Source organism: Oncorhynchus clarkii, chromosome 25 (assembly GCF_045791955.1).
Source record: "Oncorhynchus clarkii lewisi isolate Uvic-CL-2024 chromosome 25, UVic_Ocla_1.0, whole genome shotgun sequence".
Taxonomy (NCBI): domain Eukaryota; kingdom Metazoa; phylum Chordata; class Actinopteri; order Salmoniformes; family Salmonidae; genus Oncorhynchus; species Oncorhynchus clarkii.
The window spans coordinates 5488001-5611622 of NC_092171.1; the positions used below are offsets into that span (position 1 = coordinate 5488001).

At 42.5% G+C, this 123622-nt stretch overlaps 5 protein-coding genes and 1 pseudogene across 8 annotated transcripts; 4 read left to right on the forward strand and 2 right to left on the reverse strand.

The window, feature by feature from the left end:
• Window positions 1–12210: 12210 nt before the first annotated feature.
• Window positions 12211–21734, forward strand: LOC139383245 (mitochondrial basic amino acids transporter-like). 2 transcript variants are annotated; one of them, XM_071127691.1, is made up of 4 exons: window positions 12211–12716; window positions 13991–14034; window positions 18037–18120; window positions 18882–21734. In XM_071127691.1, the coding sequence occupies exons 1-4, from the start codon at window positions 12677–12679 to the stop codon at window positions 19653–19655; spliced, it is 942 nt and encodes a 313-aa protein (XP_070983792.1). In that variant the 5' UTR covers window positions 12211–12676; the 3' UTR covers window positions 19656–21734. The 2 variants fall into 2 exon arrangements, with proteins under 2 accessions (XP_070983792.1, XP_070983793.1); XM_071127692.1 differs by lacking the exons at window positions 12211–12716; window positions 13991–14034 and adding an exon at window positions 17632–17699.
• A 1876-nt stretch (window positions 21735–23610) lies between these two features.
• LOC139383244 (FA complementation group M) lies at window positions 23611–93567 on the reverse strand. 3 transcript variants are annotated; one of them, XM_071127690.1, is made up of 23 exons: window positions 92765–93567; window positions 92495–92667; window positions 91596–91673; window positions 91178–91336; window positions 67415–67546; window positions 66927–67059; window positions 66732–66821; window positions 66221–66319; window positions 65658–65836; window positions 63366–63572; window positions 61566–61791; window positions 59818–59969; window positions 59291–59449; window positions 40692–42582; window positions 40339–40427; window positions 38225–38296; window positions 37876–38001; window positions 37486–37651; window positions 37073–37179; window positions 35204–35887; window positions 34349–34715; window positions 32619–32910; window positions 23611–24287 (listed from the first exon to the last, which is right to left on the reverse strand). In XM_071127690.1, exons 1-23 carry the CDS (start codon window positions 93492–93494, stop codon window positions 24158–24160), a joined length of 6441 nt encoding a protein of 2146 aa, XP_070983791.1. In that variant the 5' UTR covers window positions 93495–93567; the 3' UTR covers window positions 23611–24157. The 3 variants fall into 3 exon arrangements, with proteins under 3 accessions (XP_070983791.1, XP_070983789.1, XP_070983790.1); XM_071127688.1 differs by having other exon boundaries at window positions 23625–24287; window positions 61536–61791; XM_071127689.1 differs by having other exon boundaries at window positions 23625–24287; window positions 66732–66848; window positions 92765–93548.
• LOC139383694 (heme-binding protein 1-like) lies at window positions 71861–84651 on the forward strand. Its single transcript, XM_071128247.1, has 5 exons — window positions 71861–72435; window positions 78914–79008; window positions 80475–80616; window positions 80727–80910; window positions 81459–84651. Exons 1-5 carry the CDS (start codon window positions 72189–72191, stop codon window positions 81628–81630), a joined length of 840 nt encoding a protein of 279 aa, XP_070984348.1. The 5' UTR covers window positions 71861–72188; the 3' UTR covers window positions 81631–84651.
• A 243-nt stretch (window positions 93568–93810) lies between the features above and the next one.
• On the forward strand, window positions 93811–98099 carry LOC139383974 (IQ motif containing C). The gene is made up of 5 exons (XM_071128601.1): window positions 93811–93878; window positions 94635–94775; window positions 96768–97089; window positions 97224–97348; window positions 97504–98099. Exons 1-5 carry the CDS (start codon window positions 93843–93845, stop codon window positions 97537–97539), a joined length of 660 nt encoding a protein of 219 aa, XP_070984702.1. The 5' UTR covers window positions 93811–93842; the 3' UTR covers window positions 97540–98099.
• Window positions 98100–98683: 584 nt separating this feature from the next.
• On the forward strand, window positions 98684–107885 carry LOC139383269 (doublecortin domain-containing protein 2-like; annotated as a pseudogene).
• Window positions 107886–112903: 5018 nt separating this feature from the next.
• On the reverse strand, window positions 112904–116078 carry LOC139384034 (transmembrane protein 234). Its single transcript, XM_071128665.1, has 5 exons — window positions 116044–116078; window positions 114776–114927; window positions 114545–114611; window positions 114256–114348; window positions 112904–114101 (listed from the first exon to the last, which is right to left on the reverse strand). Exons 1-5 carry the CDS (start codon window positions 116054–116056, stop codon window positions 113989–113991), a joined length of 438 nt encoding a protein of 145 aa, XP_070984766.1. The 5' UTR covers window positions 116057–116078; the 3' UTR covers window positions 112904–113988.
• Window positions 116079–123622: the final 7544 nt, after the last annotated feature.

A 123622-nucleotide genomic window follows, 5' to 3' on the forward strand; every position in this document is an offset into this window, starting at 1 on the left:
GGGAAAAATAAACACAAGGTGCTTTCTTTCAATCTTACTCTAAGTGACATTTTGCCTTATAACAGGTCAAATATTGATCACATGCAACTAGTCGTTCTGTGCAGAGAGCAAGCTTTTAAGCATTTTGAACAGGAATTAGTTCTTAACCCATCGCTAAGAGATCTTAAGGAGCTAGAGGATGGTGGTATTGTTTTAGCAGATGGATGCGTTTTTATGTGCCATAGCTGGACATAATCTGGAATCTCACAGTATTGGGGGCTATGCGGAAAATTTCAGCCAGAGTACATATTTTTGTCGATATTGTGACATTGACAGAGCAACATTTGAGTCGAATCCACCGTCAACTGGTTAAACAAGAACTGCCCAGTCATATAAAGAACATGTAAAGTACATAGAAGCTAATGACAAGGACAGTGCATGGGGTGTCAAATTTGATTCTCTATTTAACGAGCTTAGGTACTTCCACATTTGCCAGCCTGGACTGCCTCCTTGCCTTGGTCATGACCTCTCCGAGGGCATCGTCTCTATTGACCTTACACTGTTCATTAATCATTTGGTCAGTCAAGAGAAACATTTGACATATTTTGAATTTAACCGATGCATCAGCCAATTTAAACACCTTGGGAGTGATGGTAAGGACAAACGTCCTGAGATAAGTCCTGGCAGTGAGAAGCTAAGTGAACATTCTGTACAAAACAGGAGGTGATGCAGCACACTTCAGACAATATTGAAGACATTAGGGGATCTAATCATCTTTCTAAAATGTTGTCTGGATGTGCTCTTTTGTTTTCACAGATGTTTTGCTGGAGTCAATCCATCCACTGGCTCGAAGACCGCCACAGCAGAGGCCGTCAGCAAGAAAAGCAGAAAGGTAGTGGAGAAGAACAGAAACACAATTCATGCCCGTCTGTATATGTCAGGAAGATAATGGACTTTGTGTTTTACACCTTAAGTGTTTGAAAATGATCTAGTATGCACTGAAATTGGTACATTGTTGAGGAAGTAATGCCACTTTGGCTGTTTGGAAATGTCTGGTATTTACTCAACTTGAAAGGACTAACCTTAAAGCTTGAATGCATAATTAGACATCTGGGAATAGGAGAAAAACATCCATTGAGATCTTTTCTAACCAATAATCTCACATAATTAAAAAGTCCAATCACCCTTCCCAAAATGACATACTCTGCATTTAAACTGGGAGTGAAGGTAATGACAAACCTAAAATAAGGCCAGGCAGACATGTTGAGAGTAGGCTTTACCCATCTTAGTAGGAAACATGTTCTTTGGAGCTCAACGCGAGGCAATGCAATTTGAGAGTTACCTGTGTCTGAAAGGTTATTTTCAAAGCTAAGATACATACAGTATACCAGCTCCTTTCTTATCTGCAATGCGGTCAATTCTATGCTGGAACAGTTAAACATGCACCTTATTCAGGACGTTGATCTATTTCGATAATTGATACATTTGAAACCTTTTTGTGGAAAAAAAATGGCTTGCATCTGATTGCATGTTTGTCGTCACATACAAGCTAGAATACCATGGCAACTGCACCGCCCTCAACCGTAAGGCTCTCCGGAGGGTAGTGAGGTCTGCACAACGCATCACCGGGAGCAAACTACCTGCCCTCCAGGACACCTACACCACCCGATGTCACAGGAAGGCCATAAAGATCATCAAGGACATCAACCACCCGAGCCACTGCCTGTTCACCCCGCTATCATCCAGAAGGCGAGGTCAGTACAGGTGCATCAAAGCTGGGACCGAGAGACTGAAAAACAGCTTCTATCTCAAGGCCATCAGACTGTTAAACAGCCACCACTAACACTGAGTGGCTGCTGCCAACACACTGACACTGACTCAACTCCAGCCACTTTAATAATGGGAATTGATGGGAAATGATGTAAATATATCACTAGCCACTTTAAACAATGCTACCTTATATAATGTTACTTACCCTACATTATTCATCTCATATGCATACGTATATACTGTACTCTATATCATCGACTGTATCCTTATGTAATACATGTATCACTAGCCACTTTAAACTATGCCACTTTGTTTACATACTCATCTCATTTGTACATACTGTACTCGATACCATCTACTGTATCTTGCCTATGCTGCTCTGTACCATCACTCATTCATATATCCTTATGTACATATTCTTTATCCCCTTACACTGTGTACAAGACAGTAGTTTTGGAATTGTTAGTTAGATTACTTGTTATTACTGCATTGTCGGAACTAGAAGCACAAGCATTTCGCTACACTCGCATTAACATCTGCTAACCATGTGTATGTGACAAATAAAATTAGATTTGATTTGATTTGATTTGATTTTGATTTGACATCATTTTGCAAAATGTATTAACTTGTAAAGTTAGATGCTTGTATTTTCAGATGTACACTTTGATAGGGGAAAGGTATAACAATGTATGCCGAGAGTCAGGAAGCAAGTTCAGGGAGCGAGTGTTTTAATAAATAAAACGGGACATAATACAAAACAAGAAATACGAACAACGCACAGACAAGAAGCAATGACGCCTGGGGAAGGAACCAAAGGGAGTGACATATAAAGGGCAGGTAATCAAGGAGGTGATGGAGTCCAGGTGAGGGTCATTATGCACGTAATGCTGGTGACAGGTGTGCGCCATAACGAGCAGCCTGGTGACCTAGAGGCTGGAGAGGGAGCACATGTGACAGTACCCCCTCCTCAACCCGCAGCTCCAGCCGCAGGGCACCGACCAAGATGGCGATCCCGGTGATCAGGAGCGGACCAGGGGGAACCTGTCGATTCGGCTGAGGCGCGGGAGCATGACGACCTAGAGCGCCGGAGAGAGAGCATACGTGACAGTACCCCCTCCCCGGTACGTTCAGCTCCAGCCGCAGGACGCCAACCAAAGGGACAATCCCTGGGATCCAGACCGGACACCACCGCTGAGGCGCAGAAACCTGACGAACCGGCTGAGATGTGAGAGTATGATGAGCCGGCTGAGACCTCCCTGGTTGCCTCGGTCGAGGCATAGGAGCCTGTCGAGCCCGCTGAGGCATGGGAGCCTGTCGAGCCCGCTGAGGCATGGGAGCCTGTCGATCCTGCTGAGGTATGGAAACCCGTCGGGCCAGCTGAGGCAGACCTGACAAACTGGTTGAGGCCTCCCAGGTAGCTCCGGTTCGGACACCTGGACCCGACATCACCTCCATCAGCAAAACAAACAAAAGAACACTCCCCAATGCTTCCCTTTGTTGAGTCGTCATTCTGTAATGATGTACACTGAGAGTCAGGAAGCAAGTTCAGGGAGTGAATACATTTAATAAATAAATGAACAAACCAAGAAACACGAACAGTGCACCGACATGAAACAGATACAGGAAACAATGACGACTGGGGAAGAAACCAAAGGGAGTGACATGTATAGGGCAGGTAATCAAGTAGGTGATGGGAGTCCAGGTGAGTGTCATTATGCGTGTAATGCTGGTGACAGGTGTGCGTCAGGTGTGAGGCGTTTGTGATGCAGCCCATTTAGCTCGAGTTTATTGGCATTTCAGTTGTACGATGGGAGCTTATTGAATGTGATGGTCACTTTTTTGGTTTGTTTACATTAAACCATGCTTAAGAACCTATTATTTGTTTTGTGTTCACTTGTTCTGGTAATGCAAATGTTTACAGTACTATTGGCATGTTACTGTAAAAGCACATACAACAGATAACTGTGGTTTTACAGCAAAACTAGAATAATAAATTACAGTAATTTAATGCAATTCAAGTAAATCCTGTACATTTTGTAGATACAAGTAATTACTGTAAAATAAAAGCACAATAATATATTATAATTAGAAAGGTGTATAGGTACTGTAAAAATACAGACAATTGCTGTTATTTATAAACAATAAGTTATTGTAGTACATCTACAGCAACATGTTGTAATTCTAATTTACAGAAACTGTTTTACAGTACTTTACTGGCAACTTTTTTGCTGTTAATTTACTGTAATTTCTACAGTAAATGTTTTACAGTGCAGCCAACAAGTGCTCAGCATATGTGGGAACTCCTTCAAGACTGTTGGAAAAACATTCCAGGTGAAGCTGGTTGAGAGAATGCAAAGCGTGTGCAAAGCTGTCATCAAGGCAAAGGGTGGTGTCACGTTCGTCCTATGAATCGGACCAAGGTGCAGTGTGGTATGCGTACATTCTTCTTTATTAAAATAATGAACACTGAACAAACTAACAAAATAACAAAACGAACCGTGAAGCTAATATGAATAGCGCAGACAGGCAACTAAACATAGAACAAGATCCCACTAACACCAAAGGGAAATGGGTACCTTTATATGATACCCAATCAGAGACAACGATAAACAGCTGCCTCTGATTGGGAACCATATCAGGCCACCATAAACATACAAATCACCTAGACCTAGAAAACTCTAGACATACAAAAACCATAGACATACAAAAATCCTAGACAATACAAAAACTAGCGTACCCACCCTAGTCACACCCTGTCCTAACCAAAATATTAAGAAAACAGAGATATCTCAGGTCAGGGCGTGACAGGTGGCTACTTTGAAGAATCTAAAATATATTTAGATTTGTTTAACACTTTTTTGGTTATTACATGATTCTATATGTGGTATTTCATAGTTTTGATGTCTTCACTATTATTCTACAATGTAGAAAATAGTAAAAATAAAGAAAAACCCTTGAAAGAGTAGGTGTGTCCAAACTTTTATATATTTATAAACTGGGTGGTTCGAGCATGGTAAATCATGCCGTATACCACGGGTATGATAAAATATGTATTTTTACTGCTCTAATTACGTTGGTAACCATACAGTATGTAACTACATATAAAAGTAGGTAAAACAGTATGTAAACACATATCCTAACTAATGTCAATGCACCTTTATGACTCAAAGAGGCAACTATAAGTTTCATTTTTTAGCTCTCCTAGCTGTGCTGTTGAGGAACTAGAGCAAGCACACTTGTAGTTGTTTCATTTGGAATTACAACCCTGCATCCCTGCCATCACACAATTACTGTTGTTGTTTACGCAATACAAAAACAGCCCATTTATAAATCTCCATATATGGGTAGGAGTGTAAAGGGCTACATGAAATTATATATATTTTTATTATTATTATTATTATTGGCCCAGTGTAGTCAAAAATGTGATTTTCTTGTGTTTTATATATTTCCACACTATGAGGTTGGGATAATAATGTGAAAATGATGATAACTCCCTTTTAGGCTAAGAAGGGAGGCGAGGAGATGGGTTTTGGCAAAGTGTCGTCTACCTCTGACTACATCGAGTCGGTATCAGTCGATACTTATAAAAATGTCCATTCTTTCATGCATACCTTCTAACTATGTTTGCCCTGTGCAGTGGCGACCCGTCATTCAGGGCAGGTGGGGAAGAGCCCCACCTGTTTTGAGCCACATATTTTTTGCAAAAATATATTTTGGGGGGCTTAACTGTTTTGCATGTTATTTTGGCATTAATACATGTCACATGTCAGTTTGCAAACAAATGTAAAAAAATAATATATATAATTGAGTTAATAAAGCCACATACAAACATGACCTTTTTTTGTTTTCTTGAGTAAGGCAGCTCCAATATGCAGGTGTTTCAGCCTAGTTCAGCGCTTTCTGTGGTGGTGGGGCAAGCCAGCAGAAAATACGGAGCGTTGCGCCGTGATTGGCTCAGTGTTCTGTCACTCATGGGGACTTTACATCACTGCCAAGTATAAGAGGAGACCTTGAAAATTTTAGCCCTTCGGCTGCTGCCATAGAAGTGCCCATCCAAGAAGGCTCAAGGTCATTGGCCACAGATAAAATTACGTCAAATCACGTTATATGTACAGTAGCTTTGATTGGACTGATCATGTCGACATCATACTTTCACAATCTTAGCTAGCAGTCATCATCATGAATCAAGTCGACAATCTACTGGCATATCCTTTTAAATCCTTGTCATAATATGAAGGAACTATATCTCGGTGATATTGCTGCTGTGTACAGCCTTGACAGATCCCATGGGATGACACGGTACACTCTACGCTGATAAGCCTATCCTTTGCCATGTTATAGCCCTATTCGGACGGGTATAACTAGAGATGCTGGTTTTGTAATTATTATCCGAGCTTGTGCATTCTTCCAGAGGAGATGATGATTCACACAGGATTAGTTTTTCCAAACTTCTCCCTGTAATTCTTAATTATTTTCAAATTGCATCGACTTTTACGAAGATATTTCAAAGTTATGTCTGGACAATAATAGGCTACCCCGATAACTCGTTCTTGATTGTCAAACGTATAGTTCTCCCCATAATATTTAAAATGATGAAGTGTGATCTTAATCATTATTTTAGCACAATGTTCGGAGCAGGTGTTCGGCACATGTGCCCGCATGTTCTGGATATGGTGAACCAGTTACCAACACCTGCGCCAAACATTGTGAAACAGGTAATTCATGTTTACCTAAGTAGTTAGATGGTTTGTCATTAAATGTATCAGATAGACATGCTTCTAATAACCGTACATTATTGACCTGTGACTGACAATTTTGAAGTACATTAGCTAAAACCTTAAGCCACCTTAAGCCACTTTGCCACAACTTTGGAAGTATGCTTGGGGTCATTGTCCATTTGGAAGACACACTTCATTAAGTCAGGATTCCTATTTGACTCAGCCATGCCTCCTTGCCCATCCAACACTTCCTCATCTCCCACCCGATCTAATGAAACTATTCCCGATGCTTCTCCCTGTCATAGGCCTATTCTGCCCTGTTTATCAAAAGTGTTGGAAAAACGCATCAATAATCAACTGACTGGCTTTCTTGATGTCTATAGTATTCTCTCTGGTATGCAATCAGGTTTCCACTCAGGTTATGGATGTGTCACTGCAACCTTAAAGATCCCCAATGATGTCACCATTGCCCTTGATTCTAAGCAATGTCGTGCTGCTATTTTTAGTGACTTGGCCAAAGCTTTTGATACGGTAGACCATTCCATTCTTGTGGGAGTATTGGTGTCTTTGAGGGGGTCTTTGGCCTGGTTTGCTAACTCCCTCTCTCAAAGAATGCAGTGTATAAAGTTAGAAAATCTGCTGTCTCCGCCACTGGCTGATAGCCACTGCCAAGGGAGTACCCCAAGGCTCAATCCTAGGCCCCACGCTCTCCCCAATTTACATCAACAACATAGCTCAGGCAGTAGGAAGCACTCTCATCCATTTAAATGCAGAAGATACAGTCTTATACTTAGTTGTCCCCTCCCCGGATGTTGTGTAAAATGCTCTATAACAAAGCTTTCTTAGTGCAAAACAAGCTTGCTCTACCCTTAACCTTGTTCTGAACACCTCCAAAACAAAGGTTATGTGTTTGGTAAGAAGAATGCCCCTCTCCCCACAGGTGTGATTACTACCTCTGAGGGTTTAGAGCTTGAGGTAGTCACCTCATACAAATACTTGGGAGTATGGCTAGACGGTACACTGTCCTTCTCTCAGCACATATCAAAGCTGCAGGCTAAAGTTAAATCTAGACTTCCTCTATTGTAATCTCTCCTCTTTCACCCCAGCTGCCAAACTAATCCTAGCCAAACTAACCACCCTACCCATGCTAGATTACGGAGACATAATTTATAGATCGACAGGTAAGGGTGCTCTCGAACGGCTGGATGTTCTTTACCATTCGGCCATCAGATTCGCCACCAAAGCTCCTTATAGGACACATCACTACACTCTATACTCCTCTGTAAACTGGTAATCTCTGTATACCTGTCGCAAGACCCACTGGTTGATGCTTATTTATAAAACCATTTTAGGCCTCACTCCCCCCCTATCTGAGATATCTACTGCAGCCCTCATCCTCCACACACAACACCCGTTCTGCCAATCACAGTCTGTTAAAAGGTCCCCAAAGCACACATATCCCTTGATCGCTCGTCTTTTCAGTTCGCTGCAGCTAGCGACTGGAACGAGCTGCAACAAACACTCAAACTGGACAGTTTCATCTCAATCTCTTCATTCATAGACTCAATCATGGACACTCTTACTGACAGTTGTAGCCGCTTTGCATGATATATTGTTGTCTCTACCTTCTTGCCCTTTGTGCTGTTGTCTGTACCCAATAATGTTTGTACCATGTTTTGTGCTGCTATCATGTTGTGTTGCTACCATGTTGTTGCCATGTTGTGTTGCCATGTGTTGCTGCCTTGCTATGTTGTCGTCTTAGGTATCTATTTTATAATGTTATGTTGTCTCTCTTGTCGGGATGTGTGTTTTGTCCTATATTTACAGTGCCTTGCGAAAGTATTCGGCCCCCTTGAACTTTGCGACCTTCTGCCACATTTCAGGCTTCAAACATAAAGATATAAAACTGTATTTTTTTGTGAAGAATCAACAACAAGTGGGACACAATCATGAAGTGGAACGACATTTATTGGATATTTCAAACTTTTTTAACAAATCAAAAACTGAAAAATTGGGCGTGCAAAATTATTCAGCCCCTTTACTTTCAGTGCAGCAAACTCTCTCCAGAAGTTCAGTGAGGATCTCTGAATGATCCAATGTTGACCTAAATGACTAATGATGATACATACAATCCACCTGTGTGTAATCAAGTCTCCGTATAAATGCACCTGCACTGTGATAGTCTCAGAGGTCCGTTAAAAGCGCAGAGAGCATCATGAAGAACAAGGAACACACCAGGCAGGTCCGAGATACTGTTGTGAAGAAGTTTAAAGCCGGATTTGGATACAAAAAGATTTCCCAAGCTTTAAACATCCCAAGGAGCACTGTGCAAGCGATAATATTGAAATGGAAGGAGTATCAGACCACTGCAAATCTACCAAGACCTGGCCGTCCCTCTAAACTTTCAGCTCATACAAGGAGAAGACTGATCAGAGATGCAGCCAAGAGGCCCATGATCACTCTGGATGAACTGCAGAGATCTACAGCTGAGGTGGGAGACTCTGTCCATAGGACAACAATCAGTCGTATATTGCACAAATCTGGCCTTTATAGAAGAGTGGCAAGAAAGCCATTTCTTAAAGATATCCATAAAAAGTGTCGTTTAAAGTTTGCCACAAGCCACCTGGGAGACACACCAAACATGTGGAAGAAGGTGCTCTGGTCAGATGAAACCAAAATTGAACTTTTTGGCAACAATGCAAAACGTTATGTTTGGCGTAAAAGCAACACAGCTCATCACCCTGAACACACCATCCCCACTGTCAAACATGGTGGTGGCAGCATCATGGTTTGGGCCTGCTTTTCTTCAGCAAGGACAGGGAAGATGGTTAAAATTGATGGGAAGATGGATGGAGCCAAATACAGGACCATTCTGAAAGAAAACCTGATGGAGTCTGCAAAAGACCTGAGACTGGGACGGAGATTTGTCTTCCAACAAGACAATGATCCAAAACATAAAGCAAAATCTACAATGGAATGGTTCAAAAATAAACATATCCAGGTGTTAGAATGGCCAAGTCAAAGTCCAGACCTGAATCCAATCGAGAATCTGTGGAAAGAACTGGAAACTGCTGTCGAGCTGTTTTGCAAGGAGGAATGGGAAAAAATGTCAGTCTCTCGATGTGCAAAACTGATAGAGACATACCCCAAGCGACTTACAGCTGTAATCGCAGCAAAAGGTGGCGCTACAAAGTATTAACTTAAGGGGGCTGAATAATTTTGCACGCCCAATTTTTCAGTTTTTGATTTGTTAAAAAAGTTTGAAATATCCAATAAATGTCGTTCCACTTCATGATTGTGTCCCACTTGTTGTTGATTCTTCACAAAAAAATACAGTTTTATATCTTTATGTTTGAAGCCTGAAATGTGGCAAAAGGTCGCAAAGTTCAAGGGGGTCAAATACTTTCGCAAGGCACTGTATATTTTATTTATTTTTAATCCCAGCCTCCGTACCCGCAGGAGGCCTTTTGCCTTTTGGTAGGCCATCAGAATTTGTTCTTAACTGACTTGCCTAGTTAAATAAAAGTTAAATAAAATAAATAAAATAAAAACAAAAGGTAGTACATGCCGGCAAGCGTGTAGGCAAAATGTATTCAATAGGATTTGCATTCGTTTTCAAATATTTATTTAAATCATTTGTCATAGTTGCTCTCGCTTTAAAATTATTTGTTTACAAGTTTGGGGGTTTTGAGGTCTTATTTTTGTTTACAATTCTATACATTTTGCTTTCAATTGTTTGGTTTTTGATCACAACATGCATTATTTAACCCGTCCTCGAAAATATAATGTTTACATTCTCAACTTTATTTTTCATGTTCACGATTTATTTTATTTTGAATGTAATACCTATGGCGTGAAATTGACCCCATACCCGTAGCCTACATATTTTGATTTCCGGTGCACAGTTCTGACTGTCTGCCTGGTGGCCGACATGCCTACCTATGCCCCTCCAATCTCCTCTTTCTTTGCTGTGAAAGATGCGAGAGTTTGTGTTCTCGAAATAGACTACGGAAAATGGTTTCCTCCGTTGCAAAAATACTGAATCTTAGGAGTCGATTCATAGAGGAATTGAATCTTGACACCCACAAATGGGAGTTGACACCGGGCAAGGAGTCGAGGAATCGATTATTTTGGTGTCGGCTTCCCACCACTATTCAGAAGCGGCACTACAGTATCTCCAAAGAAGGTTTCGTGGCGGCATTTAAAAAGCCGCCACGAACATGCGGTAGCGGAGGCGCTTTCAAGGCGCCACATTCCATATGTCTGAAAGAGGTAGGCTATATGAATGGAGTAGGCTAATTGAGGATGAGCTACGACGGGACAAATCGTTCTTCTTGAACATCGTTCTTCTTGCAAAGCATGTAAACGTTTTAATCGAACTATTATATTCATCTGACAGTCCACAACAATCACATTGTTGTGTGAATGTAACCATACAGCAAACATCGTAATAGTAATAATTATATAAATAATGTTTTAATTGTGTCTGAATTAAGACTAATCAGAGATTGTTTGTGGATGACATGGAGTCACTGACCAAATTACTACAGTTTCAAAAAAGAGGGATCAAAAAGCAGGACTCATGCCAAAGATGCCATGATAATAATACAGTACAATTGTTACTCAACGGGCAAGGATATAGCGCACCAGTGTTCCCAGTACAATAAACACATAATATGATATATTATCACTTTCTAAAGTGGAGGTGAGGTATATACAATTTGAGAAATATATAAATATTAGGACGAGCAATGTCGGCATTGACTAAAAAACAGTAGAATAGAATACAGTATATACATATGAAATGAGTAAAGCAGTACAGTATGTAAACATTATCTAAGTCACTAGTGTTCCACTATTAAAGTGACCAGTGATTACATGTCTATATAGGGCAGCAGCCTCTAAGGTGCAGGGTTGAGTAACCGAGTGGTAGCCGACTAGTGATGGCTATTTAACAATCTGATGGCCTCGAGATAGAAGCTGTTTTTCAGTCTCTCGGTCCCGTCTTTGGTGGACCTGTACTGACCTCGCCTTCTGGATGGTAGCAGTGTGAACAGGCCGTGGCTCGGTTGGGCAAAGACACATTTCTTCAGCCTCCTGAGGTTGAAGAGGCACTGTTCACCACACTGTCTGTGTGGGTTGACCGTTTCAAATTGTCAGTGATGTGTTCGCAGAGGGACTTGACATGTTTCACCTTCTCCACTGCGGTCCCGTAGATGTGTATAGGGGCGTGCTCCATCTGCTGTCTCATGAAGTCCACGATTTGTTTTGTTGAGGGAGATGTTATTTTCCTGGCACCTCTCCGAAAGGGCCCTTACCTCCTCCCTGTAGGCTGCCTCGTCATTGTTGGTAATTTGCCACTTAAAATGAAATGCTTCTACACCTGCATTGCTTGCTGTTTGGGGTTTTAGGCTGGGTTTCTGTACAGCACTTTGAGATATCAGCTGATGTAAGAAGGGTTTTATGAATAAATTCGATTATACAATGTTTGGTTTGACCATACAGTGAGTGTTTTTCATTATGTCTAATATGCTATAAACGTTGCAATCTTGAATGTGTCTTGGTCAACAATGTACCATATTTGACCCTTAACCTATACTAAAGGTAAACGGTTAGTTAGACTAGATTGGGGAGAGCTGATCATAAATCAGTTGTTTGGACTCGAAAGTACTGTAATCACAGTTTTTGAACAGAACCCCATGCAAAATCACATCGAGTCACTGAGTGTGGGGGCGGTAGGGGTGTTGTCTTCGTCACAGTAATCCGATTGGGCTAAATGCTTCCTCAAAATGGGCTTTGAACTTCACACGATATACAGAAATAGAAGACACAGCCGGTGGAAGTATGCTAACTGGGGGAGCCTCAATTCAATTATTAAATTAAAGCATGCACACTAAGCTACTTATCTAGCTTATTCACGAGCTCGCTTGGGTAGCCAGTGATATCACCAACAGCACTTCGCTAACTGTTCTATATCAAGAGGAGACTAGATCGGGCTAGCAATTCAACTAGCAGATAGCTAACGTTACAGATGCAGCCATCAAACTACAGGTGGAAACTGATAGCTAGCTAAATTATTCGGCTAGCTTGAAGCATTGCAAGATTGCACCAAGCCAGACCTTTGAATTGGCTAGCCCCTTGTGCTACGAAGAAGAAATACAGGCTCACTGACCGCTAGCAATCTTTTGATTAATTCAAAGACTGAGGGAATGGACTTTACATTGGACTTTGCGGCAGGATGCATAGGAGGTAAGTTAAACTATAGCCAGCTAGCTAGCACACCCTTGGATATATTGCTTCAATGATTGCTACGTGGCAGCAGCACCGAGTCGTGGAAAGGGTTTGCCAAATGCGTCGCGTTGGAATCGTTTTGAATTTACTTAATGATTCGTGGCTAGCTATGTTAGTTTGCTAATGCAGAAATGTGCCTAGTGATGGCGCAAGTTTACCAACAAAGAATGGAAAAATACTGAGTACTGTGAGCGTCTTGTCCACTAGTCTAGCACTTTCTTGCCCCCATTGTTGTTTAACTCGCCATATTACATGTACTTAGGTGGCTAAACCTGTTGGTTTCTTAGTTATAGAATATATCTGGTTGATAACCTTTTAATTCTCTCACAACCAAACAATTAACGTTACATTCATTTCAATCCAAACTATGTGCTCATAGTTGGGAGTGGTACAATGGGCAGTCCCTCAAGCACCAACTTCACATGGTGAAAACTGGTGAATGTGAACTAACAATCTTCAGATTTTTCAGACGGGGGTACTCATTTTTTAAGAGTACCCCCCCCCCCCCCCCCAACACAAAATTAAACTAGGTGTATTTCTAGACCTTAGAGGCGTTGTGAAATAGGACCTGTCTAGCTAAATTACATTGTTAAAATTATTCTCCACGGGAAGTTATTTGCTTGACTTTCTACAAAGATGTATAATTGCCTTTAACCCTACCTCCATCTCAAATTATATGAATGTTGTTCAGTTAGCCAGACAGACAAAGTTATTGATTAATAAACTATATCGTTGAGCATTATTGTGATACTGTCTCAGCTACAGATAATGTCTTGCAAGTGAGGGTCAGACTAATGTACTCTAATCTGAAACTGCCCTAGGCAGGTTTAGTCCTGTGACACACACAGGTGGTGTCAGACAGTATTGCGTTTTCCTCTCTCTAGCAATAATGTCAAGGACAAGGGTACAGTGAACAACTGTTGATGGCAGTCCAGATAAGACTGTTTGTTCTTGTGTGTGATGCACTTGATATTCAAACATGCATCCGCCACTGCAACAATACCTCACAGTGGTTGCAACTTCAATCACAGACTGATAAGCAGTGGAATGCATCTCCATGCTCTCTACAGTAGTGTTATTCACCACTCTCTATGCTATCTTGTTTTGCAATTAAGGGTTTGTTTTTCCTATCAGTTTCACATGGCTTTAACTTAGTATAGCCTACATTACTTAGCAGAAATCAACTGCTTCCAACAAGCAAGTGCTTACTAACAGATCTTTGTCATTTTCAGGTGCTGCAGGTGTTTTGGTTGGCCATCCTTTTGATACTGTAAAGGTGGGTTTATGTTTTCTCGCTGGCAAATGCCTGGCTCGTGTTTTATTTTTCTTAGCTACCGTGGGGTTTATTAAGCCTCGTCAAAAGGGCGAGTTTGAATGACAAATGACCAACAGCGTTTTGATAGAGAATTAAATAGGCTATGCATGCTCTTTTCCAATCAAAACTTTTTAAGAACCACATTTTCTCGGCTACTGCTTACAAATAATAAACAGCTATTTTTTTCCCCAGACCACACAAACGTGGGTATTTTGGCTGTTTTCTGACCTAGTGACATCAATGGAAATACTGTTCCCACTACCCCAAAAAATCTTACGAGTCATTATTATGAGATACATTTAGGGGTCTGTATCACATGAATCCAATGTTTTTATTTTACATTTATTTAACTAGGCAAGTCGGATAAGAACAAATTCTTATTTTCAATGACAGCCTAGGAACAGTGGGTTCAGCGGCAGAACGACAGATTTGTAACTTGTCAGCTCGGGGATTTGAACTTGCAACCTTTCGGTTACTATTCCAACGCTCTAACCACTAGGCTACTTTGCATCACGCCCTCCTCAACTTTCAAGAATAACCTTATGTATATCCCATTGTCAATGACACGTGTGAGTGTGTGTGTGTGGGAGAGTTGGTGATGTTGTTCTATATTAATGGATTGGAGAGTTGTTGATGTGAGTTGGTGCCTGTTTGATATTGATTTAATTAAATGCAGTCTATTAAAAGGGTCAATCTGGGATTGGTCCATGCATTTTTGGACTTAAGTTAATATATACAGTTGAAGTCGGAAGTTGCCATACCTTCGCTAAATGCATTTAATCCTAGTAAAAATTCCCTGTCTTAGGTCAGTTATCACTACTTTATTTTAAGAATGTGAAATGTCAGAATAATAGTAGAGAGAATGAATTATTTCAGCTTTTATTTCTTTCATCACATTCCTAGAGGGTCAGAAGTTAACAACCCTTAATTAGTATTTGGTAGCATTGCCTTTAATTGTTTAACTTGGGTCAAATGTTTCAGGTAGCCTTCCACAAGCTTCCCACAATAAGTTGGGTGAATTTTGTCCCATTCCTCCTGACAGAGCTGGTGTAACTGAGTCAGGTTTACAGGCCTCCTTGCTCGCACACGCTTTTTCAGTTTTGCCCACAAATTTTCTATAGGATTGAGGTCAGGGCTTTGTGATGGCCACTCCAATACCTTGACTTTGTTGTCCTTAAGCCATTTTGCCACAACTTTGGAAGTATGCTTGGTGTCATTGTCCATTTGGAAGACCCATTTGCGATCAAACTTGAACTTCCTGACTGATGTCTTGAGATGTTGCATCAATATATCCACATAATTTCCCCCCCTCATGATGCCATCTATTATGTGAAATGCACCAGTCCCTCCTGCAGCAAAGCACCCCCACAACATGATGCTGCCACCCCGTGCTTCACGGTTGGGATGGTGTTCTTTGGCTTGCAAGTCTCTCCCTTTTTCCTCCAAACATAATGATGGCCATTATGACCAAACAGTTCTATTTTTGTGTCATCAGACCAGAGGACATTTCTCCAAAAAGTACGACCTTTCTCCCCATGTGCAGTTGCAAACCGTAGTCTGGCTTTTTTATGGTGGTTTTGGAGCAGTGGCTTCTTCCTTGCTGAGCGGCCTTTCAGGTTATGTCGATATAGGACTCGTTTTACTGTGGATATAGATTTGTACCTGTTTCCTCCAGCATCTTCACAAGGTCCTTTGCTGTTGTTCTGTGATTGATTTGCACTTTTCACACCAAAGTACGTTCATCTCTAGGAGACAGAACGCATCTCCTTCCTGAGCGGTATGACGGCTGCGTGGTCCCATGGTGTTTATACTTGCGTACTATTGTTTGTACAGATGAATGTGGTACCTTCAGGCGTTTGGAAATTGCTCCCAAGGATGAACCAGACTTGTGGAGCTCTACAATTTTTTTCTGAGGTCTTGGCTGATTTCTTTTGATTTTCCCATGATGTCAAGCAAAGACGCACGGAGTTTGAAAGTAGACCTTGAAAAACATCCATAGGTACACCTCCAATTGACTCAAATGATGTCAATTAGCCTATCAGAATCTTCTAAAGCCATGACATTTTCTGGAATTTTCCAAGCTGTTTAAAGGCACAGTCAACTTAGTGTATGTAAACTTCTGACCCACTGGAATTGTGATCCAGTGAATTATAAGTGAAATAATCTGTCTGTAAACAATTGTTGGAAAAATGACTTGTGTCATGCACAATGAAGATGTCCTAACCGACTTGCAAAAACGATAGTTTGTTAACAAGGAATTTGTGGAGTTGTTGAAAAACTAGTTTTAATGACTCCAACCTAAGTGTATGTAAACTTCCGACTTCAACTGTAGCCATTGATTCTTTAATGTAACTTAGAAATTCCTCATGAGCATTGGTCTTACCCTATCAGATCCCCAAATATAACCTTGGCTTATTATTTGTAAGCAATCACTGTATCGTTTCAAAACATGGTTAAAACTATTATCTTATCTCATTGCTGTTCAGTCTTTGCATCCATGTGTGAGATTCCCTGTGCCTATGTTTTTGTGTGGTAAAATTGTTCTCCTGCCCCATTCCTCAGTTATTTACTAAATAAAGTGGTGGGGAAAATGCTTAGTTGTTGTTTGAATCCTAGATTGTGCTTTTAAAAGGTGTTCTGCACGACTATTCAATTTTTATTTTGTTTACTTGGTCATAAAAAGCACATTCTAAACACCTTTCCCCTCCATCTCAAGATGTTAAATGAAAATTACTATAGTATGTGCCTATTATGCCAAATAAAGTAACCGGGTTGACGATTATCTTAAATCAGCCATAAATCCCCTCGGGACGGGTACCGGAAGCTTGTGTGCAACAGGGAGTGGAAATTGAATGCAAGCTTCACAAAAAAATGTGATTGCTAAAACATTTCTGTCTATGGGTAACAGGGTTAACGTTATGCGTTGACCTGCTCATTGTTCCCCCACAGAACACTAGAAAATGCCCATAAGGCATAGAACCAGCTCACCTGCTTTTACACTATGAATATACATTGATGTTCAATGTTTCTTTTGAGAAACACATTTTTAAAAAGGATTAGTTTTACCATATTAAAACGACAGTTCACATAACAGGGTTGACCTTAAAATGAGGGGCAGATGTAAATAAATTACATGAACGGAATAATCTTCAGATATACATTTGTTGAAGTAACTAGGGCTTTACAATTATGGTGAGACAGAGAATTTTTTTTGGATAAGTGGGTTGAAATCCTCCTAGACTTGACACGGGGTTGGTTGACTGAGGGACATGTCAAGACAGAGGGCAAAGTATTTTGTAAACATGGACTTTGTTCCTTAAGGTCATTTCTAGTAAAGTTATACCAGTCATAGCAATAAAGTTGTTTGTGCTCAAAATAGCCTCATGAAAATGTATATTATATAGCTGTGGAAACCTAAGAATCAGTAGGCTTAATTGTTTTATTATAAAAATGTCAGTACAAGCCTCATTGTATTTGCATACATGTAATTAGTCTAAGAGCTGTAATTTGCTGACACTGAATCTTCGAATGTGTACTACACTTTTTACTATTTGGAATAGGAAGGCGCCGAGAGAGGGACACCATGTTGATTTTATCCCTGAATGGGAAGGGCTGTCTTTAACAGCGTAAGTGTCACTGTTGTAGATGAGGGATAATCTACCTCTGCACGGATGTGTGACCTAGCTAGTAAGTACGGTCAAGGTCTTCTGTTTCTCCCCCGTGTTTTGTAAAAAATATTCTCCAGATGTACAAGCACAGAATACTTATTTGTTATATATATATATATATATATATAATTTCACCACCACCACCCAAATCCCATACCTTAGTACACTACATTTGCCAATAGTAACTTTTTCATGTATTGCACCTTTTCCTTTGTGTTTTGTATTATTAAATGTGGCAGTATTGTCTTTGTGCTTTTTTTTTTTTACAAACATTGAGGTGTCCATTTTTTTTTAGGTACGACTCCAAGTTCAGAGTGTAGACAGACCTCTGTACCGCGGCACGTATCACTGCTTCCAGTCTATCGTACGACAAGAGTCGGTGAGTATCGACCACCACCATGACCGACTCAAGTTTCTCACAGTACCAAGTCTGTAGAACTCACCTGATGTGGCCTACGGGCTGGACGTTTGAGACTGCTATAGTGGGGAAAACACTTTTTTGTGTGTGTGTGGGTAGTCACCAGTGGTGAAATCTTTTCATATTCGAATGAATCCGTTTCAAGGTGGTTGACTCTGCATTGCCATGTGCTCTGCGCAGTGCCAACTACAGTTGTACCATTGGTTAGAACAGGGCTCTACTCAAGTGTCTCTCGTTACAGTCTTGTGCGTCAGCCTAGCAGAGAGCCTATCAGCCAGTCTGGAGGGAGGAGGTTGGGAGAGATATCAGTAGCCAGGGTTAATCGGAGCGTTGTGCCTGCTGCGCGGCTAAATTAAGAGAACCGCCTTATCACTCGCGCAGGTTGGGAGTTGCGCCAGGTTTTAATGGGGTAGATTCTGCTGGGCTGCCTCAACCTGTTTTTCCTCGTGATTAGGAATTCCCCCAATGGTGGAGTACTAGTGTTAAGCTATATCATCATTAAAGGAGTAGAATATCGGCATATACAGCACATTAGCATTATACCATTGCTTTATAAAGTCTGGCCTTGAGAACAGCATTTATTGTAGTAAAAGTGTGATTTGGTTAAATAATAATAAATATGCCATGTAGCAGATACCTTTATCCAAAACTACTGTTTATCCCCAGTTATTCAGCTTCATTACCTTATTACTTCGGTCCCTCTTTCTGCTGTGTGTCCACAGATGACAGGGCTCTACAAAGGCATCGGCTCCCCCATGATGGGCCTGACCTTCATCAACGCCATCGTGTTCGGTGTCCAGGGCAACGCCATGCGCAGGCTGGGCCATGACACACCGCTCAACCAGTTCCTGGCTGGGGCATCGGCGGGGGCATTGCAGAGCATCATTTGCTGCCCTATGGAGCTGGCCAAGACACGGATGCAGCTGCAGGGCTTGGGCGAGAGGAAGTCCAAGCAGAAGTTGTACAAGAACTCACTGGACTGCTTGGTGCGCATCTACCGGAAGGAGGGCTTCTACGGAATCAACCGGGGAATGGTGACCACGCTGGTCCGTGAGACGCCAGGCTTTGGGATCTACTTCTTGACCTACGATGTCCTGACGCGCCACTTGGGCTGCGAGCCCGATGACCCCTACATGATCCTCAAGTTGCTGTTTGCCGGCGGCATGTCGGGCATCGCCTCGTGGATCTCCACCTACCCTGTGGATGTCATAAAATCCCGGCTGCAGGCGGACGGCGTGGGTGGCCACAACAAGTACAACGGCATTGCAGACTGCATGCGTCAGAGCATGAAGCGGGAGGGCTGGCGGGTGTTCACGCGTGGCCTCACCTCCACACTGCTTCGGGCATTCCCAGTCAACGCCACAACCTTTGCCACCGTGACTCTGTTCCTCATGTACATGCGGAACGACGAGGGCGGCATCACTGATTGCGAGCCCCTACCCGCCCACTCCTCACTCACTGCGAGCCCACAGCAGGCCCAGCCCTCAAGTCTGTGACCTAGGGAAAATGGTGCTTCTGCTCTGGTGACCCTGACTGGAGTGGAGGTGGTCCCACAGTGCACCAGTTAAGCTGCTGAGACCTGAGTGACTTGACCACTCGACAAAGGATATTTTTATACAATGTATTTTAAGATTGGAAAACTTCGGTTGTAAATATTTACGTGTCCCTTTTTGACCCTTGGTTTTCTACAGAGCAGCCTTTTTTTTTCTTTCTCATTGTTTTTTTTTTTTGATGAATTAATTTGTCACTGGGGGAAGAAAGCAATCCCACTGAAAAAGTACTCATTACTGAACTGGTCATCCTGGTTACAAACAAAACAGCCGTATACGTGTGTTTATGCACAGCTTAGTATATTTATATTGCAGGGTTGGAGTAACGGATTACATGTAACAAAACAAACTAATCTGTTACCAGCAAAATTATTGTAATCAGATTTGATACTTTTGAATTCAGAAAGGATGTTTAGGGCCGGGGAAATCGGACTCCTTTCCATTTTCTCCTGACATTCAAATCAGCAAGTTTAAAGGGATACTTAAAGATTTGATCTACTTCCCCAGAACTCATGGATACCATTCTTATTTCCGTGTCCAGTATGAAGGAAGTTGGGAGGTAGTTTCGCTAGCTAATGACTGGAAGTCTATGGGTATCTGCTAGCAGATGCCTATAGGCTTTGTCATTTAAAATGCAACATCCATTATGGCCAGCCCTTAACATTGATTTATCCTGCAATAGATGTCATTCAATTGGTAATATTAATTTGTCTTCTAATCATCTTTAGGGGAAAAGTAACAAAGTAAAGTTTGAGGAATCCAAAAGTTACGTGACTGATTTAGAATTTCACATGTAAACTAGTAATTAACGGATTAACCTACCCAACCCTGCTTATATGTACATATGCTGTACTGTATACACAAGTGAAGCTTTCCGATGAAAAGACTAACTCTGGAGTCCTATTTTCGAGTACATAGTTTGGGGTCCGTTCACATTGCTTGCAGGGAAAAAACTATGCCAGAAAGGAAGCCATTTCATTCGTTCTAATCAATGATTCTGCTGGCTAGGACCAATGAAATGACTTCCTTGCATAGATTTTTATGGCGAGCAGTGTGAACGGCGCCTTAGGCCCACGGGTGAAGATTATCTTGAGTAACCATTTTGGAAAGCCATTGGACATTAGAGTTGGGTGCGACGTCTGCACAAACTGGTTCCTGATTTACACAACTCTTAGTTATTTTTGATAATCCTAATTTAAACACTCAGGGGCATCAAGTCAATCATGTCCCAGACCTTGTAAAGGTGGCACCTTATTGTTTTATTTTACTGAAACACTTGGCATTAACAAAATATGCTGAAATTATTGCAGTGTTAAGTATGAAATGGCACGACCATATTCCACAGCGAAATAAGTGAATTGTTTTGATTCAGGACAAAAGTTGTTTTTTTTACAGTAGCATTATATTGTATTTGAGGCAGCACAGTCCCTAGAAAATGTAGCGAATTAAATCAACAGCCTGATTGTTACACACCAACTTAATATTGAATGATGTACATGTAGGATCATTTCTCAAATCATGACATGTATGTAAACACATATTAAGAATATTGCATCCTTTCACTGGAGAGGTTAAACTACCTACACTGGATATCAAATTGAATTGCACGTGCATGTGTTTCCCAATAACTAATGACTCGTTTAAATATGCTGGATGACACTGCTTGTACAGAGTAACGTACTGTATGATGTATTTATACTGTGAATTGGGGTCAGTGCTTACTCTCGTCTTATTTCTTTTATGGCACAATTTAAGTGTGATCGTAGACACAAGGGCAACTCAACTATATGGAATGCTGCTTCCTATGTTTTACTGTTACAGAAAACCATCAGCATTTTTGTTGTACTGTACAGGTTGGACGGCAATATGTCCAATCAGAGCCAGAGTCCAGAAGGGCTCAAGTGCTTGAAAAGGGCATGTCACTTTTCTTTTGTACGTGTAATGTTTGTTCTTTTATAGGTCTTAATGTCTTGCAACCAAAGCAATATGTGGAAAAAGAAATGGCTGAATAAAAATCTAATAGGAGTCTTCTTTTGTCATGTCTTTTCAAGACAAGAATGTAACAAAGTATGTCTGCCAAAGGTCAGGATGCAATACGATTGTGCTTTGTCGGCTATGCACCATTTCAATTTAATTTCCGACTAAGCCGCGCTGTGCAGCAACGCGTTTACATTTGCCTTTTAAAAAGGTGCATTGCCAACGGCGCCAGATCGGATTAAATCCTGGCCTAAACCTTAGCATTCACAGTATCTTTTTTAAGGGGTGGATCAGCTTACTATTGCAGAGAGATTGTTGCTTCCATCAATGTAATTGTCTGCATTTCCAATCCCCCATATTTTTGGTAAATATATATATATACATTTTTAAGAATATACTTTATTTCCCCCCGCAAACACCACCATCAATCCCCCAATTGGAGTAAACTAATAAACCTTCAGTTTATACATCTTATACATGTTTTTAGTTTTTCCTCTTTCTGATGTCCATCCAGTTTGATTTCTATTTAACTGTGCTATTTCACAAAATGTCTGAACCTATATCCATCTAGTATAGGCAACTCAAACTGAAGGGAACAGTCACTGCTCTAGAACAGGCAGACATTGCTTTTGAAGGCAACCTAGGTCAAATAATGTGTATATTTTATTCTAGGTCGAACCAGCGACCTTTTGGTTACTGACTCAACCGCTAAGCTACCTGCAGCCCTAAGAAATTGACCAAATTTTGATTTGTCACTGGCCTACACACACAATAACGTGGGGTATTTAAAAAAAAAATTAAAAAAATCTAATGAATGAAAAACAAATGTATTGAGTCAATTATTCGCAAGCCTAAATAAGTTAAGGAGTAAAAATGTGCTTAGCAAGTCACATAAATTGGATGGAATCGCTGTGTGCAATAATACATTAACAATTTATTTTTATTTTTATGACAACTGTACCTCAAGTGTACAATTATCTGTAAGGTCCCTCAGTTGAGCAGTGAATTTCAAACACAGATTCAACCAAAAAGACCAGGGATGTTTTCCAAAGCCTCAAAAAGAAGGGCACCTATTGGGAAGTTTCCTTCCTCTCCGGCAGCTGAGTTAGGAAGGGCGCCTGTATCTTTGTAGTGACTGGGTGTATTGATACACCATCCAAAGTGTAATTAATAACTTAATGTTCAAAAGGGATATTCAATGTCTGCTTTTTTTTGTTGTTGCCATCTACCAATCTGTGCCCTTCTTTGCAAACTATTGGAAAACTTCCTGGTCTTTGTGGTGGAATCTGTGCTTGAAATTCACTGCTCTACTAAGGGAACTTACAGATATTTGAACCCCCAAAGATGGGGTACTCATTTAAAAATCAAGTTAAACACTATTATTGCACACAGAGTGAGTCCATGCAACTTGTTAAGCACATTTTTAATCCTGAATTTATTGAGGCTTGCCATAGCAAAATGGTTGAATACTTATTGACAAGACATTTCAGCTTAAATGTTTTATTAATTTGTAGACATCTCAAAAAATATAATCCCTCTGACATTATGGGGTATTGTCTGTAGATCAGTGACGCATCTAAATGTAATCCATTTAAATTGCAGGCTGTAACCCCACAAAATGTGGAAAAAGTCCAGGGGTGTGAATACTTTCAGAAGGTACTGTATATGACTCCATAGTGCATGTTCGCCCCAGAGTGTCAAATGTTTTTATGTGGGAAAGACCAATGATGTGTCCTACTCTGTCGTTATGTCTTCTTTATGTAATGAAAGGGTGCAACCCTTGTGGTTCAGACAGACCAGTCTTAAGAGACTCAGCAATGCGAAGAGACTAGACAGACATTTTGTATTCTTGGGCGATAATATCTGTCAATGTGTTTTGACTGAATCAAATGACCTTAAACGAATAATAAACAAATACCTCTGATTTCATTGTGAATTTGATTTTGTTACAGAAAAATTGAGAATTTTTATTCCTGCAATCCAAACCTTATATTTGATCTCTTTACAAAATATGAACACAAAGATATTACTCCCATTATTTGAACAGAAATTGTAATAACTGAAAATATTTTTTCAACAAAACAAATGCACTTATACATTTTACATAGGAGGGAGCGAGTACTTACAACTTGCATTCATCATACCGTACATTCACCTTAGTGTCCGTTATCAAGTCAAGTCTTATTTCAAATGTGCAAGAAATACTCATTTTGTAATGGGGAACGAAGGTGAAGTCCAGGTAGACCATCCCTTATTCAGTATTCTTTATTCCATTTGGTGACTAATGAACACAATTCAAGGCCATGATGTCATTAGAGGTCCTGTTTAAGAGCAAGATTGTAAATTGTCCTTGAGGCACAGATCTAGGATCGGTATACTCTCCCAAAATCCTAACCAATAACCATTAGGAGGGAAAAGGGCCACCCTGACCTTAGATCAGTGTCAATGGAGATTTAAGCAGTGATGGCTGGCTAAAGGTTGTTCTTCCCGGGTGTGTTTGTAGTCATCAGGGTGGTGTCACAGGAGTAGCGTAGGCAGCGGTAGATCTCCTCGGCTCTGGGGCGGCTCACACACGCCCCCTTCTGTAGAGCCTCGATAGAGCTACAAGTAGAGGAGAGAGAGTGTTAATGCTACTGTAGCTAATTATTGTATTCTCTACTATATACACTACATGGCCATGAGTATGGTGGAAACCTGCTCGTTGAAAATCTCATTCCAAAATGGGCATTAATATGGAGTTGGTCAGCCCTTTGCTGCTATAACAGCCTCCACTCTCCTGGGAAGGCTTTCCACTAGATGTTTGAACATTGCTGCAGGGACCTGCTTCCATTCAGCCACAAAAGCCTTAGTAAAGTCGGGCACTGATGTTGGGTGATTTGGCCTGGCTCGCAGTTGATGTTCCAATTCATCCAAAAGACAATTGATGGGGTTAAGGTCAGACCTCAGTGCAGGCCAGTCAAGTTCTTCCACACCGATCTCAACAAACCATTTCTGTACGGCCCTCGCTTTGTGCATTTTCATGCTGAAACAGAAAAGTCCCCTCCCCAAACTGTTGCCACATGGTGGGAAGCACAGAATTGTGTAGAATGTCATTGCATGCTCTAGCACTGGAACTAAGGGGTCTAGTCCGAACCATGAAAAACAGCCTCAGACCATTATTTATCCACCAAACTTTACAATTCTCACTATGCATTCGGCAAGTAGTGTTCTCCTGGCATCCGCCAAACCCAGATTCGTCCGTCGGACGGCCAGTTAGTGAAGCGTGATGAATCACTCCAGAGAACGCGTTTCCACTTCTCCAGAGTCTATTGGCGGAGAGCTTTACACCACTTCAGCCGATGCCTGGCATTGCACATGGTGATCTTAGGCTTGTGTGCGGCAGCTCGGCCATGGAAACCCACTTCATGAAGCTCCCGACAAACAGTTCTTGTGTGGACATTGATTCCAGAGGCAGTTTAAACCATAGTGACAGACAAATTTTACGCACTACGTGCTTCAGCACTCGGTGGTCCCGTTCTGTGAGCTTGTGTGGCCTATCATTTCGCGGCTGAGTTGTTGCTGCTCTTAGATGTTTCCACTTCACAATGACAGAACTTTCAGTTGACCGGGGAATCTCTAGCAGGGCAGAAATTTGACGAACTGACTTGTTGGAAAGGGGGCATCTTATGACGGTGCTACGTTGAAAGTCACTGAGCTCTTCAGTATGGGCCATTCTACTGCCAATGTTTTTCTATTGAGATTGCTTGGCTGTGTGCTCAATTTTATACACCTGTCAGCAACAGGTGTGGCTGAAATAGCTGAATCCACTAATTTGAAGGGGTGTCCACATACTTTTGGCCATGTAGTGTATCTGATGGTATCAAATATTGCTCATATATTGTTATTAAAGATTCTGCCGCACATTAAAGAGAAATTTCACAATTGTTCAACTTCATCTCCAGCACCACCCCAACATACTGTATGTGAAAATGGCACATTTCTATGTTTTGTGGGGATAAAAACATTGAAAAAGATAATTGTTTCCCATGACATCGACCAATTAGTAGGCAATGCCCACTTACAATTGGTCAAAATCACACGATGCACACGACAAAACATAGAAACGCACCATTTTCACATAAGTTGATGTTGGGGTGGTGCTGGAGATGATGAATATGAAGTTTCCCTTTGACGTCTGAATGTTTATCATGTTGTAGGGGGTTTTCTACACCAGACTGAAGAAGACATTTCCATATCCACATATGCAACTGGGGGTATTTCTATAAATAAAAGGATTTTTATACAGTTCCACATGTGTACTTAGAGGAATATATGCAAATTGCCCATAACTACACCTATACAACATTGGCCTAGGACTATACTTCCTTTAAGTAGGTTTCATGCATACATTGACAAGTCAAATTCAAGGACTTTCAGGGACTTTTCAAGCAAATAATTGTAATTTTCAAGGACCTAAATGTTAGAAAACTATAGAACACCCCCAATGTAGAACCACCCCTCAAAAAAAAATAGAACCAAAAAAAGTTGGAAATGACCACTAATAATAATGCATTTTTTGGGGCCTTGTCAATGCATTGACATTCCAATCATTAGTACATTCTAAAATATGTGAGAATAATGAGGACTTGCCTGGATGCATGCATGGTGATTTTTCTGTAGCCTTTGTGACCAACGCAGGCACACATTATAAAGACATGAATAGTGGTAACAATCTCACCATTAGAATTTCACCATCCCAGTTTTTATAAATGAGAAAGCCCCCCAAAAACAGGTTCCTTTTGTAATGGAAGGATTTGTATGTAAAGCCAAGTTGAAGCCATCATTTGATGTTAGTGCCCGCATTAAGTGACAATGCCCGAGAAGCCGGTGTTTGGAGGATATATTGGCACCGATGTCGTTAGGCCCGAGACGAAGTCGAGGCTTCGAGGGCATTATCACTTTTAAACAATGGGTTACCAACATATTCAAACAATGATTGACATATTTTAATTAAAAACATTATTCTGATGAATTTATTCATACTATTTCATATAGTCCCGACACAAATCTAAAGTTGCAACCCAAGCCGGCTGGTCATTCATTTCAGTTCGGTTGCCAATGACGCGACCCAGTTGTTCAGTCTTTTTGTTCTGTATCTATGTTCCATTGTCATACTGACTGGCAACGTTATCCCTTGCTTGTTAGCTACTCAACTACGGCTAACTTACAACCAGAATAACAGCAAAGTAGCTGCATATGTTTAAGCTTTTTTCAAGTGACATTTATTTGGATACATCCATAACAATGAGCTAATAAGGCGCAATTTCGCCCGTCATAGAAAATGTGCTCACTCGTCAGGACACTGTCGTTCAGAGGAGCTAGCCAACAACACAGCTAACACAATCACTTCAAACCGGAGCTAGAAAGAATGCAAACTAGCTGCATTTTGTTTTGTTTGACATTTATTTGTGTATACACAGTATATCCATAAAAATGATGCCAGCTGATTCATGACTTCGACTGGCTGAGAAAATCTCCCTGCCTTTCTGACACGTTCATTATCGAATTTGAATATTGAAACTATGTTGCAAATGTCAGAGAAACAGACAGACAGCAAGGTTTATACAAATCTCAGCTTTTGAAAACTACATTTTAGTCTAAAAGAAATGTGACAGTGTCTAGATGATTTTTATACTGGAGATCAAGTTTAGAAATTGCCTGGAGTGGATTGCGCAGTCAGATGGAAGAGTAAATAGGCATTTTAATATCAGAGAATTAGCGGTGGAAACATGTGGAATAGACACCGGCTGCAATGCGGTTTTAACCAATCAGCATTCAGGATTAGACCCACTCGTTGTATAATTAAGCAATAACGCTTGGCATATATGGCAAATATACAGTGCATTCCCCTTTTCCACATTTTGTTACATTACAGCCTTATTCTTAAATTGATTAAATTAAGTATTTTCCTCATCAATCTACACACAATACCCCATAATGACAAAGTGAAAAATGTTTTTAAAATAAAAACGTATTTACATAAGTATTCAGCCCCTTTGCTAGGAGACTAGAAATTGAGCTCAGGTGCATCCTGTTTCCATTGTCATCCTTGAGATGTTTCTACAATTTGATTGGAGTCCACCTGTGGTATATTGAATTGATTGGACATGATTTGGAAAGGTGCACACCTGCCTATATAAAAGGTCCAACAGTTGACAATGCATGTCAGAGCAAAAACCAAGCCATGAGGTCGAAGGAATTGTCCGTAGACCAAAAAAATGTATGCAGCATTGAAGGTCTCCAAGAACACAATGGCCTCCATAATTCTTAAATGGAAGAAGTTAGGAAGCACCAAGACTCTTCCTAGAGCTGGCCGCCCAGCCAAACTGAGCAATAGGGGGAGAAGGGCCTTGGTCAGGTAGGTGACCTAGAACCCAATGGTCACTGACAGAGCTCTAGAGTTCCTCTGTGGAGATGAGAGAACCTTCCAGAAGGACAACCATCTCTGCAGCACTCCACTAATCAGGCCTTTATGGTAGAGTGGCCAGACGGAAGCCACTCCTCAGTAAAAGGCACATGACAGCCCGCTTGGAGTTTGCCAAAAGGCAACTTTTATTTTATAATTTTTAAAAATATATATATATTTATTTCACCTTCACTTAACCAGATAGGCAAGTTAAGAACAAGTTTTCATTTACAACTGCGACCTGGCCAAGATAAAGCAAAGCAGTGCGACAAAAACAACCGAGTTACACACGGAATAAACAAACGTACAGTCAATAACACAATAGAAAAATCTATGTACAGTGTGTTCAAATGTATAAGAGCAGCGAGGTAGGCAATAAATAGGCCATAGAGGCGAAATAATTACAATTTAGCATTAACACTGGAGTGATAGATGTGCAGATGATGATGTGCAAGTAGAGATCCTGGGGTGCAAAAGAGCAAGAGGGTAAGTAATAATATGGGGATGAGGTAGTTGGGTGTGCTATTTACAGATTGGCTGTGTACAGGTACAGCAATCGGTAAGCTGCTCTGACAACTGATGCTTAAAGTTAGAGAGGGAGATAAAAGACTCCTGCTTCAGTGATTTTTGTAATTTGTTCCAGTCATTGGCAGCAGAGAACTGGAAGGAAAGGCGGCCAAAGGGAGTGTTGGCTTTGGGGATGACCAATGAAATATACCTCTACTTTGTGCATGACAAGTAATTTTTCCAACAACTGTTTAGAGGCATATTATTTCACTTAATCTCAATTCCAGTCAGTCAGAAGTTTACATACACTAAATTGACTGTGCCTTTAAACAGATTGGAAAATTCCCGAAAATGATGTCACGGCTTTAGAAGCTGCTGATAGGCTAATTAACATAATTTGAGTCAATTGGAGGTGTGGGTGTATTTCAAGGCCTACCTTCAAACTCAGTGCCGCTTGCTGGACATCATGGGAAAATCAAAAGAAATCAGACAAAACCTCAGACAAAAAAATTGTAGACCTCCACAAGTCTGGTTCATCCTTGGGAGCAATTTCCAAACGCCTGAAGGTACCAAGTTCAGCTGTACAAACAATAGTACGCAAGTATAAACACCATGGGACCACGCAGCCGTCATACCGCTCAGGAAGGAGACGCGGTCTGTCTCCTAGAGATGAACGTACTTTGGTGCGAAAAGTGCAAATCAATCAGACAGCAAAGGACCTTGTGAAGATGCTGGAGGAAACAGGTACAAAAGTATCTATATCCACAGTAAAACGAGTCCGATATCGACACAACTTGAAAGGCTTCTCAGTAAGGAAGAAGCCACTGCTCCAAAATCCCCATAAAAAAGAGAGACTATGGTTTGCAACTGCACATGGGGACAAAGATCATGCTTTTTTGGAGAAATGTCCTTTGGTCTGATGAAACACAAATAGAGCTGTTTGGCCATAATTACCATCGTTATGTTGGAGGAAAAAGGGGGAGGCTTGCAAGCCGAAGAACACCATCCCAACCGTGAAGCACGGGGGTGGCAGCATCATGTTGTGGGGGTGCTTTGCTGCACTTCACAAAATAGATTGCCTCATGAGGAAGGAAATATATGAGGATATATTGAAGCAATCTCAAGACATCAGTCAGGAAGTTAAAGCTTGTTCACAAATGGGTCTGCCAAATGGACAATGACACCAAGAAAACTTCCAAAGTTATGGCAAAATGGCCAAAGGACAACAACGTCAAGATATTGGAGGGGCCATCACAAAGCCCTGTCCTCAATCCTCAGACCTCAATCCTATAGAAAATTTGTGGGCAGAACTGAAAAAGCGTGTGCGAGCAAGGAGGCCTACAAACCTGACTCAGTTACACAAGCTCTGTCAGGAGGAATGGGACCATATTCACCCAACTTATTGTGGGAAGCTTGTGGAAGGCTACCCGAAACTATGACCTAAGTTAAACAATTTAAAGGCAATGCTACCAAATACTAATTGAGTGTATGTAAACTTCTGACCCACAGAAATAAATCACTCTACTATTATTCTGACATTTCACATTCTTAAAATAAAGTGGTGATCCTAACTGACCTAAGAAAGATAATTTTTACTAGGATTAAATGTCAGGAATTGTGCAAATCTGGAGTTTAAATGTATTTGGCTAAGGTGTATGTAAACTTCCGACTTCAACTGTATTTTCCAGCACTTGCGCTGTTGTTGCATCGCATGTGCTATCACAACAGCTGTTCCTCACTTGACTGTCATTCAGAAAATTCCTTCATGGATCAGATGATGTGTAATAATATCACAACATAATTAAACAGCTCCACGCCAAATGCGCATCCAACGAGTATTATGCATAATTATTCATTAGTCACGTTATTGACAGTATCAATTTAGGTTTTAAGTATCACAGTAAGGTGACTCTTTCGGTTAGAAGCATTCGATTTTGCAATGGCATGCATTTATGTGCCCATAAAAACTGTTTTCATCCCGTAACATAAGGAGACACAAAATGTTACGTAGTTACACTGCATTTCCGAGATCTCTTTACAAAAAGCTGTCTGACAGCTAGAGCCAGGATTCAAGTTTTATTTAACTAGGCAAGTCAGTTAAGAACAAATTATTATTTACAATGACTGCCTACCCCTACCCCAAACTGCCTCTGGAAGCAATGTCAGCACAAAAACTGTTTGTCGGGAGCTTCATGAAATGGTTTTCTAAGATCACCATGAGCAATTTCAAACGTTGGCTAGAGTGGTTTAAAGCCCGCCGGCATTGGACTCTGGAGCAGTGGAAACGTGTTCTCTGGAGTGATGACTCACGCTTCACTATCTGACAGACTGACGGACGAATCTGGGTTTGGCAGATGCCAGGAGAACGCTACCAGCCCGAATGCATAGTGCCCACTGTAAAGTTTGGTGGAGGAGGAATAATGGTCCTTTCCTGTTTCAGCATGACAATGCCCCCATGCACAAAGGGAAATGGTTTGTCAAGATTGGTGTGGAAGAACTTGACTGGCCTGCGCAGACCCCTGACTTCAACCCCACTGAACACCTTTGGGATGAATTGGAACACCGACTGCGAGCTAGGCCTAATTGCCCAACATCAGTGGCCAACCTCACTAACACTCTTGTGTCTGAATGGAGGCAAGTCCCCGCAGCAATGTTCCATAATCTAGAGGAAAGCCTTCCCAGAAGAGTGGTAGCAGCAAAGGGGGGACCAACTCCATATTAATGCCGATGATTTTGGAATTAAATGTTCGACAAGCAGGTGTCCTCATACTTACAACAGAAAACCGAGGTAACAATGCTTAGAGAGAGTACTAAGCTAAGGACCCTGGGACTAAACACCTCCCTCTGCAACTGGATCCTGGACTTCCTGACAGGCCACTCCCAGGTGGTAAGGGTAGGCAACAACACATCTGCCACGTTGATTCTCAACACTGGGGCCCCTCAGGGGTGTGTACTCAATCCCCTCCTGTACTCCCTGTTCACCCACGACTGCGTGGCCAAACATGATTCCAACACCATCATTAAGTTTGCTGACGACACAACAGTGGTAGGCCCAATCCCCGACAACGATGAGACAGCCTATAGGGAGGTGGTCAGAGAACTGGCAGTGTTGTCCTGGCACCACAACCTCTCCCTCAACGTGAGCAAGATAAAGGAGCTGATTGTGGACTACAGGAAAAGGCGAGCCGAACAGGCCCCCATTAACATCGACAGGGCTGAAGTGGAGCGGGTCGAGAGTTTCAAGTTCCTTGGTGTCCACATCACCAACTAACTATCATGGTCCAAACACACCAAGACAGTCATGAGGAGGGCATGACAAAACCTTTTCCCCTTCAGGAGACTGAAAAGACTTGGCATGGGTCCCCAGATCCTCAAGAAGTTCGTCCTGCCATCCAGGACCTATATACTAGGCGGTGTCAGAGGAAAGCCCATAAAATTGTCAGAGACTCAATTCACCCAAGTCATAGGCTGTTTTCTCTGCTACCACACGGCAAGCCAAGTTTAGGCCCAAAAGGCTCCTTAACAGCTTCTACCCCCAAGCCATAAGACTGCTGAACAATTAATCAAATGGCCACCAGACTATTTACATTGACACCCCCCTCCATTTGTTTTGTACACTGCTGCTACTCGCTGTTTATTATCTATGCATAGTCACACCACCCCTACATACATGTACAAATTACCTCAACTAACTTGCACTGACTCTATACCGGTACCCCCTGTATATAGCCTTGTTATTGTTATGTTACTTTTTTACTTTAGTTTAATTGGTTAAATATTTTCTTAACTCTTCTTGAACTGCACTGTTGGTTAAGGGCTTGTAAGTAAGCATTTCACCGGTCTACACTTGTTGTATTCGGGCACATGACAAATAAAGTTTGATTTGATAACAGGTAATGCTAACTGACACGCTAACAGAGATGCTAACAGAGCTAATAATGCTAACAGTGATGCTAACAATGGCAGTTTATTTCCCCTACCTGTTGACCAGGTGGCCCACCGATCTGAAGCTGTGGCTCATGTTGAGGGCATTGACATAGCTGACACAGGGCAGCGTTCGGTAGAAGAGTAGCGCCTGCTGCCGGTGACCTTTGACCTCTAATGGCACGCTAATAGCCTGGCCCTTCCTCTGCTCCATTCGGGCCAGTTCAGCCAGTAGGGTGGCGCTCTCCTCAGGCCCCCTACTCACCAGGAGTCGGACGCCTGCCCTCACCAAACTGGCCAGTGTGCTGTCGTAGTAGCGTGTAGGTTGGAAAGGACGGGAAGCTTCACCTATGGGAAGAAGGCAAGGAAAATGTACAAAATATGAAGAATAACGAACGGTAGATCAACTTTCCAAAAATGTTTGTCTGATGATAGAAAGGCAATGCTGAACCCTTTAAATACTGTCATGTGGGTTCTTTCTGGTTATTGTGTTACAATCAATATTTTATCAAACTCCCATATACATTCTGTCATCGGTCATCGCTAGACACACTTGATATAGCTTGCCCTCCTGTCCGCGTCATTAAAAGTTGGGCATGCAGTTCGGAATCAGAAAGCTCTTTGTTTACCTAGCAGTGAGTGGATATGTTTCCTGTAACTTCAAACGCAGCTCATGCAAGTTAACAAACATTGCAGATGTCATCAGAGGATTGATTACCTAGCAAGCTAGCAAGCCAACGAGGCAAGGTAAAATATCACAAATAGAGCTAGATCAAGCCAGAAGAATAATATACTTGTTGAACATACTGTAGCTATTGCCATCAGTCCTGCATGTTTTCATGGTCATCACTCACTGTTAAAGAGTGACTGCCCTTAAAAAACATCTTCTTGTTTTGAAAATGGCCTATGTGGCATTGATAAGACTTAGAAACATTTATTCTAGTGTCAAAATTTACTACAAAGTGTAAATAGGTTAATTTTGGTCATAAAGTCTGTCTTTATGGATACCGTAACAGTCTTCCATGGGTTGGCAGTACCCACGTAATCATAAGTGCAGCTGCACGCGACCCAATCATTAACACCCATGGTCAATTAGCTTTGACATTCGATATCCCAATGGGGCTAGTTAGGGACCATCAGTAAATTAAACAATATTTTAAAATGGTCAATTGCTCCAAACCTCAAACCAACTATAAATTGTAGAAATTCATACACAAATATTGAAAGCATTTAATGAGACAACTAAAAGATGTGCAAGATGGAAATATTGTCCCATTTACATTGTGTAATTTATTGACAGTCCCCAAATATTCCCAGAGATGGGATATCCAAAGTCAAACCAGCTTTGCGATGGTCGCACACCAGCCGGCTGAAGCTAATTGGCGAAATAATTAGTCTAACTCTTCCTACCTGCGAACACACACAAGAGACACCCACATCAAACCAACTCACTTTTGAATTAGTCCGCTAACATTTCTTAATGAACCAAATCGAAAACGAGGCCAAATAAGGAAGTGCAGTTGCCCTTTAAGTTTGTCAAGGTCCCGACTTTAGCGTTAGCTATCCCACTTCAAGAGCTTTTTGGTGCATCATTCGAATGTGACATTTGCTTGTGGAATGGATCCAAATGAAAACACAGTAAGCTGGGCAAGCCAAATCAAGTGGCTTCTGTCACAATCAAACAAAAGTGACGTGACAAGCATAATGTAGAAAATCAGGAAGTGACCCCACAGGAAGTATCCCAGTCAACAGGTCTGTCAAAAAGTGAGTGCGTGCCCTCCCTCACTTGGTTTGGTGCGGTCCTTCTCTACGATGAGACAGACCCGCTCAAATAGGCTCTGCAAACTGGTCACCCTCTCCACAAGCCGTTTGCGGTTCGGCATCCCGGCCAACTCCGACTGGCACTGCCTCTCGACTGCCATGCGGTTACTGACCACGAAGTCGCAGCCGTCCAGCGAGCACACGTGGGCCGCGACAGCGCAACGCTGGCGCAGGCTGGAGACCACATCCACGCAGGCTGTGATACAGCGGCTGTCCACCAGTACAGCGACAAGGCCCGATGGGTTCGATGACGAGACAGGGGGCTTGCTTAGAGTGGCAGCCTGACCGAAGGAGCTCTGGGCGTGGGGTGCTGAGGAGGTGGAGGAGGTAGCCTGGGGAAAGACACAACATAGACATTTAGGGAGAAATCTAATTAATTACTACTTCTGAAATCCAGATTCCCGGAAGATTCTATTCCATTCTTCTATTGTAGGAAAAGTTTGGCCTAGAAGGATGAAAATAGGTAGAACAGTTGTTGTTTGTACTCTGTACGGATTCAAACATCTGTTATTTACAGTAACTAAATATCCCTTGGTATGTGACGCTAGGTGAATCTATTACAGTTTACTAACATCATAGTACATAGATTAGCATCTAACATATCTGTGTGACCTATATGGCTGTGTATACACGGGCAGCCTAATCAGATTTTATCTCACTAATTGGTCTTTCGACCAATCAGGACAGCTCTGTAAAAGAGTGGATGTGATTGGTCAAAAGACCAATTAGTGGGAAAAAAATAGCAGAATTGAGTTGCCTGTGTAAACACAACCTATTTGGCCTATATCATGTGGACCATATCAGTACATTACTACATTACCTGTGGCTGTTTACTTGAGAGCAACAGAGACTCCGACTGCTCAAAGTCCAGCTCCTCAGACAGGAGGGCCTGCTGATGGAGCCTCTGGCGACACCTCTCTTCTTGCTGCTCCTCTCTAGGTCCCCTCACGGAGCTCACTGAGGAGGTCCTGCTGGTTCCACTTGGGGCGCTAGGCTCCATCACAGAGTTCATAGAGGAGGACCTGGCTCCACTGAGGACTCTAGGCCCCACCACACAGCTCGCTGTGGAGGCTCTGGTGGATCCACCAGGGGGCACCTGCTGCCGTGGAGCTTTAAACACCCCGTCATTCTGTTGCTGTAACTCAGATAGCCTGCAGATGGCAGCAACACCTTCAGCTTTCACACCATTTCTACTTTTCTCCACTTCTTCTTCTGAGCTGGAGTCCTCCAAATGCACTATGCGGGAGCGCTTGTTTTTCCCAGCAGGATTAGGTTGAGGGTCAGCAGCCCTCTTGTCCAGAGTGGCAGGCCCGCTCCCAGCCTGAGCCCTGATGTTTCGGATCAGCGCCTTGCGTCTGGTGGGGTACTGCCTCCTCCCCTCCACGAACGAGTCCTCGTAGATAAGCTCCAATGGGACCTCCTCATCCTCCTCGCCGAGCTCTTCCTCATCACTGGCCCTCACCACAAAGCTGTCCTCCGCGTATGTCTCGTCCAGCTCAGGCACCTATGGACAGTTTGGAGAGAAGCTTAAGCAAAACATTATAAAGGTGATTGAATCGGCTAACTTTGTTTCTTTACTTCTATTCATTGTTTCTTTAAAAACTTGAAGTAATTAAGTCATAGATAAAAAAAAAACTGTTTTCTCTAATCCAACAAAAAAGGGTTAAGTGGCTTGAAAAATCCGAGGTCCAGTGGGGTTTAAAGTAAAAAAGACTATTTATCCGTCATAAACACCTATAGATTTCAGCATAAAGCATTCATCAGAAAAAAAAGTCAACTTGAGCGCATTTGTATTTATTATGGATCCCCATTGGCAGCAGCTACATTTCCTGGGGTCCAGCAAAATTAAGGCACTTTATACAATTTTAAAATACAATTTACAATTTACTTTACAATACATTCACAAATTTCACAACACACTGTGTGCCCTCAGGGACCCCTACTCCACCATTTCCACATATCTACAGTACAAAATCCATGTGTGTGTGTGTGTGTGTGTGTGTGTGTGTGTGTCTGTGCCAATGTTTGTGTTGCTTCACGCTGTTCCATAAGGTGTTTTTTTTATCTGTTTTTTAAATCAAATTCTACTGCTTGCTGTGGAAAAGACTTCCATGTAGTCATGGCTCTATGTAGTACTGTGTGCCTCCCCATCGTCTGTTCTGGACTTGGGGACTGTGAAGAGACCTCTTGTGGCATGTCTTGTGGGGTATGCATGGGTGTCTGAGCTGTGTGCCAGTAGTTTAGACCGACAGCTCGGTGCATTCAACATGTCAATACCTCTCATAAATAAAAGTAGTGATGAAGTCAATCTCTCCTCCACTTTCAGCCAGGAGAGATTGACATGTATATTATTAATATTAGCACTCTGTGTACATCCAAGGGCCAGCTGTCCTGCCCTGTTCTGAGCCAATTGTATTTTTTTTTTTACTCCAAGCAGTTTAGTCATATCAACTTGCTCAATTTCCACATCATTTATTACAAGGTTTAGTTGAGGTTTAGGGTCTAGTTACTGTTTTGTTTAGTGAGTGAAAAGGGTACAGTTGATTAAAAATCATAGAATAAAACTCTAAGGGACAGTTTCCAAAACACAGCCAAGTCCTACACTAAAAATCATGTTCAATGGACTAACCTCTGTCTGGGAAACCAGCCCTAAGATTAATAGACACCAAAGAAATCCTGATAATCCTACCTGAGAGAAGATGTCCATGTTGTGGTTTAGCTTGTAGATCATTTTGAACTTGCCAGCCACAGCAGGGCTTCTCACTGACTTTAGGTAAACCCCCTGCATCTCAGAATCTGTCACACAGGGAGATACAATGGGAGATACAATGAGAGAGAGAGAGAGAGTGTGTGTTCATGTTAGGGCACACCGAAACAAAACAATACATAGTGCAACAGAAAATGAAAGTGAGCGATTCTTAGGTATCTCCCCATTTTAGAAACACTTTATTCTATTTCATGCCCAGTGAGTGAACTGTATAATAGGTGACTACCCGTATAACAACTGTATAACATAACAAGAGACTTTGGGTCTATGAAAAGCGCTGTATAAAACCCATGTTGTTGTTGTTATTATTGTTCTTATTATATTTGACCCCTCACCGTTGATTCCCTGGGAGCACTGGGTGTTGCTCACAACGAAGCCCTCCAGTGAGCGGTTCTGCTCTTCACCGTCCTCTTCGTCAGATGACACCTCCCCCCCCTCGGACAGCGCCGCCTCCTCGTCCAGAAAGTGACGGGCTCCTCGGTGGTGGTGCTGCACGGCCTGCTGGGAAGGAAATGTTGATTCAAAGAAGTAGATTACTGTATTGTCCAACGTACATATGACCAACAAAAATGTCTTCTGCTTTATACCAAACCCTCCAAAAAGACACAGAGGTTGGAGCAATTCGTCAACAAACAGAGAAGGTAGCTGAACAACAACACACTTAAAATGACCCTGGGCTACTGACCAGCACGTCTCACGTGAGATGTATTTGACACCTGACTGACCTTAGCTTTCCCATGCGACGCGGATGGTTTCACAGCCACACGGGGGGGCGCTCTTGGCTGTCGAACAGAGGTATTCTGGAAGTCATTGTCAGACATCGCCTCCCCCTCCCCCTCGCTCTCATCTGACTGGAAAAGAGGTTTTAAAGGACATGGTCAAAGCCATATTAACTTCATTATGACGGTCAGAAAAAAAATGTTTCATTGTAATCCACAAGTATTTACTTGATGCTAGCTTGTACTGAATTAAGTAAAATATAATTGAGAGAAAGAGAACCAGACACACAAGCGGCTAGAAGCGACGAGTTTGATAACGATACTTTAGTGATAGTGGTTATAGTAATTATCTTACAATGCGTGCCACCGCATGCTTTGACTTCCTGGTCACTTGTAAAGGAGAATCCACATCACTGAGAAGCATTGACTGGGAGAGGAAATATAACAAACAATGGATGAACAGAATCATCAATCATCAGAATCATTTGAATATATATTTTTTTAAACTTGGGTCCCACAAGGAATTCTCTCTCAAACAAATAACTTCCTTTCCCCAGACACTTCTGCATTTGTATCATTGATATTCTACATAAGGCGCAAAGTGTAAATCTTTAGTTTAGAAGCCCACGTGACTATTCTGACCCACTCATGCTTTCTGCAGGCTTTCTTTATCTCTGGCAAGGCCATGTATGCAACTCTGTGGTGAATAGTCTTGTATTGTCAAAACCGGAGTTGTCTCAGAGAAAACAGATGCTTTCCAAAAAGAGGCCAGTCTGAATAGAGAAATTGAAACAAAATAGATCTTCGCAAAAGCAGTATGCGAGCCTGTTGCCATGCCGACAACACAGACTATGCTTAAAGGCTTATATAGAGACGTGAGATACATCAGACCTCGCAATATTCCGACGAAGTATGGTATCATTACTATTATATTGAGCACTTCTTAAAATTGGGCACATATGCTCTACAGCCATGGCAAACAAAGTGTGGAAAAGATAAGAGGACGGAAATTTGACATGGTAGGTTACATAATAGAAATGGATGATTGTACAGTTTTGATGGTAGTGCAACTCAATCCACTACTACTGAACAAAAATATAAACGCAACAGGCAACCATTTCAATGATTTTTACTGAGTTACAGTTCCATATAAGGAAATCAGCCAATAGAAATGAATTCATCAGGCCCTAATCTATGAATTTCACATGAATGGAAATATAGATATGCATCTGTTGGTCAGATACCTTAGGTAAAAAAGGTAGGGGTGTGAATCAGAAAACCAGTCAGTATCTGGTGTGACCACCATTTGCCTCATGCAGCGTGACACATTTCCTTTGCATAGAGTTGATCAGGCTGTTGATTGTGGCCTGTGGAATGTTGTCCTACTCTTCAATGGCTGTGCGAAGTTGCTGGATATTGGCGGGAACTGGAACACACCGTTGTACATGTCGATCCAGAGCATCTCAAACGTGCTCAATGGGTGACGTGTCTGGTGAGTATGCAGGCCATGGAAGAACTGGGATATTTTCAGCTTCCAGGAATTGTGTACAGATCCTTGTGATATGGGGCCGTGCAATATCATGCTGAAACGTGGTGATGGCAGTGGATGACTGGCACAACAATGGGCCTAAGGATCTCCTCACAGTATCACTGTTCGTTGTCAGTTACTTATGCCTGCCCATACCATAACCCCACCACCACCATGGGGAACTCTATTCACAACATTGACTAAAGCCCACTGAAGTCGGTTACGACGCTGAACTGCAATCAGGTCAAGACCTTGGTGAGGATGACGAGCGCGCAGATGAGCTTCCCTGGGAGCTGTCCGGGTGGCTGGTCTCAGGCAATCCCGCATGTGAAGAAGCCGGATGAGGGGGTCCTGGGCTGGTGTGGTTACACGTGGTCTACGTTTGGTGAGGCTGGTTGAACGTTCTGCCAAATTCTCTAAAACAGTAAGCATGCCAATTGCACGCTCCCTCAAAACTTGAGACATCTGTGGCATTGTGTTATGTGACAAAACTGCAAATTTTAGAGTGGCCTTTTATTGTCCCCAGCACAAGGTGCACCTGTGTACTGGTCATGCTGTTTAACCCGCTTCTTAATGTGCCACACCTGTCAGGTGTATTAATTATCTTGGCACAGGAGAAATGCTCACTAACAGAGATGTAAACACATTTGGGAACAACATTTGAGATAAATAAGCTCTTTGTGCATATAGGAAACTTCTGAGACCAACACTTTACATGTTACGTTTATATTGTTGTTCAGTTACGTTTATATTGTTGTTCAGTATGCGTAAGTTATAAAAAGAAACATTAACACCACGACATGACTAGAATTAGAGACCTAGTGCAAGTGTTCACCAGACCTACATTTGGTGGTTGTGTTTGACAGAATGAAGATGCATTACTGAAGGCTTACTATATAGTCCTTGATACACAGGGGGGAAAGTAGCTAATTGGGACTTACCACGGGAGAAGACAAGGGGTTCACCTTGACATGATGATGAACCCGCTTACGGGTGATAACCTCCTCCTCACTGTCACTGGTGCACAGGCCTGCGGCGGGGGACAACAAATCATAATGCACATGCCCGAAGAGCTTACCCACTCACAAGCACAAACGGTCAATGCAAAGGAGTACCAATCTGACCTATCGCTCATGATGCACTACCTTGATGAGATGTGTTGGTCAGATTGTCAGAACACCTGCTAATTTCTCAACCAGGTATACATATTAACAAGGTGGCTTAGTTGTTTGTGAATGGGAAACTAGGGGACACAATGAAATCAAGCACCTGTAATAGTTGGGAGTGAACTAACCTGGATGAGGGGGGTCCAAGATGGATTTGTGAGACAAACTGTGTCCCATCTCTATTGAACCATTTCCTGGGTCCCCCGCCTGAACTTTGGGAGTCTGGGCATTCTGTAAGGTCCCCTGGTATTTCCTCTTTAAGAATGAGAACGAAGTGGATGGGGTGGTGGAAGGACCAGGCAGGAGAACTCGCCTCGGTCCTAATGTGGGGATTGGTGAGAACAGAGCTCCGCTCTTAAAGGTCAGAGGAGAGGTCTGAGGCGAAGCCAGAGCAGAGGTGTCTGCCCTCTTCCTTCCCAGACAGGCTGCCAGGGGTGTGGACACGCTCTTCCTGTGGAAACTAAAGGGGGGAGTGGATGAGCCAGAGATTTTTGGCTCATTCACTGTGGAGGAAAGGGGTGCTTCCTGTTTTTTGGACCCATGGGGTGAAGTTTTTGAGGGGAACTGACTAGGAGCAGCCTCTGTGTCCCCTTCATCCTCCTCCCAGCCCAAGTCAAAGTTGACAGAGAACAAATCCTGAGAACAGACAAAGTTCTCAAAGTCCTGAGCAGGTTCCTGCTGCGCTACAGGAGAAGCATGGCTACGACTAGGTTTGACCTGATACACCATCTTTGTTTCTGTCACACTTTTACTTGACCCTATTAACCATTCCCTCTCCGGAGCCTTCAGGGGGCTAGGTATTCGGATACTGACGTTCTCTGGCGTAGGGATGTCCGGAATGGTCATCTGGAGGAAGGTGCCATCATCTCCAAACAGGTCCATGCTCTCGTCCAGGTTGGTTTTAGAGTGCCTGGCTTTAAGCTGGGTGGGATGACATGGTGGCTTGAAGTCCGCTTTATCATCCATATCATCCTCCTTTATGTCATTGCTGTCATCCTCAAAGACCTCATCCCAGCTAGGGCTGCCAAGGGCACTTTCCCTACCCATGCTTTCTGCTGGCACAGTAATGGGTGATGAAGGGGAGTGCTGCTGATGAGGTGGTTCGCAATGGCTTTCACAGTCTAGAGAACCAACGTCTAAATCAACATTGGGAGATTGAGAAGCAGGATCATCAAAGTCCTCATCCACTTCCAGGGAGAAATTCACGTGGAATGTCTGACCCACATCCAGGAGTTCATCCAGAGGTTCAACCGGAAGTGTATGTGAACAGTCCTTGGTGGTGAAGGGGGTGGGCCCAGGGTCAAACTGAGGGCTGTCCAGGTCAAAGTGCAAAGCTGGAGGAGACCTAGACAGAAGCTCTGTCACGTTGACTAGAATGACCCTCAAGCTCTCTAACTTCTGTCTCAGGGGCTGCAACTTGGGGACAGCAGCATCCCATTTGGGCAAGTAAAACAAAGCCTCCAGTTCAGAATCTTCATCTGACTTGGGTTCACGGTCTGCAATTGAGGTCAACTGATTGAGGTCAATCTGTTCTACAGCAGCAATGCAGTTCACTGATTCACTCTCCAAATCCCTTGGAGAATTGACCTCTGAATTTTCACTCTCGTTGTTGAGTATAATACAGTCAAAATCCATGTCCATGATACGCTGGTCACCCGTGGAGGAGAGTGGCCAGAGGCCTGGGTGATCTCTGAGGTCATGAGTCACCTCCTTGTGACATTCTGAAGGGACTCGGTTCTTTATCAGGGTCCATGGAGAGACTAAGGTTGTCTCTGCTTTAGAAATGCTTTCCCTCTGCACTTCCTTTTTGAGTTCTACACGGTCTAGGTCAGCTGAGGAAAGGCAGGAAGTCTTCTGCTTGTGGCTCAGGTTGGCCATTTTGATTCTGGATTTAGTCATTTTTCCCTCTTTCTGCTTTTTTCCTTTGGTGGACTTTTCCTGCTGTGCTTCCTCCGTGAGGCCTATGACATCTGCTTTGTGGAGGTGGGGCAGCAGCTCCAACTCATATCTGCTTTCACCCTGTCAGATAAAACAAACACGACAATGAATTTAACTACAAAACTTTTTTCTTATTTAAATTTTTTTTTAAAAAGTTTGGTTGAAGTCTGGCAAATTTCTTCAGATGTTGCACAAGCTATTGTATCATAACGCAAGTTACAGATTTAATACTTCCCTGGTACGACACACAGAGTTGACTGGTTATATAAACAACAAGACATTTGACACAGTGCCTTTAGAAAGTAATCATACCCCTAGACTTATTCCACATGTTGTGTTACAGCCGGAATTCAAATCAAAGTGAAAACATGTTATCAGTATTCCGTAGGCTACGTCTTCATTCAGCGGATATGAGAAGTAGCATTAGGTTTAATGCTTAAACAAGCCCTGATGTTTTGTTGTGTACAGTGCCTTCCGAAAGCATTAATACCCCTGGACGTATTCCACATTGTTTTGGCAGCCTGAATTCAAAATGGATTAAATCACTCATCTACTCACAAGGTTTAGCAAATGTATTGAAAATTAAAAAACACAGAAATAGTATTCACACCCCTGATTCAATACTATGTAAAAGCACCTTTGGCAGCGGTTACAGCTGTGAGTGTTTCTGGTTAAGTCTAAGAGCTTTGCACACCTGGATTGTGCAGAATGTCCCATTATTTTCAGAATTCTTCAAGCTCTGTCAAATTGGTTGACAACCATTTTCAGGTCTTGCCATAAATCTGAAAGTGTATGTCAAAACTGTAACTCGGCCACTCCGGAAAATTCACTATGTTCTTGGTAAGCAACTCCAGTGTATATTTGGCCTTGTATTTAAGGTTATTGTCATACTCAAAGGTCAATTGATCTCCCAGTGTCTGGTGGAAAGTAGACTGAACCAGGTTTTCCTCTAGGATTTTGCCTTTGTTTAGCTCCATTCCATTAATTTTATTATCATGAAAAACTCAACAATTCTTAACAAATAACAACTCTTAACAATCACAAGCATACCCCTAACATGATGTAGCCAGCACTAAGCTGTAATGTGTTATGTTTAATGCAAATCCAATACACTTTGTATTCAGGATCTTTTGCAGTATTGCTTTAGTGCCTTGTTGCAAACAGGATACATGTTTTTTTTCACTCTATCAATTAGGTTAGTATGGTGGAATTAACTGAAATGTTGTTGATCCATCCTCAGTTTTCTCCCATCACAGCAATTAAACTCTAACAGTTTTTTAAGTCACCATTGGCCTCATGGTGAAATCCCTGAGCGGTTTCCTTCCTCTCCGGCAACTGAGTTAGGAAGGACGCCTGTATCTTTACAGTGACTGGATGTATTGATACACCATCCAAAGTGTAATTTGTAACCACCATGCTCAAAGGGTTATTTTTACCCATCTAGATGCTGTTCTTTGCGAGACTTTGGAAAACCTCCCTTGTCTTAGTGTTTGGATCCGTGTTTGAAATTCACTGCTCGACTGAGGGCCCTTACTGATAATTGTATGTGTGGGGTATAGAGATGAGGTAGTCATTAAAAAATCATGTTAAACACTATTACAGTCCATGCAACTTATTATGTGACTTGTTAACCACATTTTTACTCTTGAATGTATTTTGGCTTGGCATAATAAAAGGGGTTGAATACTTATTGACTGAAGACATTTCAGCTTTTCAATTTCAATCCATTTGTAAATGTGACAAATAACATAATTCCACTTGGACATTAAGGGATATTGTGTGTAGGCCAGTGACCAAAAATATCTAAACTCTTTAAAAAAATTATGAACATGCACCTGTGGAACGGTCGTTAAGACACTAACAGCTTACAGACGGTAGGCAATTAAGGTCACAGTTAAAACTTAGGACACTAAAGAGGCCTTTCTTCTGACTCTGAAAAACACCAAAAGAAAGATGCCCAGGGTCCTTGCTCATCTGTGTGAACATGCCTTAGGCATGCTGCAAGGAGGCATGAGGACTGCAGATATGGCCAGGGCAATAAATGGCAATGTCCGTACTGTGAGACACCTAAGACAGCGCTACAGGGAGACGGGACGGACAGCTGATCGTCCTCACAGTGGCAGACCACGTGTAACAACACCTGCACAGGATCGGTACATCCGAACATCACACCTGCGGGACAGGTACAGGATGGCAACAACAACTGCCCGAGTTACAACAGGAACGCACAATCCCTCCATCAGTGCTCAGACTCTCCTCAATAGGCTGAGAGAGGCTGGACTGAGGGCTTGTAGGCCTGTTGTAAGGCAGACCAGACATCACAGGCAACAACGTCGCCTATGGGCACAAATCCACCGTTGCAGTACCAGACAGGACTGGCAAAAAAGTGCTCTTCACTGACGAGTCGCGGTTTTGTCTCACCAGGGGCGTCAGATTTGCGTTTATCGTCAAAGGAATGAGCGTTACACTGAGGCCTGTACTCTGGAGCGGGATCGATTTGGAGGTGGAGGGTCCGTCATGGTCCGGGGCTGTGTGTCACAGCATCATTGGACTGAGCTTGTTGTCATTGTAGGCAATCTCAACGCTGTGCGTTACAGGGAAGACATCCTCTTCCCTCATGTGGTACCCTTCCTGCAGGCTCATCCTGACATGACCCTCCAGCATGACAATGCGACCAGCAATACTGCTCGTTCTGTGCGTGATCTCCTGCAAGACAGGAATGTCAGTGTTCTGCCATGGCCAGCGAAAAGCCCGGATCTCAATCCCATTGAGCACGTCTGGGACCTGTTGGATCGGAGGGTGAGGGCTAGGGCCATTCCCCCCAGAAATGTCTTGGAACTTGCAGGTGCCTTGGTGGAAGAGTGGGGTAACATCTCACAGCAAGAACTGGCAAATCTGATGCAGTCCATGAGGAGGAGATGCGCTGCAGTACTTAATGCAGCTGGTGGCCACACAAGATACTGACTGTTCCTTTTGAGTTTGACCCCCCTTTGTTCAGGTACACATTATTCCATTTCTATTAGTCACGTCTGTGGAACTTGTTCAGTTTATGTCTCAGTTGTTGAATCTTGTTATGTTCATACAAATATTTACACGTTAAGTTTGCTAAAAATAAACATAGTTGACAGTGAGAGGACGTTTCTTTTTCGCTGAGTTTATTTAATCAATTTTAAATTCAGGCAGTAACACAACAAGATGTGGAAAAAGTCATGGGGTGTGAATACTTTCCGAAGGCACTGTATCTGACCTGCAAGTGATCCCGACACAGTGAGCCTAAAGTGGACTAGCGGGAGCACAACAGAACTCGACGCCAGAAACCGAGGTGTAAGAGAAAGATGGGGTGTAAAGTTTTGCCGGCATTTCAGCGAGGGTACGATTTAAGATAATAAAAATCTCAAATCACATTTTATTTGTCACATGCGCCGAATACAACAGGTGTAGACTATCGTGAAATGCTTACTTACGAGCCCTTTCCCAACAGTGTAGAGTTAAAAAGTTAAAACATTTGACAAAAAAGGAAATAGTAACAATAAAATAACAATAACGAGGATATATACAAGGATTACCGGTCAAGTCAATGTGCAGGGGTACGAGGTTGAGGTAATTATGTACATGTACTCTCGTTAGGGGTAAAAGTGACTAGTCAATCAGGATAGATGATATACAGAGTAGCAACAGTGCATGTGAAGAGTGAAAGTGTGCGTGTGTTTATGAGCGTATGTAGTGTGTGTGTGTATTGGAGTGTCAGTGTAGTGTATGTGAGTGTGTGGGTAGAGTCCTGTGAGTGTGCATAGAAACAGTGCAAGAGAGTCACTGCAAAATAAAGGGGATCAACACATATTCCAGGTAGCCATTATAGTAATCATTAACTGTTCAGCAGTCTTATGGCTTGGGGGGTAGAAACTGTTCATGAGCCAGATTTGGTGCTCCGGTACCACTTGCCGTGTGGTAGCAGAGAGAACAATCTATGGCTTGGGTGGATGGAGTCTGATAATTTAGGGACTTCCTCTGACACCGCATGGTATAGAGGTCCAGGGTGCCTGGGATGATGGTGGTGATGTGAGCCATGACCAGCCTTTCAAAGCATTTGACGGCTACAGATGTGAGTGCTACGGGGCGATAGACATTCAGATAGTCCCTGTGCCCAAGAACTCCAAGGTTCTTACCTATTGTGTAATTTGTTTGAAACATGTCGGTATTACAGACTGGGTCAGGGAGAGGTTGAAAATGTCAGTGAAGACACTTGCAAGCTGGTCAGCGTATGCTTTGAGTACGCGCCCTGGTAATCCATCTAGCCCTGCGGCCTTGTGAATGTTAACCTCACATCGGCTACGGACAGCGTGATCACACAGTCGTCCGGAGAAGCTGGTGCTCTCATGCATGGTCCAGTGTTGCTTGCCTCGAAGCGAGCATAGAAGGCATTTAGCTCGTCTGGTAGGCTCGCTTCACTGGGCAGTTTGGAGCTGGATTACCCTTTGTAATCTGTGATAGTTTGCACGCCCTGCCACATCCGACGAGTGTCAGAGCCGGCGTAGGCTTAGTCCTGTATTGAAGCGCTGCCTGTTTGATGGTTCGTTGGAGGGTGTAGTGGATAAGCGTCTGGATTAGTGTTCTGCTCCTTGAAAGCAGCAGCTCTAGACTTTAGCTCAGTGCAGATGTTGCCTGTAATCCATGGCTTCTGGTTGGGATATATACATACGGTCACTGTGGGGACGTCATCATCAATGCACCTATGTGGTAAATGCACCTGATGTGGTAAACTCCTCAAAGTCAGTCTGTGCAAGCAAAACAGTCCTGTAGCTTAACATCTACTTCATCAGACCACTTCAGTATTGAGCGCGTTACTGGTACTTCCGGATTGAGTTTGTTCTTGTAAAATCAGAAGGATAGAGTTCTGGTCAGATTTTCCAAATGGAGGGCGAGGGAGAGTTTTTTGGCCTCCAGTTCCACAGGTGACGTGATGATTGTGAACTTCAGGAAACAGCAGAGGGAGAACCCCCCTATCTACATCGACGGGACAGTAGTGGAGAAGGTGGAAAGTTTTAAGTTCATCGGCGTACACATCACGGACAAACTGAAATGGTCCACCCACACAGACAGTGTGGTGAAGGCGCAACAAGCCGCTTCAACCTCAGGAGGCTGAATAAATTTGGCTTGTCACCAACAACGCTCAAACTTTTACAGATGCACAAATCGAGAGCATCCTGTCGGGCTGTATCACCGCCTGGTTCGGCAACTGCTCCGCCCACAACCGTAAGGCTCTCCAGAGGGTAGCATCACCGGGGGCAAAATCTCGTCAGGTATCCAGCACGCCATCCTCTATAACCCCGCCTCTTCTTTTTCAGAGACTCTGGGATTTAGGCCTGGTCCGGGATGAGCAGTATGTCCTTCGCCGCAGACTCTTTGAAGTAGAAATCCTCATCCAAATCGAGGTTAGTGATCGCTGTTCTGGTGTTCAGAAGCTCTTTTTGGTCATAGAAAACGATGGAAGGAAACATTATGTACAAAAAAAGTTACAATCAGCACAATTAGCAAAATAGCACAATTGGTCAGGAGACAGTAAAAGTGCTGCTATTCCCTCCAGCGACATTAGGAGCGGGAGGAGGATAGGTCAGAGTCCTCAGTGGTCTTATGAAAGGACTTAAGCCCAAGAACGTGAGTGTATATCCCTCTACATGTATAGTAAGGTGTGTCAGGTCAACTGGTTTTAATTTGTATGATACATTTGTGACTCTTGTATGATGGCAAAGGAAACATGACCATCCTTGGATGGACAAGAAATGTTTATTCTATTCTATGATGATGGAGAATAAATGGGTAGCCAGTTAACACTGGTCATATAATCAACCTATCAACATCCAGGTGATGGATGAATACAACAGCTAGGACAGTATCCAACTGTGGTGCCTTACAAATGGATCACTGAGCATCCCAGAGCATTCTACCTGATGACTGGTAGAGAACAGCAGAACACTCAGTGGGTTTTGTCCAACATGTCTCTGGACCCACTCACTGTCAGTCATACGCTGGACCTAGTTTTGTCCCAGGGAATAAATGTTGTGGATCTTAATGTGTTTCCTCATAATCCTGGACTATCGGACCACCATTTTATTACGTTTGCAATTGCAACAAATAATCTGCTCAGACCCCAACCAAGGAACATCAAAAGTCGTGCTATAAATTCACAGACAACACAAAGATTCCTTGATGTCCTTCCAGATTCCCTCTGTCTACCCAAGGACGCCAGAGGACAAAAATCAGTTAACCACTTAACTGAGGAACTCAATTTAACCTTGCGCAATACCCTAGATGCAGTTGCACCCCTAAAAACTAAAAACATTTCTCATAAGAAACTAGCTCCCTGGTACACAGAAAATACCCGAGCTCTGAAGCAAGCTTCCAGAAAATTGGAATGGAAATGGCGCCACACCAAACTGGAAGTCTTCCGACTAGCTTGGAAAGACAGTACTGTGCAGTACCGAAGAGCCCTTACTGCTGCTCGATCATCCTATTTTTCTAACTTAATTGAGGAAAATAAGAACAATCCGAAAATTCCTTTTTGATACTGTCGCAAAGCTAACTAAAAAGCAGCATTCCCCAAGAGAGGATGACTTTCACTTTAGCAGTGATAAATTCATGAACTTCTTTGAGGAAAAGATTATGATCATTAGAAAGCAAATTACGGACTCCTCTTTAAATCTGCGTATTCCTTCAAAGCTCAGTTGTCCTGAGTCTGCACAACTCTGCCAGGACCTAGGATCAAGTGTTTTAGTACTATATCTCTTGACACAATGATGAAAATAATAATGGCCTCAAGCTGCATACTGGACCCTATTCCAACTAAACTACTGAAAGAGCTGCTTCCTGTGCTTGGCCCTCCTATGTTGAACATAATAAACGGCTCTCTATCCACCGGATGTGTACCAAACTCACTAAAAGTGGCAGTAATAAAACCTCTCTTGAAAAAGCCAAAGCTTGACCCAGAAAATATAAAAAACTATCGGCCTATAATCGAATCTTCCATTCCTCTCAATTTTTTTTGAAAAGGCTGTTGCGCAGCAACTCACTGCCTTCCTGAAGACAAACAATGTATACGAAATGCTTCAGTCTGGTTTTAGACCCCATCATAGCACTGAGACAGCACTTGTGAAGGTGGTAAATTACATTTTAATGGCATCGGACCGAGGCTCTGCATCTGTCCTCGTGCTCCTAGACCTTAGTGATGCTTTTGATACCATCGATCACCACATTCTTTTGGAGAGATTGGAAAGCCAAATTGGTCTACACAGACAAGTTCTGGCCTGGTTTAGATCTTATCTGTCGGAAAGATATCAGTTTGTCTCTGTGAATGGTTTGTCCTCTGACAAATCAACTGTAAATTTCGGTGTTCCTCAAGGTTCCGTTTTAGGATCACTATTGTTTTCACTATATATTTTACCTCTTGGGGATGTTATTCGATAACATAATGTTAACTTTCACTGCTATGCGGATGACACACAGCTGTACATTTCAATGAAACATGGTGAAGCCCCAAAATTGCCCTTGCTAGAAGCATGTGTTTCAGACATAAGGAAGTGGATGGCTGCAAACTTTCTACTTTTAAACTCAGACAAAACAGAGATGCTTGTTCTAGGTCCCAAGAAACAAAGAGATCTTCTGTTGAATCTGACAATTAATCTTAATGGTTGTACAGTCGTCTCAAATAAAACTGTGAAGGACCTCTGCGTTACTCTGGACCCTGATCTCTTTTGAAGAACATATCAAGACCATTTCAAGGACAGCTTTTTTCCATCTACGTAACATTGCAAAAATCAGAAACTTTCTGTCCAAAAATGATGCAGAAAAATTAATCCATGCTTTTGTCACTTCTAGGTTAACTACTGCAATGCTCTACTTTTTGGCTACCCAGATAAAGCACTAAATAAACTTCAGTTAGTGCTAAATACGGCTGCTAGAATCCTGACTAGAACCAACTTTTTTAATCATATTACTCCAGTGCTAGCCTCCCTACACTGGCTTCCTGTCAAAGCAAGGGCTGATTTCAAGGTTTTACTGCTAACCTACAAAGCATTACATGGGCTTGCTCCTACCTATCTCTCTGATTTGGTCCTGCCGTACATACCTACACGTACGGTACGGTCACAAGACGCAGGCCTCCTAATTGTCCCTAGAATTTCTAAGCAAACAGCTGGAGGAAGGGCTTTCTCCTATAGAGCTCCATTTTTATGGAACGGTCTGCCTACCCATGTCAGAGACGCAAACTCGGTCTCAACCTTTAAGTCTTTACTGAAGACTCATCTCTTCAGTGGGTCATATGATTGAGTGTAGTCTGGCCCAGGAGTGGGAAGGTGAACGGAAAGGCTCTGGAGCAACAAACCGCCCGTGCTGTCTCTGCCTGGCCGGTTTCCCTCTTTCCACTGGGATTCTCTGCCTCTAACCCTATTACAGGGGCTGAGTCACTGGCTACTGGGGCTCTCTCATGCCGTCCCTGGAGGGGGTGCGTCACCTGAGTGGGTTGATTCACTGATGTGGTCATCCTGTCTGGGTTGCCCCCCCCCCCCCCCCGGGTTGTGCCGTGGCAGGTCTTTGTGGGCTATACTCAGCCTTGTCTCAGGATGGTAAGTTGGTGGTTGAAGATATCCCTCTAGTGGTGTGGGGGCTGTGCTTTGGCAAAGTGGGTGGGGTTATATCCTTCCTGTTTGGCCCTGTCCAGGGGTGTCCTCGGATGGGGCAACAGTGTCTCCTGACCCCTCCTGTCTCAGCCTCCAGTATTTATGCTGCAGTAGTTTATGTGTCGGGGGGGCTAGGGTCAGTTTGTTATATCTGGAGTACTTCTCCTGTCCTATTCGGTGTCCTGTGTGAATCTAAGTGTGCGTTCTCTAATTCTCTCGTTCTCTCTTTCTTTCTCTCTCTCTCTCGGAGGACCTGAGCCCTAGGACCATGCCCCAGGACTACCTGACATGATGACTCCTTGCTGTCCCCAGTCCACCTGGCCGTGCTGCTGCTCCAGTTTCAACTGACCTGAGCCCTAGGACCATGCCCCAGGACTACCTGACATGATGACTCCTTGCTGTCCCCAGTCCACCTGACCGTGCTGCTGCTCCAGTTTCAACTGTTCTGCCTTACTATTATTCGACCATGCTGGTCATTTATGAACATTTGAACATCTTGGCCATGTTCTGTTATAATCTCCACCCGGCACAGCCAGAAGAGGACTGGCCACCCCACATAGCCTGGTTCCTCTCTAGGTTTCTTCCTAGGTTTTGGCCTTTCTAGGGAGTTTTTCCTAGCCACCGTGCTTCTACACCTGCATTGCTTGCTGTTTGGGGTTTTAGGCTGGGTTTCTGTACAGCACTTTGAGATATCAGCTGATGTACGAAGGGCTATATAAATAAATTTGATTTGATTTGAACACAGCTGTAGTCGGGGTGTTGCCCCCTTCCACTACAGCTAAAACATGCCACACTAGTACAGCACTGCTGTTGACTTACACCACATGACCAAAAGTATGTGGACACATGCTCGTCGAACATCTCATTCCAAAATCATGGGAATTAATATGGAGTTGGTCCCCCCCCTTTGCTGCGATAACAGCCTCCACTCTTCTGGGAAGGCTTTCCACTAGATGTTGGAGCATTGCTGCGGGGACTTCCATTCAGCCACAAGAGCACTAGTGATGTCGGGCACTGATGTTGGGCAATTAGGCCTGGCTCGGAGTCGACGTTCCCATTAATCCCGAAGGACAGTCAAGTTCTTTCACACCAATCTAGACAAACCATTTCTGTATGGACCTCGCTTTGTGCATGGGGGCATTGTCATTCTGAAACTGGAAAGGGCCTTCCCCAAACTGTTGCCACAAAACTGGAAGCACTGTAGCGTTAAGATTTCCCTTCACTGGAACTAAGGGGCCTAGCCAGATCATGAAAAACAGCCCCAGACCATTATTCTTCCTCTACAAAACTTTACAGTTGGCACTATGCATTTGGGCAGGTAGCGTTCTCCTGGCATCCGCCAAACCCAGATTCGTCCGACGGACTGCCAGATGGTGAAGCGTGATATATCACTCCAGAGAACGTGTTTTCACTGCTCCAGAGTCCAATGATGGCAAGCTTCACACCACTGTAGCCAAAGCTTGACATTGCGCATGGTGATCTTAGGCTTGTGTGTAGCTGCAAGGCCATGGAAACCCATTTTATGAAGCTCCCGACTAACAGTTCTTGTGCTGACGGTGCATCCAGAGACAATTTGGACAGACTTCACGGCTGAGCCGTTGTTGCTCCTAGACATTTCCACTTCACAATAACAGCACTTACAGATGACGGTGCCATGTTGAAAGTCACAGAGCTTCAGTAAGGCCATTATACTTCCAATGCTTGTCTATGGAGATTGCATGGCTGTGTGCTCAATTTTATACACCTGTCAGCAACAGGTGTGGCTAAAATAGCTGAATCCACTAATTTGAAGGGGTGTCCACATACTTTGGTATATATAGTGTACCTCTCCAGCACATCCACTCAGGGAGTTAAACACTGAGGGTATAGATATAGCTCAAAAGGGGAAGTGGCCTAGTTATGAGTTATACGTAGATCACGCCTCTTGGCAAACACATTTAATTATATTGACAGTTGTGAACTACGCTAAGGGAGGCAGAACGCGGCTGGGGTTAGAGAACACAACGTACGAGACATTTTAGTGTTTGTTAGATTGAGGCCGTGATACATTAGCCTTGTAAACCAGCCTGATCACTTTGCTCACGTCTGTTTCAATTGAAGTACGCAGCTATAGATAAACGGGCAATCTGAAGTTCAAACAAAGCAGAAACCCTACCAATTCCACCATTGTTTTGGTAAACAACTGAGTGATGGGGCTGGAGAAATTTACCCACCCTCAAATGTTTGTTTCACACTTCAAAACATTCATGCAGCACAATCAGGCATTGTATTTGACTGATTTAATAACACCCTAAGCTTATTGTACTGCATATTTACAGAAGGGGATAAAACAGGAAAGAAACTAAGCTAAACCATTGAACTGTTTGTTTACAATTGCTTTAAAGGGTAATTATATACCAGAATCTAAATTGGTCAGACCTCCAAAGTAGTCCAATGTAAATATGAGTCCACATCGCACACCATTGGTTGTGTGGATCCAGCTTACATGCCTTCACCCCAAATGCATGGATTAGATGAGCCCCGCAAATCCGGAAATTGCATGGTGCCTATCTTTTCCATTCATTTTAGAGCTTGTGGAGTTTTGCTGGATCTACAAAACAGATGGTCTGAGACGTGGATTCATCTTGACATCAAACTACTTTTGAGGTCTGAAAACATCTCACAAGATGTGACTTTGGAATTGAATGTCACTTTAACGTTTATTCCTATTTTACCCATATTTTACTTGTTAGTACTGCCTTGTTACATCAGATTTTGCACTGGTGCAAACGTGTAGTCAATCTGATCCTTAATTTCCTTTGAAATTCAAAGTCCTTGATTAGATATGACTCACCTGTTCAAATATAAATGCCAATGTAAAATGACAGACAGAAGCAGATGACGTGATAAAACACATTGCAAACGTCTGAAACGCAATTATCATTTCAACACTGGTGAGAGAGCAATTGGGTCATTGGACTGAATTCCCTTTTCGATGGACCAGACAATGTCCTTGGTCTGTCGCTCAATCAATTGACCAGTTTGCTTGAGTGAATGTCATTATTAAATTAACCACAAGCCAGTGTAAACTGGAACATCAATATAAAACATTGGACCAACATTTGATCATTGGGTTCACATTGTTTGAGTTCACAATTTACATGAGTGCTGCTGAGCTGCGAGTTCCAGGCGCCCGCCCACCCAGTCTAGTAAATTGAAATGAAATCCAATCCCGAGTTCATCCCGTTCCATAGTGACAGCCAAACCCCTCTGTTTTCCCTTACCAATGAACACCAAACAAAACACTGCTGGTTTGGAGTGGACAGGCCCCTCTTATGTTCATCACAGAGGCAACGGGTGTCAGGCTCCCCATCTCTTTCACTCTACTCTCTGCTCTTCCTAGCTCAGCCTGTGTTCGTGCATATCTAGGTCACCCAGGGCTGGCCTACTTAGTGCTTCCTGGGCTTACAAATTCTGAGAAACGTAATAATTCTGAGAAAAGCGAGGGAGAGACAGCCTGTCTGCCTGCTCTGTCTCCCTCTCTCCCCATCATAAAAGGCAAATGAAAAAAAGGGAGGAGACAGGAAAATGAAAAACACAGCATGGCTGCGTGTGTGCACGGACTCGCACAGAGAGAGGTCTTCAAATGAAAAGGGATCGCTTTTTTTATAAACAAAACACCTTTCCCTTTGAAAATGGTTTGTTTTTTTGCGTTGCCACGGTCATTGGTTTTAAAAGGTGAGGGCAGGAGGGGGGAGGAAAGCAGCACAGGCGAAAGAACAAATGCAAAGGCCTTTACGATTTAGGCCATGTAACTAAGCCTTGGCTAATGTCATCGGCCCTCTGAATAAGCCTTAAAGAAAAGAGCGAGGGGGAGCCGGGACTGGAATAAGCTAAACCGAATACCAATAAATAGGGAAGTCGAGCTCATCCTATGAAGCCCCCGTTGGAAAAACTATGAAAGTTGTTTGGAATAAAGGAAACAGCAGAGGGAGAACCCCCCTATCCACATCGACGGGACAGTAGTGGAGAAGGTAGAAAGTTTTAAGTTCCTCAGCGTACACATCACGGACAAACTGAAATGTTCCACCCACACAGACAGCGTGGTGAAAAAGGCGTAACAGCGCCTCTTCAACCTCAGGAGGCTGAAGAAATTTGGCTTGTTGCCTAAAACTCTCAAACTTTTACAGATGCACAATTGAGAGCATACTGTCAGGCTGTAATCACCGCCTGGTACAGCAACTGCACCACCCACAACCGCAAGGCTCTCCAGAGGGTGGTGCGGTCTGCACAACGCATCACTGTGGGAAAACTACCTGCCCTCCAGTACACCTACACCACCCGATGTCACAGGAAAGCCAAAAAGATCACCAAGGACAACAACCACCCGAGCCACTGCCTGTTCATCCCGCTACCATCCGGAAGGCGAGGTCAGTACAGGTGCATCAAAGCTGGGACCGAGAGACAGAAGCTGTTTTTCAATCTCAAGGCCATCAGACTGTTAAACAGCCTTCACTAAACACAAAGAGGCTGCACAAACAAACAATATTTTATACCATCTATTGGATCTTGCCTACGATGCTCTGTCATTGCTCATCCATTTATTTCTATGTATATATTCTTATTCAATTCCTTCACTTAGATGTGTGTATTAGGTAGTTGCTGTAGAATTGTTAGATTACATGTTGGATATTGCTGCACTGCCGGAACTAGAAGCACAAGCATTTCGCTACACTCGCATTAACATCTGCTAACCATGTGTATGTGACCAATAAAATGTGATTTGATGATCGTGGATTGGTCTAATGGGGGAAATATAAACGGTGGTGAAAAATCAAGCTACACTACTTTCAGATCATTTCCATTTCAAACTGTTGAAACGTCAGTTAACTGTGGCCTATATACGCAAGGCCTATTTTGTGGTTGTTTGCGAATAACACTCTGGTGAGATGGATGACCACAAATAGAGCTTCTACATGCACTGAAAATGTCCTCGTCGAGATTGATCCGTTTGTGATGTTGAGATTGGGATGCCTACAACAAGCCTACAACACATAGGGGCCTATTTGTTGGCCCAAATATCTCCACGGTGAACAAACGAGAGGAACCAACTGGCACGACGTCTCGTTCACCTGTGGCGAAGGAAACGTTCCAAAATGGCTTATTAGGCTAAGGTGAAAACTAGATCCACCCGAAACAAACCTAGGGCTCTAAAGGACTGAATATCAGCTGTCTTTGAATGAAAGGCAAATGCCAGTACAATGGAGCTCGCCGATTATCTTTTAAAGCTATACGAACGATCCAATGTTTTTGAAACAGCTGACAGACATTTCCCTAATATTTGAGACTTGTTATTGAGTTTTTACCTGAAATTGTAACATTCTGAAATTGTCGCAATGGCGGAAACCTATCCTCCCCACCAAAGCATGTAAAATGTAGATCATACAAATAGGATATGTTTTTTCATTTGTAACATTGTGTGGTGATTTCAGAGGTGGCACCAAAAAAATCCCTTAAAGTACTACTCAAGTAGTTTTTCGGGGGTCTCTGTACTTTAATTTACTATTTTATATTTTTGACAACTTTTACTTGTACTCCACTACTTTCCTAAAGACAATAAGGTACTTTTTACTCCATGCATTTTTTCTGACACAGCAAAGTACTCGTTAAATTTAGAATGCTTAGCAGGACAGGAAAATGGTCCAATTCGCGCACCTATCAAGAGAACATCCCTGGTCATCCCTACTGCCTATGATCTGGCGGACTCACTAAACACACATGCTTCATTTGTAAATTAGGTCGTGTTGGAGTGTGCCCCTGGCTATCAGTAAGTAAATAAATAAATAAATAAATAAATACAAATTGTGCCGTCTGGTTTGCTTAATATACGGAATGTGAAATAATGTATACATACTTATACTTTTTAAACAAAAGCATATTTTAGCAGTGACAATGACTTTTGATACTTGAGTAAAAGTAATTGGTTTAAATATACTTAAGCACTATTTTACTGAGTGACTTTCACTTGAGTCTTTTTCTATTAAGGTATCTTTACTTTTACTCAAGTATGACGATTGGGTACTTTTCCCACCCCTGACTGCAGTTTAAAGTTTGTATGAGAGGGTTAAATCGTACATTTTTGATCGGCTAACGTTACTGGACGAAGACATGCTTTTAGAAACTCTGCTTAAGTCATGAAGCTAAAATGTAATGAGTGTAGCCACTGACCACTGATTAAAAGCGGTGGTTCGCGCTTTCAGTTTTGCGCGATTGCTGCCATCAATCCATGGTTTCTGGTTGGGGAAGGTTTTAATACTCGCCGTGGGTACAACATCAACGATGCACTTGCTAATAAACTCGCTCTCCGGATCAATGTTGTTCTTCGACGCTATTCGGAACATATCCCAGTCCTCGTGATCGAAGCAATCTTGAAGCGTGGAATCAGATTGGTCGGACCAGCGTTGAACAGACCTGAGCATAGGCGTTTCCTGTTCTAGTTTCTGTCAATAGGATGGGAGCAACAAAATGGAGTCGTGGTCAGATTTGCCCGAAAGGAGGGCAAGGGAGGGCTTTGTATGTGTCGCAGAAGTTAGAATAACAATGATCCGGGATTTTGCCAGCCCGGGTCGCGTATTCGATATGCTGATAAACTTTAGGGAGTTTTTGTTTTCAGATTAGCCTTGTTAAAATCCCCAGCTACAATAAATGCAGCCTCGGGATATGTGGTTTCCAGTTTACATAGAATCCAATGAAGTTCTTTCAGGGCTGTCGAGGAATCTGCTTGGGGAGGGTATACACGACTGTGATTATAAGCGAAGAGAATTATCTTGGTAGATAATGCGGTCGGCATTTGATTCTAAAGAATTCTAGGTCAGGTGAACAAAAGGACTTCAGTTCCAGTACGTTGTTATGATAACACCACGACTCGTTAATCATAAGGCATACACCCCCGCCCACCTTACCAAAGAGACGTTTGTTTCTGTCTGCGCAATGCGTGAAGAACGAAGGAGACTGTACCGACTCTGATAACAAATCCCAAGTGAGCTATGTTTCTGTGAAGCAGAGAATGATGCAATCTCTGATGTCTCTCTGGAAGGCAACCCTTGCTCGGATTTCTTCTACCTTGTTGTCAAGAGACTGGACATTGGCGAGTAGTATACTCGGGAGCGGTGGGCGATGTGCCCGTCTACGGAGCCTGACCAGAAGACCGCTCCGTCTGCCCCTTCTGCGGTGCCGCTGTTTTGGGTCGCCTGCTGGGATCCGATCCATTGTCCTGGGTGGTGGACCAAACAGAGGATCCGTTTCGGGAAAGTAGTATTCCTGGTCGTAATGTTGGTAAGTTGACGTTGCTCTTATATCCAATAGTTACTCCCGGCTGTCTGTAATAAGACTTAAGATTTCCTGGGGTAACAGTGTAAGAAATAATAAAATAAAAAAATACTGCATAGTTTCCTAAGAACGCGAAGCGAGGCGGCCATCTCTGTCGGCGCCGGATGTTTATGTGGATATATTGAAGCAACATCTCAAGACATCAGTCAGGGAGTTAAAGCATGGTCGCAAATCGGTCTTCCAAATGGACAATGACCCCAAGCATACTTCCAAAGTTGTGGCAAATTGGCTTAAGGACAACAAAGTAAAGGTATTGGAGTGGCCATCACAAAGCCCTGACCTCAATCCTATAGAAAATGTGTAGGCAGAACTGAAAAAGCATGTGCGAGCAAGGAGGCCTTACAAACCTGACTCAGTTACAACAGCTCTGTCAGGAGGAATGGGCCAAAATAAACCCAACTTATTGTGGGAAGCTTGTGGAAGGCTACCTGAAACGTTTGACCCAAGTTAAATAATTTAAAGGCAATGCTACCAAATACTAATTGAGCGTATGTAAACTTCTGACCCATTGGTAATGTGATTAAATAAATAAAAGCTGAAATAAATCTCTCTCTACTATAATTCTGACATTTCACATTCTTAAAATAAAGTGGTGATCCAAACTGAGGAATTTTAACTCCGATTAAATGTCAGGAATTGTGAAAAACTGAGATTAAATGGATTTGGCTAAGGTGTATGTAAACTTCCGACTTCAACTGTATATGGATGGGTAGATGGATGACCCCCTCTGAGGTTGCCCTCCCTCTCACCTCTTCCTGGCGCAGGCCGTCAATGAGCTCCATGACCTTGGTGAAGTGGTGGCAGCGGTTGGAGTGGTCCACAATGTGAGTGGGGAAGGGCTGGTTCTGCCAGTGTCTCCATTCCCACAGAGACAGCTCCCTGGTTGGCCCGCTGGAGAGCAGCTCCACCTACAGCCACATACACAACATAATCATAAAATATACCACTTAGCAGATATTATCCAAAGATATAATGGGGCGGCAGGTAGTGGTTAGCTCGTTGGGCCAGTAACCGAAAGGTTGGTGGATCGAATCCCGAGCTGACAAGGTAAAAATCTGTCGTTCTGCCCCTGAACAAGGCAGGGTCACTGTTCCTTGGCCGTCATTGTAAATAAGAATTTGTTCTTAACTGACCTGGCTAGTTACATAAAGGTTAAATATATATTTTTTAATCTAAGATACGTGAGTGCATACATTTGTAGTGTGTGTGTGTGTGTGTGTGTGTGTGTGACTGGCCAATGTGTTTGATCCGTGCAAGAATTTAACCCATGACTCACCCGAGGTGGTGAGCCTTCCTGTTTTGAGAGGAAGCGGGACCGTCTTAGAATGGGTGGAGCCTCCCCCTCCCCCAGTTTCATCGTAGACTCCCAGTGAGTGAGCTCAGAGGGGCTAAGGAAGCCATCCTTCTTCACACTCTCCTGGTGCCCGACTGGATCATTAAAACACAAGGGGGAAGCCGTCTTTATACTCCAAAGCTGAGAGAGGCCCGTTGTCTGTCTTTCAACTGTTACAAAAGCTTACAATACAGGTACACGGAGAGCCAATACATACACTACCGTTCAAAAGTTTGGGGTCACGTAGAAATGTCCTTGCTTTTGAAAGAAAAGCAACAATTTTTGTCCATTAAAATAACATCAAATTAATCAGAAATACAGTGTAGATTTAGTTTATGTTGTAAATGACTATTGCAGCTGGAAACAGCAGCCCATTATCAGCAACCATCACTCCTGTGTTCCAATGGCACGTTGTGTTAGCTAATCCAAGTTTATCATTTTAAAAGGCTAATTGATCATTAGAAAACCCTTTTGCAATTATCTTAGCACAGCTGAAAACGGTTGTGCTGATTTAAAGAAGCAATAAATCTGGCCTTCTTTAGTCTAGTTGAGTATCTGGAGCATCAGCACTTGTGGGCTCGATTACAGGCTCAAAATGGCCAGAAACAAAGCACTTTCTTCTGAAACTCGTCAGTCTATTCTTGTTCTGAGACATGAAGGCTATTCCATGTGAGAACGCTGTGTACTACTCCATTCACAGAACAGCGCAAACGGGCTCCAACCAGAATAGAAAGAGGAGTGAGAGGCCCTGGTGCACAACTTAGCAAGAGGACAAGTACATTAAAGTGTCTAGTTTGAGAAACAGAAGCCTCACAAATGCTCAACTGGCATCTTCATTAAGTAGTACCCGCAAAACACTAGTCTCAACGTCAACAGTGAAGAGGCAACCCCCGAGATGCTGGCCTTCTAGGCAGAGTTGCAAAGAAAAAGCCATATCTCAGACTGGCCAATAAAAAGAAAAGATTAAGATGGGCAAAAGAACACAGACACTGGACAGAGGAACTCGGCCAGCATTCTGGAGTCGCCTTTTCACTGTTGACATTGAGACTGGTTTCTGACAAGTTTCAGAAGAAAGTTCTTTCTGGCCATTTTGAGCCTGTAATCGAACCCACAAATGCCGATGCTCCAGATACTCAACTAGTCTAAAGAAGGTCAGATTTATGGCTTCTTTAAAATCACCACAACCGTTTTCAGCTGTGCTAACATAATTGCAAAAGCGTTTTCTAATGATCAATTAGCCTTTTAAAATGATAAACTTGGATTAGCTAACACAATGTGCCATTGGAACACAGGAGTGATGGTTGCAGATAATGGACCTCTGTACGCCTTTCCATTTTCCATTTAAAATCAGCCGTTTCCAGCTAAAATAGTCATTTACAACATTAACAATGTCTACACTGTATTTCTGATCACTTTTATGTTATTTTAATAGACCTTTTTTTTTTTTTTTCAAAAGCAAGGACATTTCTAAGTGACCCCAAACTTTTGAACAGTAGTGTATGTCAAATGAAAAATATTTAGTTAAATGCAAACACTGCTCTGGACAAGATGCCCAAATATTTGGAGCACAGTGATAACAACACCAAGACTATTATCTATGAGAGTCTTTGCTGTCGGTTCAATTCAATCACAGACATGCCAAGAGCCCCAGCCTCTCTTACCTAGATCATGCGGAAGAATAAAGGACTCACGTTGGCCCTCCAAGGAGTGGGACCTGCGCCCCCTCCAACCCCCGGCGAGCCGCCCGCTGCTCTCCCGGTGGTCAAATTGGCCACAGGTGATGTGCATCTTGTGCAGGGCGGGATGCACCCCGTCGGGCAGCATGCGGGGGTTGTGGGGGAACATGTGGAAACTGTGGCTGTTCCCCACGATAGACTTGTACACCTTGCGCTTGTTGCTCTGGCTCTGGTTATAGGTCTGAGGGGGAAACAAAAGATGTCCGACAAAGAGTCGGGTGGTTGCAGATTAGGGGGGCCGCGCTCAAACAAAGAGCGTTTCAAAACGTAGTCAAGATGATTTAAAGCTATTTCATGCTTACAATGCGTTCAGAACGTATTCACACTTTTCCCACATTTTGTTGTGTTACAGCCTGAATTTTAAAAAGTATGAATTTTTAATGTGTCATCACTGGCCTACACACAATACCCGATGGTGTCAAAGTGATTTGCTTAACAAGTCACATAATAAGTTGCATGGACTCACCCTGTGTGCAATAAGTGTCTAACATGAACTTTTTAATTGACTACCTCACATCTCTGTACCTCACACATGCAATTATCTAGAAGATCCCTCAGTCAAGCGGTGAATTTCTAACACGGATTCAACCACAAAGACCAGGAGGTTTTCCAATGCCTCACAAAGACCAGGAGGTTTTCCAATGCCTCACAAAGACGGGCATCTATTGATCGATGGGTAAAAAGAAAAAAAAAAGACATTGAATATCCCTTTGAGAATGTTTGCTGTTAATTACACTTTGTAAGATGTATCCATACACCCTGTCACTACAAGGATACAACCATACGGCCAATGGTGACTTTAAAACAGAGTTTCATGGCTGTGAAAGGAGAAAACTAAGGATGGATCAACAACATTGTAGTTACTCCACAATACTAACCTAATTGACAGAGTGAAAAGAAGGAAGCCTGCACAGAATAACAAATATTCCAAAACATGCATCCTGTTTGCAACAAGGCACTGAATTAGTACTGCAATAAATGTGGCAAAGCAATTAACTTTTAGTCCTAAATACAAACTGTTATGTTTGGGGCAAATCCGATACAACACAAACTTCTAAAAAACTTGTTTTCACGATTATGAGGTATTGTGTGTAGATGGGCGAGAGGATATATATATATATTTTTTTTTAATCCATATTGAATTTAGGCTGTAACACAACAAAATGGGGAATAAGTCAACGAGTATGAATACTTTCTGATAGCACTGTATCTAGACGCAACTCTAGAGCAAAATGTTTTTGGCGGTTGATCAATGTGTGACGAAACAGGATAAACATGGATTCTTAAAGCAGTGCCAGGTAACACAAAGTGCACTTGAGGATGTTTGGTCTATCTTCGCACAACAAAAGGAAACCAATATAAAACTGTGAGATGCCTGGGAAGGAGCCAGACACTTGTAAACACTAGACAGAGACTCCAGAGCCAAAAGCCGTCAGACACAAAAGACTGGACCCGGTTGGGGGTTGTGGAATTTGGTATTTTGAAAGAGTTGAAACACAGCTAGGTCTAGAGCACACTTTGTACCTCAGTCTCGCCCGCTCTATTCAACTGTCTAAATAAATAAATAAACACGATGGAAAAAAATAAGGACATTCCATTGACCTGGTCCTAGTGCCGTCTTGCTAACCCTTATGTTAATTGCCATGCCAAACAAACACGTTTGGCATGACAACAATCATAGGAATGACCGTAGAGGTACAGCGCAAACAGATGTGGGACCATTCCTAAGATTCCAAAGGCGGAGTTGTCTCTCACTCTCTCCTCTCGTCCCTCGGCCAAGATGACCACTATGCGACCCTGGCGTTTGCGTCCGGTACGGCCCATGCGCTGAACCAGGCGGATGGGACTCTTCTGGGCGTCGAAGCACACGATGAGGTCCACCTCGCCGATGTCCAGCCCCTCCTCACCCACGCAGGTGGACACCAGGGTGTTGAAGCCCCCCTCCCGAAACATCCGCATCACCTTCGGTACAGAAATCGATACATTTTATCAGGATTACAGAAATGTTCACTGTGCCTGTATGTGAAGTCAATCTTAAACATGTATGTCTGTTCTGTCAAGTCATGTGGTTCTAATGATTTAGTGGGTAAGAGCATGGTGATGGCAACACGAGGGTTGTGGAATCGATTCCAGCATGGGGTCAGGGCCACAAATACTGAATATGAGTCACTGAATGGTGCGGAATTACCATATTTGCGTGCACACACACACACCTGTGAATATATACTGTACTTTGTTTGCATCAATAAATTACTGAACCATTATACTGGTAATTGAATCCAGCACAGTTTAGGATTAAGGTAAATGTTTCCTTGTACAGCAGCTCTCATGAAGGCACAGAGCTGAAGGCACAGTGCTACTGTACTCTGTGACATCATGTCCTCGGTGCCTCAGGGAGTTGAAGAGGAGCTGAGCAGGCCTATGCATTAACTGCGTGTCTCTGTACAAAACAGAAGCCTTAAAATATTCAGGAGTCGGGACCAATGCAATTTATCGACGACCTGCAGAGGCATGATACTTATGAGCGGCATAACATTTTGTGCTAAAGTACAAATGGGGGGGGGGGGGGGGGGGCAGCTAGTTCTTCAAACGCTACTGTCGGCTATGTTTCTGTAAGTTAATGGTGGGTGCTACATTTAGCCTAGAGGCTAACAGTTTAGCAATTCAGTTGATTTGCTGGTGGTTTTTTGAAGAACATAAAACATATCATTTATATATAATCGTTACCTGAACTGGCTGCTTTCTTTCTTTATCGTAAATCGCCTTACCTTCTCCATTGTATACAGGCCTACCTACGTTATGTTATACCTATGGTACAGGTGTGAAAATATATTTCTACCAGCACACCAGTCTCCCATACCCTAACTATGCAAATTAATCAACAAAACTCTTTGGGTCTCCTTAACGTACATATTGTCATGAATTTTACTTGTGATTTCAACTTGAATGTGTTATTGTGCATGTATTGTAATATCCATGTATTTCAGTATATTTGACTGCCAATGTGGATATCAGTACATTTAAATAAATAAATTAAACAAAATATTGGCAGCTCGCCAACACACAGTGACAAGACAGAGCAGGATGTGTTAACTATCTAAGCTAAGCATACACTCTGTCTGCCAGTCAGGAATAGAGAAGGCTGAGGGCCTGAGAAGACAAAGCCTAATATGGTCAATGTTGTAGCCGTCTCCAGGACACAAAAAAACACCTTAGCTTCAGTCAGAGCTGCTAAGCAACCACATTTTTGGATAACATTGAATGTTTGTGCCGTTTAGCTTTGCTCAATACAGGTATTTGGGAGGCACTTTCCAGTGTGTCTTTTGTTGGTTCATTTGGCCCAAATCCCAGTACAAGTACAATGTAAACCAAGCCATGTTAATCAAATACTACCCTTTATAATGACGTTATCCTGGCGTTACCTTGAGCTTGTGTCATCAGTCTTGTCACCTGGTGTGACAGTGGCACATGCATTCTGTTTTTTTATTTATCAAAATCAAATCGCATTTTATTTGCCACATGCGCCGAACACAACAGGTGTAGTAGACCTTACAGTGAAATGCTTACTTACAAGCCTTTAACCAACAATGCAGTTTTATGAAAAATAAATGTTAAAGAAAGTATTTACTAAAATGTTAAAAAATGCTAAAAAAAAAGATTAAAGAGCAACAATACAATAACAGTAACGAGGCTATATACAGAGGTTACGGGTACAGAGTCAATGTGTGGCGGCGCGGGTTAGTCGAGGTAATATCAGACCTCTTCTTGAGGAGATAGGACGCATAGAAGGAGGTAAGTGAAGAGAGGGGTTGTAACAAAGCAGCCGTGGGTCTGGGATTCAAAGCAACACGGCAACATACTTGCGCAGGCCTATGCACTGAAGGTGGTGGTCCAAAAGAGTTCTTCGACTGTACACATGGGAAAACCCTTTGAAGAACCCTTTTGGGTTACAGGTAGGACGCTCTGTGAAAAAGTTCTTCAAAGGGTTCTTCCATGTGGACAATCGAATAACCCCGTTAGGTTCTGGATAGAACATAGTGTTTTTACCTCCAGCTGCTCCTTCTGGGTGAACCCTTTGACCCCCTTCCCTGCCGAGGCCTGGCCCATAAAGGTCATGACTTTGACCAGGGGCAGGTGGCGATTTAACATGGCGGCAATCTCCTGCACACTCTCCCGGAACGACGAAAAGATCATCACACGTGTGCTCACTTCCTGGGGCCCAGAGCCTGGACCAATCAAAGAGGAGAGGGAAAAGAGGTTACTTACAACCAATGGAAAGGGGGCAACCAGCGCTCACTTCATGTAGTTGGAAATTCAGTATACTTCTTAATTTCCTTTTAGGCAACATTTCCTACTGAAATACACACTGCATACATTTGGTTAGTGCCATCCTCAGTGCGTGTGTGTGCTCTTACAACCGATGAACTGCTTATTAAGTGCATCTGATACTACTCAAAGCAAATACGGACTAACAACACCTGGAGCACACTGACTTTAACCATGCCATTCAAGCCTGCGGTTTACCTCGGCTCTAGTTAAATATCTTAAAAGGATGAGTCATTGCTAAGAGTCTGATGCAGTTAGTCGCTACTAACAAGACAGTAAATTACCAGTGCTGGAGCTCTCAGCCCATGTTTTAAAGTGCCCTAGCACTACCTCCTCAAGCTTCTGCAGTTTGGGGTGGCTGTAGATGAAGGGCTCCTCGGGGCCTGAAAGCAAAGCGCAATACACGACAATCAGGTCCGTCAGGGCCCACGACACCCTTCATAATAAACATTCACAATTAGGAGAAGCATTGGTAACGCTTGTTTTTTTTTTTTTTTACAGCCAGCTGTTGAACAGGTAGTTATTTAGAAATGACTTGTTACAATGGTACTTGACTAATAATTGCGTATTAATTACACTCTGGTTTCTTTGAGATTCATCGACACAAGCATCACTTTGCACCATTTGGTACCAGGTAGTTCTTTGAGGTAAGTACCAAAAAAATACTTATTGTTACCACAGTTTCTTAGTATTCACCATGTAAATACCAGGAAAGTACCAGCCTGGCTGTAAAATAAAGTGTTATCATGTGGCTTCAAGAACTGTAGGAACAGGGCTGTAGGAACGGTATCCTACCGGTGGGCTTTACAAACATGGCCGCCATCTCCTGGTACAGGTCCATGAAGGTGGCGTTGCGCTGTAGCTCGTTCCTGGCTCGAGACTTCTCTGAGTTGGCATAAATAGAGAAATCACCTGAGCAGAATGCTAGCTATCACTTGAGTGAGTGAGTGAGTGAGTGAGTGAGTGAGTAGGGAGGTGCCTCCTACCTACCTTTGGTGCCATCCATGATGCCCTGGACATAGAGGAAGAGGGAGCGCAGGCCCATTTGGAGCAGCAGCTCGTAGCCATGGTACAGGCTGATACACAGGGCAAAGTCCCCCTCCAGAGCCCCTTGCTGAGCCCCCTGTTAACAGCCAGGACCACAAAGAGAGGCTTAATGTGTGTAGCTTGACTTAATTTGACAGCAAGACATAACATGACGTAACTTGACATCGATTTGCAAGTCAATTTGACATTGGATTTCCATCGCAAAACAGCTTGATCATAGAAGAAAATGAATAGGGGTTACTCTGAGGACATTCCTGCTCCAAAAAAGATGAGCATTGGTTGGCTATGTGTTACAAAATGTTCATAAAGTTATTAAAAGTATAGTGTAAGTCAAGGATTGCCTTTCTCACAGTGTGTGTGTGCGTGTGTGTCGTGTGGTGGTGGTGTGTGGTGGCACTGTGTGCCTGCATGCATCCGTGTGTATACCGCACCGTGACGTGGGGCGGAGGGTTCTTGCGGAACTGTTCCCGGGCCAGGATGAGCTGGTACTTGGTGAGGGAGCGCAAGTCACGGTGAGACATCGCCCTGTTCTGGATCAGACGGCCCGTGAACCGTTCCAGTACCTGGAACAACAATGGGCGACACAGACAGGATAAGTTGAGCGCCTACTTCAACAGACGCAACACAAAACCGAAGAAGGCTCTGCAATTATCTGTTCCCTATTTTTTCTGTTTGTGGCCACAATATTCATATCCTTTAATCTTCCCAGCAGGAGATTGAAGTCTCCAACAGGAAGCCCTGGAACCAGTGTGACTGCAATTATTCAGAATAAGATAAGTCAATTATAGGCTGGTATAGAAGAAAAATAAGAAAATAATGCTTTGTATGGAGTCCTCGATTCACATAAGTCGCTACTCACATTATTTACAGAACCGATAATTCCAGTGACCTTTTACATCGCAAAAGCATATTAGATAGATACCAATCGAAGATTGGGTGCGTTCTCAGCCCTCTCCTGTACTCCCCGTTCACCCATGACTGCGTGGCCATGCACGCCTCAAACCCAATCATCAAGTTTGCAGACGACACTACAGTGGTAGGCTTGATTACCAACGACGAGACGGCCTACAGGGAGGAGGTGAGGGCCTTCGGAGTGTGGTGTCAGGAAAATGACCTCACACTCAACGTCAACAAAACAAAGGAGATGATCGTGGACTTCAGGAAACAGCAGAGGGAGAACCCCCCTATCCAAATCAATGGGACAGTAGTGGAGAAGGTGGAAAGTTTAAGTTCCTCGGCGTACACATCACAGACAAACTGAAATGGTCCCCCCACACAGACAGCGTGGTGAAGAAGGCGTAACGGCGCCTCTTCAACCTCAGGAGGCTGAAGAAATTGGTCTTGTCACCAAAAACACTCAAACTTTTACAGTTGCACAATCGAGAGCATCCTGTCAGGCTGTATCACCATCTGGTTCGGCAACTGCTCCGCCCACAACCATAAGGCTTTCCAGAGGATAGCATCACCGGGGACAAACTACCTGCCCTCCAGGACACCTACACCACCCGATGTCACAAGAAGCCCAAAAAGATCATCAAGGACAACCTGAGCCACTGCCTCTTCACCCACTATCATCCAGAAAGCGAGGCCAGTACAGATGCATCAAAGCTGGGACCGAGAGACTGAAAAACAGCTTCTATCTCAAGGCCATCAGACTGTTAAACAGCCATGACTAACATTGAGTGGCTGCTGCCAACATACTGACTCAAATCTCTAGTCACTTTAATAATTAAAAATTGGATGTAATAAATGTATCACTAGTCACTTTAACCAATGCCACGTTATATAATGTTTACATACCCTACATTACTCATCTTATATGCATATACTGTACTCTATACCATCTACTGACGTTCGCAACAACATCTGCTAAATATGTGTATGCGATCAATACATTTTAAATTATTTGAACAATAAAAGATCCCCTGAATCAAAACCTGCTTTGAGCAGTTGTGTCTGTCACTTGTGTGTACTTAACCAGAGTGTATGTTTATGTTTAGTGCGCGATGACAGACCAAACATTCAGGGTTTTTTTTCTTCTCTTCTGGGTTTTCGCCCAAACATTCTGTGTTAATTTGCCGCCAGAATCATCTCATCTGCGCTTCTGCCAAAACTTCACACAGCAGATGTCAGGACTCATGGTTGGAGCAGAGTAACAAACACAGCAGACAGACTGTGCATGTTTCCATGCTCATACTAATGCATGCCCAATACATTACTTATTTCTAAGTATACTGAACAAAAATAAACGCAACATGTAAAGTGTTGGTATCATGTTTCATGAGCTGAAATAAAAGATCCCAGAAATTTCCATATGCATAAAAAGCGTACTTCTCTCAAATTGTGGGCGCAAATTTATTTACATCCCTGTTATTGAGCATTTCTCCCGTGCCAAGATAATCCATCCATCCAGGTGTTGCATATCAAGAATCTGATTAAACAGAATGATAATTATACAGGTGCACCTTGTGCTGGGGACAATAAAAGGCCACTTTAAAAATGTGCAGCTTTGTCTCACAAAACAATGCCACAGATGTCTCAAGTTGAGGGAGCGTGCAATTGGCAGCTGATGAAACTGGGTTTATACAACTGAAGAATTTCTTCAAACTGTCAGAAACTGTCTCAGGGAAGCTCATTTGCATGCTCGTTGTCCTCACCAGGGTCTTGACCTGTAGCGTCGCTAGCTAATGTCAACGTTGTGAACAGAGTAACCCATGGTAGTGTTGGGGTAATGGTATGGGCAGGCAGGCATAACCTACGGACAACGAACACAATTGCATTTTATCGATGGCAATTTGAATGCACAGAGATACCGTGACAAGATCCTGAGGCCCATTGTCATGCCATTCATCTGCAGCCATCACCACGTTTCAGCATGACAATGCACAGCCCCACGTCGCAAGGATCTGTACACAATTCCTGGAAGCTGAAAATATCCCAGTTCTTCCATGGCCTGCATTCTCCCCAGACACGTCACCCATTGAGCATGTTTGGGATGCTCTGGATCGGCGTGTACGACAGCATGTTCCAGTTCCCGCCAATATCCAGCAACTTCGCACAGCCATTGAAGAGTAGGACAACATTCCACAGGTCACAATCAACAGTGTGATCAACTCTATTCGAAGGAGATGTGTCACGCTGCATGAGGCAAATGGTGGTCACACCAGATACTGATTGGGTATCTGATCCATGCCACCTTTTTTTTAAGGTATCTGTGATCAACAGATGCAAATCTGTATTCCCAGTCATGCAAAATCCATAGATTAGGGCCTAATGAATTTATTTAAAATTGACTGACTTCCTTATATGGAACTGTAACTGTAACTGTAACTAAAATCTCTGAAATGGTTGCATGTTGCGTTTATATTTTTGTTCAGTGTAGTATGCTAGTGACCGTCCATTGACCTGAAGAAAGGTCATAGGTAAAGCAAGTGAATTAAAGGTGAAGCAACAGGGCAAGGTGCACAGGGGGTGGGGGCCCTGGGTGCACATTTTGGTTTTGCCCTAGCACTACACAGCTGATTCAAATAACCAACTCATCCTCAAGCTTTGCTTATTTGAATCAGCTGTGTAGTGCTTCAACCAAAACGTGGATAATTTTTTATTTATTCTCATTATAACCCATATATTATCATTATAGTCTAAAGACCAGCTTTCCCATGAGCTCTATTTCAGACACCCACCAGTTGGCAGACAGAACTCATGAGCTGCAGGAACGGGAGGATGGTGAGTACTGCAACCCACAACACTGACAGCTCGTGTTCATATACAGTGGCATTATGAAGCCATTCAAATTCAGTGGAAGGAAAGAGAAGATAAGCGGAGTGGGCGGGGAACCGTTGAGTGAAGCGAGCATGGGCCTGGGAGCTGAACAGGGACTAAAGTTGGGGAAAGCGGAATTTTATGCAAATCTTCCGCGATATCGCGGTGTGAGTGACCAATCGAAGCTCGCCATCATTCAGCCCCAACTGGATTTGCTGACAATGGCTGTTGATACCAAGCTCTACCTAGGTTGCTTGCCAGCACCCCCATGAAGGTGAAGCTAGCATGGCTAGCCGAGTGCCACTCGGTCTATCTTGGCCGTGAGGCTTACAGAGCAAACTCGGTGAAGGAGCTCTCTCTCCTCATTGGCTGAGCGAGTGTGGAGTTAGGTGAGGTGGGAGACAATCGAGTGGCCTTTCTTCTTTGTAGCTATTAATTTACAGGCCAATACACTGCTGCGTGTCTACAATGGATGCCGATGCACAGGATCTGTGTCATGGCCCAAGTTAGATGAGATAATTATCACCGCAAGTGAAAGTGGTCAAGAGGTCAACAGGCTTAACTTGAAAGTGGTCAAGAGGTCAACAGGCTTAACTTGACTATAAATAAACATGTTTTTTGGGATTGCAGTCCTACTTTAGGGCCAAGTTACCCCAGATGACCACTGACTGACCAGCTGGTTTTGAGTGTGCCCCATGTATCACATTTACAGAGCAGAAGATTATATAAAATGTCCTCATGTCAGCATATTCTCTATCACTCTTTAATAACCATGTCCCTTCCCATCTCCCATACTCAATGGACTCAAGATAATTAATTCATGATATGCATTTCTGGCCAAAGATGTGCGAGAGAAACAATTCTCCCAGTTACTGAAATCAAACACCATCCCACTCTGATGTATGTGCAAAACATGATTTGTACCTAATTTACTGTCTACCCGATGTTAAAAAAAAAATAGCAATTGTTTATGACAAAGGGAACGCAGAACATCTGAATTCAGGAAAAGATGTTCAGGTGAATGAACTTCAGCATTTATCAAGTCTTGCAGTAGGAGTGGCCAGGTGTCATGTGGTGTTTGTTCCACTATCTATAAACGTCAAGATAGGTTCACCAGCCTATGGAAAGCAGCGCGTTATGACAGGCAAGGTATTTGTCTTGCAGTCTTCGACGATTAATAACTTCAGTAGAATAAGTTTGAAATGGTTTCTGTAAATATAATATAGGTTGCACAGCTGTGTAAATAAAACGAGCGCGTCAAAACTAGAGCAAAAATGGCCCTGAAGTTTTCCTAAATCGGATTTAACCCGGATCAGAATTTCCCGCTTCGGATTGTGACTGGAACGCGCTCGGATTTACCACCAAAAGCTGTTTTTCTTTAGACCCAACTGTACACATTTGCTTTGAAATACGTTTAAGTTCTCCCCCCCCAAAGAGTGGAGAATGCATCCTGGCAATTGTCGAATGAATGGAGGTGGTGGACTCGATGGTATCGGTGGTGGAGACGAATCCGTATTTGGGACGATCACGCTAGAGGATCTGGAATCTTTTTCGGAAGACCAGCTGTCAGATTCGGGCAATGGAAGTCTGGAAGAGGAGAGTGAGACGATGGAGGACGAAGGGCAGCAAGACCGATTGCTGCGCTATTGGCAGGACGCTGCTCGAGGACACCAAGTCGAAGTGCCTCGAGGTAAAGCATTTGGGATTTAGAGCACACACTGTGACGTTCGAATTTAGAAAGTAGTGGATTTTGTATGGGCAATTATGTTGTGGCAATGCTATATGGACAGTATAAACAAAACGGTTGACGCCGTTTATTGTGACAACAATTGTGCAAAGTTGGCTACTTTTGTTTTTATTCCCGTTTCATCGATTGACCTAGTTCTGCGTGAGAGATCTGCCGCGAACTCGAACTATTCCTGTAGTCACGTCATCAGGGTGCCAGAAATCATCATTAACACACAAAACAAATGAACGCTACTTTTTTTCCACAAATAGACATAGTGATCATCATTAACCTCTTAAACCATTGTCGATGTTGACGGCTGTCAAAACAGTGCATTGTGGGTAATGTGCTGTGTCCCAGCCAAGAAACGGGACACATTGTATCAGGGCTCAAGACAATGTATACATTCACAAAAACGGTACTATTGTCACTAGGCTAGTTAAGGAACACTGAAATGTATTAAACATGTACTAGAGCTACATGAAATCATAGGCTGTGAATAATGCAGTGAGTAAATGAGGGGCTAGCCTAGTAAAATAAGTGCTTGTAGCAGCAACATGACAGATTTCACTTAAAGCCCCTGATCCTTTTGCCCCTCATGGTCAGTAGAGGCGCTTTTAAAATGATTTAACAAACCCTGATCCAACAGATTACCACTCTGCAAGCCATTTTGGCCGGCATCCGCATGCCAAAACTGTTCATATCTCTTCAACACATTATGCCAATGACATTTTAAGAAATGCATCTTAAGAAATCGTTTTCCTAACAAATCTTGAAGATGGGAAAATGGTCCAGTGACAAGTCAGTGGAAAAACGAAATGGAAAAAGAGTTACATTTCAATAAAACTGTATTCATCCCTGAGGGACAATCATTTCTGTGCATACAAGGAGAGGGAAATAGGGCTGATCAGGGGTCAGTGAATGTTCAGGTCAAACTGCCCCCCATTCAAGATTTACCGTTAGGTTGTAATGTTATCAGTGAGGAGTGTTTGTTTTCACAGGGATGACAGGCATGGATAGTTTTGATAAAATAAAATTCCACTTAAAACATTTACAGAGCCTCTGCAGTACCCCTGCTGACTCCTGTTTGAATACCCCTGCTGTAAAAAAAAAAAAAAAAAGCCAAATTGAATGTGGTACTTAGAGTCCTAACTGAAAGTATTAACAATTGAAATGTTGAACATACAAAGGATAGGCCCCCTATTGCACACACAAGCCAGATGGCTGGCTGTACTGCGACCCCGATTTGTACCCAGAACTGCTTATACTTCTGAAAGGAAACGGAGCAAAATTGTGCCTGACCTACTAGGTCGTCTGGAATGCAGACTGGGTTTGCAGCAGGCAGCCAGCAGCAAAATGACAGAGGGCTGAAAGGGTACACCCAGACTGGGCTGTCTATGCTGCTGTCCCCAGAGCAAAGTCAAAACCTCTGAGCCGAAATAGTACTACTGCTGTTCAGTCTACATTCTAGGTATCCCCTCCACTACAGTCCAGTAGGGCAGTATGTATGTTCAGTAGGGAACACGCCAGAGTCGAGCCAAAACCTCTGAGCATGACTAGTATCACTGTTTTATCTCAATTCTAGCAATTCAATCCTGCAGTCTGGGGTTGTGTTCAGTAGGGCACACTACTAAAACATTATTGGACATATCCACAGCCCCTCTGTGTTTTTGAGTTGGTTTTCTCAAATGTATTGCCTAATGAACTAGGGCTGCGCGATATCAAATGAATTAGATTAATTCTAATGTATGTTTTGGCACTATATTCCAAAAGCCTATATTGTAAGAATAAATTGTCTTTTTTGGTCATCTTTTTTGCGTCTTCTAGCTTGTAGGCTGTGTACCTTCCAATTCTCTCTCTCTCTCTCTCTCTCTCTCTCTCTCTCTCTCTCTCTCTCTCTCTCTCTCTCTCTCTCTCTCTCTCTCTCTCTCTCTCTCTCTCTCTCTCTCTCTCACTCACTCACTCACTCACTCACTCACTCACTCACTCACTCACTCACACCAAGCCACTTACAGAAAAACAGATGAGAGATCACTTTTTCCTCTCTGACAAGCGGATTGAACTCGCTATTTGTATTTGAGGTTTGGTCCAACAGAAAATTGGTCATATGGAAACAAACACATTGAGACATTTTACTGTAATAAAGAATTCAACCTTTTAACACTCTTTTTACGTTTCAACTCCTCAAATGCGAGTAGAACAGACACTACTAAAAACTAGTATGAATGAACATAGATTCTGGAAAATATATGCTTGGTTTGTCTCGTGCGGTTCCGCTAGCAGCATTTTAGCAGAAGACTGTTATTCTAGCTGTCTAGTCTGTTTTATAGATGATCGATAAGCATAAAACACAATTATATAAAGGAATTGGAAACTCTCATTCGGAGAAAGGTAGGCCACTTGATTTCACATCTGAAGAAAGTGGACAAGCATGCTTTTCAAACAGTTGGAGACAGAAGGATGTGTTCATAACAATGCAACTGTTCTACCTTTGTTAGCAAATAGATCCAAGTTGGCTAAACTTGAAGTATAAACGATTAGCTGGCTACTCACTAGCACGTGTGTTTGAGACCTGTGTCTATTTTCTAATGCCTGCTACAAGAAGTTAGTCATTATTATTGAATGTGCATTGTGCATGGTTCTGGGTAAATTTGTAATGCATTTTTCATAGGCTTATATTTAGCCTTCAACTATAAAACCCACTCATTTAATTATTCTATGTATAATTTCACAAGCTCTGAATTCATTAGAGATTATTGCTGACTGTCAAATGCAAATGACCTTTTTTTTTAAATTGTACAAGAAAGCTTATTTAGAGAAACACTACATGACAAAGTATTGAACATCTCATTCCAAAATCATGGGCATTAATATGGAGTTGGTCCCCCCCTTTGCTGCTATAACAGCCTCCACTCTTCTGGGAATGCTTTCCACTAGATGTTGGAACATTGCTGCAGGGACTTGCTTACATTCAACCACAAGAGCATTAGTGAGGTCGGGCACTGATGTAGGGCGATTAGGCCTGGTTCGCAGTCTGCGTTCCAATTTATCCCAAAGGTGTTCGATGGGGTTGAGGTCAGGGCTCTGTGCAGGCCAGTCAAGTTCTTCCACACTAATCTCAACAAACCATTTTCTGTATGGATCTTGCTTGGTGCATGGGGGCATTGTTATGATGAAACAGGAAAGGGCTTTCCTCCAAACTGTTGCCACAAAGTTGGAAGCACAGAATCATCTAGAATGTCATTGTATGCTGTAGGGTTAAGATTTCCCTTCACTGGAACTAACGCACCTAGCCCGAACCATGAAAAACAGCCCCAGACCATTAATCCTCTGCCACCAAACTTTACAGTTGGCCTATGCATTGGGGCAGATAGCGTACTCCTGGCATCCGCCAAACCCAGATTTGTCCGTCGTACTGCCAGATGGTGAAGCGTGATACAACGCGTTTCCACTGCTCCAGAGTCCAATGGCGGCAAGCTTTACGCCACTCCAGCCGACACTTGGTATTGCGCACGGTGATCTTAGGCTTGTGGTGCGGCTGCTCGGCCATGGTAACCCATTTTATGAAGCTCCCGACTAACAGCTCTTGTGCTGACGTTGCTTCCAGAGGCAATTAGGAACTCGGTAGTGAGTGTTGCAACCCACCACTTCAGCACTCGGTGGTCTCATTCTGTGAGCTTGTGTGGCCTACCACTTCGCAGCTGAGCCATTGTTACTCCTACACATTTCCACTTCACAATAACAGCACTTAGAGTTGACCGGGGCAGCTCTATCAGGGCAGAAATTTGATGAATTGACTTGATGGAAAGGTGGCATCCTATGACGGTGCCACGTTGTTCTTCAGTAAGGCCATTCTACTGCCAATGTTTGTCTATGGAGATTGCATGGCATTGTGCTCAATTTTATACAACTGTCAGCTGTGGCTAAAATAGCCAAATCCAGTAATTTGAAGGGGTGTCTACATCATTTTGTATATATCGTGAATCGCCCATAAGTTAAAGATATGATTATTAGGCCATATCGCCCAGCCCTAAACAGGTTGAAGTAGGCTAGTGTCAAAACCACAGGTTAGGAATGAATGCCCTTTTGTTTGGATGTGTAGGCTGCTGAACACTTGAGTTATGGTATGCTGCTTATGGAGTTCCAGTTAGGCTGCGACTCCTGCCTGTTCCCTCTCTCCTCTGACTAACTAACTGGAGACTTAGCATGGAGCCGCCGTTGAGGCATTAAAAGGCTTAACAGATGAGCTATAGCCTAACCTGCTCTGGTTAAGGGAAAGCTTGGGCTATTAAATCCTGTCCTGAAATACTGTGGGTTACAATGTTGCACAGTAAACCTCTGCCCACTCCCCCACTCGCTCTTGGGATTTGAATGGTGCTCAAAAAATGTTTTAGTCAATTTATTAAGATCTTCCCGTCTGTGTCCATTGTAATACCACCATAGTAAAACACTGACAGACTACACTTTGGTTTGCGCAACACTCGATTGAAGGAGTCTCTGAACTGTACATAGAAATGTCAATAAACATATTTCCACTAATAAAGATTAGGCTATACTGTACTATAGCCTAGCACTCACTCACAATATCCCTTCATACACTAGAGGTCATCTGTGATTGAGAGATCTTTCACACTATTGGGCTGCAGACAGTTAGGATTATGGTTATAAATGAAGGGAGAAGTTGAAACAGAGCTCACTCGTGGATTATTACGCTAGTCTAGTAGAACATTTGGTTTTGTATTCAGTTAGTACACCATGTATTCATTCAGATCTCATTTTAGAATTACTGTTCTCTACCCTGACACTTGTTTAAACCATATGATGGAATTACCAAATTTTCAAAAATTGCAATTGCAATAAGCCCCCCCCCCCCCCCCCCCCCTCCAATAGCAATTAGATATCTGATACGACTCGTGCAGCCATACAGTATTTAGTCAAATACGGTATATAGGGCCCAGCCCTATTCTCTCGTGTTATTGGGCACTGGGCATGATTGTAATCCAGCCCTCTAGTAAAATGTGATGAGCTCACAAAACTCTGTTTTGGATGAGACTGGCTTTATGACCAACATTATCCTATTTACACTTTGTAGCCAATTTTGACACTAGAATGAATGTTTCTGACTCATGTCTGCAGGTAGCCTAGCAGTTAAGAGTGTTGGGCCAGTTCAAATTCCCGAGCCGACTAGGCAAAAATTCTGTCTGTGCCCTTGAGCAAGGCACTTAACCCTAATTGCTCCTGTATGTCGGCAGTTTGCCTAGTGGTTAGAGCGTTGGCCCAGTAACCGAAATGTTGCTAGATCGAATCCCTGAGCTGACAAGGTAAAAAAAAATCTGTCGTTCTGCCCCTGAACAAGGAAGTTAACCCACTGTTCCTAGGAAGTCATTGTAAATAAGGATTTGTTCTGACTTGCTTAGTTAAATAAAATAAGTCACTCTGGATAAGAGCATCTGCTAAATAACAAATAAAATATGCCCCTTATGCTGTTTTTAAACCAGAGAAGTTGGTTCTAAGGGGCACTTAAAGAAACAATGACCCTCCATTAGTTTTGACCGCTGCATTAAAGCACAGAGGGAGGTGGCAGGTATTCCCTTTGAATCAAACACAAACTCCTAAGTGACCAGTGAATGCGTTGTCAGCAGCATTCGGCCACTTGACAGTTCAATTTCACTTACCGGCATGTCAACGGAGCCATGATCATAGTCAAGCGGATTGGGAAGTAGGTACCAAAATGCTCTTTCAAGCTTTGGAGGCGAGCAGTCATTACTCATGTGGGAAACTTACTGATGCTGTTTTCTGTAATAAACATGCACAGCCGAGGGAAGGGAGGCATTGTTCGCTAGTGTGTGGATTCAGAGCATAGCAGGCCTAGCCGTTCACCGTGGGAATGATTCAAGTGATCTAATTTTATCTTTTAAATTTGAATAATTTATTAGATTAAGGTTAACCACACAAGATTGTCTCTCAAAATCATGTATATTTTTTCCCCTTCAGGATTTTGGAAATTCTCCCGTGACCCCATTTTTATATATCGGACGACCCCTAGTTTGGGAATGGCGACTATAGTCTATAGACTGCAATAGGAAACCAATACTTCTTGTACTACTACTAGCTACAGTCATGCCATAGGGGTCTATATTTCAGCACCTTGGCCTCTGCCTCAACTAGTTTTGACCTCTATTAGGCAGGTTGGCAGACAACAACGTTTTTCTGAATCTATGGAGCCCAAGTCAGGATCGGAAATGTAAGAAAATGGGGTGTTTTGTTAGTAGCACTACAGCATTGTCATCAAGCATACAGCTTAACTCCACATTTGTTGTACTTGAAGGTAGGGTTGCAAAATTCCCCACTCTTACCCAAAAACATGAAGGTCCTGGACTATGACGACCCTACTAGAAGCAACTCGATAAAAATGAACCAAGTCTGTTTTTATCTCAAACAGACATGGCAGAGCCCATCCAGCAGATCACCAGCAACAACAACGGACAACACGACCGGGAGCGCGTGCCCTTCACCCTCATCACTCATAAGGAGAAGGCAAGTCTATCATCTGACATATTCACCAACGAACAATATCTACTCTGCCAGCCCAGCAATAAGACTCATTGTAAAATGTGTGGTTCTGTTTGGCTGCAGGGATCACACATACTAAAAATGTATGTTACACTAAGTCTGCTAATTTTATAAAATTTTTATTATTGGACAATTCACACTAAATTCTAGGCAATTGTCGCACGCTTTGCAGAAAACAGATGTACACTAACAGTGAAATGCTTACTTACAGGTACATTTCCAACAATGAAGAGTTAAAGAGAAAATCCAAAATAGTGACACCGAGGAATACAGCAAATGTGTAAAAAAATAACATGGCTATAGATAAGGAGCAGAAAATAAGTTACATACAGGCAGTACTAGTACCAAGTTGATGTGCAGGGATACAAGCTAATTGAGGTAGCTATGTACTGTACATTTACAATACCGGTCAAAAGTTTGGTCACCTACTTATTTAAGGGTGTTGATTCATTGTTTTACTATTTTATACATTGTAGAATACTAGTAAAGACAAACTATGAAATAACACATGGAATCATGTAGTAACAAAGTGTTAAACAAATAAAAATATTTTGATATTCTTCAAAGTAGCCATCCTTTGCCATTGACAGCTTTGCACACTCTCTCAACCAGTTTAGCCTGGAATGCTTTTCCAACAGTCTTGAAGGAGTTCCCACATATGCTGAGCACTTGTTGGCTGCTTTTCCTTCACTCTGCGGTTCAACTTATCAAAATTGGGTTGAGGCCGGGTCATCTGTGGAGGCCGGGTCATCTGATCCCTCTTGGTCAAATATCCCTTACACAGCCTTGAGGTGTGTTTTTGGTTATTGTCCTGTTGATAAAAATGTTAGTCCCACTAAGCCCAAAACAGATGGGGTAGCCATGCTGGTTAAGTGTGCCTTGAACTCAAAATAAATCACAGACAGTACCACCAGCAAAGCACCCCCACACCACCTCCTCCAAGATTCACGGTGTCCTCAGTTGCAACACTTACTACCGAGTTCCAATCTGCCTCTGGAAGCAATATCAGCACAATAACTGTTCGTCTGGAAATCCATGAAATGGGTCTCCATGGCTGAGCACACAAGCCTAAGATGCAATGCCAAGTTTCGGCTGGAGTGGTGTAAAGCTCGCCGCCATTACTCAGTACTTTGTTGAAGCACCTTTGGCAGCGATTACAGCCTCAAGTCTTCTTGGCACACCTGTATTTGGGGAGTTTCTCCCATTCTTCTCTGCAGATCCTCTCAAGCTCTGTCAGATTGGATGGGGAGCGTCGCTGCACAACTATTTTCATGTCTCAACAGATGTTCGATCAGGTTCAAGTCGGTCTCTGGCTGGGCCACTCAATGGCTTATTAGCAATTGCGGGCGGGTGAACAAACCGCTGATCCACGCATCATTAATAGTGACCCAGCCAAATTCATGAGCCTGAGCCTTTGTCTGTCTATACAGTGTGGGGACGTGCTTTATGAGAAACGCCACTATGAGAAGTCCCACTGGGCGTGCATCACGGTTCACGAGGACACCTACGAGCAGAGCATCTGTTACGGTTTCATGAAACTCATGAGATACATCTGCCAGCAGAACTCCTCAGGTGAGTCCAAAGCAGCCTTTACAGTAGTCATCGAGTCTTTGTTCTTCAAACGTCATCCTCGTTTAGCCAAATCTACTGCAGACTCTTGGTTGTTCATGTCCTGTCCTTAGGTACCTATCTGGGTATGACCATCCCTATCCTGACGGTGATCCGCACGGACGAGAACCACTCTGTCTTGTCCAGTGACGTCACTGTGGCCTACTACCTGCCCACAGAATACCAAGCCCAGCCACCCCAGCCTTCTGACACAGAAATAAGCATTGAGGAATGGCCTGCCACTACTGTATACACAAGGTTGGCGATTATGTTGTGCTGCCTGATACATTTTATGACAATACAATATGGAAGTAGATACGTTAACATCAAATTGTAATCATTACTGGAGCCACTTTGTCAGTTTGAGGCATGAACAAGTTCAGTTTCTGGCAAACTGTTTCGGCCTGCAGTTAGCCAAGAAGTTCGCTTACTGGGAATCTCGGAACCAATTCGCATGTACGTAACTAGCTAGCTACTCTATTGGACACAAACATTTGTTAAGTCAGTCACGAGAGACTAACTAGCTAAAGTAATTGACATTATTTCAGTCAGTCAATCAGCCACCACTCCAACACTTTTTGTAGACATCATACGGTTGCTTCATGCTTCCAAATATGACAAAGTGGCTCCAGTCGTGTTTCCATTTAGCCCATTGTGACATTCACTTTCATGGCATATTGTATTGGACAATCTCATTGGAATTTATACAGCAGAATGGGTAGGGAGGTTAAAATACCTTAAAACGCACAGCTCCATTATTTGAATCAAATCTCATTAAATTCCTATGTGCCCCTTTCTCGCTCCAGGGCCTTCGCTGGTGCTACGAACGAGGTGACCATCATCAACGAGATCCGCACCATGGTGGAAGTGCTCGACTCCCCCGCCATATGCGTGAATGGCTCATTCATTGTCGCCGGATACACAAACCCCGCGGCGGTAAACCGACAGAACGAGATTTGGTTCCTGGAGCAGCCTTGAGGACCAGCCTGACCTTGACCTCTCCTCCTGAACTTGACCCACCCAACACCCCGTCCTTATCTGACCCTACTGATTCACCCCTAATGGAAACCCCTTCCCATTTTAGAAAGAAGAGACTTTGGGACTTTGCTGAAAAAGGTCCTTATTACCAGTTCTGAGCAAGGCTGCGTCATTTGGGTCCATTAATCCTCTAGAGTCTAAACCTGGAAGGGGGTGGGGTTCTACTAAGCTGACATATGGAATTGTTTTAAGATGGTCATACAAAGGATCACTTAGATATTCGATTTTAGGACCCAAAAATATAAAATTATTTGATGAAACATTGAATTTGGCCTTACTGCTATTAGCCCATAAACACATTGAATTACAGATTCATACAGGGAAAAACATCTACTGGAAGTTTGTTTTGAAGTGTCTTATATCTGAGAGATGAGATCTGGAAACTAGAGAACCGATTATGATTTTTCAATGCCGATACTGATTTTTGGAGGACAAAAAAAAACGATTAATCGGCCGATTTTTTAAAAATGTATTCGTAATAATGACAATTACAACAATACTGAATGAACACTTATTTTAACTTAATATAATACATCAATAAAATCAATTTAGCCTCAAATAAATAATGAAACATGTTCAATTTGGTTTAAATAATGCAAAAACAAAGTGTTGAAGTAAAAATGCAATATGTGCCATGTAAGAAAGCTAACGTTTGAGTTCCTTGCTCAGAACATGAGAACATATGAAAGCTGGTGGTTCCTTTTAACATGAGTCTTCAATATTCCCAGGTAAGAAGTTTTAGGTTGTAGTTATTATAGGACTATTTCTCTCTATACCATTTGTTTTTCATATACCTTGACTATTGGATGTTCTTATAGGCACTTTAGTATTTCCAGTGTAACAGTATAGCTTCCGTCCCTCTCCTCGCTCCTACCTGGGCTCGAACCAGGAACACAACGACAACAGCTACCCTCGAAGCAGCGTTACCCATGCAGAGCAAGGGGAACAACTACTCCAAGTCTCAGAGCGAGTGACGTTCGAAACGCTATTAGCGCTCACCCCGCAAACTAGCTAGCCATTTCACATCACATCGTTACACCAGCCTAATCTTGGGAGTTGATAGGCTTGAATTCATAAACAGCAGAGCTGCTGGCAAAACGCACAAAGTGCTGTTTGAATTAATGCTTATGAGCCTGCTGGTGCCCACCATCGCTCAGTCAGACTGCTCTATCAAATCATAGACTTAATTATAACATAATAACACACAGAAATACAAGCCTTAGTTCATTAATATGGTAAAATACGGAAACGATCATCTCGTAAACAAAAAAATATTATTTCAGTGAAATATGGAACAGTTCCGTATTTTATCTTATGGGTGGCATCCATCAGTCTAAATATTCCTGTTACATTGCACAACCTTCAATGTTATGTCATAATTACGTAAAATTCTGGCAAATTAGTTCGCAATGAGCTAGGCGGCCCAAACTGTTGCATATACCCTGACTCTGCGTGCAATAAACGCAAGAGAAGTGACACAATTTCACCTGATTAATATTGTCTGCTTAACCTGGATTTTTTTTAGCTAAATATGCAGGTTTAAAAATATATACTTCTGTGTATTGATTTTAAGAAAGGCATTGATGTTTATGGTTAGGTACACGTTGGAGCAACGAGTCCTTTTTTGCGAATGCGCACTGCATCGATTATATGCAACGCAGGACACGCTAGATAAACTAGTAATATCATCAACCATGTGTAGTTATAACTAGTTATTATGATTGATTAAGTTTAATGCTAGCTAGCAACTTACCTTAGCTTCTTACTGCAATAGCGTAACAGGTGGGCTCCTCGAGAGGCAGGTGTTTAGAGCGTTGGACTAGTTAACCATAAGGTTGCAAGATTGAATCCCTGAGCTGACAAAGGTAAAAATCTGTCGTTCTGCCCCTGAACAAGGCAGTTAACCCACCGCTCCTAGGCCGTCATTGAAATTAAGAATGTATTAACTGACTTGCATAGTTAAAAAGATTAAAGGTGTGAAAAAATAAAACATTTTTAAAAAAAATCGGCGTCCAAATTTACAGATTTTCGATTGTTATGAAAACTTGAAATCGGCCATTCCGATTAAATCGGTCAACCTCTACTGGAAACAGGTTATATTTTGACACATTTAACCCCTTTTTTTAGGCACTAAACTACTTCCATACACACACACGTGTACAAAACATTAAGAACACCTTCCTAATATTGAGTTGCACCGTGCATTTTGCCCTCAAATGCCTCAATTCGTCGGGACATGGACTCTACAAGGAGTCGAAAGCGTTCCACAGTCATGCTGGCCCATGTTGACTCCAATGCTTCCCACAGTTGTGCGAAGTTGGCAGATGTCCTTTGGGTGGTGGACCATTATTGATACACACAGGAAACTGTTGAGCGTGAAAAAACCCAGCAGGTTGTAGTTCCTGACACAAACCGGTGCGCCTGGCACCTACTACTATACCTCTTTCAAAGGCACTTAAATCTTTTGTCTTGCCCATTCAACATCAATGGCACACATACACAATCCCAGTGGTGAAAAAGTACCCAATTGTCATATGAGTAAAAGTAAAGATACCTTAATAGAAAAGGACTCAAGTAAATGTGAGTCACTCAGTAAAATCTTACTTAAGTCTAAAAGTATTTGGTTTTAAATATCAAAAGTAGAATGTAATTGCTAAAATATGCTTAAGTATCAAAAGTGAGTATAAATCATTTCAAATTCCTTATATTAAGCAAACCAGATGGCACCATTTGTATTTATTGATGAATAGCCAGGGGCACGCTCCAACAATTTATAAATGAAGCATGCATTTAGTGAGTCCACAATATCAGAGGCGGTAGGGATGACCAGCGACGTTCTCTTGATAAGCGTGGGAATTAGACCATTCAAAATGTAACGAGTACTTTTGGGTGTCAGGGAAAATGTATGGCGTAAAAAGTACATTTTCTTAAGGAATGTAGTGAAGTAAAAGTTGTCAAAAATATGAATAGTAAAGTACAGATACCACCAAAAAAATACTTAAGTACTACTTAAGTACTTCACACCACTGCACAATCCATGTCTCAAAGCTTAAATCCGTCTTTAACATGTCTACTCCCCTTCATCTACACTAATTGAAGTGGATTTAACAAGTGACATCAATAAGGGATCATAGCTTTCACCTCAATTTACTTGGTCAGTCTGTCATGAAAAGAGCATGTGTCCTTAAATGTTTTGTACACTCAGTGTATACTATATTTAACCTCCATTCATTTTTAGCGCAAAACCATCAACGTGTTTTGAGTCTCACCTTAGAGGGGTCATAGTTTGTAGGCCAAACACTAGACTGCGAGAAGACCGATGATTTTTATTTATCTTTTTTGGGGGGGGGGGGGGGTGTGTCTCATGATCTGACAAACACCGCTGTAGCTCTGTCACTTTTCACCGCTGCTGTGGAAGGCCGATTTTGACGGATGTGGTGGATTGAGACGCAGCCCAAGCAAAAATATATTTCTAGCTTAATTTTTATGGTGGATCCTTTTTAATGCTAATTAGATTAGTGGGGCCGCAGAAACTGACTCAAGGGTTAACACCTTTTTGATAGGCCAACTACTGATTTTACTCTGCACCTCTGTTCTCCTCAGTCTTGACCTCCTCCGAAAGGTGAGGAGACAAGTGACGTTTACTTGAAATTTTGTGAAAAGTGGGTGGATATGTAATTCTTGCACCAGTCACTGTAAACCTCAAAGAACTTGAATCTTTACCAAGCAATTAACAATCCTGAACGATGACACCTATTCCTGTCAGCGTTAGGTGGGTGGGTGGGGGGAACCTAATTGCAATCTTCACCATGATAACTACCAACTTTAGACAATTTAATGCGATAGGAGGGTGGATTTATTAGCAGTGAAGAAATGTATGTAAAGCAGGCCATTTTATTTATGTCAAGGACACACTGAAGATCCAACATAACGACATATAGACAGACACAGAACTGTATAAACATGTATTAAAACGGCCAACAGTCAATCCAGATTTTCATATCGTCAGTCCTTTTCTCATCCCGGGATTTATGGTATTACCGCCTCAGTACACAAGGGGGCACTAAAACAATGCCCATTGTGCATCTATTACCAGAAGGCTAACAAAATTAGCACAAACTAATAGCGAATTTCAATAGCAGCTACTAGCTAAATATGCTAACGAGCGCAAAGACAGGCAATCCAGCTCAAAGTTAAACAGGTATAGGTAGTAGCTACCGAATGTCTTTTTGTCAGTTTGGACATTTACGAGTGAATGTGAACAAATGTGACATTGTGCAAATGAACAAAGTTTTGAAGCATGCTTGTCATAAGGGAGTGGTATGTGTACAGCGGTATCTATGTGGAGTCGCTAGGGCAATGGGTCTGCCTGCCTCGCTCGGATAAATAGGGGGCAGGAGTAGACTGACCGAGAAGGTAAAAAAAATAAATGCAAGGAAATCAAAATACCCATCCAAAGCGCTTTGACTTCTCAAACACGGCAGAAAGCTAGCACTATATGATGCCCTGCCCATTCACTTACTTAGCTAACTAACAAGATAAACCAAATGCACAGCTGGACTCACAAGCACTAGCTTTCTCCCATTGTGCTATTTACAAACGAAAAATGATTAGCTCAACTGTTCTGGGGAACTACGGTAAGCTTCATAATGTGACCGGTGAAATGAAGAACATAACCTGCTTTATCTCCTAAGTTGACTGCAGGTACAAATATTCAATAAATAGTTTTGACAGTATTGAAAAACCATCGTGGCTTTTTCCAAATACCCCGCTATACCGCCTAAGCACTGTGAGAAAGAGAGAAAAAAACATAAAGTATTACTACAAACCAAAATCACTGACCTTTGCTGTATGACAATCAAGCATGCTATCTGATGCCTACTACATTTCTCTATGATCGGCGTCAACGCATTCCTCATTCTTAAAGCCGGGGTTCCTTCTGCCATTAATCCTTGGGAGGGTTTCCTAAATGTTTTTTCAGGTTGCCTAAGTCCAAACAGTGAAAAATATTATTTGAGCTGATAACTTTTTGGGTGATGGAAAAATGATTTCAGTGTAAACTTAAACTACTAAATAAAACTAGATAATGGACCTATATTTTATTTTTATTTTTGAGAACTAACAATCACCTAAAGGAAATAAATGTAAAAAAATGTTTAAACTATTCATTTAGCAGTATAGATTGTTTTAAAGCATAGTAACACATTAGCCATGGCAAAATGCAATAGAACTGTAGGAAATTAGCTTTAAAAAGGTAGACTCAGCTAAATGACATTGCCACGAGCAGCAGCGCAAATATTGAGATGAGCAAGATGCAAGACTTCGCTCTCAGTTATACACAGTTACAGTGCCTTGCGAAAGTATTCGGCCCCCTTGAACTTTGCGACCTTTTGCCACATTTCAGGCTTCAAACGTAAAGATATAAAACTGTATTTTTTTGTGAAGAATCAACAACAAGTGGGACACAATCATGAAGTGGAACGACATTTATTGGATATTTCAAACTTTAACAAATCAAAAACTGAAAAATTGGGCTTGCAAAATTATTCAGCCCCTTTACTTTCAGTGCAGCAAACTCTCTCCAGAAGTTCAGTGAGGATCTCTGAATGATCCAATGTTGACCTAAATGACTAATGATGATAAATACAATCCACCTGTGTGTAATCAAGTCTCCGTATAAATGCACCTGCACTGTGATAGTCTCAGAGGTCCGTTAAAAGCGCAGAGAGCATCATGAAGAACAAGGAACACACCAGGCAGGTCCGAGATACTGTTGTGAAGAAGTTTAAAGCCGGATTTGGATACAAAAAGATTTCCCAAGCTTTAAACATCCCAAGGAGCACTGTGCAAGCGATAATATTGAAATGGAAGGAGTATCAGACCACTGCAAATCTACCAAGACCTGGCCGTCCCTCTAAACTTTCAGCTCATACAAGGAGAAGACTGATCAGAGATGCAGCCAAGAGGCCCATGATCACTCTGGATGAACTGCAGAGATCTACAGCTGAGGTGGGAGACTCTGTCCATAGGACAACAATCAGTCGTATATTGCACAAATCTGGCCTTTATGGAAGAGTGGCAAGAAGAAAGCCATTTCTTAAAGATATCCATAAAAAGTGTTGGTTAAAGTTTGCCACAAGCCACCTGGGAGACACACCAAACATGTGGAAGAAGGTGCTCTGGTCAGATGAAACCAAAATTGAACTTTTTGGCAACAATGCAAAACGTTATGTTTGGCGTAAAAGCAACACAGCTGAACACACCATCCCCACTGTCAAACATGGTGGTGGCAGCATCATGGTTTGGGCCTGCTTTTCTTCAGCAGGGACAGGGAAGATGGTTAAAATTGATGGGAAGATGGATGGAGCCAAATACAGGACCATTCTGGAAGAAAACCTGATGGAGTCTGCAAAAGACCTGAGACTGGGACGGAGATTTGTCTTCCAACAAGACAGTGATCCAAAACATAAAGCAAAATCTACAATGGAATGGTTCAAAAATAAACATATCCAGGTGTTAGAATGGCCAAGTCAAAGTCCAGACCTGAATCCAATCGAGAATCTGTGGAAAGAACTGAAAACTGCTGTTCACAAATGCTCTCCATCCAACCTCACTGAGCTCGAGCTGTTTTGCAAGGAGGAATGGGAAAAAATGTCAGTCTCTCGATGTGCAAAACTGATAGAGACATACCCCAAGCGACTTACAGCTGTAATCGCAGCAAAATGTGGCGCTACAAAGTATTAACTTAAGGGGGCTGAATAATTTTGCACGCCCAATTTTTCAGTTTTTGATTTGTTAAAAAAATTTGAAATATCCAATAAATGTCGTTCCACTTCATGATTGTGTCCCACTTGTTGTTGATTCTTCACAAAAAAATACAGTTTTATATCTTATTTTTGAAGCCTGAAATGTGGCAAAAGGTCGCAAAGTTCAAGGGGGCCGAATACTTTCGCAAGGCACTATCTGCACATGTGCACGGGTTCGCTTCACTCTTACAGCGTGGGCGCCACGGAACCAAAAGAGCGGAAATGTACCCACTATGCTGTTTACTTTCTGCATCTACATCATATCACTAAGTCTACCTTTAAAACTGCAAAATTCTCTCCGCTACATGGCAGGATGTAGAATTGCAGGAAATGTGCTTTAAACTGCAAAATATCTCAGGTGCATGGCAAAAATTCTAGAATTGCTGGAAATCAGCGTAAATGCAAAAAAATCTGCTAGATGGGGGGAGGGCTCTAAAATTCTCTGGAATTCAGCCACGCTGACGGCCTGACCGTTCCCCTGCTATGCCTACCAACTAAGCCTCTTTTTGATACAGAAAAACCCTGCTTAAAGACGATGTTCAAACTACAGTACGATATTACTTCTTTATATCTCTTTACATACGGTTCCAATCCAGACATTGCTTTGTGTCAATGTTTGTGCACGCTTCTCATCAGCAGTGCCAGGTAACAAGTAACATTGAAAAGAGAGGAAAAGCATAGAGCACTTAAATAGAGCCACCTATCGTGTATACACACACTGTGTTTAGTATTTTTATTCTAAGTAAGAAAAGTTACGTTTTTTTTAGTTCACAGCATTTAACAATTAACCCAATTTAAACAAAAATTCATTAACTCAAAATAAGATTTTAGGAGGTATTTTCTATCTTCACAAATATTTTGTAATAAAACCAATGACTAAGTGGATTAATTTAACGTCAAAGTGATCATTTGTATCATATCTATTTTGTTGACTCAACAATACATAGATCTATCATTCTTGTTTTAGAGGAGAACTAGGCCTATACTGATTAACACCGGACTATATAGTAAAGTAGCTGTGACGACGTCAAGTCACAGACAGTACTGTACGTCAGGTAACTAACTAACTGTACCTTGCCAAATCATCACGGTGTGAAGACTTGTTCAGGAGATCATCTTTCTCATTGCCCAGTGTAGGTTAATGACCACTCATAACCTTTATTTCACCACGTACCACATTCAGCAGCATGTAAACCAACAGGATCTCAATCACTTCAAATCGCCAAGTCCAGTCTAAATGTAGTTCTGAGAAATTGTCGTCCCCATCATTTTATGATCAGCATAGTGATATAACACGCACCTTTTAACCAATTTGTTCCAGTTAAATCTGCATTGTGTGATTTCAACCATGATGGTGGGGATGGACATTTCCCAATAATAACCCAGACTACCAGTATACAAAAAAGCTTGATTAGTCGTGTTCAGACACACAAAAGCAGATCCACAGCTGGAAAGTTGAGTTTCAAACCTATCTGGCACCAGTGAGCATGGAAATGGCACCATGCTGAAGGCTATTCAAAAACCTGAATGTGAGATGGGAGCATATGAGGTTACTAAGCCCCAGCTCAGTGCCTGAGAGAGCAGGAAATCTCCAGAGGGAACATCTGACATGTCTGCCAAATGACTTAATTCCCACTCAAAATACATAACCTACAAAAGAGGGAATGGAAATAAATATTCTTTCCCATGACAAGGGAATAATTGTGGGCTCAATTACTTGTGTGAAACACAATCCCTCACAAGCGGGATCCCATGCACAATATATCATGGAGCCTCAAGTAGGCTCAGGCTGTCACATTGATACTATGCAATGAGGCGCCCAGGGAGATGCAAACATACCACTGTTAGTCAATGTTGAGGGCAACTAGTCAAGACCATGGAGGAGATGCTTGCCGAGGCAAACCTACTTTGAGTGAGTCAATGTTGAGGCCATGGCATCTTGTCTAGACCATAAACCATGAAAGTAACTTTGGAAATTCAGCACATCAGACAAGAGGTGCACCAACTACAGGCGGCACCACACGGGTCCAGTCTCCTCCTCGCCAGAGGCTGTCTGGAATGCTGGATCATGGGGAGCACCTATCGGAGCGTTCATTTATCTGATTCGCATAGCAGCCAGTCACTTCAGCTCCAGTGGCTTGACAGGTGACACTGATTGAGGTTGGAGCTACAGTGCTGGATGAGTAGCTGGTGGATTGGCCCTTTGCTTTACAGCCACAACATTCTACCACTCCAGCCAATTGAGACCAATTAGTCTGAAATGGGCACATTGACAAACAACTACAGTGCACCCTGGTATGCAGCTTCTATTGTTAGAATTATTTAATTAAGTTGTACCACACACTGAGATGGCAAAAGAGAATGTTTACTCCCAAGTACGGGACAGTTGAAAAAAAACATCCTGCAATAACAAATCTCAGCCAGATGATGGTGACAATGCACCAACACAAATATCACATAACCCAGGATCAAAAGGGAACCAGCCTCAAAAGGCCACTCCTTCACCACAAAGTTCAAAAAGCTAACAAAACATAGACGTTATTATTGTGTCTTGGAAGGCTCTACAGCTGTCATACAGATAAGAACACTGTTTACCTTTCTAGTTGACATAAGCTACATCACATTTCCAGGAAAACAATCTGTGCCACCAAGTCTGATATGAGAGGATCTATGGTGCCTACCTGTAGGTAGAGGGCCTGGTGCCCGGCCAGCGACTCCCCCAAGGGAACCACCACCTTCTCCAGGCTGCGCTGGTGGGAGTGGGCCTGGATGTCAGGGCTCTCTTCAGACCGCAGCTCAATGTGGGAGATCAGCAGGTTGGATATGACTTGCTGCACTGACTGCAGAGGAAGACAGTCAGGAGTGAGTTGATAGATTTCTAGGAAGTAGGTCATTTGGGTGATAATCCTACATAATGTGAATACTATTGAGGTGGAATATAATTTCTGTTCTCTTGTAAATGGTTGAAGTGGTACATCATTACAGAATGCCAGTGCATAATGTCATGTTAGTCCATTTAATACCCTTTTGAAAGCATCATAAGGTCAAAATAATAGTTGTAAACATCCTCAGTGTTGTGGAAGAGGCTGTGCTGCTCACATTTGTGTCTCCACCTGGCGTGGCGCTGAGTGCCAGGATGCGAAACTGTTGAGTCTGGCTCCCCAACTGTCTCACCACCTGAGGAGAGAAGCAGTGACAACATGCTATTATTCCCGCAATTTAACAGTCACTAGAGAATAGATTTAAGGTGTCACAAAAACAATATCTGAGAAATAACATGGCGGTTTGATTGGGGGTATTTTTCTCACAAGGTCTCTCAAACAGGCACCTCTGCTGTTGATAATTATTGCTGCCATCACTAGCACATTAGAGGCTGCTGCCCCATATACATAGAATTGAAATCACTGGCCACTTTAATAAATGGAACACTAGTCACTTTAATAATGTTTACATATTTTGCATTACCCATCTCATATGTATATACTGTATTCTACTGTATCTTAGTCTATGCCACTGATATTGCTCGCCCAAATATTTATATACTCTTAATTCTATTCCTTTACTTAGATTTGTGTGTATATGTTGTGAAATTGTTAGATATTATTTGTTAGCTATTACTGCACTGTCAGAGCTAGAAACACAAGCATTTCGCTACACCCGCAATAACATCTGCTAAACACGTGTATGCGACCAATAACATAGGATTTGATTTGATTTTGAGGACAGCAATGAAAATAAGCATCTGGGCTTTATTGTGTTCTCTTGTATGCATGTCATTCCGTCACCGGCTGGGCAAGCCTATTACTTTTAATCATCTAATAAATTATATCAATCAATCAATCCCTCTGGTGGTAACTGGAGCCAGTATCAGTTATAGAACAGTGGTGAAATAGCTTACCTCTGGTCTGTAATGGTCATTGACATAAATGTAAAGCTCAACACAAACTACCTTAGTTAAGGCAGAAACATTCTCAGGTATGGTTTTAAGTGTTAGATACCTGGCAATAGGCATGATTCCCCAGTGCCTTGTGAGCCTCGTCAATCACCACACACTTGACGTGCAGCGCGGGGCAGGTGGCTCGAGACAGGTCGTTCACCAACACCTGGGGAGTGAGGAAGAAGATGCGCCTGGACCTCCACAGTTCCTGCCTCTGCTGAGCCTGCGTGCTCCCTGGTGGAAAAGGAATGGAAATGTCAGACAAGACATGTTTTATGGCCTTGCCATGGCCCTGCTTAAACACGTTTAAGATACATGTGTGGCAACTTACCTGTCAACTCTGCCATGTGTGTCTGTGGAATACCCATCACATTGTAGCACGCTTCTATTTGTTGTGCCACCAGGGGTTTTGTTGGTGCCATGAAAACTATCTTTCCAGATGGATACCATCGATAAAAGTTGTACATTACCACAGCAGCAATGAAAGTCTTGCCCAGGCCAGTGGGGAGGCATACCAGCGTATTCTGAAATAAAGCCGCCTCCGATATCTTTAGTTGGTAGTCCCTTATGGGATAGTTGGTGGGGTAGATCCATACCTTTGCAGAGGAGCTGTCAAGGCCAGGGAAGTCTTTGTAATATGTTGATCCACTTGAGCTTATCTGTGTGAGACAAGTGCTCTCAACATTTGTTGTGTGTTCACTATGTTGTCCAAGGTTTCCATCAATTTGCAAAGACTTTTCCGCCTCATAAACAGCAACTACCATTAAATCATCATCTTCATCATCATCATCATCATCATCAGCAACAACCTCCTCGACATCTCTCACCTCGCTGTCAGCTGTGGACCCCTGATCAAATTCACCCCATAGCGTGTTACGGGGCGGCAAAGTTATACCAGTCGCCCTTTTCTGAGTCTTGACTGAGGCTGCTGTGCTGCCCCTGCTGTTTTGCGTTGTTTTTCGTCGTCCGGAAGAATTCTTTACATTATTCGTTTGACTAACCTTTTGTGGAACAGATGCTCCCCACGTCTGGAACAAAGTCATTTGGTTCAGACCACTCATTTTCGCGTGTGGCGTTGATTTTTAGCAAGAAGCCATACGGAGACCAGACAGCCAAATATTGTTGGACAGCGGTAGCGTTACGAAGTTTGCGAAAATAAGTACTTCCGGGGTCGCTCACATATTTTTCTAAATAAACACCAATAGCGACATAACGCAGAAATGACTAATAATAGCTTTGAATATATTAGAAATATAGACGAGTTTCCGACTTATAAGGAGATGTTGATATATATTTTAAATGACACATTTCACGAAGGGACTTTCATTTTCACTTGACGTGATTGTGACACCGGAAAAGGAACAAAACTCGGTTTATTTCCCCGCGAACTTTTCCTCGTTACCATAGCAATGGAGGGACGCGAGTGTACTTTCATACTTTTTCAGGTAAAAGCAGCTAACTAACTAGCTGGCTGGCGTCTCCAAACAAAGAATGATCGTTTGCTTACCCGTGTTGTCTTGCTACTATAGCTGCGTGCATGTTGCTTGAAAGCAGCTTCAAAGCTAACTTTAGCTAGTGTTGGCTAGCAGCGGGGACTGACTGTGGGTGGGAGGCTTAAGTTACTAGCTAACGTTAACAACGTAACACGATGCGATCTAGCCGCTAGCTTAATACAGTATTGTAGCTAACTACAGTCTCTGTTGAACAGGGTTGTATTCACAAAATGTATGTAGCTAGCTTTTTATGATATTGTAGATACCCTGTATGTGAATATACTCTGCCAAACGGTCTGGACCTTTATGGCACAGTAGGAAAGTGTACTACAACATGCTCTAACATACAGTACAGTAGCCAATTGTTTGTTCATGCCATAGCTGTACCCTTGCTCTAAAGTCGGGTAGATTATCCCAGGAGCTTCCTTCATTTGATGGAAGTGTTTCCATTTGCTTTGGGAATAGAGGCTTCTCCGGAGAGGTGGAATAGTGTGGTCAATGCCATTCTGTATACAACAGACCCTGCCAATAGTTCTGGAGGGACCTAAATGGCAGAGGTGGAAATGTGCTCTCCCAGTTACTGAAGGGTTGTTGGTTCAAACGTAGCTCTAGTTGTCAATTGCGACACTACTACTAGCGAACAAGTTTAACCTCACCAGGTGTTGTAGCCAACACTAACACAGTGGTCACCTCACCCCTTTCCCACAGGCACACGCTCGTGGATATCTGATGAGAAAGGAGATCAACTGCGCACGTTCAGAGTTTGAGGATATTGTGAGAGATATCGATGGAGAAGTGAACCACTTAGAGTGGAAGGGGCACATTATTGCCATTCCTCACTTCAAAGACGTAAGCATTTTAAGGTTTCAAATAAAATGTTATTGGATGCATACACACATTCTGCTGATGTTATCGTGGGTGTAGCGAAACTCTTACAGTGCATTCGGAAAGTATTTAGGCCCCTTTACTTTTTCCACATTTTGTTACAGTTTGGCCAGGTGGCCAGCTCTGGGAAGAGTCTTGGTGGTTCCAAACTTCTTCCATTTAAGAATGATGGAGGCCACTATGTTCTTAGTCAAGTTGTAGAAACATCTCAAGGATGATCAATGGAAACGGAATGCACCTTTTGGGTCTCATAGCAAAGGGTCAGAATACTTATGTAAATAAGGTATTTCAGTGTTTTATTTGTAATATATTTGCAAAAATGTCTAAACCTGATTATGCTTTGTTATTGTTTGTAGATTGATTAGATTTTGTCTTTTAATATTATCCATTCTAGAATAAGGCTGTAACGTAACAAAATGTGGAAAAAGTCTAGGGGTCTGAATACCTTCCGAATGCACTGTATCTTCAACAGTGCAGTAATAACTAACAATACACAAACAAAAGCAACGTAAAAATATTAGAATGAGCAATGTCAGTGTAATATAAATATATGTACACTACCGGTCAAAAGTTTTAGAACGCCTACTCATTCAAGGGTTTTTCTTTATTTTTACTATTTTCTGCATTGTAGAATAATAGGGAATATATCAAAACTTTGACATAACACAAATGGATCATGTAGTAAACAAAGTGTATTTGAGATTCTTCAAAGTAGCCACCCTTTGCCTTTGACAGCTTTGCACACTCCTGGAATTAACTCAACCAGCTTCATGAGGAATGCTTTTCTAACAGTCTTGAAGGAGTTCCCACATATGCTGAGCACTTGTTGGCTGCTTTTCCTTCACTCTGCGGTCCAACTCATCCCAAACCATCTCAATTGGGTTGAGGTCGTAACTGAGTCAGGTTTGTAGGCCTCCTTGTCCACACACGCTTTTTCAGTTCTGCCCACAAATTTTCTATAGGATTGAAGTCAGGGCTTTGTGATGGCCACTCCAATACCTTGACTTTGTTGTCCTTAAGCGATTTTGCTTAAGGACAACAACCTAAGTGTATGTAAACTTCCGACTTCAACTGTACCATCCTCCTGCAGATAACCATTCATTTCTGGTGTAGCCCTAAGCACTCAATATTTCAATAGGATCCCTGATATAATGTAAACATTATAAATTACCCTCTCTCCCTCAGTGACATGACTAAGTATATATCCTATTCTCAGAACCCAAAGGGTGGCTAAAACTGTTTTGGTTACTACATTATTCCATATGTGTTATTTCATAGGTTTGATGTCTTCACTTTTATTCTACAATGTAGAAAATAGTCAAATTAAAGAAAAACCCTTGAATGAGTAGGTGTTCTAAAACTTTTGACCTGTGTGTGTGTGTGTGTGTGTGTGTGTGTGTGTGTGTGTGTGTGTGTGTGTGTGTGTGTGTGTGTGTGTGTGTGTGTGTGTGTGTGTGTGTGTGTGTGTGTGTGTGTGGACATTATGGAGTGACAGTATATGAATAGAAAAGGTGTGTACAGCAGTAGTTATATAGGTTGAGCCTTCACTAGAATACAGTGTATTATCTGTATATATCTGAAGTGGGTGAAACAATATATACACATTATTAAAGTGACCAGTGTTCAATGACTACGTGCAGCAGTCTTTAAGGTGCAGGGCTGAGTACCGGATGGTATCCTGACTAAAGTTCAGGGCCGGGTACTGGGTGGAGGCCGGCTAGTGGTGACTATTTAACAGTCTGATGGCCTGGAAATAGAAGCTGTTTTTCAACCTCTTGACTCCAGCTTTGATGCACCTGTACTGTCTCCACCGTCTGGTAGCGTGGTGAACAAACCATGGCTCGGGTGGCTGAGGTCCTTGATGAGTTTGCCATTCTCTCGAAGACCGTAAGTTCTGCTTGTAATTTTCTGCACTGTTTGTGTATCTAGCAAATGTTATTGTACTCTACCATACAGGATGGCCCATCTGGTATCTTCACCAAAAAACATGCGGAAGAAGCACCAGACAGGGGAAGCCATCCTCTGGAGCAGCCAGGGGAGAGAGAAGGGGCACAGCTTATGTCCAATAGGCTAGAACCAGAGAGAGATGACCCCTACAGCCATGGACGGGCATCCATCTCCAGGGGCTCCTCCAGGCCTTCTTCTTGTCCACCTGGGGGTGAGGGGGAGACTGAGGGCAGTCAGGGGGAGCAGCTGGATGGAGGAGGCGTGCTGGAGAGCACAGGGGATACGACCACTGTCTGGAGCAGTCTGGGTCGAGATGGTTGTTTTCAGAAAGGTAAGGTGTGCGTGGGTCAAATAAAAGTTTAGTGTGTGTGAATCCAAATATGCTTGTTTTTAGAGACTTTATACTCATTGTTTTTAGGGCATGTAAGTTAATGACTTGCTCTGAACGTGTCTGCCTTTTCCCAGGTTCCCAGCGGTGGCGTAGTCTGGCCCAGGACGAGCCCCATACCCCTGAAGCCTTGCAGCTACACAGGAACACTCTGGCCATGGAGATGCTATGGCTTCAACAAGCTATTGCCAGCCGTAAAAAAGTGAAAGACGTTTTCTCTAATTTTATGTCATTGTCGCATTGTTTTCATTGATTGTGTTGAAGAATAAGACCAATATTCAATGCAAGGTTAACAATTACATTATCTTTCTCTTCTCTCTTTCTCTCTCTCTCTCTCTCTCTCTCTCTCTCTCTCAGTACCTGTCACTGAAAGAGAGTCTGAATATTTCCTAATGGCAGAGGACCAAGGAGAGGCTGTTTCTCTAAACTGGACATTGATCTGAAGGACTGAATCTTTCCCCATGTTTATAAATGAAATTATGTTAAGATACATAAATAATCATATACCAAATAAATTAATCTAGCTATCCCACACTGGGAGGGGTATAATTAAATGTATATTTTTTTTTGGGGGGGGGGGGGGGGGTATTTATTCAAGATGTGTATGAGTGGCACAGAGTGAATGTTTGGGGAAAACATATTATGAATAATGTTTATGTTTGTAACTATCCATTGATGGCGTGGTCAAGTATATTATAGCTATGTTTTTTAAATAATAATAATACTTGCGTTGTTGCTGTCAGTGCTACATGTGATGTTGCTTCACGTCACTGCTATTGTCTTCATCGTTCCATATAACTATGGTGATCTCCATTCTTTTCAAATAAGTTACGGGAGAGATTCAAGGGAATTCCTGCTGCCTTTAGTTTATCTCAGATGATCCACACAAGCTCGCATTTCCCATTGAGACCACATACTCAATACAATCATTAAAGTGCAGTTATACAATTCAACGTTCTGTTCTTGTTTGTGTGGATATCGACAACACAAAAGCTGCTTTCTTGACAGCCCATAAAAGGTCAAGCAAGGGAGAATGTTTGAAATGGATTAATGGAAAAGGTACTTCAAGTCAACTCCCAGAGCCAAACCTACTGTAGAGGTGTTGTCCCTGAGCTTTAACTACTGTTTCCGTTGTACATACTACAGAACTAGCATTAGGCTTCACTTGTGAATTTGACCATGTCAATTCAACGGGTTTTTTAATGTTTTTTTGAAGATGATGCATAAGTTTATGGTTTCTTATTTATTCAGCTTACAACACTGTCCCCTTGCTCTCTCTCTCTGTCTATTGCTCCTGCACTCTCCCTCTTCTTGTAGTTTGTTGCAGCTGATGGTTTTCCCCACAAAGCCAGTCATTGCTGGCCCTGCTGCCATAGCAACCAGGAAATACAGCCGCCAGAGATGTGTGTGTGTGTGTGAGAGAGAGCAGAGAAAGCGGGAGAGTCCACCACACAGAACACAACAACAGAAGGGGGTCTCACCTAATTCAAACATTTCGACACTCTTCTAGTCTTCTAAGGTTTGAGTGTATGAGAGGTGGTGTGTTAGACCCCGAGCAGACGGGGACAAAGACAGCATCTGGTGAAATGGCTTCTAGTGGGTCAGCAACTCTCCTCCTGCCTCCGGTCAAGAGCGTGATGGTCTACAGGAACGGTGACCCCTTCTCCTCGTGGTCAACCATCGACAGGTGGCCACCATAGAGGCATTCCTCAATGACGTGACCCACTGCATCCAGGCTCCACTAGCCTTGTGAGGACCCTGTACACCCCCCCCCCCCCCCCCCCCCCGTCAGACCTCCAGACCGGGGCCAAGTACGTAGCTGCAGGCTTTGAGAGGTTGAAGAAGCTGGCGTGAGTAGTAGTCTACCAGGCAGAATTATGAATTCTCTGGAAATGGTCTTAATTCTACACCTGTATGTTCAATGGTCCATTTATTCATGTCGACCATGTATGTCTACCTTGACTTGTGTAAATGCCTAGATACAGTAGGTTACATTATTTTTGTCAAAGTTAATGTTTCCTATGAGATGTAATGCAATTGTGTGCCCAATACACATGAAGCTCGTAAACCATTATGCAAATATTTTATACAGACATGGGTCAAGCGCTCTATGTCTCATTGACGTTGGGGATGACGTGTGAACCCTTGACATGTCTCTTGGTTTCTCCGTACAGTTATTTGAACACAGGGCTGAAGAAGCAGCCTGTACCCAGAGAAGGAGCTCAGGGTAAGGTTCAATATGCTTTTCTGTGTGTGGCGGCTCTCTGTCGGGTCCATTACTCATGAATCCAGGCCTAACCCATCTCGGACTCGCCACTGGAACGCTCCGAGGGGGGTGGTCACACTAACAAATCAAATCAAATTTATTTATATAGCCCTTCGTACATCAGCTGATATCTCAAAGTGCTGTACAGAAACCCAGCCTAAAACCCCAAACAGCAAGCAATGCAGGTGTAGAAGCAATCAGGTGGATCAGAACCGGTACCAAGACAAATATGTAAATAAGCACCATAATAACGTCAATGTTCTGTGCTGTATTCAAGCTGTCACCCGGTGTCTTAGGTAATTGTTGGCCCATTTCAATAGCTCTCTCTTATCATCAGATACATTCACATATCAAAGGAGGATAGGTCTTGATGAGGTAACATTATGCAAAGGACTCTCGGACGTGTCACGGATGCTTGTCATGCAAGGCCATTTCAAGCGCAGCATCTCAATAGCCATTCGCACAATGGAAAGGGCTTGCTTTTTATTCAGTCCAATTGGTTGGATAGCAAGATATGAATGTGTTTCATTTTCAGCTGTGGAGTGTGTGTACTGCTTTGGAGCAATATCGTACTCCTAAAAATAATATAAATCTCCATTATCTGACTGGGACCAGAAAGGCCACCATAACGTGCCCGTCAGCATTCTTTCTCTACACCACTGAGTTAATATGAAACAGTAGATTGTGTGACACTTGGGTTGGCACAGATGTTGTTTTGCCACTGTGTTATCAGGGCTCTGAACATGCCTGGGCAGGCCTGATACACAACCTACAGATGTAGGATCTTAGTTTGAGCCAGTTTGCTACAGCAGGTAAATAATCCGGCAGCAACAGGAAACGTGAATTAGCATGTGGATTATAATTCATGGCCATTTTTTATTGGGGTTGATACATTTCTCATTAGGGCAAATCAAGTCTGAAATTTCAAAGTGGAAATGACAAACTTTCTAAAAACTCAACAACCTTTTTAAAACAAGTTTGCATTTCCTGCTGTGCTTGCAACAAAAGAGTAATCAAATTAAGATCCTACACCTGTACGCAGCCCCTCACTGACAGCCCCCATGCCTTCCGCTTGGTTTAAATACAACAACGTTGCATAGTGCCACATCAAAGTGGAAACACTGTAGAAACATTATTATCCGTCTGTGGCTAGGTTTAGTTTGAAGTATTGATTTTGTTGTTATATTATGTGGTCAGAAACAAGTGATATTAACAGGGATTGCCTCAATAGCCTTAAGGGCCTAATAGTAAGGTCAGTGGCAATTTTGTGGACGGAGTGGCTATATTGTTTAGTTATTCATTCAAGTGGGGCACTCAATCTGTCTATGTAGATGTGTTATTGGCCAGGATGATGACGTGTGTTGCCATGGACACTGCCCTCTGACTGAAGGGTGTGTGGCCCTAAGTGATAACTGCTAATTGTGAAATGTCTGTGGGTGAATGTTCTGTTCTGTAATTAATACAACTGGTATTTTTACATTTGAGTCATTTAGCAGACGCTCTGATCCAGAGCAACTTACACAAGCATTTAGAGTCAAGTGCCTTGCTCAAAGGCACAGACGGATTTTTCACCTAGTCGTCTCGAGATTTGAACCAACAACCTTTCAGTTACTGGCCCAACGCTCTTAATCACCTGGTGTTAAATTATATCAAATGGGATAGTTGCTATATTAATGATTGTTTATCAAATTGTATTATTTGGCATTCACTGCTCAGAGGAGGTTGTATTTCTGCCTTGTCTTTTTTTCTGACTCACAAATCTGTCTAGAACTACAGTGCTGTAGTTTATTTGTGATGTATTCTGTTATCTTTTGTCCTAGGCAATATTACTCCACAGACCGAATGTGTCAGCAAAATGGAGAAAGTATATTTTTTGTTGTTGCCGCCAACCAAATCTCACTTAGGGCCCCCAAAAGGCTAGAGGCTCTCTGACCCCATTAGTGACCCCCCCACTATGTGGCAGTGGGAGCAGGGAGGTTCAAGAAGCTGCCCTACGTGGAGCTGTTGGTTCCTAAAGCCACTGATAGGTATGGATGGAATTATCATCGTACAGAAATGTTAGAGAATCTGACAATAGAACAGCTTTTAGACAGACAAGACTAAAGACTAGTGTGTGTGTTTTATTCTAAATCAAATATTGAATTCTATATTACATGAATTTCAATTTTCCATTTTCCAGAATTTACCCTGGAATTAAGGAGATATGAGGTATGCTACTTTGTGCTTATCATCTACTGATTCATATTTTATATTTATTTTGTCTGTAGAACAATTGAGCGTGGTAATAAAGGTACACACTGTCTCCCTTTGTCTTGCTCAGGGCAGGAAGGCAACCAGGGGGCCCTGAGGACAGATACAGTGACTCTGCTCTTCCTGGACTCTCCAGAGGTACAGTCGAAACACTGTAGCAAAAAATGTGCTTTTCTTACAAGTCCATGTAGTCCCACCCTGTGTGTCTGTTTTCTTCCATATGGTGTCCAATGAACACGACTCTGATGTTGTGGTTCCAGTCGGACAGACGGAGGGTGAAGTCAACGGGGGACGAAGTAGGGAAGACGACACTCCCAGACATTCAAAGGAGACCAAAGAAGGAGGTGAGCGCTATCTTCTACGCCAGACCTGTGAGGAACAAGAGCCCAACCTAGGCTTCTGCCAAGGAGTGGACCAGGTAAGAGCACACACACAACTCCAATTACCTGGGGGCCAGTGTCAGTTTTGCTGTTCTCACGGAGGGCCTGATTTGAATAGGAATTAGATATCAGAGGTGGAACCACAAAAAAGCAACTTGTGGGCATGATGTGGCCCCTGGGCCGCATGTTTGAGACCCCTGGCATAGTGTAAAGTATTGTATTCATGATTGTGTCTGTACACACTTACGATGATTTATCGTTCATGTCTCTCTGTGTGTGTGTGTGTGCATTGCAGCCCAGGCCAGTGTGTTCAAAGGATGTGTACGGAGGAGGAGAGAGGAGGTGCAGGGGGCTGAGGAGGTGCTGGAGAATGAGAACACAGCAGTAGATCTCCCTGTTGACCAGGTATAACTCTTTTCTCTCCTCCACTCTTATTGTCCTCCTTACCCAAAGCCCTCCGTTCCAGGACAGCAACCACCCCCCTCCACTCCGCGTTCCAACTTCTACCCTCAGGTTCCAGATACAAACCAGACTAAAAAGCAACTGATACAAGCACTCCTTTGTACCCACCGGCTAAAACATGTTAAACACTTGGCCCAAGTAGGGATAGGGAATTAAATGGTGCAGTATCTGATTTTCGCATTCTATTGCCCGAAGAAGAAGAAACAAAATCTATGTACTATGTGTGTTTTTTTTTAAAATGTTACCCCTGCCTGCAACCAAATTTCCCTCTGGGGACAATGAAGTTTGAACTGTTATTTATTCCCTTAAGTAGTGTAATTGGACCATCTTTTACTTTTCTCCTTGAAATTATGTATGAGGTTTATTATACGGGAAAAAATATATAAATGCAACATGTAAAGTGTTGGTCCCATGTTTCATGAGCGGAAATAAAGATCCCAGAAATGTTCCATATGCACAGTAAGCTTCTTTGTCTAACATTTTGTGCACAAATTTGTTCATATCCCTGTTAGTGAGCATTTTTCCTTTGCCAAGATAATGCATCCACCTGACAGGTGTGGCATATCAAGAAGCTCATTAAACTGTGCTTGGGACAATAAAAGGCCACTCTAAAATGTCCAGTTTTGTCACACAACACAATGCCATAGATGTCTCAAGTTTTGAGGGAGTGTGCACTTGGCATGCTGACTGCAGGAATGTCCACCAGAGCTGTTGCCTAAGAAATGAATGTTTGTTTCTCTATCATAAGCCGCCTCCAACATCGTTTTAGAGAATTTGGAAGTACGTCCTACCAGCCTCACGACCGCAAAACACGTGTAGGGCATATTTTGGGGCGAGCGGTTTGCTAATGTCAACGTTGTGAACAAAGTGCCCCATGGTGGCAGTGGGGTTATAGCATGGGCAGGCATAAGCTATGGACAACGAACACTATTGCATTTTATCGATGGCAATTTGAATGCACAGAGATACTGTGATGAGATCCTGAGACCCATTGTCGTGTCACTCATCCGCCACCATCACCACGTGTTTCAGCATGATAATGCACGGTCCCATGTCGCAAAGATCTGTACACAATTCCTGGAAGCTGAAAATGTCTGTCCTTCCATGGCCTGCATACTCACCAGAAGTGTCACCCATTGAGCATGTTTGGGATGCTATGGATCGACATGCACAACAGCGTGCTGCAGTTTCTGTTAATATCCAGCAACTTCATAAAACCAATTAATTGGAGTTGGAGAACATTCCACAGGCCACAATCAACAGCTTTATCAGCTTTGCGAAGGAGATGTGTCATGCTGCATAAGGCAAATGGTGGTCACACCAGATACGGACTGGTTTTCTGAACTTCCTGACTGATGTCTTGAGATGTTGCTTCAATGTATCCACATCATTTTCCATCCTCTGATGCCATCTCTATTTTATGAAGTGCACCAGTCCCTCCTGCAGAAAAGCACCCCCACAACATGATGCTGCCACCCCCGTGCTTCATGGTTGGGATAGGGTGTTCTTCGGCTTGCAAGCTTCCCCTTTTTCCTCCAAACATAACGATGGTCATTATGGCCAAACAGTTCTATTTTTGTGTCATCAGACCAGAGGACATTTCTCCAAAAAGTACAATCTTTGTCCCCATGTGCGGTTACAAACTGTAGTCTTGCTTTTTTATGGTGGTTTTGGGGCAGTGGCTTCCTCCTTGCTGAGCGGCCTTTCAGGTTATGTCGATATAGGACTTGTTTTACTGTGGATATAGATACTTTTGTACCTGTTTCTTCCAGCATCTTCACAAGGTCCATTGCTGTTGTTCTGGGATTGATTTGCACTTTTCGTAACAAAGTACGTTCATCTCTAGGAGACAGAACACGTCTCCTTCCTGAGCGGTATGATGGCTGTGTGGTCCCATGGTGATTATACTTGCGTACTATTGTTTGTACAGATGAACGTGGTACCTTCAGGCGTTTGGAAATTGCTCCCAAGGATGAACCAGACTTGTAGAGCTCTACAATTTTTTTCTGAGGTCTTGGCTGATTTATTTTGATTTTCCCCATGATGTCAAGCAAAGAGGCACTGAGTTTGAAAGTAGACCTTGAAAAACATCCACAGGTACACCTCCGATTGACTCAAATTATGTCAATTAGCCTATCAGAAGCTTCTAAAGCCATGACATAATTTTCTGGAATTTTCCAAGCTGTTTAAAGGCACAGTCAACTTAGTGTATGTAAACTTCTGACCCACTGGAATTGTGATACAGTAAAATAATCTATCTGTAAACAATTGTTGGAAAATGACTTGTGTCATGCACAAGGTAGATGTCCTAACCGACTTGCCAAAACTATAGTTTATTAACAAGACATTTGTGGAGTGGTTGAAAAACGAGTTTTAATGACTCCAACTTAAGTGTATGTGAACTTCCAACTTCAACTGTATGTAAGGTTTGTTGGTATAGTGTATAGTTTAGCAAACTGGAATATGTGTTGTTGTGTCTATCTTTTAGAGAGTGGCAGAGAGAGTGGAGGATGAGGGCCTAATTGGCAGAGATCCTCCTCATTCCAACAGCAGAGATCAGGTGTGTTTCTTTCTGGGATCGTTTTATTCCTTGAGTAACATGAAGTTTTATCACAGTGAACACAAGATGTTGAAAGACTTCTCTTTAACATTTGTTTAACCATACATATACTACCGTTCAAAAGTTGGGGGTCACTTAGAAATGTCCTTGTTTTTGAAAGAAAACACTTTTTTGTCCATTAAAATAACATCAAAATGATCAAAATACAGTGTAGACATTGTTAATGTTGTGAATGACTATTGTAGCTGGAGATGGCAGATGTTTTATGGAACATCTACGTAGGTGTACAAAGGCCCATTATCAGCAACCATCACTCCTGTGTTCCAATGACACGTTGTGTTCGCTAATCCAAGTTGATCATTTTTAAAGGCTACTTGATCATTAGAAAACCCTTTTGCAATTATGTTAGCACAACTGAAAACTGTAGTGCTGATTAAAGAAGCAATAAAACTGACCTTTAGACTAGTTGAGTATCTGATGCATCAGCATTTGTGGGTTTGAATACAGGTTCAAAATGGCCAGAAACAAATAACTTTCTTCTGAAATTCATCAGTCTATTCTTGTTCTGCAAAATGAAGGCTATTCCATGCGAGAAATTGCCAAGAAACTGAAGATCTCGTATAACACGGAACAGCGCAAACTGGCCCTAACCTTCTGGTTAGAAAGAGGAGTGGGAGGCCCCGGTGCACAACTGAGCAAGAGGACAAGTGCTCAACTGGCAGCTTCATTAAATAGTACCCGCAAAACACCAGTCTCAACGTCAACAGTGAAGTGGCGACTCCGGGATGCTGGCCTTCTAGGCAGAGTTCGTCTGTCCAGTGTCTGTGTTTTTTTGCCCATCTTAATCTTTTATTGTTATTGGCCAGTCTGAGATATGGCTTTTTCTTTGCAACTCTGCCTAGAAGGATAGCATCCCAGAGTTGCCTCTTCTCCGCTGACGTTGAGACTGGTGTTTTGCGGGTACTATTTAATGAAGCTGCCAGTTGAGGACTTATGAGGTGTCTGTTTCTCAAACTAGACACTCTAATGTACTTGTCCTCTTGCTCAGTTGTGCACCGGGGCCTCTCACTCTTATTCTGGTTAGAGCCAGTTTGCGCTGTTCTGTAAAGGGAGTAGTTCACAGCGTTGTACGAGATCTTCAGTTTCTTGGCAATTTATCACATGGAATAGCCTTCATTTCGCAGAACAAGAATAGAGTGATGAATTTCAGAAGAAAGTGCTTTGTTTCTAGTCATTTTGAGCCTGTGGGATTACAGGTCAAAATGGCCAGAAACAAATAACTTTCTTCTGAAACTCGTTAGTCTTTTCTTGTTCTGCGAAATGGAGGCTATTCCATGCGATAATTTGCCAAGAAACTGAAGATCTCATACAACGCTGTGTACTACCCCCTTCACAGAACAGCGCAAACTGGCTCTAACCAGAAATGACTGTGAGGCCCCGGTGCACAACTGAGCAAGAGGACCAGTACATTAGAGTGTCTAGTTTGAGAAACAATCGCCTCACAAGTCCTCAATTGGCAGCTTCATTAAATAGTACCCGCAAAACAAGGGTCTCAACAGTGAAGAGGCGACTCCAGGATGCTGGCCTTCTAGGCAGTATGTGTTCTTTTGTCCATCTTAATCTTTTATTTTTATTGGCCAAGGTCAGCATCCCAGAGTCGCCTCTTCGCTGTTGACGTTGATAATGGTGTTTTGCGGGTACTATTTAATGAAGCTGCTAGTTGAGGACTTGTAAGGTGTCTGTTTCTCAAACTAGACAATCTAAATGTACTTGTCCTCTTGCTCAGTTGTGCATCGGGGCCTCACACTCATATTTCTATTCTGGTTAGAGCCAGTTTGGCTGTTCTGTGAAGGGAGTAGTACATAGCGTTGCACGAGATCATCAGTTTCTTGGCAATTTCTCGCATGGAATAGCCTTCATTTCTCAGAACAAGAATAGACTGATGAGTTTCAGAAGAAAATGATTTGTTTCTGGCCATTTTGATCCTGTAAACGAACCCACAAATGCTGATGCTCCAGATACTCAACTAGTCTTAAGAAGGCCAGTTGTATTACTTCTTTAATCAGCACTACAGTTTTCAGTTGTGCTAACATAATTGCAAAAGGGTTTTCCAATGATCAAGTAGCCTGTTAAAATGATAAACTTTTGATTATTTAACACAACGTGCCATTGAAACACAGGAGTGATGGTTGCTGATAATGGACCTTTGTACGCCTATGTAGATATTCCATCAAAAATGTGCCATTTCCAGCTCCAATAGTCATTTACAACATTAACAATGTCGACACTGTATTTTTGATGAATTTGATCTTATTTTAATGAACAAAAAATGTGATTTTCTTTTAAAAACAAGGACATTTCTAAGTGACCCCCAACTTTTGAACGGTAGTGTATATTTTTTCAACATCTTGTGCTCGTAGGGATAAAAGTAACAGTCTTTGTTAAATGCATGTTTATTCACGCCTGGTTGTTGTTAGTGTGAAAGGATTGATACTACAAGAGGTCCTTTGTATTTTTCTCCTCGAGATTTTGACCAAGGCTACAGTGGATAAGAAGTTCTATGAAAAAGATCCTCTTCCCCTCCCAAAAGACCCAGACAAGTTGTGTCTCCTTCACTGGAGCCAATGTGAGTAAAACATTTAAATGTGTTAACCCTCGCAAGGCTGCCGGCCCAGACGGCATCCCCAGCCGCGTCCTCAGAGCATGCGCAGACCAGCTGGCTGGTGTGTTTACGGACATATTCAATCAATCCTTATCCCAGTCTGCTGTTCCCACATGCTTCAAGAGGGCTACCATTGTTCCTGTTCCCAAGAAAGCTAAGGTAACTGAGCTAAATAACTATCGCTCCGTAGCACTCACTTCCGTCATCATGCTTTGAGAGACTAGTCAAGGACCATATCATCTCCACCCTACCTGACACCCTAGACCTACTCCAATTTGCTTACCGCCGCAATAGGTCCACAGACGACGCAATCACACTGCACATTGCCCTAACCCATCTGGACAAGAGGAATACCTATGTAAGAATGATGTTCATCGACTACAGCTCAGCATTTAACACCATAGTACCCTCCAAACTCGTCCCTGGGACCCTGGGTCTCGACCCCGCCCTGTGCAACTGAGTCCTGGACTTCCTGACGGGCCGCCCCCAGGTGGTGAGAGTAGGAAACAACATCTCCACCCCGCTGATCCTCAAAAGGGTGCGTTCTCAGCCCTCTCCTGTACTCCCCGTTCACCCATGACTGCGTGGTCATGCACGCCTCCAACTCAATCATCAAGTTTGCAGACGACACTACAGTGGTTGGCTTGATTACCAACAACGACGAGACGGCCTACAGGGAGGAGGTGAGGGCCCTCGGAGTGTGGTGTCAGGAAAATAACCTCACACTCAATGTCAACAAAACAAAGGAGATGATCATGGACTTCAGGAAACAGCAGAGGGAGCAGCCTCCTATCCACATTGACGGGACAGTAGTGGAGAAGGTGGAAAGTTTTAAGTTCCTCGACGTACACATCACGGACAAACTGAAATGGTCCACCCTCACAGACAGCGTGGTGAAGGCGCAGCAACGCCTCTTCAACCTCAGGAGGCTGAAGAAATTTGGCTTGTCACCAAAAACACTCAAACTTTTACAGATGCACAATCGAGAGCATCCTGTCGGGCTGTATCACCGCCTGGTACGGCAACTGCTCCGCCCACAACCGTAAGGCTCTCCAGAGGGTAGTGAGGTCGGCACAACGCATCACCGGGGGCAAACGACCTGCCCTCCAGGACACCTACACCACCCGATGTCACAGGAAGGCCAAAAAGATCATCAAGGACAACAACCACCCGAGCCACTGCCTGTTCACCCTGCTATCATCCAGAAGGCGAGGTCAGTACAGGTGCATCAAAGCAGGGACCGAGAGACTGAAAAACAGCTTCTATCTCAAGGCCATCAGACTGTTAAAACAGCCATCACTAACATTGAGTGGCTGCTGCCAACATACTGACTCAAATCTCTAGCCACTTTAATAATGGAAGGATTTATATAAATGTATCACTAGCCACTTTTAACAATGCCACTTTATATAATGTTTACATACCCTACATTACTCATCTCATATGTATATACTGTACTCTATACCATCTACTGCATCTTGCCTATGCCGTTTGGCCATCGCTCATTCATATATTTTATGTACATATTCTTATTCATTCCTTTACACTTGTGTGTATAAGATACAGTGCCTTGCGAAAGTATTCGGCCCCCTTGAACTTTGCGACCTTTTGCCACATTTCAGGCTTCAAACATAAAGATATAACACTGTATTTTTTTGTGAAGAATCAACAACAAGTGGGACACAATCATGAAGTGGAACGACATTTATTGGATATTTAAAACTTTTTTAACAAATCAAAAACTGAAAAATTGGGCGTGCAACATTATTCAGCCCCCTTAAGTTAATACTTTGTAGCGCCACATTTTGCTGCGATTACAGCTGTAAGTCGCTTGGGGTATGTCTCTATCAGTTTTGCACATCGAGAGACTGACATTGTTTCCCATTCCTCCTTGCAAAACAGCTCGAGCTCAGTGAGGTTGGATGGAGAGCATTTGTGAGCAGCAGTTTTCAGTTCTTTCCACAGATTCTCGATTGGATTCAGGTCTGGACTTTGACTTGGCCATTCTAACACCTGGATATGTTTATTTTTGAACCATTCCATTGTAGATTTTGCTTTATGTTTTGGATCATTGTCTTGTTGGAAGACAAATCTCCGTCCCAGTCTCAGGTCTTTTGCAGACTCCATCAGGTTTTCTTCCAGAATGGTACTGTATTTGGCTCCATCCATCTTCCCATCAATTTTAACCATCTTCCCTGTCCCTGCTGAAGAAAAGCAGGCCCAAACCATGATGCTGCCACCACCATATTTGACAGTGGGGATGGTGTGATGAGCTGTGTTGCTTTTACGCCAAACATAACGTTTTGCATTGTTGCCAAAAAGTTCAATTTTGGTTTCATCGGACCAGAGCACCTTCTTCCACATGTTTGGTGTGTCTCCCAGGTGGCTTGTGGCAAACTTTAAACAACACTTTTTATGGGTATCTTTAAGAAATGGCTTTCTTCTTGCCACTCTTCCATAAAGGCCAGATTTGTGCAATATAGATTGTTGTCCTATGGACAGAGTCTCCCACCTCAGCTGTAGATCTCTGCAGTTCATCCAGAGTGATCATGGGCCTCTTGGCTGCATCTCTGATCAGTCTTCTCCTTGTATGAGCTGAAAGTTTAGAGGGATGGCCAGGTCTTGGTAGATTTGCAGTGGTCTGATACTCCTTCCATTTCAATATTATCGCTTGCACAGTGCTCCTTGGGATGTTTAAAGCTTGGGAAATCTTTTGTATCCAAATCCGGCTTTAAACTTCTTCACAACAGTATCTCGGACCTGCCTGGTGTGTTCCTTGTTCTTCATGATGCTCTCTGCGCTTTTAACGGACCTCTGAGACTATCACAGTGCAGGTGCATTTATATGGAGACTTGATTACACACAGGTGGATTGTATTTATCATCATTAGACAATTAGGTCAACATTGGATCATTCAGAGATCCTCACTGAACTTCTGGAGAGAGTTTGCTGCACTGAAAGTAAAGGGGCTGAATAATTTTGCACGCCCAATTTTTCAGTTTTTGATTTGTTTAAAAAGTTTTAAATATCCAATAAATGTCGTTCCACTTCATGATTGTGTCCCACTTGTTGTTGATTCTTCACAAAAAAATACAGTTTTATATCTTTATGTTTGAAGCCTGAAATGTGGCAAAAGGTCGCAAAGTTCAAGGGGGCCGAATACTTTCGCAAAGCACTGTAGTTGTGAAATTGTTAGCTTAGATTACTTCTTAGATATTACTGCATGGTCGGAACTAGAAGCACAAGCATTTCGCTACACTTGCATTAACATCTGCTAACCATGTGTATGTGACAAATAAGATTTGATTTGGTCTGATGAAACAAAAATAGAACTGTTTGGCCATAATGACCATCATTATGTTTGGAGGAAAAGGAGGGAGGCTTGCAAGCCAAAGAACACCATCCCAACCATGAAGCGGGGTGGCAGCATCATGTTGTGGGGTTGCTTTCCTGCAGGAGGAACTGGTACGTTTCACAAAATAGATGGGATCATTAGTATGGAAAATTATGTGTATATATTGAAGCAACATCTCAAGACATCAGTCAGGAAGTTAAAGCTTGGTCGCAAATGGGTCTTCCAAATGGACAATGACCCTAAGCATACTTCCAAAGTTGTGGCAAAATGGCTTAAGGACAACAAAGTCAAGGTATTGGAGTGGCCATCACAAAGCCCTGACCTCAATCCCACAGAAAATTTGTGGGCAGAACCGAAAAGCGTGTGCGAGCAAGGAGGCCTACAAACCTGACACCAGCTCTGTCAGGGGGAATGGGCCAAAATTCACCCAACTTACTGTAGGGAGCTTGTGGAAGGCTACCTGGAACATTTGACCCAAGTTAAACAATTTCAAGGCAGTGCTACCAAATACTAATTGAGTGTATGTAAACTTTTGACCCACTGGGAATGTGATGAAAGAAAAAAAATCTCAAATAAATCACTCTCCACTATTATTCTGACATTTCACATTCTTAAAATAAAGTGGTGATCCTAATTTACCTAAAACAGGGATTTTTTTACTAGGATTAAATGGCAGGAATTGTGAAAAACTGAGTTTAAATGTATTTGGCTAAGTTGTATGTAAACTTCCAAATTCAACTGTATGTTAGCACAGCTGAAAACTGGCCTTTAGACTGGTTGAGTATCTGGAGCATCAGCATTTGTGGGTTCGTTTACAGGATCAAAATGGCCAGAAACAAATAATTTTCTTCTGAAACTCATCAGTCTATTCTTGTTCTGAGAAATGAAGGCTATTCCATGCGAGAAATTGCCAAGAAACTGATGATCTCGTGCAACGCTATGTACTACTCCCTTCACAGAACAGCCAAACTGGCTCTAACCAGAATAGAAATATGAGTGTGAGGCCCCGATGCACAACTGAGCAAGAGGACAAGTACATTTAGATTGTCTAGTTTGAGAAACAATCGCCTCACAAGTCCTCAACTAGCAGCTTCATTAAATAGTACCCGCAAAACACCATTCTCAACGTCAACAGCGAAGAGGCGACTCTGGGATGCTGACCTTGGCCAATAAAAATAAAAGATTAAGATGGGCAAAGAACACATACTGCCTAGAAGGCCAGCATCCTGGAGTCGCCTCTTCACTGTTGAGACCCTTGTTTTGCGGGTACTATTTAATGAAGCTGCCAATTGAGGACTTGTGAGGCGATTGTTTCTCAAACTAGACACTCTAATGTACTGGTCCTCTTGCTCAGTTGTGCATCGGGGCCTCACACTCAATTCTGGTTAGAGCCTGTTTGCACTGTTCTGTGAAGGGGGTAGTACACAGCGTTGTATGAGATCTTCAGTTTCTTGGCAAATTATCGCATGGAATAGCCTCCATTTCGCAGAACAAGAATAGACTGACGAGTTTCAGAAGAAAGTTCTTTGTTTCTGGCCATTTTGACCTGTAATCCCACAATTGCTGATGCTCCAGATACTCAACTAACCAGTTTTATTGCTTCTTTAATCAGAACATCAGTTTTCAGCTGTGCTAACAATGGTAAAAGGGTTTTCTAATGATCAATTAGCGAATCTAAATGTATCATTTTAAAAGGCTAACACAACGTGCCATTGGAACACAGGAGTGATGGTTGCTGATAATGGGCCTTTGTACGCCTATGTAGATATTCATCATTCATCATTCAATAGTCATTTACAACATTAACAATGTCTACACTGTATTTCTGATCAAATGTATTTTAATGGACAAAAAATGTGCTTTAAAAAAAAAAAGTGTATAAAAAAAATTCTGAGTGACCCCAAACTTTTGAACGGTAGTGTACATTGAATGTAAAGAATTCCTCTTCATCAAAATAAACTTGGAAATATACAATATGAAATATTTTATCTTACAAAAACAGCAACGTCCTCTGATTGTACAGTATAAGCATTTTGGGTTAAATGCCATTATTTCTGAATAAAAAGTGCAATAAAACAGCAAACAGACTACAGTTTTTCCCCACTCAACATATCACCTTGCATGGAACGCCTTTGTAGTTTCATATCAAAATAAGTTACATTAAGACATTACAACAGTTTCAAGTTTCACATTTACAACAGTTTCTCTGACCTTTGTATACAGTAGCAGCACTGTGATTTCAAGACGTGAACTCTAGTTGGTCTATGTTCAACACTAACACATTGACTGTGGTCTTCTATAGGCCTATAGCCTAGTGTTTCTATGGGCAGTATTCACACAACATGGCAGCAAAGTGGCGAGAATGTCTGGCTCGGCCTTAACTAGATAGGCAATAAATCTGGACCCCGGCTGGAATAAACCCCACTTGAACTCTGTCACAGTTGTTATAAGGTGTGGAAGCCACAACATTGTGCATGATGAGTTCCCACTAAGCTCATTTGCATTCTCTTCTACATATTGTCCAATCACTCTACTGCCAGGCTGGTGTAGGTCAGGATTGTGTCCAGTAGGGAGAAAAAGTTTTGAAACAGGGACTGGAGAGGTAGCTTACTACTTGAACTTGTCCAATAAGAAGCTCTCATTTTCATTATCTGTTACAAAATGTTGTGTTCTACAGCGACATGCTTTGGTCCCTTTGGATAGCCTAAACACCGCTGTAGTTGAAATATGTTATGTAAAGTCACTTCTATTGAAGACATAACTAAGCCTATAGAATGTACCCTAGACAAGAAACAATAACTTGAACTAGGTGGTGTGTGATAGAACCTTTTAAAATGTGTCCAGTCATCTTTTTTTAGAGCGAGACCCATAGAGATATACAGTACTGTGCTGATACAGTATCTATTTCTATGGTGAGACCTTTGTGCCATTCTGCTGCCCCTTGTTCTCAGTCTCACCGATAGAGCTCACTATGCATAGAGTGATGCCCACCATGGTGAGGACCATCCCTCCAACAGCTCCTGCAACAAACAAACACACAGAGACAGCGTGTGAAAAATGAGACAATCCTCAATGCAATGTGTGCTAAGGCTAACCAAACAGCCCAGAGAGCGATGGCAATGTTGTAGAATGTGTGCCATTATGTTTGGAGAATGGTGACCACACAACACTTACTTTTCCCTCCAAACTCCTCCCCGAGTAGCTTCCCAGTGAGCATGGTGAAGAGGAAGGTGAGGGAGTTGGCCACGGGCACAGCCAGAGACAGATCTGTATGAGGGGAGGGGAGGGGAGGGGGGGGGGGGGGGCAAAAAAAGAGGGAGATAGAAAAATCTGCATATAGGGGCAACTTCAATCATGCGATTTGGAGATAAGAGAAACCTGAGGAGGATGAGATTGTGAGCAGTCGATGTGTAAAACAGTCATCCTCTAGTTCAACATGTCTTAGTAGTAAGATGTAGCTCACCTGTGGCGGCAAGAGTGAAGTAGTACACCAAGGACCCACTCTGATTTAGTAGGAATGGTATCAGGTACTGCAAATGTAAAGGGACACGTTGTTATAGGCTACATCTGCTATAAATAACAGGAAAAGCATGGAAAGTATATTTGCATCAATTAAGAATTACATCCAAGACTATAGGCCTAAATGGAAAAAGTAGTAGTAGTAGTCCCTCTCCAAATACAAGTGTCAATTTACCTTGATGTTTAAAAACAGGAACTTAACCTCTGCCAGGAAGTGAAGAAGCTTGCTATCCTTTTTCACATGTTCAATCCCCTCTGTGCCTCTCTTCAGAAATGGGTTGGTGCAGCCCCACAGCACAGCTACCAGCAGGAGGCATAGTACCTCCACTAGAAATTAAATGTCTGTCAATCATCTGTCTTGATTAAATTGGATTCAAACTGTTAATTCTAAGTTTATGATAAACACAATTTCAGTTGATAATGGTACTCATGTTGGACAAACAACAATGCCTATGTGCACTGCCAACAACCACTCAATTATTATATTTGTCTTATCACCTAAAACCCTCACAAACTTTTGAAAGCTTATTTTCCACCATAATTTGCAAATAAATTCATTAAAAAATCCTACAATGTGATTTTCTGGATTTGTTTTTCTAATTTTGTCTGTCATAGTTGAAGTGTACCTATGATGAAAATTACAGGCCTCTCTCGTCTTTTTAAATGGGAGAACTTACACAATTGGTGGCTGACTAAATACTTTTTTGCCCCACTGTACTGTTCTATACTATTCTACGGTATCTCATTCACTTAATAATGTTCACCTATCTGGCATTACTCATCTCACATACTGTATTCTATACTTATATCTTAGTCCATTCCGCTCTGACGTCGCTCTTCCAAATGTATAGTCTTAATTCATTCCTACTTAGATTTGTGTGTAGTGGGTATATGTTGTGTAATTTGTTAGACATTACTGCATTGTCGGAGCTAGATGCACAAGCATTTCGCTACACCCGCAATAACATCTGCCTATCACGTGTATTTGATTTGATATTATGGCCAGAAAAGTGAGAGTACAAAAAGATAAAGCTCTCTAGCTTATGACATTTGCTCAAGATGTATTTTACACAACAGGTGTTACACATACATATTTCCCCACTTTCCCCATGGTCTGTTGAACTGTTCAAAACGTGTGAATTTAACGACCATGTAAATATATTCAAACTCTGTTATACCTTGATTGAAAGCTAGCTACAAGTTACTAACTTTTGACTTTCCCTTAGCTAGATAATGCTACCCGGAAGCTGCCTTAGCAAAGCCCTCGCTAACGCTAATTCGTTTTCTCTTGTAATTCACAGTAATCGGCTTCAACCTCAGTAAATAATCAATCCAGCAAGCTCATTGTGTGACTAATACAATAAATAAGGACTGTTAGAGAGCCATGTGTAAGTATATAGCTACGCTAGTATACCCGATTTACTAGCTAGCTACTGTACTTACCCACGGACACCATTGTTAAAAACGAGTACTGAGTCGCATTCAAGTCACCTACGGTAAACAGTTCTACAACGTTGGCTGGACACTCCGTCAAACGTAGTAATTATATCTGATAGTTTTATTTCAGAAGCGAAATAAAAGCATAAAATGTAAATATATATATTTTGTCAAGCATTATGGTCTTAATCAATTTACTGTAAAATCTTAAACTGGAACAGACAGTTTGAACTACCTTGCAGATATAAAACAAACAATCATATTAGTCAAAAATATCAAATTCCCAGTTTATGCTAGAACACCAACTTTAAAAGAGGTTTTAAAAATAGGTTCTATTTCACTCAAAATTCATTGACATAGAGTAAGAAATTAATTCCCGATTTAATATGTATTTTTTTTAGATTTTATTTAACCTTTATTTAACTAGGAAAGTCAGGCAAATATAACTCATTCACCAATACGTTCCTTGGTATTAGGTTGTAAATCACAGCTGGCCTGGTAAGATTTGCTGCTTCCACTTATTCAGTTCCAGCCGTTACCACGAGCCCATCCTCCCCAATTAAGGTGGCACCAACATTCTGTGCTCTTCGTGGTTGTTTGATCAATAGGACTGTAAAGTTCCCAAATGTAAGAGGACTCCCGTGGTATTTACATATTTGCATAAATCGATTTAGGTATATGTATTTTGTGGCTTTTGGCAAATGCTTTCTAATGATCTAAAGTGCCGTTGTTGCTAGTGCCTGCAAACACACAGCCCAGTTCAAAGTGAATGATGGCCGTATGGCTTATTTGCATATAAGCTTACTGTAGCACTGCTATGACTATGGTGCACAGGTCTGTGTAGAGTCCGGTGCTGAGGTCCATTCAGTTCGCTTGAACGTTTGCTACGCTGCGGAACGTTTTGTACAGATTGACACGTTTCCCAAAAAACTTTCTTGTGTGTTCTTGAACAGCCTTTGACTTATTTTTGCTACATTTGGTGTGTGTGGCTAGGTGTGGGCTGAAGCAATGAGTGGACATATTTAAAGGGCGGTGGCCATGCTGACAGTGTTCCCCAACCCACAACCCAACACCTCCCAGTTTGTCAACTGGTCGTTCAGTACAGCACTGTTTCTGTTCAAGTGAACATTACAGAATGTAAAAATGTACTATCAATTGTCCAACCCACGGCTGCTAAAGAATTGTCACAAATGCTTTACTCCACATCATTCCCAAACATTCCATGAAAGTATGAAAATGTGAAAATGACCATATGTAAGATCTCATTTCTCAAACATGAAAAACATTCAAATACATGTCATTCTTCCTGAGGGTGAATATGAACAGATTTGAATAAGATTTAATGTTGCTAAAATGCTGTCAGTTCCACTTTAAATGACGCCCAAACGCATTGCAACTTAAAAGTAATGGAGATCTGTAATGCAGCCTCAAAATTCTGCCATTGGCTACTTTCTACCAGATGAGGGCACTGAATCTTTCAGTTGCCAGTCACTTGAACACAAAAAAGTAGTCTTAGAGTATTCTCAAGCTGTTGACACCCGTTGAGCCATTCATTCAAAGTCAATAGAAAACTGTCTGCGAAATACCGAGGTACATTTTTTTAAAATATTGGATATTTGGTGGATATTTGGTTTTCTCTTGGCAAAGCATGCCACGACTATGAAAACGATCTATTCTGCATCAGGGGAGGATGTAGAAATAATTTTTTTAGTTAACATATATTTCTTTAAAAAAAACATCTTCAGATTTCAATCTTCAATAGCTCTTAAACAAAGCGTGCCATGACCATGAAAAAAAATATTTTCTGAATCAATTGTTTGAGCTATTAAAGATTGAACCCCTGCCCCATAAAAATCTAAATGGTGTGGATTTTTCTCCATCCTCCCCTGATTCAGAATATATTATTTCCATAGACATGGCATGCTATAATTTTTTTTAAAGCTATTGAAGATTGAAATCTGAAAAATAAAAAAATCTACATTCATAAAAAATATAATAGTCATTGCATGCTTGGTTAAATAGCTATTGATGAGAGAAGAACAAATATCTACTAACTATCCAATATAAAACACATTTTAACCTCTGTCTGTTACAGTGCATTGAAGGTCCCCAAGAACACAGTGGCCTCCATTAAATGGAAGAGGTTTGGAACCACTAAGATTTCATAGAGCTGTGGCCCCCCCGGCCAAACTAAGCAATCGGGGGAGAAGGGCCTTGGTCGGGGAAGTGACCAAGAAACCCAATGGTCCAGAGTTCCTCTGTGGAGATGGGAGAACCTTCCAGAAGGACAACCATCTCTGCAGCACTCCACCAATCAGGCTTTTATACTACAGTGGCCAGACGGAAGCCACTCCTCAGTTAAAGGCACAAGACAGCCCGCTTGCCAAAAGGCACCTGAAGGACTCTCAGACCATGAGAAACAATAGTATCTGGTCTGATGAAACCAAGATTGACCTCTTTGTCCTGAATGCCCAGCGTCACGTCTAAAGGAAACCTGGCATTATCCCTGCGGTGAAGCATGGTGACGGCAGCATCATGCAATGGGGATGTTTTTCAGCGGCAGAGACTGGGAGACTAATCAGGATCGAGGGGAAAGATGAACGGAGCAAAGCACAGAGAGATCCTTGATGGAAACCTGCTCCAGAGTGCTCAGGACCTCAGACTGGGGCGAAGGTTCACCTTCCAACAGAACAGTGACCCTAAGCACACAGCCAAGACAACGCAGGATTGGCTTCGGGACAAAACTCTGAATGTCCTTGAGTGGCCCAACCAGAGCCCGGACTTGAACCCAATCTCTGGAGAGCCCTGAAAATAACTGTGTAGCAACACTCCCCATCCAATCTGACAGAGCTTGAGAGGATCTGCAGAGAAGAATGGTAGAAACTCCCAAAATACAGGTGTGCCAAGCTTGTAACATCATACCTAAGAAGACTCAATGCTGTAATCGCTGCCAAATATGCTTCAAACAAAGTACTGAGTAAAGGGTCTGAATACTTATGGAAATGTGATATTTCATTTTTTTAAATATATTTTTTACTTGCAAAATTGTCTAAAAACCTTTATCATTATGGGGTATTGTGTGTAGATTGATGAGGGGGGGGGGGGGGGAAACTATGCAATCCATTTTAGAATAAGGCTGTCAAGTAACAAAATGTGTAAAATGTAAAGGGGTCTGAACACTTTCCGAATGCACTGTAAATGACGAAATGCAAATGTATCATATTCAAGCAGAAACATGCACACACTTTTTTAGAAATATCAAGATTAATTTTCAATATTTATTTCAATGAAATAACCACAAGCAAAAATAATCACAGGATAGGGTGAGTGAAAAGTGCAAAATCCTTTGGAATCAAACTAATTCGGACTTAGTATTTCATAATTGTATGCTCCACAGGTATTCAAACCAGTATCGACTTTTCACAGAAACATTCTCATGATTTTTCCTGAAAACCACAACAACATTATTCAGATAAAAAAGAAAGAATAATAATCTTACATCAGAATAATGTGAATAAATGTAAAACCCTGTGAACAACTCCCTCACAGAAATGTACGCACACAGAAAAACTAGACATGATACCATGTTCATGCCGTAAATCTTGTACATATCTCTCCTCCAACGCTCATCCTCATGGTTGTTGGTAGCACAGCTGCAAATGCACAGACAGCAGGATAATTTTGTCCATGTTCTGAACACTGTAGTCAAGAAAGCAATTGTTTATGTCCACAGGAGTGTCCATGCATATTCATTGCGTTCTTATAGCACCACTTTGTTCATAATAAAGATTTTCTTTTCAAGCATTATATGCTGACTTTGTCACCTGTCCAATACGTTAGCGGCCTGCTATGTATTCCCTAGTGATGGAGTATCATGTATGGTGACTACTGTCGAATCGCTGATTCTGCTTTGTTGCTCCAAGTTGTTTTGGTCCAGGCTGTTTAGTTCCACTCGGGGCAGCCGGAATCCATTTTCGGACATACTACTTGACAGCACAAAGCTCCCCAAGGGCATGCTGGTCTGCACTGTAGAAGAGGACATCTTCTGTCGAGGTGGCCCTTTGGAGCCTGTACCCAGCACTCTGGACGCATGTGTCCGCCTGGTGAAGGGTAAAATACATTTAAAGATCCATCTTAGGGCCCTGAGTTCTTCCTGATAATATAACCCGTCAAAGCCCTCACTATAGCAAAATAGATTATACATTGCATTTTAAAATTCGAGTTCATTTCTAATGACTATTCACAAAAAGTCAATACCATCTGGATTAGCAGAACATATACACCCAATAAAACATTTGATAAAACATAATTGAGTTGGTATAGCACAGTTATCCTATGAGATCCATAACATTTTCTGAAGCATCAGGATCACCAGTGTGCAGGAGTTTTGCTTCATGTTCAGTGTTTTCAGTTTTTCTCCATGCACCTTCTAGCACTATAGGTGTGTGAGTTTACTTTTCAATTGTACAGCCCTCGAAGAACCAATCACACACATCTGTCGGAGATACTTGCCCGCGGGTCATTTTCGAGCATGTCAAACTTCCTCACACTTGTGAGCAGGGGAATGTGGTGAGATATCTCACTGAGATATCTTGTTTTGATATCTCACAGTGGGATATGGCCAACTCCCATATCGCACATCCTCTCAGAAGAGTGGATAGTATGCACGAAAGAATGCGCAGTCACGTCTAGCCGGTAGAACCTCATAAAGTTTTGAGGGGTTGCCAAACAAGCCGCATCGTAAATCTCCTGCAAGGAGATTCCTGTTAAACAGTGGCCAATATAATAGCTTCCACAATCCAATGTGATAACCATTGATGGGAGAAGGGCCTTCCCTTGGAGGGAGGCACCCAGGACACAAAGAGTTGGTTGCTCTTGCGCAAAGCTCTTGTTCTATCCAAAATATATGTGCAACGCGCATACTGGACACAAACGGTGGAACCGTTCTTCGTTGGTCGAAGGGAAAGGCGGTGGGTGGATAACCACAAGCTCCAAGGCAAGAAAATTGTTATTGCCCTGACCTCAGGCATCAAGGCAGGGTTGGGCAACAAGGTAACCTTGGGAAAGCCTGTAGGCACTCACTCTCTTTGCAAATGTAAGAACAGTGTTAAAGGACATACATCTCCACACTTTCCAGCAGCTAAAAAGTCTGGACGTAAGCGATGTGCCCCCTTCATGAAACAACATAACAGGGGGTGTTTTCCCACCATGTTATTGTTGAAGCCTATATGATAGGCCGAGATAGCGGCTAGATAGACCTTAACAGTGGATAAAGCCTTCCCCCTGTTCAGGTTCTGCAAAAAGCATAACACCTCGGATACAGGACATTGGTAAGGAATGATCTGTTTTTGGTCACACAACTTCTAAAAAATGCACCCCTTGTTTTCCCGCAGCGAGCGGGTAGAAGGGGCCCTGGCACTCTGTATAGTCAATGACTCAAAGAGGCAGGCATGTCACATCCAGATTGAACCTCATGGGCCAGGCCAAGAGGGCCATGGGTGTTGCAGGTGAGGGTGGACAATGTCTCAGTTCACTTGGGTCAGAATATCCCTGTATAACGAGAGTTGCCAGGGCTCGTCATACAGCAGGATTATGATCTCTGCTAGCCAGAGCTTGCCTGGCCATCGAGGGGCTGCCAAGATGAGAAACGAGCCTTCTTCCCTCACTCTGACTAGACTGGGGAGTATGAGGCTTATAGGAGAAGACGTGTTTCACCACTTGGGGATGGTTACCATTCCCTGTGATGATGATTCCCCCTGGACAATAAGTCTGCTCCTACATTCAGCACGCCCGGGACATGAGTCGCACATAGTGAAAGTAATTGTGCTCTGCTCCACAGATTACTAACCTCATTTTGGATGAAGTTTTCTACTTCAACGAGTCAGCAGCTCTGGATGTTCTACTTACCCCGGACCAGGCCCTGATCCCCGTGACTCGAAAGAGGAAACGGTGGCAAAAGAGAGGTAAGCAAAGGCGGCGAGATTACGTCGGTGAGCATGTAGACCACCAATGCCCTCTGTTTTGTCGGCAAGCGTGCAGTCACTGGAGAAAAACCGGATCATCTCTGTTTGAGACTAAACTATCAACGGGTCCTGAAAAACTGTAGTATCCTATGTTTCTCGGAGTCGTGGCTGAACGAGGACATGGATATACAGTGCCTTGCGAAAGTATTCGGCCCCCTTGAACTTTGTGACCTTTTGCCACATTTCAGGCTTCAAACATAAAGATATAAAACTGTATTTTTTTTGTGAAGAATCAACAACAAGTGGGACACAATCATGAAGTGGAACGACATTTATTGGATATTTCAAACTTTTTTAACAAATCAAAAACTGAAAAATTGGGCGTGCAAAATTATTCATCCCCTTTACTTTCAGTGCAGCAAACTCTCTCCAGAAGTTCAGTGAGGATCTCTGAATGATCCAATGTTGACCTAAATGACTAATGATGATAAATACAATCCACCTGTGTGTAATCAAGTCTCCGTATAAATGCACCTGCACTGTGATAGTCTCAGAGGTCCGTTAAAAGCGCAGATATCATCATGAAGAACAAGGAACACACCAGGCAGGTCCGAGATACTGTTGTGAAGAAGTTTAAAGCCGGATTTGGATACAAAAAGATTTCCCAAGCTTTAAACATCCCAAGGAGCACTGTGCAAGCGATAATATTGAAATGGAAGGAGTATCAGACCACTGCAAATCTACCAAGACCTGGCCGTCCCTCTAAACTTTCAGCTCATACAAGGAGAAGACTGATCAGAGATGCAGCCAAGAGGCCCATGATCACTCTGGATGAACTGCAGAGATCTACAGCTGAGGTGGGAGACTCTGTCCATAGGACAACAATCAGTCGTATATTGCACAAATCTGGCCTTTATGGAAGAGTGGCAAGAAGAAAGCCATTTCTTAAAGATATCCATAAAAAGTGTTGTTTAAAGTGTGCCACAAGCCACCTGGGAGACACACCAAACATGTGGAAGAAGGTGCTCTGGTCAGATGAAACCAAAATTGAACTTTTTGGCAACAATGCAAAACGTTATGTTTGGCGTAAAAGCGACACAGCTGAACACACCATCCCCACTGTTAAACATGGTGGTGGCAGCATCATGGTTTGGGCCTGCTTTTCTTCAGCAGGGACAGGGAAGATGGTTAAAATTGATGGGAAGATGGATGGAGCCAAATACAGGACCATTCTGGAAGAAAACCTGATGGAGTCTGCAAAAGACCTGAGACTGGGACGGAGATTTGTCTTCCAACAAGACAATGATCCAAAACATAAAGCATAATCTACAATGGAATGGTTCAAAAATAAACATATCCAGGTGTTAGAATGGCCAAGTCAAAGTCCAGACCTGAATCCAATCGAGAATCTGTGGAAAGAACTGAAAACTGCTGTTCACAAATGCTCTCCATCCAACCTCACTGAGCTCGAGCTGTTTTGCAAGGAGTGGGGAAAAATGTCAGTCTCTCGATGTGCAAAACTGATAGAGACATACCCCAAGCGACTTACAGCTGTAATCGCAGCAAAAGGTGGCGCTACAAAGTATTAACTTAAGGGGGCTGAATAATTTTGCACGCCCAAT

What these genes read in the sequence shown, in the direction of transcription:
- LOC139383245 (XM_071127691.1), top strand. Translation starts at nt 12,677, where the DNA reads ATGGACTTTACATTGGACTTTGCGGCAGGATGCATAGGAG. An exon ending in TGCGGCAGGATGCATAGGAG is followed by an intron (nt 12,717 to 13,990) that starts GTAAGTTAAACT and finishes TGTCATTTTCAG; the next exon opens with GTGCTGCAGGTGTTTTGGTT. An exon ending in ATCCTTTTGATACTGTAAAG is followed by an intron (nt 14,035 to 18,036) that starts GTGGGTTTATGT and finishes ATTTTTTTTTAG; the next exon opens with GTACGACTCCAAGTTCAGAG.
- LOC139383694 (XM_071128247.1), top strand. Translation starts at nt 72,189, where the DNA reads ATGCATCCTGGCAATTGTCGAATGAATGGAGGTGGTGGACTCGATGGT. An exon ending in TCATCACTCATAAGGAGAAG is followed by an intron (nt 79,009 to 80,474) that starts GCAAGTCTATCA and finishes CTGTCTATACAG; the next exon opens with TGTGGGGACGTGCTTTATGA. An exon ending in GCCACTACTGTATACACAAG is followed by an intron (nt 80,911 to 81,458) that starts GTTGGCGATTAT and finishes TTCTCGCTCCAG; the next exon opens with GGCCTTCGCTGGTGCTACGA.
- LOC139383244 (XM_071127688.1), bottom strand. Translation starts at nt 93,494, where the DNA reads ATGAGTGGTCTGAACCAAATGACTTTGTTCCAGACGTGGGGAGCATCT. An exon ending in GTGCTCCCAGGGAATCAACG is followed by an intron (nt 37,180 to 37,485) that starts GTGAGGGGTCAA and finishes CCTGTGTGACAG; the next exon opens with ATTCTGAGATGCAGGGGGTT. An exon ending in ACATGGACATCTTCTCTCAG is followed by an intron (nt 35,888 to 37,072) that starts GTAGGATTATCA and finishes AACTGTCCATAG; the next exon opens with GTGCCTGAGCTGGACGAGAC.
- LOC139383974 (XM_071128601.1), top strand. Translation starts at nt 93,843, where the DNA reads ATGGAGGGACGCGAGTGTACTTTCATACTTTTTCAG. An exon ending in CCATTCCTCACTTCAAAGAC is followed by an intron (nt 94,776 to 96,767) that starts GTAAGCATTTTA and finishes TCTACCATACAG; the next exon opens with GATGGCCCATCTGGTATCTT. An exon ending in CTATTGCCAGCCGTAAAAAA is followed by an intron (nt 97,349 to 97,503) that starts GTGAAAGACGTT and finishes TCTCTCTCTCAG; the next exon opens with TACCTGTCACTGAAAGAGAG.
- LOC139384034 (XM_071128665.1), bottom strand. An exon ending in TCCTGTTTTTAAACATCAAG is followed by an intron (nt 114,612 to 114,775) that starts GTAAATTGACAC and finishes TTACATTTGCAG; the next exon opens with TACCTGATACCATTCCTACT. An exon ending in CTTCACTCTTGCCGCCACAG is followed by an intron (nt 114,349 to 114,544) that starts GTGAGCTACATC and finishes CCCCTCATACAG; the next exon opens with ATCTGTCTCTGGCTGTGCCC.